The sequence below is a fragment of the Notechis scutatus genome, chromosome 5 (assembly GCF_049901735.1).
Source record: "Notechis scutatus isolate UNSWTSFEM ecotype Mainland chromosome 5, rNotScu1.2, whole genome shotgun sequence".
Taxonomy (NCBI): Eukaryota; Metazoa; Chordata; class Lepidosauria; order Squamata; family Elapidae; genus Notechis; species Notechis scutatus.
In genome coordinates, this window is record NC_142013.1 from 868049 (window position 1) to 972673 (window position 104625).

The 104625-nt window shown below is 49.3% G+C and overlaps 1 protein-coding gene across 1 annotated transcript; it reads right to left on the reverse strand.

Moving 5' to 3' along the window:
- Positions 1 to 14172: 14172 nt before the first annotated feature.
- Positions 14173 to 95142, reverse strand: CLPB (ClpB family mitochondrial disaggregase). The gene is given in 18 exon segments (XM_087967480.1): positions 14173 to 14773; positions 14775 to 14903; positions 16805 to 16909; positions 17358 to 17508; positions 18989 to 19196; positions 20659 to 20815; positions 24184 to 24345; positions 24815 to 24859; positions 28117 to 28172; positions 31629 to 31706; positions 44796 to 44910; positions 54917 to 55014; positions 68263 to 68391; positions 75732 to 75835; positions 82808 to 82894; positions 91621 to 91672; positions 94503 to 94898; positions 94901 to 95142. Coding segments are annotated over 18 exon segments (2361 nt in total). The 5' UTR covers positions 95064 to 95142; the 3' UTR covers positions 14173 to 14647.
- Between the last annotated feature and the right edge of the window lie 9483 nt (positions 95143 to 104625).

Consider the following 104625-nt stretch of genomic DNA (forward strand, 5'->3'; position numbering starts at 1 on the left):
AATGAGGGGGAGAGGTTTCTTTTTCTGAAGAAGTTTAAAGGAAGAGTTTAAAGCCTTTTTTTTTTTTTTTAATTTGAGGGTCTCGGCTTTGTACAACTTTGCCTAACACAGAATCTCCAAAAGGAAGGGAAGATTGTCCCCTCCCGCCTCCGCCCCCTGCCCGTTTTTGATATCAACATCTCCCTCACCCAACCTCTCTTTTTATCATTATCTCCCTCTCTCTCTTCCTCTCCTCTCCCTCCCTCTCTCTCTCTATCCCTATATCATCTCTTTCTCTAATACCTACCTACCTACCTACCTATCTATCTATCTAATCTCCCTATTTCCCTATCTATATCTATCTATCTATCTATCTATCTATCTATCTATCTATCTATATCTATCTATCTATCCATCCATCCATCCATCCATCCATCCATCCATCCATCATCTATCTATCCTATCTCCCTATTTCTCTATCTATCTATCTATCTATCTATCTATCTATCTATCTATCTATCTATCTATCTATCTATCTATCATCTATCAATATCTCTATCAATCATCCATCATCTATCAATCTACCAATCAATCAATCAATCTAATCTATCATCTCTATCGTCTATCATCAATCAATCAACCACCCAACCAACCAACCAACCTATCTTCCATCCATCCATCCATCCATCCATCCATCCATCCCTCCCTCCCTCTCTCTCATCTACCTATCATACCAGGCTGGGGAATTCTGGGAGTTGAAGTCCACAAGTTGCCCAGGTTGGACACTCCTGCTTTGGACTTTGGCTAATATCTAAAGGGCAGAATTTGACCTGATGTGTTCTGCACAGCGCCCCAAAATTTCAATTCATTATAGAGGCCACCATCTCGATCCCTTGGCTTCCCTCATCCGTCTAAAGTGGCAGGTCAGTTGTGACCATGCTGGGCAAAAGGGGGGTTTATCTGGACACTTGACCAGTTCAGCCCAGGCTGTGGGAAGCCACAGGTGGCCAAGTGAGATGCCAGGGACCTTCCGAGGGCAAAACCAGCACATGGCTGTGAGCCAACATCCAACCCACCTTCCTGGAATGGTCCACCGGCAGTTGAGGTCTTTCAGCCTTTCCTTGCTGTTCAGTTATCCATTTATTGATTTACTATTCATTTATTAGATTTGTTTGCCATCCATTAGGCCACAAGGTGACTCTGGGTGGCTTTACAACTTTGAAATGAATATTTACATAAACACACAGTGTGTTTGTGTGTGTAGTCATTTCGAACTTCTAAAGCAGGAGTCCCCAACCTTGGCCACTTTAAGACTGGTGGACTTCAACCCCCAGAATTCCTCAGCCAGCCAGGAATGATAGAGTTGGAAGAGACCAGAAGGGTCATCTAAGTCAGGGGTCCCCAACCTTGGCAACTTTAAGACTTGTGGACTTCAACCCCCAGAATTCTCCAGCCAGCCATGAATGATAGAGTTGGAAGAGACCAGAAGGGCCATCTAAGTCAGGGGTCCCCAACCTTGGCCACTTTAAGACTGGTGGACTTCAACCCCCAGAATTCTCCAGCCAGCCATGAATGATAGAGTTGAAAGAGACCAGAAGGGCCATCTAAGTCAGGGGTCCCCAACCTTGGCAACTTTAAGACTGGTGGACTTCAACCCCCAGAATTCTCCAGCCAGCCATGAATGATAGAGTTGGAAGAGACCAGAAGGGCCATCTAAGTCAGAGGTCTCCAAACTTGGCCACTTTAAGATTGGTGGACTTCTGGCTGGAGAATTCTGGGAGTTGAAGTCCACCAGTCTTAAAGTGGCCAAGTTTGGAGAGCTCTTATTATAAAGCCACCCAGAGTCATATGTGTGCATGTGTGTGTATGGGTAATCACATTAAAATTATATTACAGGTTGTCCTCAGTTAACAACCGATCATTTAGTGACCAAAGTTACAACAGCCCTGAAAAAAAATCAACATAACCATTTTTCACATTCATGGCCACTGCAGCCTCCCCTGAGGTCACGTGACCAAAATTTGGACACTTTAGCAACTGACTCATAGTTATGACGGTCTGCAGTGTCCCAAGGGGGGGAGCCATAGGATCCCCTTTTGCGACCTTCTGACCAGCAGAGTCCAGGGGGGGAATCCAGATTTGCTTTAACGACCGTGTAACTGACTTAACAAGCACAGTGATTCATTTAACAACGGTGGCAAAGGAAGGTCATAAAACGGAGCAAAACTCCCTTCAACCATTGTCTTGCTCAGCTACTGAAATGTTAGGGTCATAAGTCGAGGATTGCCTGTACATTACATTACATTACATTTGCAAGCACGGTGGGGGGGCGAATGGGCCTTGGTGTCCCCAAAGGGAAGGGCAGCCCCCTCTGGGTAGGGTCTGGGCTTCTTAGCCCCCTGCACAGAGGCCGAGCCCCCACCCCACCCCCATGGCTGTCCCTGGACTAAGGATCTTGGGGGCTGGCTGGTCAGCAGAGGGAGCTCCACAGGACGCCGAGACCCCCCTCTTCAAGCCATCCCGCCGAAGCCTCCTCTCCCCCCCCCTTCTCCCCACAGCTGGAGGGGAGACCGGGCTGGGGAGGGAGGGGGGGGGGAGACGGACAGGTTGCTAAACCAGCTAATTAGATCAAGGCGCCTGGTGCAAGAGAGTCCCAACTGTCAGCCTGCCGGAGTTGTGAAAAAGTTAATTGAATTAAGTTTTCCCTCTAAACTAATTAGGCAGGAGGCTGCCACGCGAGGGGAGGAGGAGGAGGAGGAGGAAGAGAGGCGCGCTTCCCCGCTTGCCCCGAAGCCCGGGGTGGAGAGGGAGGGGGAGCAGAATTGGGCACTTCGGGAGGGGGGAATCTGACAAAGAGAAGAGGGGGAGGCGAAGGGGGAGGCCCGAAACGCAGCACCTGCTCTGCAAACCGAAAGAAAGTGGCAGGTTGAATTTGCGGCCAGGCAAGAGCCACGAGCGGGTGGGGGGCGGGGGCGGCGGTGGGTGGAGGACGACGGGGAGGGGTGGAGGGGGCGCTTTATTTGGGTCCTCTTTCCCCCCTCCTGCCACGAGTGAGCTCATCCTTCTCTGCTGGAGCGCTCCGTGGAGAAGACGCGCGGGGGGTGTAGGTGGGAAAGTGTTCCGCTTTGGAGCGCGGAGGGTCTTCATTTGGGGGATAGGAGTGTGTGTGTGTGTGCATGAATAAATTTAATAAATAGATAATAATCGATGCATAAGTACAGGTAGTCCTTGAGTCACAACAATTCATTTAGGGACGGTGTGAAGTTACAACGGCGCTGGAAAAAAGTGACTTATGGCCGATTTTCACACTTAGGACCATCGTAGCAGCCCCAGGGTCACACGAGCAAAATTCAGACGCTTGGCAATTGGCTCGTACTTACGACGGTTGTAGTGTCCCTGGTTCACATCATCCCCTTTTGCGACCTTCTGGAAAGCCAAGTCAAGGTGAAAGCCGGGTTCACTTAACAACTGGGGTTACAAATTTAGCGACCGAAGTGGTTCACTCAATCATGGTGGCCAGAAAGGTCGTAGAATGGGGGAGAAACTCACTTACCAACTGTCCTGCTTAACGACGGGAATTTAGGACACAATTGTGGTCGTAAGTCAAGGGCGGCCTGCACATCCAGGCAGGGGCTGGGGGGGGGCTTCGCTCAGAGGCAGGTGGGGGCAGGCGGGTTTCTGCCAGGTGTGTTCTGAAAAACCCAAATAGTATCACGGAAGCCTGGCGGGTTTCGTGGTGTTGGCTGTGGTGGCTGCCTTGGGCTGCTCCATACCCGATGGAGGCGGGGGGGAATTTGGACAGGCCGAGGCCCCTCAGCACATTTTGGGCTGGAGCCTGAAAGCAGAGGGGTCCTCATCACACAAGGGGGGAGGGATGGGGGGGCCCATTGAGACATTCCCGGTTTTTATGGGGCACCCCACGGCTTTCCACCCGCCACCATCCAGCAAAGACACACTATTCTCCAAAACCCCAGAAGGCAGGACAAGAAACAAGGGATGGAAACTAAATCGAGGAGCTGTGGGTGCTCCATCCCTGGAGGGTGTTCAAGTAGAGATTGGATCTCCCTTTGTCTGAAGTGGTAGAGGGGGCTGGACTAGAAGACCTCCAAGGTCCCTTCCCACTTGGTATTCTCTTCTGGGCAGAGTTTGGCAAGGGCTGAGGAAACAGCCTTGGCCTCTTCGGAGCTCACGGACAGCCAGACGGGTGTCGCAGTCAAGCCTTCAGACTTGGGGGGGGGGACCCACTGCCAGCCATAGAGATCCCTCGGGGGGCTTGGAGGAACAATTCAAGGCAGTTGCAAGAAAATTAATCATAATTTAAACTCCTCCTGCCACCCAAGGACCCCACGGCCTCACAACCATCCAAGACAGGGGTCTCAAACACAATTTACCTGGGGGCCGCTGGAGGCAGAGTCTGGGTGAGGCTGGGCTGCATAATATTATACTTTATATTATACTTTACATTATACACTAATATTATACTTTCATATCACGGTGGGGGCCACAGGATATCGTCCTGCGGGCCGCAATTGGCCCGCGGGCCGCGAGAATGAGATCTCTGATCCAAGACATTGCAATAAATATGGTAGAACGTAAGAACTAAGCAGGGGTCTCCAACCTTGGCCACTTGAAGCCTGGTGGACTTCAACTCCCAGAATTCCCCAGCCAGCAAAGCTGGCTGGGGAATTCTGGGAGTTGAAGTCCACCAGGCTTCAAGTGGCCAAGGTTGGAGACCCCTGAACTAAAGGGCCTTAGAGATGCCTTAGAAAAGAGGATGAGATTTTTCCCCTGTGCTGGGTCAGGATGGAGACCCATCACTCTGGGCCAGAAGTGTCGCTCAGCAGATGGGGGGCGGTGCGAATGTCAGGATTCCAGGAGTTGCCCCCAATTAAATCATGAGTCTCGAGCCAAACTTCCAAAACTCCAAAAGGATTTATTGAGAGTTAACATGTCTGCCACTGCCTGGGTGTAACTGACTCTGAGACACATCATTCATTGTCCCCCTTGACCCTGGTTTCCCCCCCTGCACCCCCTGGGTGTATCGTAATCCATATCCTCCAATGGGACACCTCCTTAGCCCAGAGTCATCCATCAGGCTCTCCAGTTTAGAATTTTGCACGGCAGAAGCTTCAGTCACCTGGTTACTATCTTTGAAAAAACGATGACCACCAGTCTTAAAGTGGCCAAGTTTGGGGACCCCTCTGCCCTAGGAGTCTCCTAATCTGGCCACTTTTAAGACTGGTGGACTTCAACTCCCAGAACTCCTCAGCCGGCCCTGGTGTCCATGCTGCCTGGGGAATTCTGGGAGTTGAAGCCCACCAGTCTTAAAGTGGCCAAGCTTGGAAGACCCTTGCCCAGGCCTAGAAAGGCTGAAGCATGACGAACGTCAACCAGATATTCGGGACAGACAAGACCCAACGAATCGCCGAAAAGCCACCGTATCAAAGACTTTTGGTGCTCCCCAAAAGTCTAGGAGGTGATGACGGGGGCCACACCACCTTTAAGGGTTTGGAAAGGGGGGGCTCTTCAGCCCCTCCCAGGAGCCACAGCAGGACCGGGTCCTGCCACTGTAGGGCAAGAAGGGTAGCTCCAGTCAAGCCTCCCTTGGCCATTCTCCGGTGGCCTTTGGCCTCCCATCTTGGGAGAAGACCACGGGAGCCCCATGGCTCCAGCGGGGCCTCCCCATCATCCCCTGCCCCCTTGGTAGCCGTTGTTTGTTCAGCCAGCAGCTGAAGCGGTCCTGCCGTGGGGCTGCCAACCCCTCTGCTCAGCCGCCCCTTCTGCTTTTGGGAACCTGCTTGGCCCTAATTGAATTACCATCCGACATGGGGCTGAAGGCTGCCTGTAATTGAATTTTGGCGTCACAGGCTGCTGTTTTTCTCCTCCTGCACCAGCCTCGGCCTGGTTTTTATTGTTTCTTGCTTCGGCTGCGCGCTGGCACATTTATTTGATCTGTCAAAAGGCAGCCCGTCACCCTCGCCGACGTTCTGCAAGGAGCCTGCCGCTGCGGCCTGCCTGTTTGCCGAAGCCACGTAGACACCGCCACGCAAAAAGCCGTCAAACAGGTGGGTCGGCGGTCTCTGTGGCCGCTGCCTTCCTGCTGGTGGAAGGTGGTGTTTTTATGTAAACAAGGTAAACAAATAATCAGAGTTGGAAGGGACCCTGGAGGTCTTCTAGCCCAACCCTACACCACTTCAGACCAAGGGTTGTCCAAAACTTCCAGCGTTGGAGCATCCACGACTTCTGGAGGCAAGTGGTTCCACTGATTGATTCTTCAGGAAACTTCTCCTTAGTTCCACAAGAAGTTGCCTTCAGAAGTTGTGGGTACTTCAGCCCTGGAAGGTCATCTAGTCCAACCCCCCCTCCCCAAGCAGGAGACCCTACACCATTTCTGACCGAGGGCAGCCCACTCTCTTCTTGGAAGCCTCCAGAGATGATGAAGCTCCCACAACTTCCGAAGGCAACTCCTGTTCCATCGGTTGATGGTTCTCACTGTCAGGAAATTCCTCCTTATTTCCATGTTGAATCTCTTCTTGTTCAGTTTATTAAGACGACTTATACACCCCCCCCAACTCACTCTCGGTGACTGTGCAAGCATAAAACCCCCAATATGAACCCCAATAAACCTTCCCCTTCCGCTGGGGACAACGATTAAATCAAGTTCCAGTTGAGGGTCAATCCAGGATGCAGCCGTCAACAGGATTAAGTATCTGGGGGCGCAGATCACTTACAATCTGGTCTCTCCACACGTTGGCCTTAGTGAAGTGTGCAAACCAGCGCCTGCATTTCCTCCGTTGGTGAGGAGAGCCCCTCTTTCTCCTCCTGTCCTGGCCACTTTCTACAGAGGCATGATGGACAGAGTTTTAACAAACGGCATCCCTGTCTGGCTTGGTGGCCGCAATGCCTCAGATAGAAAGTCCCTACAGAGAGTGGTGAGGACAGCGGAGAAGATGATAGGAAGCTCACTTCCCGTCATTGAGGATGCTGCTTATAAGCCCGATGTGCTTAGAGCTCGAAGCATTGTTAGAGACCCCCCCACACACACACACTTCATGGTCGGTTTCTATTGCTCCCCTCTGGGAGGGGGTTTCAAAGTATTTCTAGCAGGACCACCAGATTCTGTAACAGATTCATTCCCTCGGCCAGTGGTCGCCAACAGTGGGCCGGGGACCACTGGTGGTCCATGAGAAAATTTGGGTGGTCTGCAGAAAAAAGTCCCCCCCCCCCAAAGCAATTAATCCAGGCTCTGTGGGAACACAAGGCTGTGCCACCCATATGGCCCATTGCGTAGCTTGCATGGTGAGTAACACAAAGTAGCGAGGGGAGGGGGAAAGGGGCGGAGGGGGAAACTTGCCCCATTCGCCCCACACGCACCTGGCCTGGCCACCGGGCTGCTTCTTTCCGCTTCTTCCTTCTTCTGCTTCTCACTGTACACAAGGAAAGCAGCAGAAGTCTTTCTTTCTCTCCCCCAAACTCCGCCAGAAGTGAGTCTTTGAGGACCCTGCAAGGCCTCCTGCTCCAAGAGGCTGCGCCGGCAAAGACTCCTTTTTGGCGGAGTTTGGGGGAGAGAAAAAAAGACTTCTGCTGCTTCTGCTGCTTTCCTTGCATGAAGCCAAAAGTCTCTCTCTCTCTCTCTCTCTCTCTCTCTCCCCCTGAGAACGGAGCTGGAGAGGGTATCCTGCGATCCCAAATAAAGAACGATCGATCGGTAGGAAAACAGGGTGGGGGATTTTCCTGCAGGCTTTTTTGGGGATTTTCCCAGGGTCTCTGGTCCGCGGGGTTTAAAAGGATGAGTTTGGTGGTCCCTGAGGTCCAAAAGGTGGGCAACCCCTGGACTAGGCCATCCCTCTGGCAAACTTGCATTAGTTTTTCTCACCATCTACGTGTATACATCTGAACTAGACTGTGTTGTTTCTCCGTGCCATATATCTGGCTATATGCATAATGCTGCATTTATTTATTTATAGCTGTCATCTTTCTGTAGTGTGCATTGGAGGTGGTGACCCTGAGAGCTGCATACAATGAAATTTCATTTTAATGCATGCCGATTAGTGTGCGTTCAAAGTGGTAATAAAGTTGGGATAAGTCACTTGAGGGGCTTCCCGTGGGGTCATCAGACTGCTGCACAACCAGGTCTTTGGGTTCTTTCAGGAGGGTCAAGGTGGGGGCCGATCTTATCTCCACAGGTATGATGTGCCACAGGGTGGAAGCCACCACGGAGAAGGTCTTTTCTTCTTAGTTCCACCAGGTGGACCTCCTTAAAGAGGGGGGACCCCCAATATCCTCTGCCTCCCTGCTCTGCTGGCTGGAGAATTCTGGGAGTTGAAGTCCACAAGTCTTAAAGTGGCCAAGTTTGGCAAATTTACACCATTTCTGACCGAGGGCAGTCCAGTCTCTTCTTGAAAGCCTCCAGGGATGAAGCTCCCACAACTTCCGAGGGCAACTTCTGTTCCATAGGTTGATTGTTCTCCCTGTCAAAAAATTTCTCCTTATTTCCAGGTTGAATCTCTACTTGATCAGTCTCCATCCATTGTCCCTTGTCTGGCCTTCGGGGGCTTTGGAGAATAGCTTGACCCCCTTCCTCCTCCTCTCTGGGGAAGCCCCTCCCTCAAATGCTGGAAGATGCTCTCCTGTCTCCCCTGGTCCTTCTCTTTCCAAAAGAATTAAGCCAGGATGGCCTCTTCCTAAGCAATGTGGGCTTGATTTGAGCTCAGGGTTATTTTGCAAGTTGGAGGTGGGGATTAATCTATCTGGGAGAATGACTTTCAGCCCAGGGCCCGGTTTGCCCCCGGCTGCCTCCTCCTCCTCCTCCTCCTCCGCAGAGATGTTTATGCTGCCTCTTGACGCTTGCCAGGTCTTGGATGTTTCCCTCTAATGGAAATGCAATTTGCTCAAGGACAGCCTGGATGCCAGACTGGCTGGGGTGGGGGTGGGTTTCTCCTGCACACGTGCCCACCCCTCCCTGGCGAGGGAAAGGCCCTGCCTGCTCCAGAGGAGGCGGGGGCAGCACCAATGGAACAGGAGTGGCCTGCAGAAGTTGTGGCTGCTCCATCATCTCTGGAGGCTTCCAAGAAGAGACCGGACTGTCCTCTGTCAGAAAGGGTGGAGGGTCTCCCGTTTGGGTGGGGGGTTGGACTAGATGACCTCCAAGGTCCCTTCCAATTCTGTTATTCTATATTCACTGGAACAGAAGTTGCCTTCAGAGGTTGTGGGAGCTTCATCATCCCTGGAGGCTTCCAAGAAGAGACTGGACTGCCCCCTGTCAGAAAGGGTGGAGGGTCTCCCGCTTGGGGGCAGTGGGTTGGACTAGATGACCTCCAAGGTCCCTCCCAACTCTGGCTATGTTATCTGACTTTTAGACTTGTTTGAACTTTGGTGCTGGAGGCGGCGGCTCTTGTGCACCTCTTGGACAGTTAAGGTGACCGACGACCATGTACAGGTAGTCCTCGAATTACGACAGTTCATTTAGTGACTGTTCAGTTACAACAACGGCACTCAAAAAAAGGGACGGATCCTAAGTTTTTCACACTTACGACCCTTGGAGCAGCCCCCCACGGTCACGAGATCCAAATGGTGGCTCCTAGCAACTGACTCGTACTTATGACGGTCACAGTGTACCAGAGGTCACATGATTCCCTTTTGCAACCATCTTGACAAGCAGAGTCAGAGGGGGAAGCTGGATTCACTTAATGACCGTGTGTGACACACTTAATTGGACTGATTCACTTAACAACGGTGGGTGGCCAGAAAGGTTGTAAAATGGGGCAAAGCTCACTTAACAAATGCCTTGCTTAGCAACAGAAATGCCGGGCTCAATTGCGGTCGTTTTAAGTGGAGGACTTAAAACTGCAGTGCATAACATCAGACGTGTCGCTAAAAAGCAAAATGACACTGAAAGTGACCGGTTATGACTGTTTTTGCACACTTACGACCGTTGCAGCACTCTACTCCCCCACCCCCGCATGGTTGCATGACCCAAATCCAGATGCTTGGCAGCTGACTCGTATTTATGGCGGTTGCCATGTCCTGGAGGGTTACGTGATCCCCTTTTGCGATCGTCTGACCAGCAAGGTGATTGGGGAAGCCAGGCCCGCTTAACAACTGTGTCGCTAGCTTAACAACTGCAGGGATTCACTTCACAACGGTGGCCAGAAAGGTCGTAAAAATGGGACAAAATTGTTGTGGTTCGCCGGCAGCAGGTGTGGATGGCTGAGGCCTCAGAGAGCGAGGACTCAGATGAGGGGCCTGCGTGGGATGCAGGGATGGGGACAGGACCATCAGGGAGTGGAGTGCGGCCTTCAGAGATTATGGAGGCTGGCAGCAGTGAGGAAGAGGCCCCTGAGGATCCTGTGCTCAGTGTGTGCGCGCGCAGGGCTGCTCGAAGGAAAGAGCAGCTGCAGCAGCACGGGCGACGCAGGAGTAAGGCTGCAAGGTAATGGCCCCTCCCTTAAGGGATAAAAGCCAGCCTGAGAGACCGGAGTTCTTTGCAGGAAGCAAAGAAGTTTGTGCACTCAAGCCTTGTGGACATTCGGACTCTCTTAGTTTGTGTTTGGAGACTCTTTGTGTTTGAACTATTTCTTGGCAACTTTATCCAGTGTTCTTGACAGCCTTGCACCACCTTGGCCAGGCTCCTTCTTATCAAGAGACAATGAGTTGGAAACAGCCTTTGAACCGGGAAGGAACGGAATTCCTAAAGAATCATGAAAAGGTTTTGCTGTTACTTCTGTTACGTCTTTGTTTCCTTGGAACCAGGTTTGGGTCAGAACAAAAATTCACCAAAGCATCTCGCTTAGCACCGTAAATTTTGGGCTGAACTGTGGCCATAAGTTGAGGACTACCTGTAAAGTGTCTCCAGCTTGAGCAGGGAGTTGGACTAGAACATCTAGTCAAGATATTTTCCAAAGCCCCCTGAAAGGGAAGGACAAGAAGCAACGGACGGAAACCAACCAAGGGGAGAAGCAACCTGGAATTCAGGAGGAATTTCCAACCGTGAGAATCCTTGTCAGGGATAACGACTGCAACCATAACAGATAATATGATAACAGATCACGGGTGGTACAGCTTCCCCTCCGAAGTTCTGGGTCTTCTATCAGGGGAGGTTTGTCCGGAGTGGAGTAAGGTCTCCCATTCGAGGAGGGGGTTGGACTAGAAGACCTCCAAGGTCCCTTCCAACCCTACGAGTCTATCATTCTTTGGGTGCGTTCTTTACTGATCGCATTTTCAACTGGTCCATGCTGGAGGTTATCGAGCTGTAAGATGCCCAGAAGGGCCAGGGGGACATGACAGCATCTTCCAATCCTTGAGGGGCTGCCACCAAGAAGAGAGGCTCATCTTTGGGACCAAAGCCCCCTGAAGAGTCAGGACAAGCAAGGAATGGAAACTCATCCAGGAGAGAAGAAACTGCCTAACGGCCAGGACAATTAACCAGTGGAACGGCTTGTCTTCAGGGCTGGACTAGATGACCTACAAGATCCATTCCCACTCTTGTTAATCTGTGAAATAAGTGGGACTGCTTGCCACCAGAAGTTGTGGGTGCTCCATCCCTGGAGGCTTTTAAGAAGGGACTGGACACTTGTCTGGAATGGTGTAGGGTCTCCTGCTGAAGCAGGGGGCTGGACTAGAAGACCTCCAAGGTCCCTTCCAACTTTGTTACTCTGTTATGCTCTTATCCTTCCTTCCTTCATCTGTTCCTCTTCTTCCTTCCTTCTCCTTTTCTCCTTCCTTCCTTCCTTCCATCTCTTCTCCTTCTCTTTCCTCCCTCCCTCCTCTATTTCATGCCTTCCTTCCATCTCTTCTTCCTTCCTTTCCTTCCTTCCTTCCCCCCACCCTCTCTACTTCTATCCTTCCTTCCCTTCTCCATCCCTGGAGGCCTTTAAGAAGGGACTGGGCAGCCACTTGTCCAGAATGGTAAAGACTATAGTGTATAGTGTGGTCACCCTGCTTGAGCAGAGGGCTGGACTAGAAGACCTCCGAGGCCCCTCCCAGCTCTGATTCTGATGGATTGATCCGCTGACCTCCAAGGTCCAACCGTGTCATTCTGTGAACAGGGAGAAGAGCCCCCCTCCCCCCCTGCCACCAGCCCCTGGTCAGGCTGACGTACCTGGGGGGGCTCCTCCAGCCCCTCTCGGCCTCGTAAGGGACCGCAGGGAGGAACCAAGCGGGCAGGGCAGGGAGGATGATGAATGCCCCTCATCGCCCAGGCCTCCTCCTCCTCCTCCTCCTCCTCCTCCATCCTGCCTCCCTAATCCGATTAGGAGCCGAACCTCCAGGCAAGCTCAATCAATGGGCAGACGCCACACCAGGCCGTCCGAGGCAGCTCGGCTGGTGGGGAGCCATCGATCAAACGCACACGTGGGGTTCTGGGTGGGGAGGGGGCTGAAGAGGGTGCCTCGGTGCCCCCTCCCAAGAAGAAATGCCCTTACTGGGCACATGCCTGGAGGCTCCGGCGAAGGGCAGCCAGCAGCTCGGCCACCCCAGTGGGCTGTGGGAAAGGCCTTGGGAGACGGGGGTGGGTGGGAAAGGATGTTTCCCCGAGAGAAAAATTGGGTGGAGGCCCTGGGGAGAGAGCAAGAGAAGATCAGGGGGGCTGGAGGCTCAAACTTAGGAAGGAGGGGTGCAGGAGCTGGGGATGGCCAGCCTAGAGAAAAGAAGGACCAGTAGTCAGAGGTGGAAGGGACCTTGTAGGTCATCTAGTCCAACCCCCTGCCCAAGCAGGAGACCCTACACTGTTTCTGATAGGGGGCAGTCCAGTCTCTTCTTCAAAGCCTCCATGAAGGCAACTTCTGTTCCATGGGTGGATTGTTCTCCCTGTCAGAAAGTTTCTCCTTATTTCCAGGCTGAATCTCTCCTTGGTCAGTTCCCATCCATTCTTCCTTGTCTGGCCTTCTGGGCCTTTGGAGAAGAGCTTGACCCCCTTTTCCTCCTCCTCTCTGGGGCAGCCCCTCCCTCAAATATTGGAAGACCGCTATCCTGTCTCCCCTGGCCCTTCTCTTCCCTAGACCAGCCAGGTCCAGTTCCTGTAACTGTTCTTCATGTATTTTAGTCTCCTCATCCTCCTGGTTGCTCTTCTCTGCACTTTTTCTAGAGCCTCAACATCTTTTTTATAGTCTGCTGAACAAAACTGGACGCAGAACTCCAGGTGTGGCCTTCCTAAGGCTTTATAGAATGGCATTAGTACCTCCCTTGATGTTGATCCTCGACTTACAACAGTTCATTTAGTGTCTGTTTGAAATTGCAACACCATCCCCCCCCCAATAGTGACTTCTAATCATTTTTCACGCTCACAAGCACTGCAGCGTCCCTGTGGTCAAAATTCGGACAATTGGCAACTGTCTCGTATTTACGAAGGTTGGGTGTGGTCACGAGATCCCCTTTTGCGACCTTCGAGGAAACCGGATTCACTTAATGACCGTGTGACTCACTTAAGCAACTTGTTGTGGTTATCCGGCAGCAGGTGCGGATGGCTGAGGAGAGCGAGGACTCAGGTGAGGGGCCAGGACCGTCAGGGAGTGGACTGCTGCCTTCAGAGATTGTGGGGGCTGCCAGCAGCGATGAGGAGGTTCCCGAGGAGCCTGTGCCAAGTGCGCGTGCGCGTAGGTATTGCTCGGAGGAAAGAGCAACTACAACAGCACGGGCGACTTGGGAGTAAGGCTGCAATAGCCCCTCCTTCAAGAGAATAAAACCCAGCTGTGAAACTAACCTTCTTTGCAGAAGGCAAAGACGTTTTGAAACTCAGCCTCGTGGACATTCCAGTATCCTGAGTTTGTACTTGAAGATTCTTGCATTGCAAATTTTTTCTTGTCCATTATCTTTTGGCAAGTCTCGCTCAGTTTGCAAGGCTTGTGCTTATCACAGCTAATTATTTTGCAAAAGCACTACAAGGTTTCTGTTCCTTTTGGATTGTGTTTGATTTGTTGGAAAGGGTTTGGGTCAGAGAACAACGGCGGCGATTCACTTAACAAATCAAGGCCATTAAAAGGGGGGGGGGGGCAAAACACACTTAGAAACTGTTTGAAATTTGGGCCTCGATTGCGGTCATTAAGTCAAGGACGCCCTTGCATTTCCAGAAAAGGACCTTAGGACAGGATAAGGAAGCAGAGGTCCAGGGAACCAAAAGCCCCCCCCCCCTGTTCCCCAAAACCTTCACCTGAGGGCTGGCCAGGTGGCTTTTCAAGGATCCAGGACGACAAACAGCCGAGATGCACGCTGCATTTATTCCAACACAATTACAATAAGTTACACCTCCCTCTATGGCCCTGGGGGGCTGGAAAGCACCTCCATTCCCCCCACCACACACACCCCCATTCACAGGGAGAAGAGCCCCTCCGGGGCAGGGATTAGGCACTCAACTTGGTTGGGTTGCTGGATGATGGGACGAGGAACCCCCTCACTACTACCTGAGACATGATTAAGCACAGCAGATGGGAGCCCTCATCCCGGATGGATGCTCCTCCTCTTCCTGGGCCTCCCCTCCTCCTGGCCCCCTCCGGCTAGCCCGGACTACAACTCCCACGCACCCTCCTCCAGGGTGGGGAGAGCTGCCCTCCTTCTCGCCGCCCTCCAGGGAAAGCCGCCTCCCCCCACAGACATATCACCATGTCTCACAACTGCTTTATTACCAACTCCCGCTCCGCCAGGGGCTGCCCCCGGGGCACTGAGGACCGGGCGCCTAGGAGGGGTAGGAGGCCTCGTCGGGCATCAGCGGGGCCTGGATGTCCAGCTTCCGGCTTTTGCTGTCCTCCTGGATCTCCAGCCGCAGCGTGGGGCCTTTCCGCTGGCCCCGGCGGGAGGGAGCCGCCCTCCTGGGCCCTGGCCTTCAGCAGCTGCTTGTCGGAGTCGTCCACCGTGATTCTCAGGGTGCAGCCGTGGGGCAGGAGGTCCTGCTCGTAGGCCGCCGCAAGCTGGTTCACCACCCGGCGCTCGACCTGGCCGAGAGGGAGGAAGAACCAGGGTGCCACTTCAGGGGTCTGAAGACCTGCACAGGCTGCCTCAGCCAAAGCTCCGATTTTGGAGGGGAGCAAACGGGACTTTCGGCTGCGGTTTTCAATGCAGAATTTACAGGGGGGCTAATTGATAACCGGGATGGAGAGGGACCCAGACTGGTAGGGAATGGGCAGCTCTCCCTTGTTTCATTGCAAAGGGATTTGAAAGAAGGCTTGGGGGTTTTGTTTTCTGTTTTTTTTGGCTTCTTGACTCGCTGCACCTGGGGAAACTAGGACACCAGGGAGACGCTGAGTTCTAGGTCTGTCTCGGCAGGAAAGATGCTGGGCGGCCTTGGACCAATCGCCAGGGACAGGGAGTTCTAGTCCCGCCTTCGGGCGCAAGAGCTGACCGGGTTGCCTTTGGGCCAATCACCAGGAGACCGGGGAGTTCTAGTCCCGCCTCAGGCATGAAAGCCGGTTGGGTGACTTTGGGCCAGTCCCTCCCTTGCAGCCCAACAACCTTACAGGGCTGTTGTGGGAAAAATAGGAGGAAGAAGTAATATTAAGTTCATCTGCTGTTTACGTTATTTATAACAACAACAAAACGTGGCTCATAGATAGATGATAGAAATAGAAATAGATAAGATGATATAGATATAGACAGTATGTGTGTATATATATATGTATATGTATATGTATGTATGTATGTTTTCTGAGGTTCTCGCGGATATTTGTATGTGGATCTTTGGTTATTCGGGTTTTTCCCCGCGTAAAATTGGAAGTATCTATGTATGTATGTGTGTGTGTGTGTGTGTGTGTGTGTGTGTATATATATATATATATATATATATATATATATATATATATATATATATATATATATATATATATATATATATATGTTTTATAAGTTATATATATATAATGTATGGTGTTCGGCTTGGTTGGGTATTTTCCCACGTCATTGTAGTTCTTTTAAAGTTGTAAACGTTTCAGCAGAATCTTAAGAATCTCATTTACAATACAGAAGCCTGATGATGGCAGATGAGATTCTGCTGAAACGTTGCTACAACTTTAAAGAACTACAATACGGGAAAACCAAGCCGAACACCATACAGTTGGTATTTCCCGTCATTGTAGTTCTTTTAAAGTTCTTTAAAATTCTTTAAAGAACTAAACGTGAAAATCCGAACACCGCACCATACATTATCCGCGACTTAGAAAACAAATATATATATATATATATATATATTTGTTTTCTTAAGTTTACTCACAAACGAACACAATACAGAAGCCTGATGATGGCAGATGAGATTCTGCCGAAGCGTTGCTACAACTTTAAAGCACAACTACAATGACGTGGGAAAATACCCGAACAAAGCTGAATGCCATACATGTAAGTACCGCAAAAACTTAAGAAAACATACACACATATACATACATGCTTTCTTAAGTTTTCACGGGTATTTATATGTATGGTATTCAGCTTTGTTCGGGTACTTTCCCACATCATTGTAGTTGTGCTTTTAAAGTTGTAGCAACGTTTCGGCAGAATCTCATCTGCCATCATCAGGCTTCTGTATAGTGTTCGTCTATATATATATATATGATAGATAGATGATAGAGATGATAGATACAGATTATAGATAGAAAGAGAAATAGATATAGATAGATGATTGATGAATAGATAAGAGATGGATGGGTGGATGGATGGATGATTGCTAGAGATAGATAAGATAGAGATAGATATAGATGGGTGGGTGGATAAACAGATGATAGATAGATAAGAGAGACAGACGCAGAAGCCTTTTGGGGGAAAGGGGACAATCCCTTCAAGGCAAAGGGGAAAGGGAAAGGGTGGGGGTGGGGGTCTTGGAGAGAAAGCCAAGCCGGCCTGGGCTCACCTCGTGCTTGATGGACCGGGCTCCGTAGTGGAGGTTGTAGCCGTCGGCCAGCACGTCCATCACCTCCCTGTCCCAGACCAGAGTGATGTTATGCCTCGCTTTGGCCTGCAGGGGGAGGGAGGAACGGCAGTGAGAGGCTCTTCCAACAGGGGGCTCCGATTCTGCTCCCCGAATACGGGGAGAGTCCTCGACTTACGACCCCAACGTTTCTGCTGCTAAGTGAAACATCCCTTAAGTGGGTTTCGACACCCCCCCCCCATTATTATTCCACAGCTTTTATTTCGTTAAGTGGAACCACCGCAGTTTATGAAGTTAGCAACACCGTTTGTCGTTAAGTGAATCTAACTTCGCTGGGTCGTCGTAAATGGGAGCCCGTGGACCCGAGCGCCCGAATTTTGATCCCCTGACCTGGGGAGAGGCCGCAGCGGCCGTAAGGGGTGGGGTCCCTTAAATTCTCCGTGCTGCTGTCACTTCGAAGAGTTCACTAAGTGAACCGCTGTAAGTCGAGGACTGCCTGGAGTGGGAGCAGGGGGCAAGGGCTGGCAGGACTCACCCGCTTGGCCCAGAAACTCAGCTCCTTGTTGACCAGCTGGATCAGCTCCGACTGGCAGAAGGGGAGGAAGTAGACGATCTCGTTGATCCTGCCCAGGAACTCGTCCCGCCGGAGTGAGCCTGCAGAAGGGCGGAGAATGGAGCATGGGGGGCTGTGGGGGGGCTGGCTGGCACAGACCCATCTGCTACCCCCCCCCTTATGGCTCTCGAGTGGAGGATGGGGGTTATATATATACATAATCAATAAATCAAAACAGGGAAGGGATTAACGGAGTTGGAAGGAACCCTAGAGGTTATCTAGTCCAGTGGCTGCCAACCGGTGGGCCGGGGACCACTGGTGGTCCATGAGAAAGTTGTGCTGGTCCACAGAGAAATGTCCCCCAAAACCAATTAATCCAGGCTGCGCGGGAACACAAGGCTGCACCACCCACATGGCCCATGGGAACACAGGGCTTGCGTCGCTTGCATTGCGAACAACACGGGGTAGTGAGGGGAGGGGGGGAAGGGCAGAGGGGAGGAACTTGCCCCACTAGCCCCACTCGCCTGGACTGGCCACCGGGCTGCTTCTGCCCGCTTCTTTCTTCTTCTGCTTTTGGCTGCACGCAAGGAAAGCAGCAAAAGTTTTTCTTTTTCTCCCCCAAACTCCGCCAGAAACGAGTCTTTGGGGACCCTGCAAGGCCTCCTGCTCCAAGAGGCTGCGCCTGCAAAGACTCACTTGTGGCGGAGTTTGGGGGGAGAGAAAGAAAGACTTCTCGTCTCCTCCTGTTTTCCTTGCATGAAGCCAAAGTCTCTCTCTCTCTCTCTCCCCTGAGAACAGAGCTCGAGACGGTATCCTGCGATCCCAAATAAAGATCTATCAATTGGTAGGAAAACGGGGTGGGGGATTTTCCTGCAGACTTTTTGGGGGGATTTTCCCAGGGTCTCTGGTCCGTGGGGTTTAAAAGGATGAGTTGGGGGGGGTCCCTGAGGTCCAAAAGGTGGGCGACCCCTGGACTAGTCAGGCCCCCTGCTGGAGGAGGAAACCTTACGCCATTTCGGACAAAGGGTTGTCCCGTCTCTTTTTGAAAACCTCCAGCGACGGAGCGGCCACTATTTTCTTGTGGCAAGTTGTTCCCCTGGTTAATTGTTCTGTCACGACACCCACCAAGTCTCTGCCTCGCTATGGATGAAGGAGACCGGAGCCCGTCATGAAACTGAGCCTCTTGTGAAGAAGTGATTGGACAACCCCTTGGCACAGAATACTATAGGTAGTCCTCGACTTACAACAGATGTTCAGCCACAGATATGGTCATAAGTCGAGGACTACCTGGACAGACAGGGGTGGACATTGATGGCCCCTTTACGCCCTTTTTGGGATTTTCATTCCCAGAACCGCCGAGCCAGCCAGCATGGCCGTCCTTTGAGCCCGGCTGGCTGCTCAGAAACGCTGGGAGTTGAAATCCAACAAGGGCGTCAAAGGGGCTACTGTTGCTCACCCCTGCTTGAGCAGAGGGTTGGACTGGATGACCTCCAAGGTCCTTTCCAGACTTCTTTATTCTAGGATTACGCCTTGGGGTGGGTGGGGAAAGATTTCCTGGCCAAAAAAAAAAAAAAAAAAAGCAAGCCAAAAGCCAAGGCGAAGGGGAGACCGGCCTGGGGTTTGGGGCTGCGAGCCCCCGGTCTGTCCTGGCCGGAGGCCTCTGGGGTCCAGCTGGCCGTGGAAGCAGCGGGCAAAAGAAAACACGGCCCCCCTGGAGCAGAAGGGCTGCCAAGAGCCCCATCTGTACCTTCAGGATGGGGCGGATCACGTTCTCCTTGAAGTGCTTGGAGATGGTTATCTTGTCCGTCACCTGGACGTCGTCTGGAAGACAAAAGCAGAAGCTGACAGGGGCCCAAAACACAGCACTTAGGAAGGAGGGGGGGGGAGCCTTGGGGGGGGGTGGAGGAGGGGATTCCGGCTGGCATCCACCTCCCCACCCATCCGTGCATCTCACTTCCCTCCCTCCTTGCATCTCTCCATCCATCCGTGCAGGTCACCCTCCTTCCTTTCTTCCATCTATCCCTCCCGCCTTCCATCTCCATCCATCTCTCCCTCCCATCCATCCATCCATCCATCCATCTCCCTCCTTTCTTTCTTCCATCTCTCCATACATCTCTCCCTCCCTCTTTCCATCCACCCATCTCCCTTTCTTTCTTCCATCTATCCCTCCCTCCCTCCTTCTCTCCATCCATCCATGCATCTTACTTCCCTCCTTCCTTCCCTCTCTCCATTCATCCGTGAAGGTCACCCTCCTTCCTTTCTTCCATCTATCCCTCCCTCCTTCATCTCTCCCCTATCTCTCCTCCCTCCCTCTTTCCATCCATCCATCCATCCATCCATCATCCATCCATCCATCTCCCTCCTTTCTTTCTTCGCATCTCTCCACTTCTCTCCCTCCCTCCCTCTTTCCATCCATCCATCTCCTTTCTTTCTTCCATCTATCCCTCCCTCCCTCCCTCCTTCCATCTTCCATCCATCCATGCATCTCACTTCCTCCTTCCTTCCTCTCTCCATCCATCCATGAAGGTCACCCTCCTTCCTTTCTTCATCTCTCTCCGCCTTCCATAAATCTCTCCCTCCTCTTTCCATCCATCCATCTCCCTTTCTTTCTTCCATCTATCCCTCCCGCCTTCCATCTCCATCCATCTCTCCCTCCATCCATCCATCCATCCATCCATCTCCCTCCTTTCTTTCTTCCATCTCTCCATACATCTCTCCCTCCCTCCCTCTTTCCATTCATCTCCTTTCTTTCTTCCATCATCCCTCCCTCCCTCCCTCCTTCCATCTCGCCATCCATCCATGCATCTCACTTCCCTCCTTCCTTCCCTCTCTCCATCCATCCGTGAAGGTCACCCTCCTTCCTTTCTTCCATCTCTCCCTCCCGCCTTCCATCTCTCCATACATCTCTCCCTCCCCCTCTTTCCATCCATCCATCTCCCTTTCTTTCTTCCATCTATCCCTCCCTCCCTCCTTCTCTCCATCCATCCATGCATCTCACTTCCCTCCTTCCTTCCATCCATCCATCCATCCCTCTCTCCTTCCCTCCCTCCACCCAGGCCAGCTCTTCAGAAGCAATTTGCTCAACAATCGTGGGGAGAGAGGTCATAAAATGGGGGCACCCCTTGCTTAACGACGGTCTCGCTCAGTAAGAGAAATCTCGGGCTCGACTCTGGTCATAAGCTGAGGAAGGGCAAGCGGTGCAGAGACCAGGGGAGAGAAGGAAGAGGGTGGGGGGAGGCCCCGGGGGGCACCCCCAGGAGGGAGGGAAGGGCCAGGGACCCACCCAGCTTCTCAGCGACCCTCTTCCGGCTCAGCTCCAGGGCATCCTCCCTCAGCTCCAGGGCATGCTGGGCGATCTCGTCGCTGGCCACGTTGGAGGTCATGATGAAGATGGCGTCCTTGCAGTCGATGGTCTTCCCCTTCCCGTCGGTCAGCCGGCCCTTCGGAGGACGGAGGGGAGGTTAAGCCTGGTCAGGCCGAAGAGGAGCCCCGAACCCCCCCCCAGGCCGCTGGGTACATCCAGCATGGACAGCGTCCCCTAGTTGGGTCGTGAGACGTCTGCAAGGCAACTGCCCAGCTCAGAGGGCACCAGGGGCTCCATAATCCTGCTTCCTTCCTTCCTCCCTTTCCTTCTTTCCTCTCTTCCTTCTTCTCTCCCTCTTTTTCCTTCCTCCCTTCCAGCACTGATGATGTTCCCTAGTTGGGTCCTGAAACGTCTGCTAGAAAGCCACCAAGCTCAAAGACCACCAGGGACCCCACCGTCTTCTTCTTCTTCTTCCTCCTCCTCCCTTCCCCCCCCTCTCTCTCTCTCTCTCTCTCTCACACACACACACACACACAAACCTCCCTTCCTCCTAGCACTGATGATGTTACCTAGTTGGGTCATGAAACTCCTGCAAGGAAACCGCCCAGCTCAGAGGGCACCAACGGTGGTTGAATTTGTGGCCAACTGGCTCAAAATCTACGACGGTCGCAGGGCGAATTTCTGACGATCAAAATCAATGGGGTCAGCCGGATTCGTTTAACGACTGGGTTACTAATTTAATGACAGCGGTGGTTCACTTAACAGCGGTGCCCAGAAGAGTCGTAAAACGGGTGCCCAGAAGAGTCGTAAAACCCGTTTAACCCATTTCTCGCTTCACACCACAGATGTTGGTGCAACAAGCAAAACTTCACTTGGCCACGGAAATTTGGGGCTCCGTTTATGGTGGTGAATCAAGGGAAACTGCCCCCCCCCTCAGCTCAGTTTTTTTGCTCAGGGTAAATGAAACCAGCCCGTTTAAAGGGTCTCCCAGGGACCATCTGGGCTTCAGGCGCTGAGCTGGGGTCCAAAGACCCCAGAAGGGGAGATGGGAGACGGAGCTTCGGGGCAAGGCAGGAGTGGCCGCCGGGCCCTGCGTGAATATCTGAGAAGGTGAAATGAAGGGTCTTTTAAAAATAGGGATAGTTGGTGAAGGGAAGAGGAGGAGTGAGGAGGAGCGAGGAGGAAAGAGAATCGGTGTGTGTGTGGGGTGGGTGGGTTCCTGCTCTCCCCCTCCCCTTTCTAAGCGTCGCCAGGAGCGGTCCTGTCCAGCCGAACGACACCCATTTGTGTCAGTGCTGGGGATTAACATTTCGGTTATTGCTCTGTCAGACCGGCAGTTCAGGAATTGATTTCGCATTTAGCGGCTGCCACCGTGATCTATGCAAGAAAAATGCCAGCGTTATTAATCCTGGGGAAAAAAAAAGGGGGGGGGGGAAAGGAAACACAAACAAACAAACCAAACCACCGTAACAGAACCCTGAAAAAGCACCACCGAGGACGCCGCCATTACACACACACACACACACACACACACACACACACACACACAAGACGAAATTTAAAGAAGGGAGATGAGAGACATCTCACGGGACACTCGGTGCTGGCTGATGGGAGCCAGAGGTGGGGGCTGCCCAGCTGGGGGTAGAGGCTCCCTGGCACTCAAGGACACAGCTGGGCCTGCTGGGCCCATTACAGATGTTAAGGAAGGTGAGCTTTAGGGAAGGGTCAGGGTGTGGAGAGGGCAGCTACCAGCCTGGGCCCTCATTGTCTACTACCGGAAGGTTCTAGCGATCCAGCTTAACAGAACCACAGGATACAGCTGGAAGGGACCTCGGAGGTCTTCTAGCCCAACCCCCCCTCCCCGCACTCAAGGCAGAAGACCCTCTACCATTTCAAATAGAATAGAATAACAAGAGTTGGAAGGGAACTTGGAGGTCATCTACTCCAACCCCCTGCTCAACCTCCCAGACCATTTCAGACAAATGGTTATCCAACATCTTCTTAAAATGTTCCAGTGTTGGAGCATTTACAACTTCTGGTGGCAGGCTGTTCCCCTGGTTAATTGTCCTCACTTTGAGGAAGTTTCTCCTTAATCCCAGGTTGCTTCTCTCCTGGATGAGGTCCCATCCGTTGCTTCTTGCCCTGCCTCTTCAGGGCCTTTGGAGAACAGGCTGACAGAGCTACCTGAAGTTCCCAAGGTCCAATGAATAAATGGCCTGGGGAGCATCCCCCACCCCCGGCCTGAACCACCGGAAGTCAGAGAGGAGGCCGGACGGAGTCCAAGTGGCGGAGGAATGCATAAGAAGCTATTTGGTTTAAGTCTGTAGGCTACCCAGAGTCACTGCAGTGAGATGGGCAGCCACGAATGAAGGAGTGAAGGACCTGGAGCCCAGAACAAAAGATATGACCGAAGGACCTGGAACCTTAGACGAATGAATGATCAAGAACCCAGAAGAAAAGAAAGACCTGGAACCTAGGACAAAAGAATGACCTGGAACCCAGAACCAATATATATATATGACTGAATGACCTGGAACCCAGAAGGAAAGAAAGACCTAGAACCTAGGACAAATGAATGACCTGGAACCCAGAACAAAAGAATGACTGAAGGACCTGGAACCTAGGACAAATGAATGACCTGGAATCCAGAACAAAAAAAATGACTGAATGACCTGGAACCCAGAAGAAAAGACAGACCTGGAACCTAGGACAAATGAATGACCTGGAACCCAGAACAAAAGAATGACTGAAGGACCTGGAACCTAGAACAAATGAATGAATGACCAAGAACCCAGAAGAAAAGAAAGATGTGGAATTTGGACAAATGAATGACCTGGAACCCAGAAAAAAAGAATGACTGAAGGACCTGGAACCTTAGACAAATGAACGACCAAGAACCCAGAAGAAAAGAAAGACCTGGAACCTAGGACAAATGAATGACCTGGAACTTGGACAAATGAATGACCTGGAACCCAGAACAAAAGAATGACTGAAGGACCTGGAACCTAGAACAAATGAATGAGTGGCCAAGTAACCCAGAAGAAAATAAAGAATGACCTGGAATCTAGGACAAATGAAGGAATGACCTGGAACTTGGACAAATGAATGACCTGGAACCCAGAACAAAAGAATGACTGAAGGACCTGGAACCTAGAACAAATGAATGAGTGGCCAAGAACCCAGAAGAAAATAAAGAATGACCTGGAATCTAGGACAAATGAAGGAATGACCTGGAACTTGGACAAATGAATGACCTGGAACCCAGAACAAAAGAATGACTGAAGGACCTGGAACCTAGAACAAATGAATGAGTGGCCAAGAACCCAGAAGAAAATAAAGAATGACCTGGAACCTAGGACAAATGAATGACCTGGAATCCAGAACAACAAAAAATGACTGAATGACCTGGAACCCAGAACAAAAGAATGAATGACCTGGAACCCAGAGGAAAAGAACAAACGAATGACCTGGAACCCAGAACAACCCCAAGGAGCCTGTTCTTACTTCATCGAAGAGCTGAAGCATGATGGTCAGGACATCTGGGTGGGCCTTGTCCACCTCATCGAAGAGGACCACGGCGTTGGGGCACTGCTTCAGCTTCTTGGTGAGCTGCCCCCCTTCGTCATGACCAATGTAGCCTGGGGGAGAGCCAATGAACTTGGCCACCTGCAAGAGACACCCCACCCCTGGAGTTAGATCATCATCGAGCCTTCTGGGGTTCAGAGCAAGCTCTCCCCCCTCAACCCCTCTCCCCCAAGAAAGAGGACCACAACCCGAGGAGGAGTTAGCCATAGTTGGAATAGAAAGAATCCAACCACACCAGCTGTGATCCCAAATAATAACGTATTTCTCCTGGGGAGGTTAGGCTGAGAAACGTGATTTTTTTCTGTGGCTCAATCTGTACACACGACATTTTTGGTATCTGGCAAGAGTGGAGAGAGGGACCAAGGAAGGAAAGCGCTACGAAGACAGTGGAAAGACCTCCTCCACCCACAACTTCATTCTCTACTCCCTCCTAGCACTGATGATGTTCCCTAGGTGGGCCGTGAAACGTCTGCAAGAAAGCCACCAAGCTCAGAGAGCACCAGGGACCCCAGTCCTCCTCCTCCTCCTCCTCCTCCCTCCTCCTCCTCACCTCATGTCTCTCCTGAAACTCGGACATGTCCAAGCGGATGAAGCCCTGCAGAGAGGAAAGAAGCAAAGGGGAATTAGATGGGACGTTTCTCAAGACATTTAAGAGAGGGAGCGGCTGCTACACAATGTTTGGGGTAACATTTTGCCCCCTCCTTCTGAAGGTTAAATTGGTGTCTGCCAATAAAGGAGGGAGGAGGGGGGTCCAGGCCGGCCTCTTTGAGGGACCCGTGACTCACGCCCTCCTACTTACACCAGACATGAGAGACTGGTCTAAAGAATGGCCGCTGATTCGATGCCTTTCCCTGAAATGCTAAGCCAGACCCACTGAAAACGAAGGGAATCCTGTTCTGATGGACTTCACAGCAGTTGCCTGGCTTAACAACGGGAATCCGGGTCCCAGTTGTGCTTGTGACCTGTGCGTATATCCCACTTTGGATGTATACAAATAAAAAATTAAAAAGACCTTTAAGACTTGTGGAACTCCCAGAATTCTCAGCCAGCATTGCTACGCAATGTTTGGAGGTAACATTTTGCCCCTCCTTCTGGAAATGGTTAAATTGGTTGTGTCTTGGTCCCTGTGATTCAGGTTGCTTTCTTCCTTTTTTTGGGAGGGAGTGATTAAAAAAAAAAAGGAAATTCGAAACTAATTTGTGGAACAGAACAGCAGAGTATTAAAACTACTGAAATGTTTGCAAATATACCAAGAGCTCTACGGCATCCCTCCTCCACAAACAAACAATATAAATTACGAGCAGAATGAGTTTCCGGTTTGTCGGCTTCGCAGCGGTAGGGATTCGCGGCTGCGCGATCCCTGCCCGCTGGCCGTTTTGGGGCTCCGACCGGACGGGTGCGGAGCAAGGCTGCCCTGCAGGGGTAGCTGAAGGTAAGGGGATCCGGAGGAAGGGTTTGGGGGTGTTGCAGACCCCTCCCTGGCCGGCAGAACCCCTGTTACCAGGGCGGTGCAGCGGCGGTCCGTAATGGCCGCCACAAAGAAGTTGACAGCCGGGCAAGTATGCGCAGGAGGAAGAAGAGAAAGTTATTGAAAGTAAAAGTTCTTCTTGGTCGACCCAGGGCTTTGAGATTTATCTAATTTAATTCCTGGAAAAGATGGTTTTCTGATGATTTCTTCCACAAGAGAAAAAAAGCGGCTATTTTGAGGTGCTGAAGGAAAGTTTACTCTCCCTCCCGACGGAATTAAGCCGGAAGGGAGAGGATAAAGAAAATATATTAATTTGGATCTTGTTGGAGGAGATGCCTTGAAGACTTGAGGACAGAAATACAATCTTAATAAGGCTTTAAAATATAGACTTGGATTCTTTTTTTTTTATTTGTTTGATACCACCCTGGAAGAGGAAGGGGGAATTTTGGCTTGCTTGGATTTATTGAGGATTGTGGATTTTGGGATTGTTTTGCCTTTCTCTCGGAATATTTGGTTGGTGTAAGAAGAAAGAGGAATAAAGAAAAGAAAAGATTTATTTATAATGGCTTTCCTTTTTGAAGACCTGAGGGATGAATATGAGCAAACAAAAGCAGCCTGCAAAGATGGCATGGAAAAAGCTTTTCTATTTCTAGAAATGGCGCTGGTCAATTATCAACAGACAATGGAACAGATGGAAACGGAAGAAGAACAACAAGGAAGAGGCGAAGACGCCATCTTCATTGAATCCCAAAACTTATCTAAGGAAGAAGGAAGGAAGAGAGCAAGGAAAATGAAGGACTTAAGATCTAAAAAACATTTGAGAAAGAGAAAAATATGATGCAAAGTAAATATAATGATAACAAACAAGAGAAAAAGGAACACAACAGAGAAGGGATCCCAGCAAGGTAGAGGCTAGAAGAAGAAGGGGGTAGGAAGATTTGGTGGGGGAAGAAAGAAAGGGGAAAGGCGGAGAAAAGCCTCAAAGCTTTAAAATTGGATGGGAGAAGAGGGATTTTTTTTAGAGACAAAGGATGAAATATAATTTTCTGTAAGAAAGATTCTGCTAAGGTACAGAAGATGGTATTGTAATATTTATATTTGAAATAGTAAATTAGAATGGTTTAAGATTTAATAAGAAATTAAAATGTTGAAGTTTTTAATAATGATTGATTTTTAAAATGTAATAAAATATCGAAGGAAAGGAGGATACAATGTATTTAAACATTTTTGGTGGATAGAATGTACCAAGCAGAACCAAATTGGGTATTTGTTATGCTGAATGTTAATTTACTAACTTAGGGGAGGATAGAAAGGCATCATACTCTGATTAGTGATTTCAGGAGAAATTTTTTTTTTTATTATAAGAAGAGATAGAGGGATAATTGAATGGGCAAAAGATACAAATTTAATGATTTAATTAAGATGGATTAAATAAGATAGAAATGTGAAAGAGTGATATGTGCTATTATTTTAGCCCATGCAAAGAGAGGTAACTGGGGCCAAGGTACTTTACTAAAAGATTTTTTATGTTTGTTTGTGTTTGTTTGTGTTTTATGAGAATATTGGGGAAATTATTGTAGAAAGACAGGGAAAGATTCAATATGTAATGATTTGTTTGTTGTTGAAACTTTTAATAAAACTTGTTTTAAAAAAAAAAATAAATTACGAGCAGAATGAAACAAGAGCTCAATTAAACCCGCGGATATCTGTGGAAGTGAAACAAGGTTTCTGGGGGATGCGTAGGTTATATTCCTCGCAGGAAAAGCACCAGTTTGCTCGCAAAGAGGAGAGGCTTCCCTGGAAGGAAAAGTGAAGCTCCTTTGCTCCCGAAGGACGCCTGGATTTTGCAGCCTGGCAATAGCTGAAAACACCTGGTTCTCAGGTAATTCAGGTCTTCCAATGGACAAGGCCTACCCATCTTCTCCCACCTGCAGGACCATGACTGATAGGGACACCTGGAACCCAGAAAGGATGACAAATCTGACCGAGGGACCTCAGGAACAGCTAGACTAGCCATGCACGGAGGCCGCTTATGGGTGCAGGTAGGGGAAGTGCAATCATCACAACTTCAAAACTGGGGTTTGGGGGGTGGTCTATTGTAACTTTGCCGTTAAGCAAGTGGCTGTAAGATAAGGACTATTTATATGGCTGCCCAGAACAGTCTCTGGCAGCTGCACCCAATCTTGGCCGCTTTTAAGATCGGTGGACTTCCAACTCCCAGGATTCCTCAGCCAGCCAAAGGGATTCTGGGAGTTGAAGTCCGCAAGTCCTAAAGAGGCCAAGGTTGGAGACTCCGATGCTACAATGTTATCAGCCTGACCCTTCTTCTCCTGGGCCTGCACCCAACACCCACCTGGGCTGTTGTTTCAACAATGGGATCTTACCTTTTTGACGTCTTTGTGCAGGTACTTGGCAGTCTGCTTGGCCAGCTCAGTTTTACCTGTTCAGGAGGCAAGAGCAGGAGGTGTGAAGAGGAGGAAGGCTCCCAGGTACACTACAAAATGCAGGTGGCCCTCGGCTTACAACCACGATTGGGTTATGTGTCCCTAACTGTGAGGGCATAGCACACCTGTGGCAACCGTAGCACAATAGCCTGCTGCTGGTGAAAGTCTACCACGTTTAGATAGTGGTTGCCACGATATATTAAAAAAAAAAAACAACGTTGAGGTTTTGGAAAGTGTGTGGAGAAGAGCAACTAAGAGGATTAAAGGCCTGGAGACTAAAACATATGAAAAACAATTGCAGGAATTGGAAAAGAAGAACTAGGGGTGACATGATAGCAGCATTCCAGTATTTGAGGGGTGTCAGAGTATATTCATGAACTGGAATAGAACCTGGCAACTAAATCAGCCAATGAAGACTGTTTGGAAACTGAAACTAGAAGTAGCCAAGGTGTGGCTCTATGTTAAGCTCTGCAACTATGTTAAGCTCTGAGTCTGTCTATTGAAGAGGGAACTAACTTGCTTGCTTGCTGAAGACTGGGGCTCTGCTCTGAACTTGCAACTTTTTTTTCTGTTTGAGTTTGCTCCACGTTGGAGAAATCTACAACTGGTTTGTAAAATCTACTTATGTTTATAAAGATGTGAAATGGAAGCCTCAGCCACCTGGGTTTATTTTTCTGGCGCTGAATTAATGCTGCAAAACTCTTAACAAGGGGCTGCCCGAAAGAAGAGGGGGTCAAGCTATTTTTCCAAAGCCCCTGAAGGCAGCAGAGGAAACAACGGATGGAAACTAACCAAGGAGAGAAGCAACCTGCAGTGAAGGAGGAATTTCTGACAGTGAGGACAATTAACCAGTGGAACAGCTTGCCACCAGAAGCTGTGGGCGCTGCAACCCTGGAAGAGATTGGACAGCCATTTGTCCAGAATGGTATAGGGTCTCCTGCCTGAGCAGGGGGTTGGACTAGATGACCTCCAAGTCCCTTCCAATTCTTTTGTTCTGTTGTTATTTTTAGGGTTTTCATCGCTAAGCAAGGCAGTTGTACCTGATTTTATGACCTTCCCCCCCCCCAGGGTTGTTAAACCAACCGCTGCTGATTAAGAGAATCGCAGGATTTCTCCCACTGACTTTTGCTTGTTGGAAGCTAGCCGAGAAGGTCGCCAACGGATCAGGCCAGGAATGCTGGTTTAAGAAGCAGCTTTCCGTACTGCGATGATCTTGAGACAAGGAGCAGTGAATGCCAGGGAGCCCAATATTCTTTGAGAACTGGATTTATATGCAACCCTGGTCATAAAAGTCTAGGCACGAGACGATTAATAATTCAAAATGTATACTGCAAAACAAATCTATTTTGATATGTACCAACAGGCAGGGCCGCTCAATGAGAGATGGAGAGCTGTTCCTGGCCAGGTGTATCTCTGCAAATAGCTGATATTCTGGCAGTTGTCCCAAAGGTGAAAGCACCTTTGAGATTTATTTACTATTTATGGATTATGAGGTTTTTTTTTCCTTTCTACTGTAGTTATTTGACCCTAAGCAGCCTATAAACAACAACGTGCAAATAGGTAATATTAGAACAATTCAGAAAAAAAAACAACCCAGAAATTAACAATCTATCAAAAAATGTATTATGAGACCTCCAGAGGGAAACATCAGGGAATTTCTTTTTCTATTTTTTAAATTTTTCTTTTATTATTTGTATAGCTGCCCAATTCAACCAAGGAACTCTGGAAGGCTTCCAATCCACAAACTATAAAAATTTAAAACCATAAAATGATAAATTTTTGCTGCTATTGGGTTTTTTCCAGCACCCTCAATGGTTGCAGCGTCCCAGGGGTCATACGATCCTTTCTGTGACATTCTGATAAGTCAGATTCATTTAACAACTACGGCGAGGTCGTAAAATGGGACGCAACTCACTTAACAACTGCCTTTGCTTAGCGATGGAAATTTGGCGATGGGCTGTGGCTGTAAGTCCAGGACTGCACGGATTCTGTAGGTAGGGATTCCTGAGGGAGGCTAATATATCTGTCGGTGGGAGGGAAATTTATCGTTTTATCCTGCTCCATCTGGATTAATTTGGATTTCTTGGCTCCTCAGGAGGATCCACTTTCTGCAATCTGGATTCATGGAATTAGAAACTGAGAGGGGTGTGTGTGTGTGTATGCAATCCAGGCCAGTGATTCTCAACCTTGGCAGGGGGCTGAGGAATTCTGGAAGTCCCCGAGTCTTAAGAGGGGCCAAGGTCGGACACCCCTGCCTTAAACCGACATGCATCTCCTCACCCCGAGGTTTTTTTTTTTCACCGTCCCGTGGACGACAATCTCCAGGTTAAACTCAGGTAGCCTCCAGGAGCGGAGAAGCCCCACCCACCCTGGAGTGGCAGTGCAGCTATGGAGCCCATCCAAGATTTGGTCTGTTGTCACTGGGGTTGGGTGGTGGGTTTTACTTCTGTGAGCCTTGTGGAGTTACCAGGAGTGGGTGGGTGGCCTTATCAATTCTTCTCACCAATAATAAAATGTAAAAATGTATGGCCGAAGGGCGTTTGAGATCAATAAAGGAAAACCTTTGTAGCTAAGAAACGAGGGGCCCTTGGTGCTCTCCGGACTTGCTGGTTTTCTTGAAGACGTTTCGTGACCAAACTAGAGAACATCATCAGTGCTAGAGGGTGTGGGAGATGTGGGGGAGGAGGAGGAGGAGGACTGTGGGGTCCTTGGTGCTCTCTGAACTTGTTGGTTTTCTTGCGGACGTTTCACGACCAAACTAGAGAACATCATCAGTGCTAGAGGGGTGTGGGAGATGTGGGGAGGAGGAGGAGGAGGAGGAGGAGGAGGACTGTGTGGTCCTTGGTGCTCTCTGAGCTGGGCTGTTTTCTTGCAGACGTTTCATGACCCAACTAGGTAACATTATCAGTGCCACAGGGGAATGGGGTTTGGGGACAGGAGGAAGAGGACGACGACTGTGGGGTCCTTTGTGCTCTGAGGTTGGTTGTTTTCTTGCAGGCGTTTCATCATCCAACTAGGGAAAATCATCAGTGCTGGAAGGGAGTTTGCAGAGAGGAGGAGGAGGACGACGGGGTTCTCGGTGTCCTTTGCGCTTGATGATTTTCTGGCAGACCTTTCACGACCCAGCTAGGTAACGTCATCAGTGCTACAAGGGTATGGGAATTATGGATAGGAGTGGGGAGAAGACTTGACTGTGGGGCCCTCTGAGCTGGCTTGTTTTCTTGCAGACGTTTCACGACCCAAACTAGCTTCACCTCGCGAGCGTCACGTAACGTGGCTTATTACGAGACGCCTGCAAGAACCCAACCCAGCTCAAGGGGTGTGTTGAGATCTTGGTGGCTTCCTTTCCCCCCAGTTTTTCCTCGTTGAGCAAAGGCCCCAAGAGCGTCTCTCCTTCTTCTCAGCCGGGTCTCCTTTCTCGCGAGGGGAGGAGGAAGGAAAGCAGCAGTTACCTATTCCCGAAGATCCCAGGAAGAGGAAGACCAGCGGGTGTTCTTCGTCGTACCACCCGTTTTCCTTTCTCCGGATGGCTGCCCGTGGAAAAGGGGGAGGAAAAAAAAAAGAAAAGAAAAGAGGGGAGGAGGGGTGTTGTCGTTATATATCTGGGCGCATACGTTTAAAAAAAAGAAAAAGAAAAAAGGGGGAATGGCGTATAAATCAATGACACAACAGCCAGGATAATTATCACTAAGTATACACTATGTTTTACTTCTCTCTGCCCACTCAGAGTGCTGGCTGCCATTACGGCTACCTAATTTGATTAGCCGGCAAGGGCCCCAGAGGTACCTAATCAGGTTAGCATGGATTTGGAAAGCTGCCCAGAGCAGATTTCGGATAAAGTTTTCCAGGATGTGCACTTAGGGTTGCCAGGGAAACCGGAGAGGAGGATGGAGACTGAATGAACCAGAAAGGGACCTGGGGTGGAGGGGAGAGAGAGAGAAAGGGGAGGGGGCTCTCCAGTCAGCCTGCAAAAGGGGCTGGCAAAGGAGAGGCTGACGGCTCCTTTGATGGCTGACGGGAAGGCGAGCAGAGCTGTGATCAAGGGCACAGGACAGACCAGCACGTGGGGGTCGCGGGGGTGGGGTGGGGGGGGGTAAGGGTGAGTGAGGAGGAGGAGGTGCCAAGCCCGCCACGGAGGAAGAAGGCTGAAGTGCCAAGAGCAGAGGAGAGGAGAAGAAGAGAAGAAGAGGAGGGCAAAGGAGAGAAAGGGAGGATGGAGAAGAGGAAGGGAGGAGAAGGGAAAAGAAGACAAGAGAGCAAAGGAGAGAAAGGAAGGATGAAGAAGGAAGAATGGAATGGCAAGGAGAGAAGAGAAAGAAGAAAAGAGGAGAGGTAGAAGAGAGTAGGACGAAATATAATGGAATCATAGGGCTGAAAAGGGCCTTGGAGGTCTTCTAGTCCAGCCCCAAGGAGTCAGTGGCAGTGGGGGCCGATTCTGCATCTGTGGGTCTGTTGATTCCAACGTATTATTGTAGGAGGAGACCCTCATTAGGCAAAAACCAGGAGGAATCTGGTAGCATCCCAAGCAAACGCTAACAAGTAGAATAAACAGGCCAACGTCACTCACACAGGGAGCAAACTTGTTGTAAACTCAAGAGTTTTCTTTGCCCCCCCCCCACTCCTCCCCATCGAGACCAACGGCCCCCTCCCAGCCCCCAACGACTTCACACAGGGGATCCGACGCTTCTTCCTCTAAGGCCCCACTTGGATTCTAGAGAAGACAAAAAGTTCCTGGGGAAAAAAAAAGACTTTGAAACTGAGATTTTAAAGAAGGGCTAAGACCGGCATTTCAGCCTCCCGAGGGACTCTACTGCGGAAGAAGAAGTACGTAATCTTGGCGGAGACGTAACAAGGAAGCAACGTGTTTCAAACTTATGTGCCGCCGCACTCTCAGAAACTCCCAAAAGGTCAGCAGGGGTTAAGCGAGAGATTGCCCATCTTTATAAACATTAAAAAAGTTTCAGGCCATATTGGAAGTCGTGAACACACACGCATGTTTTTTTTTTAAACACGCGACTATTGTTAATGGATAATATGGGGTCCGTGGTGCTCTGAGCTTGGTGGTTCTTTTACAGGTGTTTCGTCACCCTACTAGATAACATCATCAGTGCTAGAGGGAGAGATTTGGGGAGAGGAGGAGGAGAACTGTGGGGTCCTTGGTGCTCTCTGAGCCGGGTGGTTTTCTTGCAGATGTTTCATTACTAAGCTAGGAAAGAGCTTCACTGCTAATGATGCTGTTCCTTGCTTGGGTCACAAAACATCTGCAAGATAACCACCCAACTCAGAGAGCCCCACAAGGACCCCACAGCTCTCCTCCTCCCCCTCCTCCCTTCCAGCACTGATGAGGTTCCCTAGCTGGGTCATGAAATGTCTGCAAGAAAACCACCCAGCAGCTCAGAGAGCACCAGGGACCCTTCATTTCAACCCTGAACTGCAGAGATCGTCTTCTGTGGGTAATGGAGGATGTACTTGGGATGTGCCTCCCATGAAACCTGCACCTGCCTAACCAACACCAGGTCCACAAAAGCTTCTGCCTCTGAGTGCCATTGCTCGGTTTCCAAAAGGGGCTCCAGGCCCCTTCTGAATTCTGCTTTCAGGCTCAATCCTACACTTGAGAGAGAGAGAGAGAGAGAGTCCTGCCTTCTGCCCAACGTTCACCTACGATTCCTGCTTCCTTTCTTGGTCAAAACTGGCCACAGCCAAGTCTGGAACCAATCTCGTCGTGCCCCCTTTTGTGTTTCTCTCTCCCCACCTCCCCTCCTCCTGCCCCCCCGTCCCTCTGGTTCCTGTTAGAAGGTCTACTTACCCCCAAGGTGACTTTTCAAGGCCATTCGGCATGGGGGGGCCCTCTCCTGACTAGGCCAGCCAGCCCACCTCCTGACCCTGACGCCACACGCCCTGGAAAATGTTCAAGAAGCAGGTTTCAGTCAGGGGCGGGGTGGGGTGGCAGCCGCCAACTTGGCAGGCTCTGCCGCATATTCAGGGGAAGGTCTTCCCGCCATGCCAAAACCAACCAGGGAAGTCAGCACGCTGTACAAGTGGAGGCTTTAGGCGTCACGCAGAAAGCGCAACTATTTCTTTGCTTGGTGCAGAGGGTCCACTTTAAGGAAGACACTGAAAAACGTGGGCCGGAGACCACCTGTGGTCTGAGAAACTTCCGGCCAGTCTCCAAGGCAGGGACCCCCAACCTGGGCCCACTTTAAGCCTGGCAGACTTCAACTCCCGTAATTCCCCAGCCAGCCACTTTAAGACTTGTGGACTTGGAAGTCCGCCAAGGCTTCAAGTGGCCCAGGTTGGGGGTCCCTGGGGAATTCTGGGAGTTGAAGTCCTCCAGCTTTGCTGGCTGGGGAATTCTGGGAGTCGAAGTCCGCCAAGGCTTAAAGTAGCCCAGGTTGGAGATCCCTGGGGAATTCTGGGAGTTGAAGTCCACCAAGGCTTAAAGGGGCCAACGTTGGAGATCCCTGCTCCAAGGAATGCCAGCTCAGGCAACTGTACGCAGGTGTGATGGTCCTGCTTCTTCCAAGGCTGTACTGGAAACGTGTGAGGAAGGGGCCACTGGGAGACCCTTCAAAGGCCCTTTCACTGACCCTGTCCAGGATACTTTGCCCTGACCTCAGATGATTTCCAGAAGAGAAGATCTTGGAAGGATCTTCCTGATGGAATACAGGTAGTCCTCAACTTACGAAACCACGACGGAGCCCAAAATTTATGTTCTCGAGTGAGAGATTCCTTGCTCCATTTTACGACTTTTCTCTCCGCACTGGCTAAGTGAGCCACTGCAGTTCTTAAATGACTCACGTGGTTTTTAAGTGAATCTGGCTTCCCCGTAGCTGGTCAGAAGGTCACCAAAGGGGGATCACGTGACACCCCCGCCAGGAGATTGCCACCGTCATAAGTATGAGTCGGTTGCCAAGCATTCGAATGTAGATCACGTGACCATGGGGGTAACTGCAACGGTCGTAAGAGTGAAAAATGGCCCTGTCCCTTTTTTTCAGTGCCGTTGTTGTTAACTTTGAACGGCCACTAAATGAACTGCTGTAAGTCGAGTACTACCTGTATGGAGGAGGTGTCCAGGCTGAACCTCGAGGGTCAAATGCATCAAAACTCACCCATCCCTGCCTGCCTGCAAGAGACCTAAATCCAACCCACTTTGAATGCCTTCGTAATCCCCGCTCATTTCCCCTCGACCAGTTCAGGTTTTTGTAGAGACCTTAAGCTTGCAATAAATCCTTATCCTCATTTGGATATCCTGATTTCTCCCTGGCGTTTTGACAGGATACATGTAGTTCAGGGTTGAACGGTGGGGGGTCCTTGCCGCTCTCTGAGTTGGGTGGGTTTCCTGAAGGGGTTTCGTGCCCCAACCAGGGAACATCATCAGCGCTACTATCGTCATTAGCACTGAGGATGCTAGTTAGTAGGGTAATGAAACGTCTGCTCAGAGGGCACCAAGGACCCCGCGTGCAAAACTTCTAGCCTTTCGCACGTCTGGAGAAAGATGCAATGTTCATCTAATCAATACCTCGGAAAGTGACCTTTTCAATCTCTGAGCTTTGTCTCCCCAGGCTATCTTGTCTGTCCTGCCCTTATTTCATTCTGGTTTTTTTTCAAAAATGGCCCAACATCTGATGTAATCCAGAGTCTGGGAAAATAGCTGCCACAGAGGTAACACTGCAGAATGACTAAAGGTGGGGAAAAATTAACGGGAGCAGCGGCTTCTGATTTCCTGCTGGCTTCCCCAGTGACTTTCCTTGAAAGGAGAAGCCAGTCAGGAGTACTGGAACCCTTCCTTCCTTCCTTCCTTCCATTATCTCCTTTCTTCCTTTCATTATCACCTTCCTTCCTTCCATTATCTCCTTCTTTCCATCCATGATCTCCTTCCTTCCTCCCACCTTCCCTTCCTTCCTTCCTTCCATTATCTCCTTCCTTCCTTTCATTATCACCTTCCTTCCTTCCATTATCTCCTTCTTTCCATCCATGATCTCCTTCCTTCCTCCCACTTTCCCTTCCTTCCTTCCTTCCTTCCTTCCTTCCTTCCTTCCTTCCTTCCTTCCTTCCTTCCTTCCTTCCTTCCTTCCTTCCCTCTCTCCCTCCTTCCTTCCTCTCTCCCTCCCTCCCTCCCTCCCTCCCTCCCCATGGACTGAGCATGGACATATTCTAACTTGTCTTCTAATAACAAGACCCACAGATATTTAGAGAATGTGGCAAAATCTCAGCTGGTCAAAGCAGTTGACCTGGATTTTCAGTAGCCAAGACTTGAGCCCTGGCTCTTTATCTTTGTTTGCAGGAGTGGATAGGTAACAACAAGGCAACACACACGCTTTCCTATTTCGGTGTGAGTCATTTTGCTGCAGGATCTGATGGTGATTCATTGCTTTTGTTCCTTCAGGTAACTAGGAAACTGGTCCTTCTCAAGACTCATCTGAACTTTTCTTTAAATGTGGTGCCCTGAATGGGAGAAAATATTCAAGGTGTGTGTGTGTGTGTATGTCTCAATGAGGGAGAACAGATCAGTCTTGTCCACCATTTTTTTTGATAATTTAGTCTTTGTAGGAGGAAGCCACAAAAAATCCTAGAATGCTAGAAGACTGGAAGGGACCTTGGAGGACCTCTGGTCCAAGAAGAGGAGAAGGAGGAGAAGAAAGGAGGAAGAGAAGAAGGAGGAGGAGAAGAAGAGGAGGAGAAGGAGGAGGAGTATGAGGATTGTGGGGTTCTTGGCGCTCTCTTTGAACTTGGCTGTTTTCTCGCAGACATTTCATTACCCAATTAGATAACATCATCAGGGCTAGAAAGTAACCCCCCAAAGGAACAAAAATGCAGAAGATCACTAGGCTTGAGGTGCTCCCCCCCTTGAAACCATTGTCCTCTTCAATGAGGACTAGCTCCTTGGAGGGTCAAAGAAAGCAGAAACGCCCACATGTTCGGGCTTCAGAGGCTCGGGAGGTGAAAGGAGTCACTTAGCAGCTCAGCAAACCCCGCCTGACGAGGCATTAAAAAATATCAGAAGTTTAACTTCTTATTTGTGTTGCCACTTCATTAATTTTTCATCCCCGGATATTCAGGGACTCCAAGTCGGCCTTCAGACGGACGATGTAAAAACCCTCCCAGCTACGACACAAGCTGGGACCCCCCCCGCCTAGCTCAACAGCTGCAGGGGGCTCTGGAAAGGCAGGAAGGGAGGCAGAGGGGTGGGGGGGTCAAGCTGGCCCCTAGGTCGAAAGCCTTTTTCTTTTCTTTTTTCCTTCCTTCCTTCCTTCCTTCCTTCCTTCCTTCCTTCCTTCCTTCCTTCCTTCCTTCCTTCCTTCCTTCCTTATCTTTCCTTCCTTCCTTCCTATCTTCTTTCTTTCTTTCCTTCCTTCCTTCCTTCCTTCCTATCTTTCCTATCTTTCCTTCCTTCCTATCTTTCCTTCTTCTCTCTCTCTCTCTCTCTCCCTCTCTCTTTTATTTTGCCCGTCTGCAGCTACGCCCAGGGCCGGGGTCTCTGGGAGGCCCTTCAGCCGGGCGATTGAACTGATAAATTCACTGTATTACTTTACACAAATCAATACCCCAGCAGTTATCAGGAGTCGACGTGAGCAAAATTGGTTTCAGCCAATTTGTGAGCGTAATAAATGTCCATTCATCGAATCAATTCATTCTGTGGGGCTGGATGGGATACCAGTTGGGTCGCCGAGACCCGAGGAAGGTAGAATCCTAAAGGCCTAAAGGAAGGGGCCTCAGAGGTCTTCTAGTCCAACCCCCCGCCCAAGTCAGAAGACCGCACTCCACTCCAGTCAAATGGTTGGCCAGTCCAGGGGTCTCCAACAATTTAAAAAAAAAAAGGGTGGGGGGAAGGAAGGAAATCTGGAAGACCAATGCAGCAAAGCCAAAGTACATTCCATCTCTTAGAGGCTTTAAAAGATTGTAACTCAACTACCAGAGTTTTTGCCCGCGAATATATTCAATTGGAGAAGGTGATTGATGACACCCAGCCCGTGAAGGTGCTCAGTTGGAGAATCTGACTTATGACACACCCGGGGGGGGCAAACAGGGTCCCAGGGGACTGTGAATGACGTGGGCCAGGGTGGGCTTCACGCAGGGCAGGGCCAGGATGTCGCCTCTAATGAATCCTTGGAAGTTTTTTGAAGTTTGGCTCGAGGATCACGATTGAATGAGGGCGATGGCTGGAATCCTGACATGAAGATGAGAGAGCTCCACCCCCCCCACCCCCCTTGCTGGCCTTTCCCAGGGCCTTAAGAACCAGCCGGGGGGCTCCTGAGCATGGGGTGCTGAATGAAGCCTAGGACGGCGGGACAAGTTGCCACGGGAGAAGCGTTACACGAATAGGGGCGGAAGAAGGGAGATAGAATCAGTCAAGCAAGGATGCCAGAGGGACAAAATGGAACGTGAACGTCGGACAATGTTTTGTGTAAAAAAAAACAAACAAGAATTGTTGAATTTTCCTGCAGTGAGTTGTCCTGTTCCGCACTGAATGTGCAAAGCCCCCCCGCCACCACTTTTTGGGCTTTACTGTTAATTGGCTAAGTATCTCAGCTGTTGGGTATGTTTGTTTTGCATGTTTTTGTTTAAATGTTTTTATTGTTTTCCTTGTTTTTATACTACTGGAATTATAAGAGTTGTTAATTAAGCAGAGAATGAATGAATGAAAGAAAGAAAGAAAGAAAGAAAGAAAGAAAGAAAGAAAAAAAGAAAGAAAGAAAGAAAGAAAGAAAGAAAGAAAGAAAGAGGAGAAAAGGAAGTAAATGGGAGAGAGACAGAGGAAAAAACCAAACAGAACAAAGAAAAAAGGGGGGAAGGAAGGGGGAAAGAAAGAAGAAAGAAAGAAAGAAAAAGAAAGAAAGAAAGAAAGAAAGAAAGGAAGGAAGGAAGGAAGGAAGGAAGGAAGGAAGGAAGGAAGGAAGGAAGGAAGGAAGGAAGGAAGAAAGAAAGAAAGAAAGAAAGAAAGAAAGAAAGACGGAGGGAAGGAGGAAAGAAAGGAAGGAAGGGAGAGAGAGAGAGAGAGAGAAAGGGCTCAGGGTGCAGAAAGAAAGAACAGAATAGAAAAGGAAGGAAGAAAAAGGAAGAGGAAGGAAGGAAGCAAGAGGGAGAAGGAAGGGAGAGAGAGAGAAAGAAAGAAAGAAAGGGTTCAGGGTGCAGAAAGAAAGAATAGAATAGAAAAGGAAGGAAGAAAAAGAAAGAGAAAGAAAGAAAAAAAGTAAGAGGGAGGGAAGGAAGGAAGGAAGGAAGGAAGGAAGGAAGGAAGGAAGGAAGGAAGGAAGGAAGGAAGGAAGGAAGGAAGGAAGGGCTCTGGGTGCCCAGAGGCCGACCGGCTGCCAGGAACCCCAGCCTGCCGCTGCTCCCCGAAGTCCACAGGCCCGCCAACCCCAGCGGGGGGAACCCCCACCAGCTCTGGACAAGCGGGTGGCCGAGGGCAGCTGGTCCCTGCCCGAGAGCGAAGGCAGCCGGGCGCCTGCTCCCCGGTAATTCAATCAGGAGACTTTTCCCCGAAGGGAGGCAGCTGCTCCCTCCTGTGCCCGAGGCAGCCCCCACCCCCACCCATCAGAGGACCCCCCCTCTCCATTCATCACGGCCTCTGAATTAGCGTCCCCAGCTGCTGGCTGGCACGGCCTCAGTCCTACCCGGGTGCCAGGCTGTGGGCGTGCAAGGGGCACCCACCTCCTCTCACTCCCCTCCCACAGCCCCGTCTCCAAAGAGAACTTGGGGGGTCCCTTTTTCTGGGGCACACGGCCTCCCCCCCTCCAGCTGAGCCTCCGGAGGTTTTCTGCCTCTGGGTTAAGGAGGAGAGGATGGGCTGAGCCTCGGAGGCATTTGGGTGGGCCCTGGGCCTCTCGGGTTGGACTGGCAGTCCTCGACTTACAACGCTTCACTTAGTGACTGTACAAAGTTGCAATGGCGCTGAAAAAGGGACTGAGGGCCGTTTTTCACACTTCGTTTTTCACACTGTGCAGCACTTAGCAGCACTTGGGTTCACACGTATTGCTGTGTCCTGAGGTCACAGGGTCCCCTTTGGTGACCTTCGGGCAAGTAGGGTCGAATGGGGAGGCCAGATTCACTTAACAACCATGCCACTAACTTAACGGCCGTGATCCATCCACTCAACAACTGTGGCCAGAAACGTCGAAGGGGGCAAAGCAAAACGTTTCGCTCAGCAACATACATTTCTGGGCTCCACTGCGGTCGTAAGCCGGGGACTACCTGTGTTCTCCAGGTCTTGGAGCCAAAACAGAGGCCGGCTGCACCCAAGCGAGGCCCCACTGTCACCCACTGCTCTGCTTCCCACAGTGGCCCAGAAGATGCGGCTCTCAGCCAGGGAGGGCCGGCCTGCTGCTTCCCGCAGCCGATTCGGGAGGGATGCTCCCTTTGGCCCAGGGCAGGGCGCTGAACCCCACAGGCGGGCGATGCCTCTTCCTGCCAGCTGCCCCCGGATCCCTAACCCCTCGCCTCCTCCAACCCTGCAGGCTGGGCGCTGCGCAAACAGGCCTAACTCAGCCCTTGCCCCGGGGCTCTCTCAGCTGGCGTTTTTCTTGCAGACCTTTCAGGACATGTCTAGGGAACGTTGTCAGTTCCAAGAGTGAAAACCCCCACTCCCTTCAAAAGTACAGTCCTCCTCCTGCTCCCCCCCCGCAAACCTCCCTCCCTCCCTTCTAGCATTGATGATGTTCCCTACTTGGGTCCTGCAAAGTCTGCCAGGGAAGCACCCAGCTCAGAGAGCAGGAAGCACCCCACCAGTTCAGCCCGTGAGCTGCAAACATCCTCTTCTACCTGCAATCTAATACGGGCTCCTGCCTGCAGGTGAAAATCCCTCCAGGGGCTCCCTGACCTGGCTTTAGGGTGGCCCAAGCACTCAACTGTGGGAAAGGTGTCTCACTGGACGGTGTGATTATGCAAATCTAGCATTCGGTCTTTCTCCTGGGAGCTGCAGTGAGTGCCAAAGGGCTAACGCCACTTTCAATGGCTATTTGGGCGATGGATGGATGGATGGATGGATGGAAGGAAGAGTGGGGGGAATATGGAAGGAAGGAAGGAAGTGTAAGAAAGAGACAAAGAGATAGAGAGAAAGAGGGACAGGCAAAGAGAAGAAGAGGGAGAAGGACAAAAGGAAGGAAGGAAGGAAGGAAGGAAGGAAGGAAGGAAGGAAGGAAGGAAGGAAGGAAAGGAAGGAAGGAAGGAAGGAAGGAAGAAGAAAAGTGTGAGACAGAGAGAAAGAGGGAGAGGCAAAGAGGAACAGGAAGAGGGAGAAAAGAAGGGGGAAGGAAGGAAGGAAGGGAAGGAAGGAGAAAAGTGTGAGAGAGACAGAGAGAAAGAGGGAGAGGCAGAGAGGAACAGGAAGAGGGAGAAAGAGAAGGGGGGAAGGAAGGAAGGAAGGGAAGGAAGGAAGGGAAGGAAGGAAGGAAGGAAGGAGAAAAGTGTGAGACAGAAAGAAAGAGGGAGAGGCAAAGAGGCACAGGAAGAGGGAGAAAGAAGGGGAAGGAAGAAAGGAAAGTGTAAGAGAGAGACAGAGAGAAAGAGGGAGAGGCAAAGAGGAACAGGACGAGGAGAGAAGAGAAGGAAGGAAGGAAGGAAGGAAGGAAGGAAGGAAGGAAGGAAGGAAGGAAGGAAGGAAGGAAGGAAGGAAGGAAGGAAGGAAGGAAGGAGGAAGGAAGGGACTAGCACAGTCCCTACTGGTTTTCAAGGTTATTCTGGAGTGGATCAAAACCTTTCCCCCCCCACCCCCCTTTCACGGCTAAATGGAAGATGAAATAGCTGTTAATCTCTCTGCCCAACTTCTACCTTTCTCCTTGCTCTCTGCAGCCCCAAACAGGCAGGTGGCGTGTTACCGCTGCACATGTTAAAGGCACACGCTGAGCTCTGCAGATTTCGCCATGTGCTCTTGCAATCTGCTGGAATCCAAGCCCTGCCCAGAAGAGGCTGGGCAAGGGGGCCCTTTTGCAGCCATTCTCCACCCAAGCCAACGAGGACCCGCCTCCTTCCTTCCCCCATCCCCAAAAGTTAAGAGGCCGACGGTCTGCATGGACCTTGTAAGGGTAAGGGAGCAGGCCCAGCGGTGGGTAAACTGGCCCGGAGACCCAAGGTGCCCTTTGGCCCCGGAGAAGAGAGCAAGGCAAACCCCTAACCCCTGGCAGGCAGCCATTCACCTCTGGCTTGGAGTCGTCCCCTGGACACATCCGGGGCAGTTCTGGGCCAGGGGGCTGACGAAGGCTTTTCATATGCTTTATTTACTACGCTCCCTGAGAAAGAGCCGGAAGCTGGAATCCTTCTGTGCTGGGAGTCCAGCCAAAGGGGAACCAGGATTTGTGCCCCGGGACCCAGAGTCCCAAGCTGGCATTCACAGAACACAGAGTAACAGGGCTGGAAGCAGGGGTGGGATGCTGGTTCTGTGGGCGTGGCTTAGTTGGTGGGCGTGGCGGTCATAGGATGGGGTGGGCGTGGCCAACTCGACGCCACTCACATCAAGGGGCGCTTCTCCTCGCCTGGCCTTTCATGACTGTGGGGATGCTGCAACGTTTGTAAGTGTGAAAAATGGTCCTAAGCCCCTTTTTTCAATGGTCACCCCGTTTTAGACCGAAACTCAGAAAGGGTCTGCAAACTCACGTTTGAATGTCAATCTTTCTAGCTAGCCAAGAAGCCTTGCTGAATGTCCCTCATCTTGGTTCCTTGTCATTAAAAGCTTCTTTCTAAAGGCAGCTCTGCTTTGTTATTCAATTATATTTCTTCAAAGCGCTAACTCCAACAGGGGAATATTTCCTCCCAACAGCAGTGTAAAAAGCTTAAAACAACCCTTCCCCTTTAAGAAAGCGCCAGCAAAGGGAAAAAAAAAAAAAACTCCTTTGGAGAAAGAAAGTCTGGGCTGTCTGCCAAGAATGCAAGAAGGGTAGAAAACAAAAAACAAAGGGAGATTTCTTCCAAACTGCTTAGAAAGTTAACAGCCGGTTCTAGCGAAGAGGTGAGAGAACCTGTAGAATCCCACCCCTGGCTGGAAGGGACCTCGGAGGTCCTCTAGTCCCTAACCCTGATACCGAGGACACGGCCTGTTCCAAACCGGGCCGTGGGAGAAATGGGCAGACAGGCACATGCGAAGTCCCACTTGCGCGAGCGGAGGAGGGTGCGAAGTCCCATTGGTGTGAATGGAGCCTCGCACACACGTGAGCACAAAGGCCTGCCACTCACACGCCCGCCCCCTGCACCAGGCCGCTGAGCTGAACAGGTTGGGGAACGCTGTTCTACTTCAACTCTCGGCTCAGGCAGGAGACCCTGTCATGCCACCACAGACAAAGGGCTGCCCAATTCTTCTTCCGTAGAGACCCCCAAGAACTTCTTGGAGGCAACTCCTGTTCCCCTGATTATTTGTTCTCCCTGTCAGGAAATTCCTCCTAGGTGGTTTCTCCCCTTGATGAGTTTCCATCTGTTGCTTCTTATCCTGCTCTTTCGTCTTTGGATCCATCCATCCCTATCTACCATCTATCTATACCTCTATGATCTTCTCTCCTTCTCTCTTATCTATCCTCCATCCATCTTTCTATTGGTCTGTCTAATCTGTCCATAATCTGTCCATTATCTGTCTATCTATCTATCTATCTATCTATCTATCTATCTATCTATCTATCTATCTATCTAATCTATCTATCTCTATCTATCTATCTAATTTATCTATCTATATCTATCTAATCTATCTAATCTATCTATCTAATCTGTCTGTCTGTCTGTCTGTCTGTCTGTCTGTCTGTCTATCATCTATCTATCTATCTATCTATCTATCTATCTATCTATCTATCTATCTATCTATCTATCTATCTATCTATCTATCTATCTATCTATCTATGGTCTCTATATCTATCTATCAATTTCTCTTCTATCATCTATCTCATCCATCATCCATCTATCATATATCTATATCTCTATGATCTCTATCTTTTCTCCTTCTCTCTTATCTATCCTCCATACATCTTTCTGTTTGTCTAATCCATCCATCATCATCTATCTATCCATTTCTCTTCTATCATCTATCATCCTTCATCCATCTATCCCTATCTATCATATCTCTATCTCTATGATCTCTTTCTATCTTTTCTCCTTCTCTCTTACCTATCATCCAGCCACCTCTCTGTCTTCTATCATCTATTTGTCTATCTAATCCAAGGATCTTCAAACTTGGCAGCTTTAAGACTTGTGGACTTCAACTCCCAGGATTCCTCAGCTAACATGACTAACATGGAGGAGGAATGTTGGGAATTGAAGTCTTAAAGCTGTCAAGTTTGAAGACCCTTGTTCTAATCCATCCCTCATCCATCTATCTATCCATCCATCTCTCATCCATCATCCATCTATCCATTCAATCATCCCTTCATCCATCCATCTACTTACCTACCATCTTTCTATCATCTCTCCTTCTCTTCTATCTATCATCCATCCATCTCTCTCTTGTATCATCTATCCCATCCATCCAATCCAATCCAATCCAATCCAATCCAGGGGCCTCCTTTGCTGTCTGAGGGAATTCTGGGAGTTGAAGTTCACAAAGTGGCCAAGGTTGGAGACCCCTGACCCAATCCATCTATATAACCCATCCATCCAACACGCCCACGCGCGGTCTTAGGCTTAATGCATTGGATTCCCCGCCTCACCGGCTCCGACGGTGGCGATGGCGCTCTCCTGGCCAATGATGTGTTCTCGGAGTCGCTGCTCGAGGGGGAACCGCCGGCGTTCCTCGATTTCTCTCCGGCGCTTCTCTTCCTGGAACTGTGGGAAGGGCAGGAAAGGAGAAGCCCGTGAGATCCTGGTCTCCCTTACGCAGCCCTGCCCAGTCCGGCCGTGGTGAGGAGGGGTTGGAAGGGAGAGAACCCCCCTGCGGGAGGAGGGAGAAATTCCTGGCCACCTTGGAGGAAGCCGCAGGGCGCCCTGTTTCCAAGAGCACCCCTACATCCAGGAGTCTGGGACACGCTCTGTCCAGCCCTCCCTCCCACCTTCCCTGTCCTGGAAGAGGGAAGTAAGTGGGGGGTAGGAGACCAGCTGGGCAAGGACAAGGCTCAAGAGGGTTTGGGGAGAAGACATGGGGGCCAGAACTGGGCAGGAAAGCAACAGACACAGGAGACAATTCAGGATGCGCCGGCCTCCGTTGGCGTGAGCACAGGGGACGCCAGAGTGAGGGCACTGCATGTGCCACGATGCAGATCAGGCAGGGGCGGGCTTCAAACATTTTAGCAATGGGGTCTCTGCCCGGGTGCTGGGTGGGCGTGGCCATAGTGGGCGTGGCCTAGTCAGCCTCCTGCACGTGGGGGCCCTCCAGAGGCTGGAAACGGCCCCATTTCTGGCCTTTCTGAACTTACGGGAGGGCCGTTTTTTCGGCCTTCCCTGAGCCTCCTGCAGGCCCTGCACTTACCTGCATCCAAAACGGGCCACCTGGGGGCTCCTGGGAGGGGAGGGGTGGGCGAGGCCAGCCAAGCATGGGATTTGGGGGTTCTCTCTGAACTGCACAGAGTTTTAGCTAGGGGCTCTCCCGAAGCCCTGCGAGCCCCCAGCAGCCCACCCCTGAGATCAGGTCATTGTTCTGACCCAAAAACCTGGTTCCAAGGAAACAAACACCAAACGGAGGTAACAGCAAAACCTTTTCATGATTCTTTAGGAATTCCGTTCCTTCCCGGTTAAAAGGCTGTTTCGAACTCATTGTCTCTTGATAAGAAGGAGCCTGGCCAAGGTGGTGCAAGGCTGCCAAGAACACTGGATAAAGTTGCCAAGAAATAGTTCAAACACGAAGAGTCTCCAAATACAAACCAAGATACTCCGAATGTCCATGAGGCTTGAGTGCAAAAACTGCTTTGCTTCCTGCAAAGAACTCTGGTCTCTCAGGCTGGCTTTTATCCCTTAAGGGAGGGGCCATCACCTTGCAGCCTTACTCCTGCGTCGCCCGTGCTGCTGCAGCTGCTCTTTCCTTCGAGCAGCCCTGCGTGCATGCGCATTGGGCACAGGCTCCTCGGGGGCCTCTTCCTCACTGCTGCCAGCCTCCATAATCTCTGAAGGCCGCACTCCACTCCCTGATGGTCCTGGCCCCATCCCTGCATCCCACGCAGGCCCCTCATCTGAGTCCTCGCTCTCCCAGGCCTCAGCCGGTGAACCCCAACAGTCATTTACATCAGAGGTCCCCAATCCGGGCCATGGTCTGTTAGGAACCAACCCACACAAGCAGCAAGTGAGCACGGGAAGTTTCGTCTGCACATGTGCAGGAACTACAGCTTAGGTATGGAAACCATCCCACCCATCCCCGGTCCATAGAAAAACGGGTCCTCCACGAAACCGGTCCCTGGCGTTAGGAAAGTTTTAAGGAGCCTTCCACAGAAATTCCATTTTTTAAATCTCAATTTGTAAAGGGCACATACACTATTCAGGCTAACTATATATACGACTTCAGCCACAGAGTGGTCAATGTCTGGAATCCTCTACCTGTCTCTGTGGTTTCTTCCCCAACCCCCAAAAATTTAACCTCAGACTGTCTACTATTGACCTCACTCACTCCTTTCCTAAGAGGTCTGTAGAGGGCCTGCATAAGTGCACCAACGTGCCTACCGTCCCTGTCCTATTGTTTCTTTTATTTTTCTTACATGTATCCATGCATTCATAACTATGTTTTTACTTATACCTGTTATCTTGTAAGCAACTGTCAAACCAAATAAAATAAAAAATAAAAAAATAAACTTTTCATCCTGCTTCAAGTTGTTTCTACCAAAGCATTAGCTGTGTTCTTGCAGGGTATGTTTTCTTCCAGTTTCGCCAGAAATTCTATTTTGATTTACTTATATTGAACTCATTTGTACTGCCGGCCACGTTTTGCTTCTTCTTTTAACATAAAAGCGTATAAATATCCCAGATATAAACCTAAACATCCACTAGTGGACGAGAGGTAGATACTTAAGAAGCTGAGGGCTTCTGAAAGCAGATCATCAAGGGCCATTGTGTAATTGTGACTGCAGTGACACAACACTCATCTGGAGCAAAAAGCCAAGCCACAAAATCTTCCCTTTCCTGGCAGCATCTTTTCATCCAGCTGGCTGTTCTGACCCGGTCTTTGTCACAAGTAATTAAACACCAACTTGTTTAAAAGCAAAACCTATTTTATTGCAACGCTGGGAATTACTTTCATTTCCAGCCAGAACTTATCTTAAGCAGTTCCCCAAGATAATCACGCACCTTTCAGTGCTGTGGAATGTGGCCAAAAACAGAGGTATCCAATTTAATTATAACAGAAACCAACCGGAGTACCAGAAAAAACTAACCAGATTACACAAAGCTTCAAGGAGGACTCGGAATCTATCGAACTACTTTGCTTCCTGTAAAGGTTTCGTCATTGAGGTCTGACTTTTATCCCTTATGGGAGGGGCAATCACCTCCCAGCTTTACTCCTGAGTCACCCCTTTTGTCTTAGCTGCTCTTGCCTTCTGGCAGCTCTGTGCATACGCTCACTGAGAACAGGCTCCCCTGGGTCCTCTTCCTCGCTGCTGCCAGATTCCAGAGGCTCCGGAGCCAGCACCCCACTCCCAGATGGTCCTGGCCCCATCCCTGCATTGGACGCAGGACCCTCGTCCGAATCCTCTCCAGACTCCCGGATTGGTCCCCGTTCTTCCTCGCTGTCTGCTGCCGGCTGCACCGGCTGCCAGTGAACCACAACATTGGCTAAGAATCCTGACATTCACAGCATTTGCAAAGCTTCGTGTGCCCAATCCAGCAACCCACAGGCCAAAACTTCACCTATGCCTCCCACGACTTTCCGACTCTCCTAAACAAAAATCTATTCACAGAAACGACCCTGCACTGTGGTGAGACAAGAGTCACCTTCCAAAGGATTCATGGTTCAGGAGAAGGGCTTCATCCTTGGCCAAGGAGTGGATTGTCTTCCGTGGGAGGAATTGCGCTGCTCAAAAGGGGTCGCAGAGGCGGCCTTTGATTTATACTTGGTTGAATGATCTGACCCAACTAGGCGATTTTTCCTTCCCACCTTTCCTTTGACTGCACTGGGTTGTTTTCTGGCAGACGTTTCATGACCCAGCTAGGGAACCTCATCAGCGCTGGAAGGGAGGAAATTCAACCCTGATCTACATCGGTACCTTCTCGCTGATTTAATCAGCAATCTCCGTTTTCACCACGATGGAAGCATCTGAAATGCTCCTTCATTCTCAAAACAGATTGCAAAATCCACCCGCCGGGCAGGGAAGTTTTCCCCTGTTTATGCGAACGACTGTGACGGAAGTTTTTTTTTAAGCCACCAAGCCAATTTTGGCCGCTGCCATCCGTCGAGATGCAAGATGCCCCCCTCAACCCCCTATCCGTCCTGATGTTTCAATATGGAGCAATAACTTCTGGACTGATCCCAGAGGAACCTCTCCGTGCTGGGCTGAATCCGGAAGCACCAAGCCTGTCGCAGCCCCCTCAGGCTCTGCATATATCACCCGCCTCCAAGTCCTCATCCCCCCCCCACTGCCTATACATCTATGTCTTTCTGAATATATAGGCCAATTCTTTTCTCCTTTGCTTTTTTTATGTTTGCAAAAAAGAACGTAACACATTTGGAGGGCCGGATATATGATCCCAGATGATTGACAGGCGGATTCTGTCAATCCCAGATGATTGACAGGTGGCTCGCATTTCCATCAGCTTTAAAAGAACTGTCAACGTTTCAAATCAACCTTTCCTTTCTTTCTCTCACATTCCAAAACTCCCCCGCAAACAGTTGCAAAAAGGAAGAAATCCCATTCAAACTCAAAATACATATCAATTATAAATAGGAAAAAAACAACACAAACCACACTGAAGCAATTAAGGAGACCAGGCAGGGTAAGGGCTGGAAGGCGTCCACAGATATCGAAATACACACACTGGGAAGGACACCAGAACTCAGATAAGAACTGAAAGACTAGAATTATTTCACGCTTTGCTTCCAGCACTGGGCCATGCGCAGTTTGTCCTTTTAAACAGTCCTCCCAGCTGCGGCCCATGAAGGGGATCAAGGCCCTTTCCTCCCTCAAAGACCACCCCATTCACGTTTCTCCCTTATCCGCTCCTCCCTGCGTGCCCTAGGATGGATAGGGGATGGGCCTGGGTCCTCCTCTGACTGCCCAGCTGGCCTCTGCCCTTCCCCAGCCTCCTCCACAACCTCCGGAGCCAAACTCCCACTCCCTGTCGGCTGTTCCTCCTCTCCCTTGGAGTCAGTCTCCGACAGGGGCATGACACAAACAGGCAAACAGGCCTGGAACCAGGTTACGAATGCTTGGTTACACCTTTTGGAGTTAGGGTGCATAAAGCAATGCAGAGTACATGCAGCCCTCGACTTTCAACAGCTCACTTAGTGTCCGTTCGGATTTACCATGGCAGTGGAGAAAAGTCCTCAGGGCAGCTCTTCACACTTGCGGCATTCTCCACCGTCATGTGAATCAAAATTCAGATGCTTAACAACTGATTCATATTAATGACAGTAGCAGTGTCCTGGGGGGGTCACGCGATCCCTTTCTGCAACCTTCTGACAAACAAGGCCAGCCGTGTGACTGAGTTAACAACGGCAGTGATTCACTTAACAACAATGCCTTACAAGTAGGAAAGGAGCCCTTCCCAAAAACAAACGAAAGCCCTCGGTGGAAACCTCCTGTTGCTTTCTCTGAGCAGTGGCCCCAGGGCCTCCATCCCCCATAAATCCTCCAAGGTCGGGAAGGCGCAGGAGCAAGCTCTCCCGGGCCAGCAGCCCCACATCTACATCTACCACGGCATCCCCCCACAGCGGGGGAATTCATCACCAAAGAAGCCAGGAAGAGCGGAAAGATTTCATGCAGCGCACAATCGCATTTCCTTCAGCGGTTCCCGTCTACCCACAAATCACAGCCTCTCCCTCTCTCTCTCTCCAAGGTTTTGGAGGGTCTGTACGGGAGGACACGGAGACTCTCTTCTAACCATCTTTTAAGTAATGAAGAGCTTTGACTTCAGGGAGAATACCCTGGGGACGCAACGAACTTAACAAGACGTGGTTTCCCTCTTCCTTCTCCTCCTCGCAGAGATAGAAGGATGCCAACTCCCCACGTTTCCTTTACACAAATTGAAATGATGACTTTCCCCCAAACCGATGGCCTCTGGATTTTGCAGTCAACGTCGCCCTTGGGTTGATACCTCCAATGTACGTTGTCTAGGAAAGCAATTAAGATCACGAGCATACAGGGATGATGCCGATTCCAAAATCTCTCTCTATGAAAGCGAAAGGCCCCTCACGCATCATCACAAAATCTCCACAACTGTAAAGCCTACAAACTTGAAATTTGGCACGTAGGTTCCTCTCGGCTTCTATGGGCTCACTAAGAAAGGATGTTTTGAAATGACCATCAGAGCATTCGTATTTCCTATATTATTATTATTATTATTATTATTATTATTATTATTATTATTATTATTATTATTATTATTATTATTGCTGTTGTTAACATGCTCTGATGCTAACGAGTTCTACTCCCCTCCCCACCTGGAAAGAAATCTCTTCCAAATGCAAAACACAAGCAGAAGAGTTTCAATTTCCTTTTTTACAAATAAATTTTATTAAATTTACAATCAAAACATATCGACATGATACACAAAGGAAAAACAAAAAAAGAACACTTTTTTTTTTTTCCCTTTGTGAGGAGTTTCAATTTCAGAGCACCAAGCAGCTTTAGTACAGAACAGTTGAGCTAAGCCACGCCCAGGCTCCTTGCTGTCTCCTTCTTGCTACCCAGCAAATACTCTTTTAGTTCCCAAACAGCCCTCCAGTCTCTCACACACTGACAGGACGCTAGCCAGAGGAATACCGATGGATGTTGGGGGGCAGAGGCAGAATTTCCCCCCTTATTTTCCTCCCCAAAAACTAAGCCCAACCACATAGTTTCGTAGCGAAGCACATGGGATCCAGCTAGTAAGACATTATTTTAGAAATACAGAAACACGGAACATTGGCGGCAGAAAAAAGAGCTTGCGGTCCAATCAAGTCTGCTCTTTTTTTTTTCTTTTTAATTTATTATTTTTAAAATCATTATTTTTTTAATTTTTGGTCAAAGGGCTTCAAACATCCCAAGCATTTTTAAACTCGGTTACTGATGATGGCTGAGCCACTGCCTCTGCTGGAAGTTGGGTCCAAGTTTCCACGACTCTTTCCTGAGTTGGGACTCATCCTTTGTAATGTAGCTTTTGAACGTCCTTTCTGTGAGTTGGAGGTGAGGCCCACCTGCGTCCTTGATTTAGGCTTCATATTGAAAATGCCGCCTTTTAGGAGCCTACACATACCCTTGATTGTTCATGAACTGGAACAGAGCATGGTAACAAGGTCAGTCAATGAATAGGCATAGCAATTAAGTCAGCCAATGAGGACTGTTTGGAAACTGAAACTAGAAGTAGCCTAGGCGTGGCTCTATATTAAGCTCTGAGTCTGTCTGTTGAAGGTGAAACTGCTTCTCTCCTCTGCTGTGTGTCTTGCTTGCCTGCTGAACTAAAGTGAAACCGAGGTCTGTTTCTGTCTGAGTTTGCTCCATGTTGGAGAAATCTACAACTGGTATTGTAAAATTTACTTTATGTTTATAAAGAAGTTAAATGAAGCCTCAGCCGTCTGTGTTTACTTTCCTGGCGCTGAATTTACCCTGCAATATTCTGAACGTTGATGTATTTAAAGGCAGGGGTCCTCAAACTTGGCAACTTTTAACACTTGTGGACTTCCACTCCAGTCTTAAAGTTGCCAAGTTTGGAGACCTCTGTTTAAAAGGTTTCACAAAGGCAGAGGCTGATTCTCTGAGCTTGTGGAATCGGTTTTCAAAGTTTTCATTAGCAGGCTCGGTAACATCTTCAAGTGGAGTTTAGGGGGTGTCCTTCTGCTTATAAGGCCTTCAGGTGTGGGGGTGTCTTGCGATGGGTCAGCTGTGAGTCTTGCGATGGGTCTTGTGATAAGGAGATTACATCAGGTCAGAGCCATTAGAAGGTTTCACTCATATTCTCCATTTTCTGTCTTCCAGGTTGTGCGTTATTCAGCCGTTCCAATCTCTCCTGATATGTTTTGCCCCCTCAAACTGCGCCATCTTCGCTGACCGTCTCTGGATTTGCTCCACCTTACCAATATATTTTTTTAAGTGAGGTCTCCAGAAAAACAAAAATGGCTACCAACCTGCCTTCCATTGAGGGACCTGGATACTTGCACTAATCAAAAAGAGGGCTGTGAAAATATCTATGGACCCCTCACATCCCAGACATCAACTGTTTCAACTCCTAGCCTCAAAACGACGCTATAGAGCCCTGCACACCAGAACAACTAGACACAAGTTTTTCCCCCCAAAGGCCGTCACTCTGCTATACAACTAATTCCCTCAACACTGTCCAATTATTTACAAAGTCTGCATTACTATCACTATTAATCTTCTCATCACTCCTTATCTACTCATCCCCTCCCACTTGTGACTGTATGACTGTAACTTTGTGGCTTGTATCCTAACGATCTATATTGACTGTTTCCTAGTATGATTTAATTGCTTATTTGTACCCGATGACTTTATTAAGTGTTGTACCTTATGATTCTTGACGAATGTATCTTTTCTTTTATGGACACTGAGAGTATCTGAACCAAGACAAATTCCTTGTTTGTCCATCACACTTGGCCAATAAAGAATTCTATTCTGTTCTGTTCTGTTCTGTTCTATTCTAATCTTCCATATTTCTATTCTATTCTATATTCAATTCTCCTATTCTATTCTATTCTATTCTATTCTATTCTATTCTATTCTATATTCGATTCTCTCCTATTCTGTTCTATTCTTTTCTTTTCTTTTTTCTGTTCTGTTCTGTTCTGTTCTATTCTATTCTATTCTCTCCTATTCTATTCTGTTCTGCTCTGTTCTATTCTCTCCAATTCTCTTCTATTCTACTGACTATTATTAAGTGTTGTACCTGATGATTCTTGACGAACGTACCTTTTCTTTTATGCACACTGAGAGCATCTGAACCAAGACAAATTCCTTGTGTGTCCAATCACACTTGGCCAGTAAAGAATTCTATTCTGTTCTGTTCTGTTCTATTCTATTCTAATCTTCCATATTTCTATTCTATTCTATATTCGATTCTCCTATTCTATTCTATTCTATTCTATTCTATTCTATTCTATTCTATTCTATTCTATTCTATTCTATTCTATTCTATTCTATATTCGATTCTCTCCTATTCTCTCCTATTCTGTTCTATTCTTTTCTTTTCTTTTTTCTATTCTGTTCTGCTCTGTTCTATTCTCTCCAATTCTCTTCTATTCTACTGACTATCACTAAGTGTTGTACCTGATGATTCTTGACGAACGTACCTTTTCTTTTATGTGCACTGAGAGCATTTGCACCAAGACAAATTCCTTGTGTGTCCCAATCACACTTGGCCAGTAAAGAATTCAATTCTATTGTAATTCTAATTCTAATTCAATTCTCTTCCATTCTATTATATTGTATTCTTTCCTTATTCTCTTCTCTTCCCTTCCCTTCCCTTCCATTCTATTCTATTCTATTCTTTCCTTATTCTAATTCTCTCTTCTCTTCTCTTCTCTTCTCTTCTCTTCTCTTCTCTTCTCTTCTCTTCTCTTCTCTTCTCTTCTCTATCCCGTTCCATCCCATCCCATTCTATTTAAATTATATTCCTATATCTTTCTATTCTATTCTTATTGTATCCTATGATGATTATTGTACCTGATGATTCTTCACTCTTGATGAATGTCTCTTTTCTTTTATGCACACTGAGAGCATTTGCACCAAAGACAAATTCCTTGTGTGTCCCAATCACACTTGGCCAATAAAAGAATTCTCTCCTATTCTATTTTATTCTTGAAGCCTCTGTTGGAACATGGGATCCTTTTACATACAAAAACAGTTGCTTTTCTGCGATAGTCGGTCATATAAATGCAATCAATAAAAATAAATAAAACACACGTACGTTTATGTCTTGGAACAACCTGCCTTTCCTGTCACCGCAAGCCTTGGTTATAAATTTATCCCTTCACTCAACAAACAATGGGACGCTTTTAACCAACTCCCTGCTCAATAGTGAGTTATTTCTGAGCACCGCATCCCACGGGCTCCCCTTTCATCACAGGGAGGTACGGCAGCGAAGATGTTTTTTAAGTGGTCATTCTTATTGACTTTACATAAAGGCAATGTAAGCGTATAAATACCACAATCCATCTTTCTCTCTCGTTGCATTCAGCAGCTAGCTTTCTGTCTGATCCTTTGCACAACGTCTTTCATTTGATCCACTCTTATCGCACGTTTTCTTTAAATTAAGGAGCATATGAAGAAACTGCCTTTCTTGGTGCGCTCATCAAGAGCAAACCTCTGCTCTGTACCCTCCCTGGCCAGCTTAAAAAAGTCACACTTGCTCTTCCTAGATGTTTTAACCTCTTGTGCTGTTTTGATGAGGATTCCTGCCACCCTCGTACTCAGGCCCAATTAAACCGCTTAACCCTCCTGCATGTTTGGCATTCCCTTGTATAGGGGAGCCCTGCTTTCGTTTCTTCCAAGACCCCCATTATGAACTGTATGTCTAATTTCTAGGGCAGGGGTCCCCAAACTTGGCAACCTAGGGTATTGATATAATGTGATTTGGGGTTGCCCAAATCCTTGGGGAGCCCGCTCTTGACTTTCCAATCAGATAATTAAGGGAAACATTTGACTTGGGTTTCCGGGCTAGAGAGAGAGAGAGGCCCACAGAAAGTGGACTCCCCCCCAATCCTCACCTTTGTGGCTGAAGTTTTCAGGAGTTTCATCACTTCTCCCTCGCGGGCGTAATCCAAGGGGGTGTGCCCCATTTCATTCCTCTGCAGGGGGTTGGCACCTGAAAAGGAAGAAACACAACTCAACGCCTGGGGAGGGGGACCCTCTGCTTATGGCCTCTTGTGGGGGGGGCTCTGGGATGAGCAAGGCTTGAAAGAGGGAAGGGACACGTAGGAACACGTTCCACGCGTGAAGGCCAGAGGAGACGGCATCAAAAGCCGAATGGAGCAGGATACCTGTAGCTCAGGCTGGAATTGCAGCAGGGTTCTTGGTGGTCTCTGAGCTTGGTTGGGTTTCTTTCTTTCTTTCTTTTTAAATTTTGCAAATGTTTCATGACCCAACTAGGGAACATCATCAGTGCTAGAAGAGAGTGGGGTTTGCAGGGAGAAGGAGAAGGAAGGAAGGAGGAGGAAGAAATGAGAACGGCTGGCCTCCAGAAGCTGTGGAGGTTTTCCAGAAGACTGGACAGCCATTTGTCTGGAATGGTCGAGGGCAGGGGGTCTCCAAACTTGGCCACTTTAAGACTGGTGGACTTCCACTCCCAAAATTCTGGGAGTGGAAGTCTACCAGCCTTAAAGTAGCCGAGTTTGGGGGCCCTTGTTTGGACAGGGGGCTGGACTAGCAGACCTCCCAGGTCCCTTCCGACTCTGTTATTCAGTTAAGGCCCGTTTCCTCCAGGAAGGAAGAAAAAGGCAGCTGTGCTCCGTCACAATCCAGGAGGGTGCAGAGACAAGCAACAGGTACCACGGGGGTGCCACATTTTTGCGTAAAGGTGGGGTGGGTGCGCCTCACACCCCCTTCCCTGAAAGGGGTCTCTGCCCGCTGAAGCCCAGCGTGAGCCAGTGAGACGACAAGGAAGCAGAGGGGCCGAGACACCAACTCCAGCCCTTCCCCAAGACCCTCCTACCCCTATAGGCTTACGGAATGGAAGAGGCGTTCCATAAACTTCCGACCGAGAGTAATTTCGCCCCGTGGGTTGCCTCCCATAAAGACCGTCGGAACAGGTGACATTACCTATGTCCTGCCAGGGCGGGCCGTTCCATAACCTTTTCAAGAGACAGAGGGGGGAGCCTAACGCAGCTCTTTTGTGACCAGACCACGGCTGGGGTCTCCAAGGAAGAGGAGAAAAGTTTTTTTTGGGGGGGAGGAGGGGGTGTCCCTGGAGGCTACCTTTGCCTCGCCTTTGGGGGGGGGGGGACGGACACCGGGACTTCCTGCCGTCAATCTATTAATAACGGCCCACCAATATTGGTCTAATTCCCCTGTTAATGGCTTTGACGACTTGACTAATTGCTGCAATAATTGATAGACCCACCGGACTCTGCCGGTCGATCTCTTACCTCCGATACCCACGGCAATAAAATATTATGCTTTCATAAATAACTTGGTGGCAGGACACTTGCTAGCCGGGTGCGGGGGGGCTGCTGGCTGTCCTGAGAGGCGTGGCCTGACCCCGGCCCCCCCTTCTATAGCAGCTGCCCCCCCTCCCATACTCCCACCCCCCCTCCAAGCAGCAAGTGCCCCTGATGGACTTAGCCAGGCCCAAACGCCTGCTGAGGGGGGCTCCAACCTTTGGGAACGGGAACCGGGATGTCATTTGTCACCTCCTCCCACCAGCTGTCGCGGGGCCCGGGAATCAACACCTAGGCAACGCCCGGGGGGCTCTGCGGGGGCATCCAAACCTTGGCTGGGTACGAGTGGGCCCTGGCTTATAATATTTGATAAATAGCAGGCTGGCTCACCCCCAGCACCGGGTGCAGCAAAGCGGAGCCCCAGCAGCTGCCGAAGGTCACTCATTGGGGAAATATGTTTCCGTCAGAGGTATTGAAAAAAGTTTAAGCGGAGCGACAGCTCTCAATTTTTCAAATTTTATTAACTCCATCCTCTTCGTCATTTGTCTTGGATTCCTCCAGATTCCGGATCGCTGTCAATAGAGGGGCTTGGGATTGGGGATTGGGGGGCGGGGGGGGGAACCTGCTGGGAGGAGCTCAGAGTTGGTTAATAATGCCAGGGCGGGGGAGGGAGTGGGGGGTGTGCCAAGCAGGAGGGAGATGGAGAAGTGGGTGAGTTGGGGGTCTTCAACCTACTAAGTGAAGATACATCTGGGTGTCTGTCTGTCTGTGTGTGTTTGTGTGGAGGGAACACAGAAATGTAGCGTGAGCAAACACCGAATGCAGTGGCAAAAGAATGAATGAATGACAGGGTTGGGAGGGACCTCGGAGGTCTTCTAGTCCAACCCCCTGCTCTTCCCGTAACATTTCAGACAAGTGGCTGTCCATTCTCTTCTTAAAAACTTCCAGTGCTGAAGCATTCACAACTTCTGGAGGCAACTTCCGTTCCACGGACTAATCGTCCAAAAGAAGCCCGAAAGGAAAGAAGCGAAGAGGGTGGGAAAAAGAAAAAAAATCCAGGTCCCATCTTTTCTATCCGCAGCATTTCCCACTTTAAGCACATTTTACTGCCTGTACCCCTGGCACTATTTCCGACATTCCAACGGAGTGTTCCTTTCCCTCCAAAATCTTTGGTTTCTTTGAATATGTAGCTCAAAAGCCTCACGAAGCAAGTTTTAGTCCTGCCTTAGCCATGAAAGGCAGCTGGGTGGGCCAGTCCTTCTCTTTCAGGCCTCCCACCTCACAGGGGTTGTTGTGGTGGTGAAAATAGGTGAACGAAGGAGTATTTTGCTGCCTTGAGTTATTGAAACAAATAATTAAGATAGAATAGATCCGTGATGGCAAACCTATGGCACTTGTGCCGCAGGTGGCAAGCAGAGAGCCCTATGTGCCGGCATGCGAGCCCCAGCCAAACCTCCCTGCAATGCGCATGCGTGCGCCTCCCAGGTGATTTTCGGCCTGTTTGAGGCCGTTTTTGCCCTCCCGGAGGATCGAGGGAAGCCTCTGCAGCCTTTGCAGGCCGAAAAATGGGCCTTCCGGAAATACCGGAAGTGCCGAAACGGGCCTGTTTTTCGGCCTCCTGAAGCTCCCCTCGATCCTCCAGGATCGCGAAAATGGCCTCAAACAGGCCGAAAATCAGCCGGGAGGCGCACGCATGCACAGCGCAGGTAAGGGGGCGGGGCGGGGGGGGCGATTGTGTGCGCATGCGCAAAGGGTGGGACGCATTGTATTGTTGGTGCCGGCCTGCATGTGTTTTTGGCACACAAAGAGGTTTGCCATCAATGGAATAGACAGACAGACCGACAGATATAGAATAGACAGCGATAGAGTGGATAGTGGATAGAATGGATAGATATATAGGTAACAGATACGTAGTAGACGATAGATAGATAGATATTGATAGATGGATATAAATGTGCAGAATTAGCCAAGGCTGATGGGGGTCCAATCCCCCTGCAGCCTGAGGTGGGCATCAGGTATGACCTAAAAAGGCAACCCCACCTCCCCCTCCCTGCTCGGGAAAGGAGTGAAATTTTTCCAAACAGAAAAGCCATCAAGGCAGGATAGAAATCTCGTCAGATGCCCACCCAAACGGACTCATTCACCAGGCGCCGAAGGGCCACAACCTCGCGCTCCCTCCTAGCAGCCACTCACCGGCGCTTTCGCCTGCCCGGCCGCGCTGACGACAGGCAGGCAGGTGTGAGATGCCTAGGACCACCGAGGCCCCCGCCCGCCCCCCGCCAGGCGTCCCCAGGGCCACAGCAGCCGGGGCTTTTGCTGGGAGGAAGCGTCGCTGGGAGCGATATACGGACAGAGGAGACGAGGCGGCGTGTCACGAGCCCGTCATCCCTGACAACTCCCGACATCCTTATTGCTCTACACGGCTAGTTAAAGTAATGGGAAGAGACTCCTGTCCTCCAGAGCCTGCCCGTGATTGGATTAACATGATCGCCCTTCTTTCCGGTAAAATAAACGCACTTCCAATATGGGGACGGGGGGGGCACAGACGCTTCGAAAGCAGAGCAAGGAAGAGAGGGAGGAGGAGGAGGAGGAGGAGGAGGAGAGAGCGGTCGCCCCGCAAGGAAGGAGCCCCAGCCAAGCCCAGGTGCGTCTTCTCACTTTCGGGGGGGCCTCCGCCCCACCGCAACAGGCTCCGGCGGAGACGGCGGGCGGAGACCTTCTTCTCGGGGTTCACGGGCACCGGTTCTCCCAAGGGGCAACATCTCGGCCATCCCCAAGCTGGGCCACGCAAAGACCCTTCCCGCTTAAAAACTGTGGCGCGAAGCAAGAGAGGAGAGAACCTCGGTAGCTCGAGGTTGACCTGCGGGGCCAAGCTTGGCGGTTTTCTGGCAGGCGTTTCATGACCCAACTAGGGAATAGCATCAAGGATAGAAGGTAGGAAAGTGTGCGAGAGAAGAGGGGGCGGAGGGCAACAATGACTGTGAGGGTCCTGGGTGCTCTCTGAGCTGGGTGGTTCTCTTGCAGACGTTTCATGACCCAACTAGGGAACACCATCAGTGCTAGAAGGGAGAAAGGTTTGCAAGAGAGAAGAAGGAGGAGGAGGAGAATGATGACTGTGGGGTCCTTGGTGCTGACTGAGCTTGGTGGTTTTCTTGCAGATGTTTCATGACCCAACTAGGGAATAGCATCAGTGCTGGAAGGGAGTGGGGGTTATGGGGAGGAGGAGGAGGAGGAGTGTGGGGTCCTTGGTGCTCTCTGAACTGGGTTGTTTTCTTACAGACATTTCATGACCCAGCTAGGGAACATCATCAGTGCTAGAAGGTAGGAAGATGTGCAAGAGAAGAGGAGGAGGAGGAGGTGGAGGAGGACTGTGGGGTCCTTGGTGCTCTCTGAACTTGGTCTGTTTCCTGCAGATGTTTCATGACCCAAATATGGAACAGCATCAGTGCTAGGAGTGGTGTGTGTGTGTGTGTGTGTGTGTGTGTGTGAAATGCCCTTATTCTGCCCCCTCCACAGGCAGGAAAGCAGATCCCAGGGGTGCTTGCAACCAATCCAATGACAGGCTTTGAGGAGGGATACTAACCAGGTGTCTTATTTTTTTTAAAACATAACTTTTATTTTACTATCAACGCTCAGAGAGGGATTGCAAAGCGCTATGGAGCGCTAGAGAGAGAAGCCCCTCAGATGCCCGGGACCCAGGCCCTAGGGGCTTTTTAAAGCACAGGCAGTTTCCCTCCCCCCAAACAGCCATTCGTTTAGCGACGGTTCCAAACGACTAAAAAGTGACTCCCGGCCATTTCCCACCCTTGCGACCGTGGCGGCTTCCCCAGTGGCCACGGGATCCAATTCCAGGCAGCCCCACGCGATTCCCCTTTGGCGGCCTTCTGACAAGCCAAGTCCGTGGGGAGGACGGATTCACTCAACAACCGGGTGTTACTAAGTTCACAACGGCAGTGATTCGCCTAACAACCGGGATGAGAAAGTAGGGGCAAAGCTCCCTTAATGACAACAGGAATGTTGAGCTCCATTGTGGTCGTTAAGTCGAGGACTACCTGTAGTAACCGACATCTTGAATTGGACCCAGAAGCAAAGAGCAACCAAGGCAGCGGAGTTTCGCTCCCCTGCGTCCACACGCATTTGCTCCCTCGACTTTGCCATTTCGTGCCGTTTAGTGTCTGTGATGACCGAAAGGGGCGTGGCACAAAGGCAACCCCGTCAGAGATAATCAGTAGGAGTCCCTTCATTGGCTCCAACTTTGCCCCCCCAATGTCCAAGGTTACCTTCTGAGCTGGAGAAAAAAAACTCTCTCAGGAACAGCCTTTGGCTTCAGAGAATCAAGTCCAAAACGTGGTCAACACAAACTGTAACTTGAAGTCCAATCAAGGCAAAATGCAGCAATTAGTCCAGCAGGGCAAGAGAAGGAATTCTAGATGTGAAGGCATGGCAATAACTCTACATGGTTGGGAAGACGCCAGGGACACAGATAACCAAAGTCAACCCAAGATAAACTCACGTTTGTTCCCAGCAGACGCCATGCTCTCAGCTTGCATCTCTTTTAAACTATCTTCCCAGCTGTGGCTCATGAAGGGAATCAGGGCCGTTTCCTCCCCCCGTAAGCCATGCAACCCATATTGCTCCCTTCTCCGTTCCTCCCTGCATGCCCTAGGATGAAGTGGGGGTGGCCTGGGTCTTCCTCTAAACCCCCTCTCCCTTGTTCTACCTCTTCCCTGCTCTGCCCAGCCAGACTTTGCCCTTCCCCAGTTTCTTCCACAGCCAACGGGGCCACACTCCCTGTCAGCTGCTCGTCTTCCTCCTCGGATTCAGACTCCGACAGGTGCATGACAGTGTCCTACACACATGGCTGTTATCGGTACAAAGCCTGCGTGTCCAGGAGGGCCTTCGGAAAGGCTGAGTTGTGGGGGGCGAAAGTGTCCTGAAAAGCTTCGACGCGGACATAAACCTGTGGCCTGGCCAGGCACGGGTGGCGCTGCCCATGTCAGGACGCCGAATTGGATTGGCTTTTACATCCTGGTCTCATCGGAGTTTAATCGCCGATCTGGGGCTTCTGGGTTGGAGCTGGCGGCCTTCGCAGGCGGGAAAGGTCGATACAGCCAGCCTGCAAAATATTGAGCCTTGGCACCAGCAGAGACGATTGAGCTATTTAATCATCTTTTGCAAAATTTACAGTGTGACCCAAGGAATCAATATGGAATTTATCACGTTCTCTGGCAAATATTGAGTGGGAGGAGAGAGAGGATTTGGGGGCATGGTGTGGGGAAGGCAGGCTGTCCTCAGCTGCGGCCCCTTCACATGCGCCCCCCACCCCCTTCCTGGAGGAACTCCGTGTGGGGGTGACCCCTGCCATCTTCTGAGGCTCCTGCTGAAAATTCTCCAGGGAGCACGGGAGATGGTCCTGCTCCCAGTCCAAATCTTAGGACATCACCCCTCTGAATTCATTGTGCGCGAACATCGCCGGCTGAGCCCACGCACTGCATTACTCCAGAAATGAAACAAGCTACTACATTATAACGGAGCACAATGTAGATGGACTTAGCCTCAGTCTGCATGTGCCTAAGCAAGGATTAAACCGATAGAAGGGGATTATTTGTAGCTTGGGGTTGGACTACAGCAGTGATCCCCAACCTTTCTTATGCCGCGGCCCGGTACCGGCATTAGCTGGGCGCCGCCATCTTTTTTTTATGAAAAGTGCTTCCGGTGAGCTTTCTACCCGGAAAAGCTCACCGGAAGCACTTTTTCATCAAAAAAAGATGGCGGCGCCCAGCAAACCAGCGGCCCGGTAGGACTTGTTCCACGGGCCGGTACCGGTCCGCGGACCGGTGGTTGGGGACCCCTGGACTACAGGATCCGGTGCTCTCTGCAATTGGGATGTTTTCTTGCAGACATTTCCTGACCCAACTAGGTAACGTCATCAGTGCTAGAAAGGAAGTGGGGCTTGTGGAGAAGAGGTGGGGGGAATGGCCTGTGGGGTCCTTGGTGCTCTCTGAGCTGTGTGGTTTTCTTGCAGACGTTTCATGACCCAACTAGGCAACGTCATCAGTGCCAGGAAGGAGTGGGGTTTGCAGGGAGGAGGAGGAGGAGAACAATGACTGTGGGGTCCTTGGTGCTCTCTGAGCTTGGTGGCTTTCTTGCAGACGTTTCATGACCCAACTAGGCAACATCATCAGTTCTAGAAGGGAAGTGGGGTTTGTGGAGTAGAGGAGGCGGAGGACAACCGTGGGGTCACTTACTGTGTTGTACCTCATTTTACGACCCTTTTTGTTACAGTTGTTAAGTGGCTTTCCCCCTTGACTTGGCCCTATAAGATCCCTTCACCCCACCTAACCCATTAACGACTCCTTGTCTTCCCATCTCCGATCTCTCCGTCTTGGCAAGGCTGTTCTGATGTTTTTTGTTTAATTTTAACCTTAAATGATTGTGGAGTTCTTAATGTTTTATTATATTCATTCCACCGAACGCCTGCCGGAGCCCCTCCGCGAGGGAGACGGGCCCGTTAAGAAGCTGGATATTATAAATAAATCAAAGTCAAAGGAGGCCCTCCGTGTGTGGCCTTCTTTTGTAGCGGGCGTCCTTCTTTGGCTCCCTTTGTGTCCTTCTCTTCGGCCACGACTAAGTCAACAGCCTTCCCCCCCCTCCCCAAACAGGCTTAAATGCAAGGGGGGGGGGAGATCCTGGCTACCAACTGAGGCCCAGCCCTGCCACACCACCATCCCTGAAGCCAGGAATGGGGACTGTAAGTAGCCCCCTTAGGATTTCCAGGTGGAAGCCCCCACGCTCCCATAACCAAAGGTCCGGTGACTTTGGAGGAAACCACCGCAGCCCGCAGCCCTACCCTGTTTCCCGGGAAATAAGAGCCAACTGGAAAATAAGCCCTAGCATGGTTTTTTTCCCCCAGGATGCTCGTAATATAAGCCCTACTCTGAAAATAAGCCCCAGTTAAGATTGTCAGCCAGACGGATGCATTTGGAACTGTATTTCCCCCAAAATAAGACCTGACCAGAAAATAAGACCTAGCATGATTTTTCAGGATGCTTGTAATATAAGACCTACCCCCAAAATAAGCCCCAGTTAAGATTGTCAGCCAGACGGATGCATTTGGAACTGTATTTCCCCAAAATAAGACCTGACCAGAAAATAAGACCTAGCATGGGTTTTTTCCCAGGATGCTTGTAATATAAGACCTACCCCCAAAATAAGCCCCAGTTAAGATTGTCAGCCAGACGGATGCATTTGGAACTGTATTTCCCCCAAAATAAGACCTGACCAGAAAATAAGACCTAGCATGGGTTTTTCCCAGGATGCTTGTAATATAAGACCTACCCCCAAAATAAGCCCCAGTTAAGATTGTCAGCCAGACGGATGCATTTGGAACTGTATTTCCCCCAAAATAAGACCTGACCAGAAAATAAGACCTAGCATGGGTTTTTTCCCAGGATGCTTGTAATATAAGACCTACCCCCCAAAATAAGCCCCAGTTAAGATTGTCAGCCAGATGGATGCATTTGGAACTGTATTTCCCCCAAAATAAGACCTGACCAGAAAATAAGACCTAGCATGGGTTTTTTCCCAGGATGCTTGTAATATAAGACCTACCCCCAAAATAAGCCCCAGTTAAGATTGTCAGCCAGACGGATGCATTTGGAACTGTATTTCCCCCAAAATAAGACCTGACCAGAAAATAAGACCTAGCATGGGTTTTTTCCCAGGATGCTTGTAATATAAGACCTACCCCCAAAATAAGCCCCAGTTAAGATTGTCAGCCAGATGGATGCATTTGGAACTGTATTCCCCCAAAATAAGACCTGACCAGAAAATAAGACCTAGCATGGTTTTTTTTCCAGGATGCTTGTAATATAAGACCTACCCCCCAAAATAAGCCCCAGTTAAGATTGTCAGCCAGACGGATGCATTTGGAACTGTATTTCCCCCAAAATAAGACCTGACCAGAAAATAAGCCCTAATGCGTCTTTTGTAGCAAAAAATTAATATAAAACCTGGACTTATTTTCGGGGAAACACGGTAATATCATAGGAAGTCCTCCACTTACAACCGAATTTTCACTGCTAAGCAAGGCAATTGTTAGGTGAGGTTTGCCTCATTTTATGATCTTTCTGGCCACCGTTAAGTGCATTCATTGCTCCAGCTATTAATTTGAATCTGGCTTCCCCATTGACTTTCCTTTTCAGAAGGTCGCAAAAGGGGCACAGCGACCGTCATATATACGAGCCAGTGGCCAAGCGGCTGGATTTTGATCAGATGACCAGGGGGAAGTTGCCATGGTCATGTCACAGTGTGAAAAACAGCCATCAATCACATTTCTAGGGACGTTGTAACTTCAAAAGGTCACTAAATAAACGGTTGTAAGTCGAGGACTACTTATATTGTTAAATATATTATATTGTACGACGTTAATTTTGTATTATACTGTCCTGTATCACATCATATTATAACCTCAGCATTTGTCACTTAAATATGAGCCAGCCGTGTGCGGCAGCCGCCACGGAATCAAAACCGGAGGAAGTGATCGTACCGCTTTTTAAAGCCTTGCTAAGGCCACACCTGGAATACGGCAACCAATTTTGGGCACCACGTTACAAAAAAGACGCCGAGACTTTGGAAAAAGCGCAGAGAAGAGCAAGTAAGGTGATTAACATGCCTGGAGAACGGTGGCAGGAACTGGGTTTGGCTAGTCTAGAGAAAAGAAGGACCAGGGGGGACAGGAGAGCAGCCTTCCAGTATTTGAGGGGCTGCCCCAAAGAAGAGAGAGAGGCGGGTCAAGCTATTCTCCAAAGCCCCTGAAGAGGCAGGAGAAGAAGCAACGGATGGAAACTAAGCAAGGAGTAGAAGCAACCTGGAAGTTGTAAGGAGAAACTTCCTGACAGGGAGGACAATTAACCAGTGGAACTGCCTGCCACCAGAAGTTGTGGCTGCTCCATCACTGGAGCTTTCAAGAAGAGAGTGGACAGTCGCTTGTCTGAAATGGGACAGTCTCCTGCTTGAGCAGGGGGTTGTGGACTAGAAGACCTCCAAGGTCCCTTCCAACTCTTGCTGTTATTCTGGATATTTTTTAACACCCTCAAACATCAACTTCTGCCTATCGCCAGATCCTTGGCCCAATCCAGTCTATGCATCTGGTAGATTGGGTCACCACACGCCAACACCGTAATAACGCAGCGCCGTCACCACCAAGAGTGCGATGACAAGAGAAAGGCAAACCTGACCCCTTTGCCGAAAAGGGGTCAAAAGCCTCACCGGCCTGGGGCTAAGCCTGCTGCGCATCGATCCTGCCCCGGCCCATCCAGCTGTGGTGCGCTTGGCTCCGTGACGTTAGGGGCGCCTTCTCCTTCCTCTTAGGGGGTGCTGTCCACTTCCCCCAAATGCCCCAGAGCCAGGAGGAGGACAAAACGTCCCTCTTTGAACCGTGGAAATCTCCGTCATAAGAACTGTCTTGCTTCAGAAGGCAGGCGGGCGAGTGGGTGGGCGTGATAATAGCAAAACCCCACTGCGGTGGGTGGGTGGGTGGGTGGGCTGTAGGCCCTCTTCCCTCAATCAAAGGGAGACAAAAAAAACCTCTGGATCGATTGAGGGTGGAAGGCCTGGCCAGGCAGGGCATCCCCTGCCTCCTTCCCTGGTGTGTCAGCTTGGGTCAGGGGACTGCGCCGTCCCCGGCAGGAAGGGGCTTGCCTCTCGCGGTTGGCTGGGCACACACACAGACTGACCACAAGGAAGGGTCAAGTGATTCAGCCCCAAAGCCTGCCAGCGGCAGGGGTGAAGGGTGACCGGGAGGTGGCCTCCAGCCAGGAAGAGGGAGGAAACGGGGCTCTGGGTTTAAGCAGGGAGCTGGCAGGGGGTGGAAGGAGTTAATGGCTTTGGCCCTGAGGGCATCGCAGCCCGCTCAGGAAGCAGAGGGCACCCTGTGAAAAGGCAGGTGAGGGGGCTGGAGAAAGGAGGGAGGGGGGAGAGGCTGTTTGCCCAAGGCAGGAGGAAATGCCCGCCTCTCGGGTGTCAAGAGGGCAAGGGGCATCCTCCACAGAGGGGGCTGCAGGCTGTTGAAGGAGGCGATAAGCAAAAGTGGGGGAGGGGGGTCTCGGAGGCCTGAAGTTTTGGTCCCCGGACAAAATCCCAGGAATGTGTGCGATTCGGCTACGAATGGGGTGGCAACGATGCCGCTTCTTTCTTTGAGAGTTTTCCCCAAACGCCCCCCCCCCCCATTTTTATTTTTTTATTTATAATTTATATTTATAATTCATACTTTTTATTTTTCTTAGATGTATCCATTTCATGTGTTCATAACTATGTTTATACTTATACCTGTAATCTTATAATCGCTTGACTAGATAGATAGATAGATAGATAGATAGATAGATAGATAGATAGATAGATAGATAGATAGATAGATAGCAGTCAGGTAGGGATAGATAGATAGATAGATAGATAGATAGATAGATAGATAGATAGATAGATAGATAGATAGAGATAGGGAGATAGATAGATAGATAGATAGATAGATAGATAGATAGATAGATAGATAGATAGATAGATAGATAGTCAGGTAGGGATAGAGATAGATAGATAGATAGATAGATAGATAGATAGATAGATAGATAGGCAGGTAGGGATAGATAGATAGATAGATAGATAGATAGATAGATAGATAGATAGATAGATAGATAGATAGATAGATAGATAGCAGCAGGTAGGGATAGATAGATAGATAGATAGATAGATAGATAGATAGATAGTCAGGTAGGGATAGATAGATAGATAGATAGATAGATAGATAGATAGATAGATAGATAGATAGATAGATAGATAGATAGATAGATAGATAGATTAGATAGATAGATAGATAGAGGTAGGGATAGAGATAGATAGATAGATAGATAGATAGATAGATAGATAGATAGAGGTAGGGATAGATAGATAGATAGATAGATAGATAGATAGATAGATAGATAGATAGATAGATAGATTAGATTAGATAGATAGATAGATAGGATAGATTAGATAGATAGATAGATAGATAGATAGATAGATAGATAGATAGATAGATAGATAGATAGATAGATAGATAGATAGATTAGATAGATAGATAGATAGATAGGACCCTCCAAGCAAAATTTAAAAGCCCAAATGACCAAGAACAGCAGCGAAGCAAACTCAAAAGTCAACGCCACACCCACAGAATGATACCTTGCTTAATGACGGGCTAAGGGAAACGGGATGGGAAGGCGTGGTAGAGGGGGCGGGGAGTGGGATTTTAGGAATATCCAAGCTGGGGTTTGCTAGTCAGGGCTAGGTGCTGACAGGACGGAATGCTTTTTTTTTGGGGGGCAGGAGGGGCTGCCCCCAAAAGGACCTCTGTTTCTTTGCAGTTGCTAGCTTAGCTCCTCCAGCGTAGAAGTCATGGCAATTCTTTATAGGCCTTAAAGCAGGGGTGTCCAACCTTGGCCACTTTAAGACTTGTGGACTTCAACTCCCAGAAGGGGTGGTAGAGGGGGCGGGGAGTGGGATTTTAGGAATATCCAAGCTGGGGTTTGCTAGTCAGGGAGTTGAAGTCCACAAGTCTTAAAGTGGCCAAGGTTGGACACCCCTGGACTAAACAGTGCTTCCTCTGGAAGGACAGACAGAACCAGAGACGGTTTTTAGGGAGTCCCTTCTAAAGCGGCAGAAGGAAGCCAAGCATTCTGGGGACAAACTCAGGGAGAAGACACAGAGGCCAAAGGACTCAGCACCCCCATATCTCTGGGCAGCTTCTCATCTGGAACTGCCGGAAAAAAGGGTCTCCCTTTCCTTCCCTTTTCACCCCCAAAACTGCCTCCCACCATTTGCTGGAAGCCTTGCCTCCAGATCTGGCACCCGGTTTCCGAGCCCGCAGGGAGAACATCTGGAGAGAGAAAGCCCAGCTCCCCCTAACTCCACCCCTGTGGCCCCCTCACCTCCTTCCAGGAGCAACTTGACGGTGGTGTAGTCGTCCGCCAGCACCCCGTAATGCAACGCCGTGCAGCCCTTGAAACTGGCCCGGTTGTTCAAGCGGTTGTTGAAGTCGTCCTCCCGGGTGACCAGCACTGCAGGGTCAGAAAGTGGGAGAAAGCGGGTTAGGGACAAAGCCACGCTCTCTGGCTCAAGGGTGCTTCAGTGTGTGTGTGTGTGTGTGTGTGTGTGTTTATGTGTGCGTATGTGTGAATGATGTGCAATGATGTGCAATGATGTGCAATGATGTGCAATGAAGGGACCACCAAGACCTCACCCACCAACACCCACAGGGCAAGTCATTAAGTCTATAAACCAGAGGTCTCCAAACTTGGCAACCTTAAGACTTGTGGACCTCAACTCCCAGAATTCTCCAGCCAGCACAGCAACAAATCCCATTCCTTACTAGCACTGATGATATTCCCTAGTTCGGTCATGAAATGTCTGCAAGAAAACAGCCAAGTTCAAAGAGCACCAAGGACTCGCACCATCCTCTTCCTCCTCCTCCCTCTCCAGAAACCCTAATCCCCTTCTAGCATTGATGATGTCACCTAGTTAAGTCATGAAACACCTGCAATAAAACAGCCAAGCTCAGAGAGCACCAAGGACCCCACAGTCTTCCTCCCCCTTTCTCCTTGTCTCTTTTTCCTCCTCTTTTCTAGCACTGATGATGTTTCCCTAGTTGGGCCATGAAACGTCGCAAGGAAACAGCCAAGCTCAGAGAGCACCAAGGACCCCACAGTCTTCCTCCCTCTTTCTCTTTTTCTCCTCTCCTTCTCCTCTCTTCTAACACTGATAATGTTCCCTAGTTGGGTCATGAAACATCTGCAAGGAAACAGCCAAGCTCAGAGAGACCCCAGGGTTCAAACCTGATCTACAAAGATCTCTTCTATCAAAATAATTCTGCCCAGACTAAAAGAAGAGCCTCCAGATTACCCAACAAAGGATGAACCTGCCAATTTAACTGGACCGACTTGGAGTCCCTTCTGCTGCTGAAGCTATCTCGTTTGTCTCTTTTGGGCAGCCTTGCACAAAAAGCCAGAGACGTTACTTTGCACAGTTCTGTGCCTCGAAATCACAACGGGGTGAGATGTAAATTTATTAGATGCAAAACTAATGAAGAAACAAGAGTTTTTCCTAATAGAATATAGCAAGATCAGCCTATGTTTAATGTTACAACTGCATAAACAAACAAATAAATGGTTTGAAATATTATTTTTGCTACTGTAAACCTTCCAGAGTGCATTTCCCCCTAACAGATGCATTCCTGGTGTTTTTTTCAATGGTGGAAATACAGCGGGAATGCACGCACATTATTTAAGAGGTTCAATGGGAAATTTCTTAAGTTTCTGCGGGTAAAAAGTGACCTATTTCTTGGAACATACATCCCTATAGATTTTCCAGAACAGAAAAACTACCATAGAAAGAAAGAAAAAAACAACAACACCCCCACCACGCTTGATCAATCTATTGTCTCAGTTTTCATTTCTTCATTTGTTATATTTATCTTGCTTTTCTCTTGAAATGCTCCAAGTAGTCAATATACATTTAAAAAAATAATAACTTATTAACTTAACATGGCTGCTCAACTCACTCACAGTGACTCCTGGTGGCTTGGCCGCACTTGTTATTTTACATCATTCCTCTTGCTTTTACTTTTTATTACTTATTTATTAAATTTACATGCCACCCGTCTTGCAGTCAGGTGAAATCTGAGCAGCTTACAGTACATTAAAACCGTATTACAAAACCTTTAATCCTGCCCCAATTCATCTAGCTGTAGTGCCTTGGCTCCATCAGGCTAAAATTGAGAATAAGCCAAGATGGGAGGGATACACTTTTTAGAGTGGGGGGTGGGCTCTGTAAAGGACCTTGGAATACTCACCTCTAATGATCTAAGTGCTAGAGCCCACTGCAACTACATAGCCAAAAAGGCATTAAGAGTTGTTAACCTAATCCTACGTAGCTTTTTCTCTGGTAATATCACACTACTAACCAGAGCATACAAAATATTTGCTAGACCAATACTCGAATACAGTTCATCAGTCTGGAACCGTCATTACGTATCTGATATTAACACAATTGAGAAAGTCCAGAAATATTTCACAAGAAGAGTTCTCCACTCCTCTACTCATGTAGAATACCTTATGCCACCAGACTTGAAATTCTAGAACTAGAAAACCTTGAATTACGCCGTCTTCGGTCTGACTTAAGCATGGTATATAAAATCATACATTGCAATGTCCTACCTGTCAATGAATACTTCAGCTTCAACCATAACAACACAAGAGCACACAATAGATACAAACTCAAAGTAAACCGCACCAAACTTGATTGCAGGAAATACGACTTCAGCCACAGAGTGGTCAATGTCTGGAATACTCTACCCGACTCTGTAGTTTCTTCCCCAAACCCCAAAAACTTTAACCTTAGACTGTCTACTATTGACCTCACCCTTTCCTAAGAGGTCTGCAGGGGCGTGCATAAGCGCACCAACGTGCCTACCGTCCCTGTCCTATTGTTTCTCTTATTCTTCTTTTATTTTTCTTATATGTACCCATTTCATGTATTCACAACTATGTATACACTTATACTTATTATCTTGTAAACAATTGGCAAATCAAATAAATAAATAAAATAAATAAATAAATAATTCCATGGCCACGCCCAGAAGGGCATGTCCAGGGCCCCAGGCCAACTGGCACAGCCCTTTTCAGAGGGCAAAAGGGGTCGGCACGGACCTCACGGTACGGTGTTCCAGAGGGAGGGAGCCATGGCAGAAAAGACCCGCCTCCCCCTGGACCCTACCAGCCCAAATTCCTTGGCCACCAGGGTCCACCGCATGGCCCTTCTGTCAAAGGGGGTGGGTGGGCCAGTCCCGTTGGGAAAAGATGGTTCCTCGGGTACCTTGGACCCATGCCATAGAATTTAAGTTTCTTTTTACCATTTTAAGAATCCCAAAGGTGCTTCCCCCAAAAGGCAACTGGACTTCCTTGTTTTTTGTTTTTTTTTTTGCTTGAAGACATTTTGCTTTTCATCCAAGAAGCTTCTTCAGTCGGACTAAAGAAGCTCCTTGGATGAGAAGCAAAACGTCTTCAAGGAAAAAAAACCAAAAAAGTCCAGTTGCTTTTTGGAAAAAAACAAACAAACCCAATTTTGGGACAACCATGACCTGGAAGATGTAGAATCTCCACGGACTCCATTTACTGTTTTAGTCTGGTTTTTAAAAACTGCTAGCCACCCAGAGTCGCGCACATGATACAGGCAGCCCTAAAAACGGTGAAATCAATAGAATAACAGGGTTTGTCGGGACCTTGGAGGTCTTCTAGTCCAACCCCCCTCCCCTTCCCGCTTGAGCCAGTTAGTGAAGCTGGCCACCTCCGCTCCTGCAGAGGGGGGGGGGGTCCTGAGAAGCAGCAGGCAGCCCCCTCCCCTTCCTGGGCGGTGGCTGGTTAAGGACGAGCCCAGCCCAATCGAAAACATTGTAATTAATGGCCAGCATCCCTCCCAGCTGGCATTAACGCAAATAAATCTCAGCACCTACAGAAGGAGCTATCAGAGTCGATGGGCTGGACCTTCCGGTGTTTTTTCTTCTTCTTCTTCTTCTTCTTCTTCCTGGGCTGCAATATTTCTTCTTTTTGTACGTTTCCCTCTTTTTTTTTTTTTTTTGAGTGGGGGGAGAGAAAGAGAGGCTGCCCCCTTATTTATTTCCCTCCTTTGCCTATCCAGGGAGGGGCCCGGATAATCAAGTGGCTGGTGTCAGGGAAGATGAATCTGAGATACTAGGGAGCGGCGCAGTAAAAAGATTAAAGTGTTATTATTGTTAGGTAGCTTTTCCCCCCGTGGTCCGGCATGACAGCTCGGCCGTCATCCATAAAAAATGTCTCCGGGAGAGACAATCATCGCAAACTCAATAAAGCGTCAAGGGGAGCCTCTTCCGCCATCCATCATGGGGAGCCTGCGAATCTTCAGTTCTCCATCTCTCCTCCCTGCCATCCATATAAATGTCTCTCATATATTTTCTGCAGCAGGCGTGGTGGCGGCTCGCCCTCCTCCCCGGCTTTTTTTTATGAAACCCCCCCCCCACACACAAAAATAAAAATATTTACACGCAAAATATGCAAATCGTTAAAAAAAATAGCTGCGGAAAACAAAGGCAGTTTTTCTCTCTTCCTCTCTCTTACCTCCCCACCTCTCTCTCTTTTCTCTCTCTTTTAATGCAAGTGAATTTATTCTTTTTAATAAAACATGTCAAGCAAACGGATGAAAGGCGGCTTCCTTGGTGGAGGGGGGCTGGTTTTCCTACATTCTAGGAGCTCTTCCTCTCTGCTTCCTCCCCCCACCCACACCCCCCAACCCCGATCCAGAACGTCACATTAATATACACAGGCTGAAAAAAGGGGCAGGGAACCCAGACAAAAATATTAACTTTATGGCGTGATGTATTTGGGGCTTAAATAAAATCTAGCAAGATAGATTGACATCCTGTGGTCTGTGCTTAATAGTGCGGGGTGTGCTGTAAGAGGCCTGTTAACCATGTGTGTGTGTGTGTGTGTGTGTGTGTGTGTGTGTCGCGCACACACACAATGGCTCTTGTGACTCAGGGAATTTCCTTCTTCTGGCAAATCTGATCTCCTGACCCTGACTTTAGCCTTTGTAGGCATCCCCCCACTATCTATCTATCTATCTATCTATCTATCTATCTATCTATCTATCTATCTATCTATCTATCTATCTATCATCTATCTCTATCATCCATCCATCTCTACCTACCTACCTCCATCTATCTATCTATCTATCTATCTATCTATCTATCTATCTATCTATCTATCTATCTATCTATCATCTATCTATCTATCATCTATTATTTATCGTCTATCTATCCCTTTATTTCTGTATCACTCTCTCTCCCTCTCTATCCATCTATCTATCATCATCTATCTATCATCTCTGTCTGTCTATCTATCTGTATTTATCTATCCCTATCTATCTTCTTCTATCCCTTTATCTCTGTATCTCTCTCTCTCTCTCTCCCTCTCTCTATCCATCTATCTATCTATCATCTATCTATCTATCTATCTATCTATCTATCTATCTACCTTCTGTCTATCCGTATTTATCTATCCGTATCTATCTATCTATCTATCTATCATCTATCTATCTATCTATCTATCTATCTATCTATCTATCTATCTATCTTTCTTTCTTCTTTCTTTCTATCTCATCTTTCTATCTATCTTTCTATCTATCTATCTATCTATCTATCTATCTATCTATCTATCTATCTATCTATCTTCTTCTATCCCTTTATCTCTGTATCTCTCTCCCTCTATCATCTATCTATCTATCTATCTATCTATCTATCTATCTATCTATCTATCTATCTATCTATCTATCTATCTATCTATCTATCTATCCCTCTTTCTCTCTCTCATCTATTATCTTCTATCCCTTTGTATCTCTCTCTCTCTCTCTCTCTCTATCTATCTATCTATCTATCTATCTATCTATCTATCTATCTATCTATCTATCTATCTATCTATCTATCTATCCATGCATCCATCCATCCATCCATCCATCTATTATCTTCTATCCTTTTATCTCTGTATCTCTCTCTCCCTCTCTATCTATCCATCTATCTATCATCTGTCTGTCTGTCTGTCTGTCTGTCTGTCTGTCTATCCATCCATCCATCTACCTACCTACCTACCTATCCGTCTATCTACAGGTAGTCCTCGATTTACAACCAAAATTGATCCCAAAATGTATGTTAAGGGAGAAATTTGTGAAGTGAGTTTTACCCCATTTTATGACTTTTCTTGCCACACTTTGTTAAGTGAATCACTGCAGTTGCTAAGTGAGTCACATGGTTGTTAAGTGAAAACGGCTTCCTCATTGACACTGCTTGTCAGAAGGTCACAAAAGGGGATCTCGTGACCCCAGGACTCTGCGACCGCCAGGAACGCGAGCCAGTTGCCCAGGGTCTGAATTTTGCCCATGTGGGCAGGGGGGTGCTGCAACAGCCGTTAAGTGGGAAAAATGGTCGCAAGTCACTTTTTTTTCAGTGCTGCTGTAACTTTGAATGGTCACTAAGTGAACTGTTGTACATTGAGGACTACTTGTCTTTATTTATTTTTATCAACAAGAAAAACAAAACAAAACAGAAAAGCGAACACCCAACACCTGACAAATGAGCAAAAAAGTAATTCTCCTTTACTGTGATTCTTGTGTACCAAAAAAAAAAAAAAAAAAGGAGGGAAAAACCCCCAAAATGTCAAATAGATCTAACATTAAACACAGACAATCCATCCTGGCTGGATGCTGAAAAGTAAATACATATATATTAAAAAATAAAAAAAACAGAAAGGTTTTCTTCCACTTACATAAGGGGGTCCACAAATTGTTACAAGCTTTCCTGTCCTTATTTAAGAAAAATACTATATTGAATAAACAAGTATTTCAGACGAGGAAGGTCTGCCTGATAATCCAATCGACCCAACATCTAATTTCTTCTATATATATATAAAAGGCGAAAGGCCCCTCAGGCATCATCACAAAATCCCCAGAACCGTAAAGCCTACAAACTTGAAAGTCGGCCCGTATCTTCCTCTTGGCTTCTAGGGGCTCACTAAGAAAGGATTTTTCCAAATGACCCTCAGAGCATTTAGAGTATTTCCATTATTATTATTATTATTATTATTATTATTATTATTATTATTATTATTATTATTATTATTATTATTATTATTATTATTTGATGCTAAGGACTTCTACTCCCCCTCCCCGCCTGGAAAAAAATCTCTTCCAAAGGCAAAACACAAGCAGAGGAGAGGAGGTTCAGTTTCAGTTTCAGTTTCAGAGCACCAAGCAGCTTTAGTACAGAACAGTTGAGCTAAGCCACACCCAGGCTCCTTGCTGTCTCCTTCTTGCGCACACAGCAAATACTCTTTCGGTTTCCAAACAGCCCTCCACTCCCTCACACCCTGACAGGACGCTAGCCAGATGAATACCCATGGAGGCTGGTAGGCAGAGGCACAATTCCCCTCCCCACCCTTATTTTCCTCCCCAAAGTAGGGGTATCCAGCTAGTGATACTATATATGTAAGAAGAAGAAAAAAAGTCAACAGATTAGCGCAAACGTTTAGACTAATTTTCAAATCCCTCTGCTAACCAGCAGTGATGGCTGCTGGCTGGGGAATTCTGGGAGTTGAAGTCCACAAGCCGTAGAGTTGCCATGGCTGGAGACCCCTAATCTAGGACATGGGTCTCTCTTGGCGAGATTTGGACCACCAGGACTTGGTTTGTGCTTGCAAATAAAAAGAGAGAGAGAGACGAAGACGCATTTAGGAAGAGAGAGAGGAAATCATACGCTCCAGGCAGGGGATCCTGAGGCGGGGAGGAAATATCTCTGAGTGCGATGTGTGAGTTTGGTTACCTTCCAGCGAATGGATGCCCTTCTCTTTGGCCGTCTGATAGACGCTGCTGAACTCATCTGCCAGGTTGGGGTCGGCTCCTCCTGCCAGCAGCACCTTCACCACGCTGTGGAGGCAGAAGAGAAGAGAGGCTGAGTCCAGATGTGGGGAGGGCTGGAAGGAGCTGAGAAAGGGAGGGAGGGAAGGGAGAAAGGGAGGGAGGGGGAAAGGAAAAAAGGAGAGAAGGAGAGAAGGGAGGGGGAAGGAAGAAAGGGAGGGAGGAAGAGAAGGAAAGACGGATGGATGGATGGATGAAAGGAAGGAAGGAGGAAGAAGAAGGAGGAAAGAGAGGAAAGAAGGAGGGAGAGAAGGGAGGGAGAGGAAAAGGAAGAAAGAGGGAGAGAAGGAAGATGGGGAAGGAAGAAAAGGGTGGGAGGAAGGGGGGAGGAAAAGATGGATGGAAGGGGGATAGGGAGGCAGTCAGGTAGGCGTTTGGTCCAATCCCCAGGAGACGGTGAGTTCTTGTCCTGTCTTAGATATGAAAGCCAGCTGTTGACTTTGGGCCTCCCTCTCAGTCAAGCCTACTTCACAGGGTTGTTGTTGGGAAATCAGGACGAGGAAGGAATTAGTTATTTCGCTGCCTTGAGTTGTTTATAGAAAAATCATAAAGGCAGGATATGAAATAGATAACAAATACATAATACAGTCACTTTTGACTGAAGTCCTTTGATCTGAAGGTGGGGGGGGGGGGAGAATTTTTTTCAAGTAGAGTTTTTTGGTGTATTTTAAAACTGTTTCCTACAATCACCTGGAAAGTTGTCTGGGTATTTTTAAGCAATTCCTGGTAGCTATACTAGGAAAGCCAGGCCGATCCGTTTCCAGGGTGGCTTCATTTATTCAAGAGGGCAGCCATTCTTGCCTTGTTGCTCTAATCCAGGGGGCCCCCAAACTTGGCTCCTTTAAGACTGGTGGACTTCCACTCCCAGAACTCCCCAGCCAGCCATGTCTGCTTCTTTTTCCTCTTAACCTCCTAAAGTGGAGAGAGATTGCAGAGGAAGGGATTACAAGCACGGGTGGGATTCTACCAGTTGGCACCCATTCGCTAGAACCGGTTGTTAACCTTCTGAGCAGTTCGGAGAACCGGTTGTTAGAAGAAATGACAGGGCTAATCCTGTAAGGAAGGCAGGAAGGAAACATTCTGGTGTTGCTTACAGAAACCCTTATTACATTCTGGGCAGGACTAGACTTCCTGTCTCAGGAACCTCTCTGGAGTTTTTTCCCCCCTCCTTTGCTGGCACTTTGCTTGTGTGGAGTGACCCTTCAAAGTTACAATGGCACTGAAAAAAGTGACTTATGACCATTTTTCACACTTACGACTGTTGCAGCATTCCCACAGTCACGAGGCCAGGCGAGGAGATGCGTGCCTCGATGTGAGTGATGTTGAGTTGGCCACGCCCAGCCAGTCACATGACCACCAAGCCATGTCCACCCAGTCACATGACCACCAGGCCACGCCCACCACCTAAGCCCTGCCCACAGAACCGGTTGTTAAAACATTTGAATCCCACCCATGATTATAAGAGAGCAAGCTATGCTGGCTGGAGAATTCTGGGAGTTGAAGTCCACACGTCTTAAAGTGGCCAAGTTTGGGGACCCCTGTTCTAATCCAAGGGAGGAGGAAGAGGAGACATTCCGCCACTCCCTAGTTCTGCAGATCGGTTCCTGTCCAGTGGATCCGGCTCACTTCCATGCAGATGGCCAGAACCAGCTGACTCCCATCCTCCTGGCCCAGCTGCCCTCCAACCAACTGCCCCAACCGAGGGCCAGGCTGAATCCTCCCCGTTTTTCAGCGCCAGCCTGGCATTTGAGGGACGGCAGGTATTTGATGGCGCCTGTCCAATGATGCAGGGAGCCAAAAACAGAGCCCAGCTTGCAGGGGGGATGAGCCTTGGCCAAGCTGGATGGGGAGTGGCGCAATCCTGGCGTCTCTACTGCATTGACCTGCAGGCCCAGAACCCAGTGGGTACTGAGAGAGGGCTCGGAGGAGGAGGAGGAGGAGGAGGAGGAGGGAGGAATGGTAAAGAAACCAAAGGTTTGCAACCGAGGCTGAAGGACCTAAAAGGGAAACAGGTGGGAGTGCCTTTCATGGAGGAATTTCAAGCAAACGGAAAGGAAAGAAATATTGCAAGACACGACTTTTGTTTCTGAAATGGAGGGCATTTTCCACTGCCCAAGTACAGTCTCTCTCTCTCTCTCTCTCTCTCTCTCTCCCCCTCTCTCCATCTATCCATCTATCTATCTATCTATCCATCCATCTAGCTCTCTATCAATTATCTGCAGTCTCTCTCTCTTTATCAATTATCTACTGTATCTCTCTCTCTCTCTCCATCTATCTATCTATCTATCTATCCATCCATCTAGCTCTCTATCAATTATCTGCAGTCTTTCTCTCTCTCTTTCTCTATCATTTATCTACTGTATCTCTCTCTCTCTCTCCATCTATCTATCATCTACCTACCTACCTATCTCTCTATATATCATTTATCTAGTCTCTCTCTTTCTTTCCCCATCTATCATTTATCTATATCTACCTATCTACCTACCTCTCGTTTACCTACAATCCCTCTCTCTCTCTCTCTCCATCTATCATTTACCTACTGTATCTCTCTCTCTGTCATCTATCATATCTCTCTCCCTCCCTCTCTCTCTGGAAGCCGGATTCACTTAACAACCATGTTGCTAACTTAACGGCTGCAGTGATTCGCTTAACAACTGTGGCAAGAAAGGTCGTAAAACAGAGCCAAAACTCATTTAACAACCATCTCTCTTAGCAATGTGCTAATAGCAATTGTGGTGGTCAGGCGAGGACTCCCTGGAGGCCCAGGGTGTTCTCGGGTTCCCGTGGAGTAGGTGGCTGATCCTTGCAGGGGCACCCTGGTGGGGATGGAAAGAGGGGGGACTCAGCCTGGGCAGGTGCGCCCTAAACCGAGCGGCTCTTGCAAGAGGCGTCCTTCGTCATTTCGAGCTGGGGGGGCAGCCTCCCCAGCTCCAGTACTGCGTGCGTTGCCTCTCCCAATCAGGCCTTTAATTTGCTGATCAGGCCTTAATTGCATTAGCCCACCAAGACCCTCATCTGCAGGCCTAGCAATCTGCCTTGACCCCAGAGGGCAGCCTTTAACTAAAGTTCACCAGGCAGTTAAATCAATGACAGTAAGTGCTTTCTGCTGCGAAGGGAGGGAGGGGGGCGATGCTTGCAAGGAAGCTCTGTGTGTGTGTGTGTATGTGTGTGTGTGTGTGTGTGTGTGTTGTGGAGGGGCGGGGGGGGCATGCCAGCTGCTGAGGGAGCCCCCGGAGAAGGTGAACCCCTGGCTGGAGGAGCTTAACAAAAGCAGGCAGATAATTACGTATCAATTATTAGATCGGATCCAAGTCGGCCTTCTTCACTCTTGGGCTGCCCCCACCCCCGCCCCCGCTCCAACCTGTCAGAACGCCCGTCATCCGCTCAAGCCGGAAGCCACCCTGGCACCTTAGCAGGATTGGAGGGGGAGAGCCTGTCTCGGTGCACACAGGTGCTCCTTGACTTACAACAGGTCATTTAGTGACCATTCAAAGTTACAAGGGTGCTGGGGGGAAAAATGGCCAAAACATACAAAGAAGGATGCCTTCTTCTCCCTCATCCAGATTGTCCCAAAGGTGCTTTTTTCCCAAGAGTTTCTTTGTTTTTCTATGTATGTATGTATGTATGTATGTATGTATGTATGTATGTATTTTATTCAGCTTTTAAAATATATGAACAAAGCTGAATACCATACATATAAATACCCACAAAAACATAAGAAAACATATATTTTATATATATATATTTATACATAAACATACATTTTATATATATACATCTTTTTTTAGTGAACTGCAGGTTTTCACATTTCCATACAAACATGACCTTAATTACACATTCGTCTTTCAGATATAGTTTCATATCTTATCATCTCTTTACATATTTTCTATTAATTTTCTCAAGTCCTTTTCTCAAAGTTACGTTATATATCTTCTATTCATTTCTTAACCCATTTCTTTTAAGAGTTCCTTTGTTTCTCCTTGAAGGTGTTTCGCTTCTCACCCGAGAAGCTCCTTCCGCTCTGCAGGGAAAACCGATCCTTCCCTTCCCCACCACCCAGCCGGAGCTGAAGGAGCTTCTGGGATGAGGAGGAGGAGGAGGAGGAGGAGGAGGAGGAGGAGGAGGAGGAGGAGGAGGAGGAGGAGGAGGAGGAGGAGGAGGAGGAGGAGGAGGAGGAGGAGGAGGAGGAGGAGGAGAAGAAGAAGAAGAAGAAGAAGAAGAAGAAGAAGAAGAAGAAGAAGAAGAAGAAGAAGAAGAAGAAGAAGAAGAAGAAGAAGAAGAAGAAGAAGAAGAAGAAGAAGAAGAAGAAGAAGAAGAAGTCCTTTTGGAAGAAGGACCTTTGGGACATACGAGGAAGGGTTACAGGAATTGGGGGCGTCTGGTTTAATGAAAAGAAGGACTGGGGGAGACATGATAGCATCTTCCAGTATTTGAGGGGCTGCCCCAAAGAAGAGAGGGGGGTCAAGCTATTCTCCAAAGCCCCAGAAGGCAGGACAAGAAGCAACAGATGGAAAATAATCGAGGAGAGAAGCAACCTGGAACTAAGGAGAAACTTCCTAAAAGGAGGACAATTAGCCAGTGGAACTACTTGCCACCAGAAGTTGTAAATGCTCCATCACTGGAGATTTTTAAGAAGAGAGTAGACAGTCGCTTGTCTGAAATGATGGTCTCCAATGTGAGCAGGGGGTTGGAGTAGATGACCTTGGAGGTCCTCTTCCGGTATTCTGTTATTGGGTAGGTCTAGTTGGATGAAAAGAAGGACTGGGGTGACATGATATCTGCTCTTCCAATATTTGAGGAGCTACCACAGAGAAGTGGGGGTCAAACTATTCTCCAAATACACCCGAAGGCAGGAGACGAAGCAACGGATGGAAACTAACCAAGGAGTCGAAGCCACCTGGAATTAAGGAGAAACTTCCTAAGAGGGAGGACAATCAACCAGTGGAACTACTTGCTTCCAGAAGCTGTGGGTGCTCTTTTAAGAAGAGACTGGACAGCCACTTGTCTGGAATGGTATAGGGTCTCCTGCCTGAGCAGGGGGTTGGACTAGAAGACCTCCAAGATCCCTTCCGGCTCTATTCTGAGCTGAATTGAATTGGATATATCTAATATAGTGAAAAAAAAGGACTACAGGTGACATGATAGCAGTCTTCCCATATCTCAGGGGCTGCCCCAAAGAAGAGGGAGTCAAGCTATTCTCCAAAGCTCCTGAAGGCAGGAGAAGAAGCAACGGATGGAAACTAACCAAGGAGAGAAGCAACTTGGAATTAAGGAGGAATTTCCTGACAGTTAGGACAATTAACCAGTGGAACAGCTTCCCTCCAGAAGTGGTGAATGCTCCAGCGCTGGAGGTTTTCAAGAAGAGACTGAACAACCATGGAATGGTTGAAATGGTACAGGGCCTCCTGTCTGAACAGGGGGGTTGGATAGAAGACCCCTGAGGTCCCTCCCAACTGTTGTCATTCTGATAGAAAGTTTGTTTTTGCTGCAGATCTTGTCCAGGTTGGCTGAACCAGGCAGAAGGAGAGGCTGGGTGAGAGAAAGAGAAAAAGCTAGGAAGGAAGGCCATCTGGGACAAACTGCTGTAGCATGAACAGCCTTTCTCCTTCTCCAAAAACCTCGTTCCACCCCGCTGGTCCCTCGGAATGGTCAACAACGGTCACACTCTATTGCTGACCATTGTCCCTTGGTTAAGAAAAGTGGGGAAAGGGGCTGCTAAACCCATCCTTGCACAGCCGTGTGTCAATAAGAGGAACCTGTGGCTGTGGGGACATCAAAGTTAAACCCACAGACTCAAGGCCTCTCGGCCCCTTCCTAAGGCCGGCCCTGCAGAGGTGGTGATTTTCAGCTTGTCTTCGGCGCCCATCAAAGTTGCCACCACACACGAACTCGGCACACGGATACACAGCGTTGTCGCCCGAGAGCGGATATTCAGCCTTTGTCTGCCTGTTTAATACCAATGTTTTCCCAAAACATTAAGCCCCCCACTTTTTTTGGGGGGGGGGAAGGGGGGAGCTTATGAACTTGCGACTAAGTCAAGCGCCCCTGAGAGGTTGTGGCATCAAAGCTGCTACCAACCGGCCGTCCCGCGTTCCCCAAAATTGGATTTCTTTCTGCCTCTTTGCCTTTTTGTCTTTCAATAAAAAGTTAATTGAATTTAGTTGTGGACCAAGGGCTTTGTATGAAGAGCTGCCCTGAAAAGGGGGCGGGGTGATTGTCTTGGGAACTTATGGGGTGTGAGGGCACAGGCCGGGGAGGAATAAAGAGAGAGAGAGAGAAAGAAACGAAGAGAATATCTGTAGCTCGGGGTGGAAGCCACAGAGTCCCTGGTGTTCTTTAAGTTCGGTGGTTTCTTTGCAGGTGTTTCATGACCCAACTGGGGAACATCATCAGTGCTAGAAGGGAGAAAGGTTTGCAAGAGAGGAGGAGGAGGAAGAAGAAGAAAAAGACTGTGGGGTCCTTGGTGCTCTCTGTGGTTTCTTTGCAGGTGTTTCACGACCCAAGTAGGGAACATCATCAGTATAATGGAGTGTGGAGTGTGCTCCTGGTTTATATGCAGTAGCTTGCCCTGCCAATAGTGTGATTTTTCTCCCTGGCCGCTGCCAAGCATCCAAATTTTAATCCCATGATGATGAGGATGCTGCAACAGTCGTAAGTGTGAGGCCTGGTCATATGCCTCTTTTTTCAGTGCTCTTGTAACTTTGAAGGTCACTAAAAAAAATGGTTTTAAAGCAAGGACTTTGAAAACCTGAAACTGTTTGGCTTGGCTAGTCTGGAATTCTCGCCAGAGAGTTTCCTTCGAACGCAATTTCAGTCCCAACCCAGGGTGTTCTTTTAACTCCTCAGGCCCGATAAAAAGACAATTTTCAGCAGAATGTGGTGGGGTTTTTTTTTGGGTCTGTGAACTTTCTTTCACTTCTGCTCACATTGGTGTGAATTCTGGAGATTGTTCATTTAGTTCCCATATTTTTAATGATTTACCTTGAGTTTCTGTTTATCGCCGCTACCATCAGAGCAGTCCAGCCAAGCTTATGCCGGGTATTCACGCTAACGCCTTCTTGCAACAACCTGAGGAGACACAAATATGGCATGTTTAGCCCCTAAGAAAATGGCCTGGGAACCGCGGAGTTGCTACAAGCATCACAGGAGGGAATATTTGTAGCCCAGGATGGAAACCGTGTTGTTATTGGTGCTCCCTGAGTTTGGCTGTTGTTGTTTTTTTGCAGATCTTTCATTACCCAAGGAAAGGAGGACGGGGGAGATTGTGAAGGGGAAGAGGAGGAGGAGGAGAACTGTGGGGTCCTTGGTGCTCTCTCTGCTTGGTGGTTTCCTTGCAGGCGTCTCATGACCCAAATAGGTCATATCATCATTGCTGGAAGGGAGTGGGGTTTGAAGAGAGGAGGAGGAGGAGGAGGAGGAGGGCGGTTGTGGTGGGTTCCTTCCCTGAGCTTAGTTCTTTTCTTACAGACATTTCATTACCCAACTAGGTAACATCATCAGTGCTGTAAGAGCTCCTTGGTTATATACATGGGTACCCACCAACACTGACAGGGCAAGCCGCTTGTATATAAACAGAGGTCAAACCCCTCTCCCTTCTAGCACTGATGCGGTTACCCAGTTGGGTCATGATGACATCTGCAAGAAAAAACCCCCAGCTCAAGGACCCCACATGACAAGCATCCCATTCTATCTGGGGGCTCTGGAACAGCAGGATATGCCGCAGTGCCTCCTGTTTATCCAGAGCAGGGAAAAATTGGTCTAGGGTCTCCTGCCGGGAGGGGTTGGACTAGATGACCTACATGGTCCCTTCCAACTCTGTTCATCTGTTTACATTGTCAGGGCTGGCTTGGGCTCACCCAAACCCGGAAGTAAACACCTTGATGTGGGTCCCAAGACAGCCCAGGTGCGCAGTTCCTGAAATTCGGTCCTGCAACCATGGGTTGGGAAAGAAACTACTCTGGCGGCCTAGAGGTGGAGCTCTCGCCTCTGTGAGTTCAATCCTGGGTAGAGGCCAATATTTGGAATAGACTCTCTCCTGCTAGCAGGGGGTTGGACTAGATGACCTCCGAGGTCCCTTCCAACTCTGTTATTCTATGTCTACATTGTAAGAACTTTGAATCAGGTCGCAAATACATACACACACCACCCCCAGTACATGCTTGGATGCAAGTCCTGGCTGGGGGATTCTGGGAGCTGAAGTCCACCGGTCTTAAAAGTGGCCAAGGTTGGAGACCTCTTGAAGTCGCATCCATTGTCTACAACAAGGGCCTCCAACCTTGGCTGCTTCAAGATCTGTGGACTTCATCTCCCAGAATTCCTGAGCTAACATGGCTGGAGGAGGAATTCTGGGAGTTGAAGTTCACAAGTCTTAAAGCTGTCAAGTTTGGAGACCCCTGATCTGATCTATCCATCTATCATCCATCCATCTCTCTTCTATCGTCTATCTCATCCATCCATCCATCCAGCTACCTACCTACCATCTATCTATGATCTCTCCTTCTCTCCTATCTACCATCCACCCACCTCTCTCTTGTATCATCTGTCCCATCCATCCATCCATCCATCCATCCAATTCAAGGGTCACCTTTGCTGGCTGGGGAATTCTGGGAGTTGGAAGTCCACAGGTCTTAAAAGTGGCCAAGGTTGGAGGCCCCTGGTCTACAAGACAGCACAGGATGTCAACGAGGCAGATGGTTGTGTTTACAGCAGCAACAAGAGATTGAGGATGCAGTTCCATGGAATCCACACCAACAGCTGCATTTGGGGGAGGGGGTGTTCCCTCCAGATCCCCCACCAGCTAATTGCTCCTTATCGTATTACATCGCCCAGAGGGTTACTTTCTTGGGGGGGGGCTGAGTCCATAGTAGGGACCAGTTGCAGCTTTGCCATTCCAGTCTTGCTCAGCAGGTGAAACAGGCTCAAGCAGGGGCTCAGAAGGACCCTCCCCCCAAGAGAGCTGCTTCCAGTCTGCGCTGGCAGCCTGGCCGCTGTTTTCCCTCGGACGCCAAGCATAGGAAAGACTCAAAAGAGCCTCGTTTTCTTGGAAAGTCAGCCATCGGCTCTGAGTCCTGCGCTATGCAACCAACCAAACCTTCCATTTTCCACAAAGAGAGAGCCGGCCTTCTCCTGACAGCCAGTCCTTGACTCAAAACTGTTCATTTAGGGCAGTGATGCCACATGCGCGCACCTTCCAGCTGATTTCTGGCCCATTTGAGGCCATTTTCACCCTCCCGGAGGCTCGAGGGAGGCCTCTGCAGCCTTTGCAGGCCGAAAAACAGGCCCGTTTTGGCACTTCTGGTATTTCCACAGGCGGCAGAGGCTTTTTCCCTCGAGCCTCCGGGAGGGCGAAACGGCCTCAAATGGGCCGGAAATCAGCTGGGAGGAGGAGCGTGCATGAGCAGTGCAGGTAAGTTTGGCTGGGGCTCGCGTGCCCAAAATAAATGGCCCTGCACGCCACCTGTGGCATGCGTGGCATAGGTTCGCCATCACGGATTCAGGGAGTTCTCAATGTTACAACAGTACAGGTAGTCCTCGACTCGTAACAGTTCGTTTAGTGACCGTTCCAGGGTGCAAGGGCACTAAAAAAAAGGTGATGCATGACTACTGTTTCACAGCTATGACCCTTGCAGCATCTCTCATGGCCATGGGATCCAAACGGAGATGCTTGGCAACCGGTTCATACTTATGACCGTGGCTGCATCCCAAGGTCAGGCGATCCCCTTTTGCGACCTTCTGACAAGCAGATTCAACAGGGAAGCCAGATTCACTACACAGCTATTTTACTAACTTAATAACGGCAGCGATTCACTTAACAACGGTGACAAGGAAGGTCATAGTACGGGGCAAGGCTCACTTAACAATGGTCTTGCTCAGCAACAGAAATTCTGGGCTCAGTGATGGTCGTAAGTCAGGGACTATCTGTGTTTGATTTCTATACACTTCTAACACGAGTAAAAGAATCATTTTCTGCATCTATTTTCACTCGCGTGCTCCTGCAACACTGATTCCTATCGCTGGACTACTTTAATAACGGTTGTTAAGTCAAAGAGAATCACTTGGGTTTAATCGTATGCTATAAGTCTGAAAGTTTCAGTGCATATTCTGATTATTTTTTAAAAAAAAAAGCTTTACTTTTTTTGCTTTGGTTTAGAAACAACATTTGTTTTATTTGCGACTGTTAAAAAGATGTAAACAAAATGAATCTGAATAATATCGCAGGGATAAATCACATTTGGAGTACGCAAAGTATGAAAACAGGCAATTTCATTGCTCTCATAAACAGCATGCTTCATATTTCAATGAGAGAGGGGGGTGGGGGGTGGGGGGCTCTTGAAATATTTCGAAAGCCTCTTCGGTTCCCAATTATTCATAAGCGCCTTTCTCTGCCTCCCGTAAAGCCTGCCGGAGGAGCAGATTCTGGGTTTTTCCTCCCCGGCTTGCAAAATTTAGCTGTGCAAGTGCAGCAGCCTCATAATGAAGAAATACAGAGGAACGTAGATAAATTGGGAGAGCGGGGAAGGACTGCAGATACAGTGCCGTCCTCCCCCCACACCAAGCGTCCCAGGGATCCCTGATCGCCACATTTAGGTCCTCCAAAAGAGGGTTGGCTCCGCAGTCTATAACCAGAGAAGCATGGATGGACACCAGACAAATAGTTCAGCAGAAAACAAGTATCCTGGTGAAGGAACGATAGAGGGGGGGAAAAACGTATCCCAACAAAATGGCAGGTACTACTGTACATAAACTCCCCTCCCTTCTAGCCGTGATGGTGTTCCCTAATTGGGCAATGAAACATCTGGAAGGAAACCACCAAGCTCAGAGAGCACCAAGGACCCCTCCTCCTCCTCCTCCACAAGGACCAACTTCTTCTTTCTCCCTCTCCCAACACTCCTCTCTAACACTGATGGTGTTCCTAGTTGGGTCAAGAAACATCTGCAAGGAAACAGCTCCTCTTCCTCCTCTCCACAAACCCCACTCCCTCCTAGCATGGATGATGTTCCCCAGCTTGGCCATGAAACATCTGCAAAGAAACCAACCCAGTTCTCCTCTCCTCCTCCTCCTCCTCTTCCTCTCCTTTCTTCCTCTTTCTCATTCCTTCCTCCTCCTCTCCACAAACCCCACTCCTACTAGCACTGAGGATGTTCCCTAGTTGGATCGTGAAACATTTGCAAGAAAACCAACCAAACTCAGAGAGCATCCAGGACCCCACAGTCGTCATAGTCCTCCTTCCTTCCTTCCAGCACTGAGGATGTTCCCTAGCTGGGTCATGAGACGTTGCAAGAAAACTACCAAGCTCAGAGAGCACCAAGGACCCCACAGCCATTCTTCTCCTCCTCGTCTTCCTCCTCCTCCTCTCCACAAACCCCGCTCTCTCTCAGCACTGAGGATGTTCCCTAGCTGGGCCATGAAATGCCTGCCAGAAAATAGCCAAGTTCCAAGGGCAGCAAGGACCCCCCCACCCCCCAGTTCAACCCTGAGCTACAAAGATGATCTTTTATTTTAAGGTTCCTCAACCTGCTTGGCAGGAAAAGAGGAAAAGGATGCTTCAATTACAGCAGCAACGAATGCACCACCGAGGCTCTTAAGAGGCCAGGCTGGGGTCAGGTCTTTCTGAACAGAATCTATCCCCAGTTGCTAAGACAGAACACATCAACCTGTGATGCTCACTCAGCAACGATGCCATAAAAATCAGGGGTCTCCAACCTTGGCAACTTTAAGCCGGAAAGACTTCAACTCCCAGAATTCCCCAGCCAGCGAAGCTGGCTGGGGAATTCTGAGTGTTGAAGTCTTTCCGGCTTAAAGTTGCCAAGGTTGGAGACCCCTGCCATAAATTCTCAACCTGCTGCTCTCTGGGGATTTTGGGGCTGGAGTTCCCACCAGTCTAATTTAGGATTATGGGAGGTGAAGTCCACTTTTTCTGGAGGGCAACGGGTTGAGCTAGGTTGCTTGGCAGTTCGAAGATGAACTGGAAAAAAAACAACAACCCACAGCTCCAGCGACCAGTGTAATGCGTGCTGCTGATAGTTCAATTATAGGTGTGTGTGTGTGGGTGGGTGTGTGTGTGTGTCTTTTTAAAAATAAAAAATAAAAATAAAACCAGCCTGTTGATGCAAGAGCGGCTTAGCATCTCTGTGAAACGACCACATTTTATGTCCGGAGGATTCATGATGGCCGTTAATATATTCCCTGTCCGATTTAATCACGACCGATCAATAAAGGGACGGCCGCCGCTCAGCTCCTAGACAGATGTTATTTACCAGCAAGGACATTTTTTATTGCTAATTAAATATTGTTCTCCGGTCAACCTCGGCGGGTGTTCCGCCTGCAAATTTCCAACGGAAGGATGCCCAAGGAATTGGGGGGGAACCGCACCCCCGAAGAGGCGTAAACTCCAGGCCAACCTGCAGCCTCACAGAATGAATGCAGCTCCCTGAATGGCTAACTCAAATAACTACCCCTAGTCATGGCAAAGTCTGTGAGCTGCGTCCCCCGAACCTCTCCAGAACACCCACCGGGTTACGGAGAGCCGTCCTACGGCAGGGGGGTCCCCAACCTTGGCAACTTTAAGACGGGTGGACTTCAATTCCCAGGGTTCCTCCGCTCCTAGAGCGAAGGGGGCCTGCAGGAGAATATTGAGTGACTCTTGACGGTCTCTGCTGCCATCTAGTCACCACTTTGATGCAACCAAAGGGCAGAGGCACCGGGTAGTGGAACCTGGCTGTAGGGGCTGAGGCGGAGGCCGGTTCAGCCGCCCATCTCCATCCCACCAGGATGGGACAATTTCATCCCCCCTCCCCCCATCAGGAAGAAAAGAGATGTGTGTGGGGGGGGGTCCTTGGTGCTGCTCTCTGAGCTCGTTTTCTTGCAGACGTCTCACGACCCAACTAGGGAACATCATCATACATGCTAGAAGGGAGGGGAGTTTGATCCCTGTTTATGCAGCTTGCCCTGTTGGTGTTTGTAGAAATGTACCGTGGATTTGGACCAGACCAACAACCAAGCTGTAAACTACCAACTCACATAAACAGTAAACATCCTAATGAAAGGACTCCCAAGAACACGCCCACCAACACTGACAGGGCAAGCCCCCTGCGTATAACACTGATGATGTTGCCAAGCTGGGTCATGAAACGTCTGCAAGGAAACCACCAACAAAACCACCAAGCTCAGAGAGCACCAAGGACCCCACAGTTCAACCTTGAGCTTCAAATAGTCTCTCTTCTCCCTCCCATTTGCTTTCTCTCCACTTTGGAAACCCGGCTCCCTCCTAGCACTGATGATGTTCCCTAGCTGGGTCACGAAACCACCAAGCTCAGAGAGCCCCCAGGACCCCACAGTCCTCCCTCCCCTCCTCCTCCTCCTCCTCCTCCTCCTCACCCCGACTCCACAAAACCCCCTCCCTTTGAGTAGGGTTCATGAAACATGTGGAAGCCAACCCCTAGGCTCCGAGAGCCCCAAGGACCCCACAGTCCTCCTCCTCCTCGTCCACTCCACAGACCCACCTCCCTTCTAGCACTGAAGATGTTGCTGAGTTGGGTTGCGAAACGTCTGCGAGAAAACTACCAGCGAAACCACTGAGCTCAGAGAGCAGCAAGGACCCTGAGCTACGAATGTTCTCTTCCCTCGTGGTCAGCAGAGGCGCCTGCCTGCCCCAGGAGTAGACGGAAGGAAGAGCGTGGGGCGAGAGCTCCCCTTACAGACCCTCCCCTCACAGGAGTCAGGGGGGCAGCTCCCTTCCCCACCTGCACCAACCGCCACCTGATCCAAAGGCCTTTTGGATGGGGCGGGGTGTCCCCGGATGTGTTTGGGCTCTTCAGCCGCCCCCCACCCACCCACCCGGCCCTGCAAAGGCAGATGACCCCGAGACCTCCCCGGGCATCCCCACCCCCCACCCCAGGCCCCCCGCCCAAGACATATGGAGCCTCTATTCAGAGTTCTGGCTGAGTGACTCCGGGAGCCGCTGCTGCTTGAAAGCCGAAGCCCAAAGGGCATGTTTGACTTTGTGCTCAGGGCTGCCAGCCAAGCGCTTCACCCGCCTGGCAGGTGAGGGAGGAGGAGGAGAGAGGGAGCGGCAAACTTGAACTCTGGAGCCAAAACGAAGCTGGCTCCTCTTGGGAGGTGGGCAGATCCCATTTCTTCTCCCCGCCCCTCGGTTAGGGTTCCGTAGCCGGGTCGGGTCGAAGGACCCGTCTCTGCTGCAAAGAGCCTCTTGCAAGGAAGCGGGGCCAGGCCTCGCCCCACCCACTGCCCCAGCGGGGAGAGGTCCAAGGGCCCCTCGCCCAACCCCAGCCAGCACCTCCAGGCCTCCCCCAAAACCAGGCCGGACGCCGTTTCTACGGAGAGCGAAGGCTCCAAAACCGAGGCTTCCACAAAGACTGTTGAAATGAAATCTAGGGTCTCTTAGATGAGAGGCAGTCTGGTCTGGTGATTAAGGGTGCCGGCCTGGAACCCAGGACCCAGGGAGTTCGAGTCCTGCCTGAGGTGTGAAAGCTGGCTGGGTGATTTGGGGCCAGTCTCTCCCTCCCAGCCCAACCAACGTCAAGAGTTGTTGTTGTGGGGAAAAGAGGAGGAGGAGGAGGAGGAGGAGGAGGAGGAGGAGGAGGAGGAGGAGGAGGAGGAGGAGGAGGAGGAGGAGGAGGAGGAGGAGGAGGAGGAGGAGGAGGAGGAGGAGATGATTCCGGATGCTCCCTGAGCTTGGTGGTTTTCTTGCAAACATTTCATGACCCAATGAGGGAATATCATCAGTGCTAGAAAGGGTTTGTGGAGAGGAGGAGGAGCAAGGAGGAAGGAGTATTAGATACCTTATTTATTGATTTAAGAGAATTTTCATGGCTGTTCAACTCACTCGATAACTCCAAGGGGCTTACAAATATACGTCTGCCACCTTGAGTTAAGTTTTGTAAAAATAATAAAAGCAGGAAACAAATAAATAAAAATGCCAAGGTCAAAACATGTCTATTTTTTCAGGATGCTAGAAATACTGAACAGAAATACTAAACTTTTTTCCCCCCAAGCACCAGAGGGGCCCTGATCCGGAGGGAACTCTGCCCACTGCCAGGAGTTCGATTCTGACCAGCTCCAGGTTGACTCAGCCTTCCCTCCTTCCGAGGTGGGTAAAATGAGGACCCAGATTGTTGAGGGCAAGAGGCTGACTCTGCAAACCGCTTAGAGAGGGGCCGTAAAGCACTATAAAGCGGTATATAAGTCTAAGTGCTTTTGCTATTGAATCTTTGCTATTGCTGCCTATATCTATCTATCTATCTATCTATCTATCTATCTATCTATCTATCTATCTATCTATCTATCTATCTATCTACCTACCTACCTACCTACCAACCAATATCTATCATCTATCGATCTATTGATCGATCTATCATCTATATATCTATCTATCTATCATCTAGCTATCTATATCTAGCTATATCTAGCTGTGGTGGCATGGTGGTTAGAGTGCCGCATTGCAGGCTAACTGCCCACAGCCTGGAGTTCGATCCTAACCAGCTCAAAGTTGACTCGGCCTTCCCTCCTTCCAAAGTCGGTAAAATCAGGACCCTGATTGTTGGGGGGCAAGAGGCTGACATTTATAACACCAGTCTAGGTGCTGTTGCTATCTCAAGCAAGCGAGCCAAGCGGCCTCTTTCAGAGGAAGCACGAGCCCCGTAATTCCACGTTCACAGCACCAGCACAGGCACAACAGGTGCGTGCAGAGCTAGCAGGGACCCCCAGGCAGCGCCTGCCCCCTCCCATCCCCCCAGGCCCCCTGCTCAGAAAACCCTTCCCCCGCCAGGCCTCACCTTTCCACTTCGGGAACACTGTTGAGTCGCACGGCTTCCAGGAGGGCCTCGTCTGGAAAAAGGCGGAAGAGAGAAGGAGCCGTGAGGAAGAGGAGGGGACCAGCGCTGAAAGCCCCCCTAGGGAAAGGAGAAGAGGCCCATCTGCAGCAGGGAGGAGTCCTCGACCTACGACTGTTAGTTTAGCCACTGCCTGAAGTTGCAACAACACTGCCCAAAGTGGTTTATGATCTTGGCTCTCACACTTACGACCACCGCAGCATTCCCCACGTTCACGTGGTCAACGCTCAGGCGCTTCGGGCGGTGGCTGAATGAACGGTCGTTGTCACTCCTTGTCCTTGCACTGTCGTGACCCCCATTTGTGACCTTCCCAACTGGCTTCTGACAGGTAAAATCAACGGTGGAAGCCAAACTCACTTGTTTCGCTTAACAATGGCCTGATTCACTTAACAACTGTGCAATAAAAAAGGGCATAGAACTTCTTTTTGGGGGGGGAGGGTCATTTAACAATCACCTTGCTTGACAAAATGGGTCCCTGTTGTGGTCGCAAGTCGAGGACTGCCTATCCTGGGGCCCTGAGATCCCCTCTCTGCCTCTGTCAAGTGGGCCATATCCTGCGCCATGGACCTCAAGGTCACCCTGGACCCAGGCAACCTGGGCGGGAGGGGGGGGGCAGCTTGGCTGGCATCTCCCTCAGCCCTGAAGCAACCCTGCTACCAGCTGCCACCTTTTGCAGAAGCACTAAGCCAAAGGTCTTCAAACATGGCACGTTTAAGACTGGTGGAGTCCAACTCCCAGAATTCCTGAGCTAACATGACCGGAGGAGGAAGAATTCTGGGAGTTGAAGTCCACCAGTCTTGAAGCTGCCAAGTTTGAAGGCCCCTGGTCTATCTCAGCTATCCATTGATCTATCTATATTTTCTATTCATTCTATCCCCATCTGTCCGTCTGTCTGTCTATTCCAAGAGACTCCAACCTTGGCCACTTTAAGACGGGTGGACTTCAACTCCCAGAATTCCTGAGCTAACATGACCGGAAGAGGAGGAATTCTGGGAGTTGAAGTCCACCCATCTTAAAGTGGCCAAGGTTGGAGACCCCCCTGCACTACGGACTCATTTGGGCTGGGGTGGGGGGGAGAGCCTTAATCGCCCTGCCATGCTTTCGCACAAGACAGAAGCCGGCATGGACCCAGCAGCTCTCCGGTCGTTAAGGGCGAACCCCCTTCCGCCCAGCAGCCTAGCCCCCTCCCACGCACCCTTCACCCCAATAGGGGCTGAGTGGGGCACCTAGTGACCTCCCAGGTTGAGGGCTTCCAAGACCCAGGCACCCCCATGCCAGGTGCCACCTTTTGCAGAAGCCCCACAGGTCACTTCGGCTCACAGGGTGGATCAAAGCCGGAGTCACCCTGCCAGGCTTCTGCAGAAGGTGGCAGCTGTCCCTGGCATGGGTGCAAAGGCTGCCCGGACCCAGACCCGGTCTTCGGTGCCCAGCGTCCCAGAGCTTTCCCCACGCATCCTTCATCCCAATGGGGGCTGTGGTAAACTCTGGTCAGTTTTGGCATCCATGGTCCATGCAGCCCCCACGCCCAGGGCCAGGAGCAGCTGCCACCTTCTGCAAAAGCACCCCAGGGGCATTCCGGCTCTTGGGGCTGTGGGGGGGAGGGACAATCAAAGGCAGAGTCACCCTGTGAGGTTCCTACGGACAGGTAGCAACACCCCCTGGCATGGGTATAAGGGCTGCCGAGACCTAGACCCTATCCTTAGAAGGCCTGGAGATGCCCCCTCCCCACAATTGCTTCATTCCCATAAGGCAGGGGGGGAGTGAGGCAGCCCATAGCCAACTTTCAAGCTGAGGGCAGGACTCTTTATGATCCAGGTACCCCCATGTCTATGCCAGGGGAGCCTGGCCACCTTCTGAAGAAGCACTGAAGGGGGGCTCTGGCTCGGGGAGGGGGCAAGCTGGGTAACTCTGCAAGGGAGGGGGCAGTTGCCCCTGGTATGGCCAGAATGAACCCAACCCTGGTCCTCAGAGGGTCAAACCGAGTCCCCCCTGCCGTGATTTTGCAGAGGGAGGGGGCGCTGCCCCTGGCATAGCCAGAAGAGGCCCAGCCCTGGTCCTCAGACACCCCTCCCCTCACACCTCCTTCACCCCAATGGGGACTAAAGGGGCACCATTCAGATGGGAGGGCATGGCTTTTAGAATCCGGCCTAACCCCCCCCCTCCAACCCACGCTAGGGGGCAGCTGCCACCTTCTGCAGAAGCACCACCGGATCCCTCCCAATTCACAGGGTGGGTCGAACATGGAGTGTCCCCTACCAATGCTTTTGCGGAAGGGGGGCGGGGTGGCAGCTGCCCCTGGCACAGCCAGAGGGGACCCAGCCCTGACCCCTCAAGAGGGTCTGGGGGAGCCTCCCCTTCCCAAGGGGGTGGGCTGAGGGGGGCACTCCCAGGTTGAGGGCAGAATAGGTGGGACCTGGGAGGTCTTCTAGTCTAGAGGTCTCCAACCTTGGCCCCTTTAAGCCTGGTGGACTTCAACTCCCAGGATTCCACCAGGCTTAAAGGGGCCAAGGTTGGGACCCCTCGACTAGAAGACTTCCCAGGTCCCACCTATTCTGCCCTCGACCTGGGAGTGCCCCCTCAGCCCCCCCACTTGGGAAGGGAGGCTCCCCAGACCCTCTTGAGGGGTCAGGGCTGGGTCCCCTCTGGCTGTGTCAATCCATCCAACGGGCACCCCCATGCCAGGGGCACCTGCCCCCCTCCCCGTAGGGGGCACTCTTGGGGGGCTGAGTCACCTGCCATGTTTTTGCAGAGGGGACCCCCCTTGTTCCTCAGAGAGTCTTGGGGGGTCCCCTCCCTCCCCCTCCCAAGGAGCCCCCTCCAGTCACCTTTGCCCAGGTGTCCCCGGCTGTAGCACAGGGCCAGCCCGGCGGCTGCCAGGGCCGAGGCTGGGAGGGCGGGCGTCCTGGCCCGGCGACCCCGACTCTCCTTCCGGCGCTGGCGGCCTGCGGGCGCCGGGTTGGGCCACAAGCGAGGCCGGCCGGGGGCTTCCTCCTGCGGGGGGTCCCCCTTGGCCGCCTCCTCTTCTCCCGCCTCCTCCGGGCGGGGCAGCCTGGGCAGCCAGACGCCCCCCGTGGGGGCCACGCCGGGCTCCCATAAGCCCCCCCAGGGCTCTCCGCCGGCCAGAGGGCGCCCCCTACAGGCCGCCGCCGGCCGCCTCTTCCGCAGCTCGGCGCCGCGCTCCTCCGCCGGCCGAGCGGGTCCAGAGCGACCCCTAGCGGCGGCCGCGGGAAGCGCGGCTCCTCGCGCTCGGCCCAGCGGGCCGCGTCTTCTCGGCAGGCCGACTCCCGCGCCGACGTGCCGCGTTTGGCGAGCGGGCGCCCGGCCGCGGCCCGCAGGAGCCTGGTGAGAGCGGGCGGCCCGGGCCTGGTCATCAGGCAGGCCAGCATCGCGCTCCTCGGCCAGCCCAGCGCTGCCGGCCAGCTCCTCCAGTCACCCGGGAAACCAAGATGGCGGCAGGGAAGGCGGCGCCGCTGCGAAGGGGACGCGCCAAGGGAGGCGAGGGGGCGCTCATGGGAAATGTAGTCCTCGGGGGAAGGGCCGCGCTCGGCTTGGCGCCGCGGCGTCCGGCGACGGAGGACTACGACTCCCATGGAGGCGCGGGGGGCGCATGCGTAAACAAAGAGGCGCTTTATTGACGTCACGGCCGGGGCGGGGCCTCGAGTTGGCAGTGTGACAACCCCTCGTGTTCGAGACCCGAGGGGTGCCTGGGCGGGGGCTGGCGGGGGGGTGGGGTGCGGACCATAGGGAAGTCACTATTGGTGGTTGGGATTGTGGGCAAGATGTAGTAGCAGAGAATTAGCCAACTGTCGACTTTAACTCTCCCGGCTGTCTGCTTAGGCCACCCCAGCCACATTTGTGCAAGATGCATAATTAAGGAAGGTGCATGGTGTGTGTCTGTGTTGAGTGTGTGCAGAAGAGAAGATTGGGCAAATCCCCAAGATGTGCAAAGTTTATCGTCCAAAGCCTTGCACAACCTGCCCAGGAAAACCAGCTTCCAACATGTAAAGTTAAAGAGGGGAAAGCTGCAGCAAGAATAGAATAGAATAGAATAGAATAGAAAATAGAATAGAAAATAGAATAGAAAATAGAATAGAAATATATGGAATGGAATAGAATAGGAATAGGAATTAGAATGGAATGGAATAGAATAGAAAAAAGAATAGAAATATATGGAATGGAATAGAATAGGAATAGGAATTAGAATGGAATGGAATAGACTGGAATAGAATAGAATAGAAAATAGAATAGAAAATAGAATAGAAAATAGAATAGAAATATATGGAATGGAATAGAATAGTAATAGGAATTAGAATGGAATGGAATAGAATAGAAAATAGAATAGAAATATATGGAATGGAATAGAATAGAGTAGAATAGAATAGAAAATAGAATAGAAATATATGGAATGGAATAGAATAGGAATTAGAATGGAATGGAATAGAATGGAATAGAATAGAATAGAATAGAATAGAATAGAATAGAAAATAGAATAGAAAATAGAATAGAAAATAGAATAGAAAATAGAATAGAAATATATGGAATGGAATAGAATAGTAATAGGAATTAGAATGGAATGGAATAGAATAGAAAATAGAATAGAAATATATGGAATGGAATAGAATAGAGTAGAATAGAATAGAAAATAGAATAGAAATATATGGAATGGAATAGAATAGGAATTAGAATGGAATGGAATAGAATAGAATAGAATAGAATAATAGAATAGAATAGAATAGAATAGAATAGAATAGAATAGAATAGAATAGAAAATAGAATAGAAATATATGGAATAGAATAGGAATAGGAGAGAAGAGAATTATTTCTTGGCCAAGTGTGATTGGACACTCAAGGAATTTGTCTTGGTGCAAATGCTCTCAGTGCGCATAAAAGGAAAGATACATCCGTCAAGAATCATCAGGTGCAACACTTAATAATAGTCATAGGGTACAATAAGCCATCAAATCATACTAGGAACCAGTCAATATAAATCATAAGGATACAAGTGACAAAGTTACAGCCATACAGTCACAAGTGGGAGGAGGTGATAGGAGTGATGAGAAGATTAACCATAATAGTAGTGCAAACTTTGTAAATAGCTGGACAGTGTTGAGGGAATGAATAGATTAGAATAAGAATAGAATAGAATAGAAATAGAATAGAATATAGAATAAGAATAGAATAGAATAGAACAGGAGAGAAGAGAATTCTTTTATTGGCCATGTGTGATTGAACACACAAGGAATTTGTCTTGGTGCAAATGCTCTCAGTGTCCATAAAAGGAAAGAGACATTTGTCAAGAGTCCAGAATCATCAGGTGCAACACTTAATAATAGTCATAGGGTACAATAAGCCATCAAATCATACTAGGAAACAGTCAATATAGATCCTAAGGTTACAAGCGACAAAGTCACAGTCATACAGTCATAAGTGGGAGGGGAGGGATGAGAAGATTAATAGTAATAGTAGTGCAGACTTTGTAAATAGTTGGACAGTGTTGAGGGAATGAGTTGTTTAGCAGAGTGAAGGCGTTCAGGGGGAAAAAAACTGTTCTTGTGTCTAGTTGTTCTGGTGTGCAGGGCCCTATAGCGTCGTTTGGAGGGTAGGAAAAGGACGTAAAATGGGGCAAAATACACTTAACAACTATCTTGTTTAGCAGACACAACTTTTGGGCTCAAATGTGGTCATAAGTTGAGGACTACTTGTACTGTTCCAAGCACTGTACGCCAGATGCTACATAAATAAATAAAGTAAAATAAAATAAATACAACCACAAGAGGTAGCAGAGGAAGAAACGGAGGCCACAGCCAGGACCTTTTTTAATAGTAAAGCTATACAGGTAGTCCTCCACTTATGACCACAATTGAGCCCAAAATTTCTGTTGTTCAGTGAAACAGTTATTCATTGAGTTTTGTTCCATTTTATGACCTTTCTTGCTGTCGTTAAGTAAATCTCTGCATCTGTTAAGTGAATTACATGGTCGTTAAGTGAATCTGGATTCACTGTTGACTTCGCTTGTCATGAAGGTCGCAAAAGGGAATCCTGTGAGCCTGGGATGCTGCAACTGTCACAAATGCGAGTCAGTTGCCCAGCGTCTGAATTTGGATCATGGGATGCTGCAACGGTCATAAGTGTGAAAAATAGTCCTAAGTCGCTTTTTCAGTGCCATTGTAACTTTGAACAGTCACTAAATGAACTGTTGTAAGTCAAGGACTACCTGGAGTCAGGATCTTGCTTCTCCCCTCCTCTTTGGGTCAACGAAGGAGGGGTTGGGCTAGAAGACCTCCAAGGCTCAAGGGAGGGAGGGAGGGAAGAGGAAGGGAAAGGAGGGAGGGAGGGAGGTGAGAAAAGAGAGGGAGTGGGAGAGAGGGAGGGAGGAAAGGGAAGGAAGGAGAACAGGGAAGGGGAAGGAAGGAAGGAAGGAGAGAAAAGAATAGAGGGAGGAGATAAAAGGGAGGGAGCAGAAAGAAGGAAGGAAGGAAGGAGACAAAAGAATAGAGGAAGGAGAGAAAAGGAAGGGAGGGAAAAGAAGGGAGGGAGCAGGAGGAAGGAAGGAAAGGAAGGGAGAGAATACCCATTCCTAAGAGGCCTGTAAGGGGCATGCATAAGCGCACCATCGTCTGCCTACCGTCCCTGTCCTATTGTCCCCATTAATTCCTACCTATTTACTCATGTTTGTACTTATATCTATTATCTTGTAAGCGATTGACAAATCTCAGAAATAAATACAATACGAAATAAAAGAAGGAAGGAAAGAAAGAAAGAAGGAAGGGGGAGAAAGGAGAACAAGGAAGGGGAAGGAAGGAAGGAAGGAAGGAAGGAGAAAAAAAGAGGGAGGAGAGAAAAGAAGGGAGGAAGAAAGGAAGGAAGGAAAGGAAGGAAGAAGGGAGAGAAATACCATATTGGACTCAGAAGGGAGGTGATCAGCCCCCTGGCTGGCAGGAAGGCCCTCCTGAACCTCCAGATGTTTGAGACTCCAACTCCCATCTTGCCCAGCCAGGCCTGCTCATCTGGAGAGCTGCTGGGTGGGGAACAGCCATTCGGTCGCTTAGCCACCCCCCGCCAAGCCCTCTTGTTCTCAAAACGAAAAAACCAGCCTGCCCTGTATTGTTGTCAGCGAAACCAGCTTCCTTTGCCCATCAAGGCAGGTGCCATGGGACCGGCAGGGGAGGAAAGGGGGCTGCCAGTGCAAGCCCCCTCCCTGGCTACACACACGCAGACACAGGCAGGCACCTCCTCTGTGGCAGAGAGCCGCCCCCGCCCCCACCCCCGCGTGACTCATCCCTGCAGCCTCTGGGCTCCTCCTGCCTCCCCATCTGCCCTTGTTTACATGCCCAAGTTGGCATCGTCCAGACCCCTCCTCGGCCTCCCCCGCAACAAACCCTGGCAGGCAGCGATGGGAAGGGGGGAGGGCCTGGGGGTGTGTGTGCAGCCTCAGCGCCTGGAGCCTGGCAAAGGAGCTGCAGGGGAGGGGGTTCTTCCTCCCAGGACCCCTTTGAGGTGTCCAGCATAGAATCATAGCATCGCCATGGACCTTGGAGGTCTTCTAGTCCAGCCCCCTGCCCAAGATAGCAATAGCACTGAGGCATAGACTGCTTCACAGTATATACTTTTACAGCCCTCTCTTAAGTGGTTGAGGAGCCGGCATCCCCCCCGACAATCTGGGTCCCGATTATGGACTCAAAGAAATACAGGGCTGGAAGGGACCTTGGAGGTCTTCTAGTCCAACCCACTGCTTGAGCAAGACAAATGGTTGTCCAATCTTTCCTTGAAAATCTCCAGTGATGGAGCACCTACAACTTCTGGAGCCAGAGCTGTTCCGTCTGTCTGTCTGTCTGTCTGTCTGTCCGCCCATCTATCTATCCCATCCATATCTATCTCTATCTCTGTCTCTGTCTCTGTCTCTATCTCTGTCTGTCTGTCTGTCTGTCTGTCTATCTATCTATCTATCTATCTATCTATCTATCTATCTATCTATCTATCTATCTATTTCTGTGTCTGTCTATTCTTTCTATCCATCAATCTACCCTATATCGAATCATTCCATCTATCATTCAATCTATCCGTATATCATCTATCTATCTATCCTCTATCAATCAACTATCTATCATCTATCTCTCCTATCTATCTATCTATCTATCTATCTATCTATCTATCTATCTATGAATCTATCTCTATTCTTTCTATTTCTGTCTTTCTATTCTTTGTATTCATCAATCCATCCTATATCTAATCATTCCATCTATCATTCTATCTATCTATCTATCTATCTATCTATCTATCTATCTATCTATCCATCCATCATCTATCTATCTATCCTATCTCCCTATTTCCCTATCTATATCTGTCTATCTATCTGTCTGTCTATCTATCTATCTATCTATCTATCTATCTATCTATCTATCCATCCATCATCTATCTATCTATCTATCTATCTATCTATCTATCTATCTATCTATCTATCTATCCTATCTCCCTATCTCCCTATCTATATCTGTCTGTCTGTCTGTCTATCTATCTATCTATCTATCTATCTATCTATCTATCTATCTATCTATCATCTGTCTGCCTACCTATCTACTATCCTATCCCATCCTATCCCATCCTATCCTGGCTGGGGAATTCTGGGAGTTGAAGTCCGCCTGTCTTAAAGTTCCCAAGGCTGAGACACACTGGGTGACATGCAGCTCAGCTGGAAGCGACAGGCAGCTACTCAACCGGAGAGACAAAAGTAGCTTTTCCCCAGCTGCCAGAGACGCACCTTCGCATCAGTAGCCCTGAGCAGACACACCTGTCATCCACAGAGGGAAACCCCTTTTCACCCAAGCGTTTCTGTGCGTGCCAGCCATCGCCCTGCCTGCCCGCTTTGCCCCTTACACAAAGACACACTCAATTCCTGATGATGCGTCCTGCCCTGGGCAGCATTCCACAAGTTTTTCCACTTTCCAGCCCAGCTTGCAGGCTGAGATTTCTGAGTGGTCTCCCATCCGCCTCATCCACAATCAGCTAGCTAGTGGCTGCTGCCAGCGGGCCCTTCTCTGCTCCTTAATCTAATACAGAATTAAAAGGGGGTCAAAATATTTGGACTAAAAAGACATGCGATAAAATGCAATCCAATCCAACACGAAGCATCGGATAAAGCCGAGGATCCCTTGTTGAGACAGGCAACGGTAGAAATCAAATCAGATCAACTAATCAGTCATTCATTCTATAAACAGATCACACCAAAAAAGAATACAACTGGACTAAAAGGAAGGACAATGGAATCCAATCCAATCCGACATGAAACATCAAATAAAGCCCAGAGACTCTTGTTCAGATAGGTGCCAATAAGAAGTGAAATGAAATGAAATAGAATAAAATAATAAACAAAATAATAATAATAATAATAATAATAATAATAATAATAATAATAATAATAATAATAATAATAGCAGCACCAATAGGCATTGACAAATTTGCCCTCAGTCAATTGCAGAAGGCAGCTTTGCTTGGAACAGCTTCCATCTTGTGGCAATATCTGCAACACCATCAAACATCCAGATTTACCTATCCCAGGTCTTTGGTAAGGACTCATAGGCAAAAATGCCAAACCCAGTCTGAACATCTGGCTGACTGAGCAATACCTCAAGGGCTACCTGGCTATTTGGAAATCCTGAATTTATCAGACTTGAATACCCTGATTTTACAAAAAACCACCCTACTTGGAACAGCTTCTATCCTCCGACGCTGCCTGAACAGTTCCTGGATCCTTGGTTAGGACTCGAGCTGTTGAGCTACCAACCAGCCCCAAAGGCTAAAGATTAACCAATAATAATCATAATCATAATCATACATCTTAAGAAGGTACTTGGTTGATAACTAGGACGCTGGCAGCAACCATTAGCACCGGTCAATGGTATTTGTGATGCATTCTTTAAGGTTCAGTTGACTGAATTTCATGTTTAATCAATAAAGTATATAATAATACAAAATAAAATAAAACAGAGAAAAGCAGCACGGTGGGGGGAGGGGGGGTCCACCAGCTACATCCTGGCTGTTCCCCTAAACCTTGTTTTTGTACGAACACAGACGATGATTTATGTATTCCAAACTGCACCATTCGGCCGCCGCATTCAGACCATTTTCGGCAGGGCATTTCTCCAGAGGAAGCCAATCTTCCTAGAGCAGCGTTGCCAAGAAACCAAAGAGATTCCACTCCACGCAGCATCGACTTCCCAGGCCTGGAAGACACAGGGAGAAATTCTTAGAAAATCCCACCCACCCACCCCCCAAAAATAAAATAATTCATGATGTTAGGAAAAGCCCCTTGGCTGCGATTCCCCAGAAATCTGGCTAAAGTGCTAAATAAACGAGTTGGGCTTTAAAGTGCAATAAAATCTCCTGGTTTTTAATGCGGAAGATTAAGCTGGCTGCTGGTTGTCAGCAAATTCTACCAAATACGCCTCTTTCTTTTCTTTTCTAAATCCTGTGCAAAGGATCAACCTGCGGCCCCGAACTGATCCTGCCTCCTTCCAGTCTTCCCAGGGGTTAGGGTCTTTAGGGTCCAGGCACAGCGACCAGTGGAAATTTGGGGCTCATTTGTGGTCGTAAGAAGAGGATTCCCTGCATGCTTTTTTACTGTTGTAATCTCCCCCTGAGTCGCTCGAGACAGTGAGACAGGTGGCGTATAAATTTAATAAAAATAAAGGCACTTGTGTGTGATGGTGAGAAAACAATCAACCCATGGAACAGAAGTTGCCTTTGGAAGTTGTGGGAACTTCATCCCTGGAGGCTTTCAAGAAGAGACTGGACTGCCCTCTGTCAGAAATGGTGTAGGGTCTCCTGCTTGGGCGGGGGGTTGGACTAGATGACCTCCAAGGTCCCTTTCAGCTCTGTTAATCTGTAGAATGGTGTGCATGTAACACATGTTAATGTGGCTTATCCCACTTGGTGAGCTCAGCCACCCTGCTGGCTAACGAATGGTTTATATGGCTCAGTAGTTTGTCCAAATCCAGGCCATCATGGTTAATCGATAAGCCGTAGTTAAATCCATCCTGGTTTTCGGGCACCGTGTGAACCAGTTCAACGAGTTCCCCACGGGTCCATGTCAAACATCGAAGCCAAATCGGAGGCTTAAAAGGAAAAAGGCCAGAAATGGGGCAGTCAGTGGGGTGTGTGTTGTGTAGGTGTGGGTATGAATCACACAACTTCCTTCACAGCCCTTCTTAGCCATATCCTTTGCTGTGGTGTCCTCTGGGCTTTCGGCCATGCTCCCAACGGGCAGAGGACAGGGGTTCAGGCCACAGCTAGAAACACTGAAATAATGCAAGGGTAGACGCACTGGGAGCTGGGAGACGTTTATTATTTATTTTTGTTTGTTTATTATATTTTTTAATCCTGTCTTGGTGACTTTATAGGTCACTCAAGGCGGTGAATGTAGCTAATGTTGCTACCTCCTCCTTTTTGGCCACGACAACTCTGCGAGGTGGGTTTGGGCTGACAAGGATTGGCCCAAAGTCACCCAGCTGGCTTTTGCGCCTAAATGAAAAAACTAAAACTCACCGTCTCCTAGTGATTGGCCCAAAGTCACCCAGCCAGATTTGGTGTCTAAGGCAGGACTAGAACTCGCCATCTCCTGGTATACAGGCCAGCGCCTAAACTATTACAGCACAGCGGGTTCTTCATTTAATCAATTCCAAGATAAATTCCGCATACACAGCGAGCTGGTCAGCCTGTTATACGTTTGATCTGCCGACCCTGGGCTCAATCCGCCTTGTTTCCTCGCTCACCGCAAGGCTGAGCAATTTTACAAAGGGGAGGAAGGAAACGCCCCACGATGGAGAAGGAGGTTTGGTGGCCTCTCCTGCCCGGCTGCTCCTTCTTCCTCTTTCTCACCCAGCGAGGAGGAAGGCGGCTTGTTTTCCGTGGGCAAATATTCCACCTGCCGGAATGTTATTTATTCTGGAGGGTTGGCCAGGTTTCCTGGCAGGGCCCATCAAAGCCTCACCCGGGGGCCACGGATGCCCCGCGGCATCTGTTCTTGTGGGCTGCAGGCGGGGGGGTCAGTGAAGGTGGACAGCGGCTGCATTGCGCCCCTAATTGCAGCCGTAAGTCGAGGACTACCTGCAATAAGGTCTGGAAGAAACCGAGAATGTCCAGTCGCAAACTGTAGGAAACCAGTAAAAAATAGAAATTAAAAGCATAATTCGTGCAAAATATAAAAGGATCCTCCTTCTAAAATGCTTCTCACCACGGCATGAGGAGAAAATGCAACAGGGGACCTTAATTCACAGAATCCTACTAGGTCTGGAAGGGACCCTGGAGATCATCTAGTCCAGCCCCCACCCGGGGGCATGATTTTAATTTTGATGTTGTTGCTTTTTCTTTTTCTTTTTTTCCCTTTATTTAAGGAAGTTTTGATTGTTGGTAACAGTTTGCCTGCCAGAAGGGGGCAGATGTAAATTTATCCATAAACCGGTAAAACTCAAGAGGGACAACTTGCATTTATTGCAAATAAGCAAATAGAGCCATGTGTGTGTGTGTGTGTGTGTGTGTGTGTGTGTGTGTGTGTGTCAGTTGGTGGACAGAGGGAGCTGAACCCACTGGAAGCCACAAAATACAAGTAGTCCTTGACTTACGACCACAACGCAGCCCAACATTTCCATCGCTAAGCAAGACAGTTACTCAGTGAGTTTTTTATCCCATTTTTACAACCTTTTCTTGCCACAATTATTATGCGAGTTGTTGCAGTCCTTAAGTTAGACACCCGCGGTCGTTAAGCGAATCCGGCTTAGTTAACTCTGCTGGTCAGATGGTCACAAAAGGGGGCCACGTGACTCCCTGGGATGCTGTGACCGTCATAACTATGAATCAGTTGCCGAGCATCTGAGTTTCGATGATGATGTAACCGTGGGGGATGCTGCAGCGGTTGTAAGTGCGAAACCTGGCCATAAGTCATTGTTTCAGTGC